Here is a 140,930-nt window from a genome sequence, read left to right as displayed (position 1 = left end):
TGCTAACAGGATGACCTTGCCCCTCCCACAGCTACACATAGACATTGAGAGTAGATGGCTGCAACCCATTGCTAGGCAAAGAACAGCCCCAATTTAGACTGACACAAGGAGTACAGATCTGTCCTGCTGTCAGTTTTTGTATCTGGTTTAACTGGCAGTCAAGGCAGAAGTCATACAAAGAAGGCCAAGTCGTAAATAGTTTTCCAGTGATTTTACTGGAATATCCACAAGCCAAATCCATCCACGTGGAGAAAGAAAAAACAGGCACCTACTGACTCAACTCCATATAGGCAGAGTGGTGCAAAGCACTGAGATTTCTCCCTACCATTCTGAGAAAGGGCCATTATGAAATACTGTGCAGTGGCACAAATACTGTGCACAGGCCTGAAGGATAGAACAGCTGCAAACTTGAAATAAAAACATGTTTCTAAGATCTACTTTTTCCGGTCTTCAAAAATCATCAGAAAGGCTTCCTTTCTGGTTTTATTAATGGAGTAGAGACAGGATGAGCACAGAAGTAAAACTGAAGTCTTGCTGAATCCCAGAGGATAGACTTGACCCCGGGTTCAACTGTCAGAAGCATCTAGAAGGCCAGATTTCTGACTGCCTGATACCCAGCGGAGAAAGAGACATAAACACATGCCCCAGTGCCAAGTGGATGTGAAGTACTGCCAAATCAGATGCAAAGGAACATTTTGAGCATGCCTGGCACTGGTGTGAATGATAAACCAATGTGCAAAACAGTGTAAAAAAAAAAATAAATCAGGCTCTGGGAGATATCTTCAGATGCACCAAGAATTTGCTGGAAGGGAAAAGGTTTAAAACTTTAAGCACATAGCTCTTGGGAATGCGGTTGTTTTGTCTATAGAAGAACAGAGCTGTCAGCAGCTAATATGTTTTCAATTTGTGAAATCCATGCTATTGGAGCAATCCTCACTGGGTGCCTTTTATTTACTTCCTTCTTGGCAAAGTCCAATTACTGAGATGCTCCATGAGTGATGCTCCTGGCCATCCCAGGTGACAGGCATCTCTACTGGTGAAAGCAGCAGCTTTTGGGGCTTTTGTGGATGGATCCATTTCATCCTTCTATGTTTGTCCAAAGAAAAGAAAAGCACGAACTGTCCTGGGAAAAATCATGGTTAAGTAATCTTTCTACATAGAGAAAAATGCATCAGAGCTATTACCTAGAAACATTTCCTTAACAATACACCCACAAACAACACTGAGGTTGTTCATATGCCCCAGGACGGTCCATGGTCCTCTGGTGTCTCCAGGAGATTCCTGCTCCTTCTCTTTTCTACCACATGGAAATTAACAACACAGAAAAGGAGACCCAACTCACTTGAAATTGGGCAGAGCAGCAATAGGACACAAGAAGCACAGCGGCTCCTTGTCCCCTGTGCCCATCAGGCTATACTGGCATTAACAGTTCCATTTTGCAATTTGAGTTGATTAGTCATCTGAGAGCCACTGTCCTGCAGCAAAGATAGAGAAGGAAGAGGCTGTGGGGCTGACAACCTTCACTGTAATGCAGTGAGTCTGCAGCCTGTGAGAAGAAGACCCCAGGGGTGCACAGGATGCTGCAAGTGTTTAAAAAAACCTGTACTTTTAGGAATCAATTATCTTCTTGCCATAGCTGCTCTAGCCCAAGAACCAATCAGCCAAAGCATCCCTCCCCTTCCTGGACAAGGAGAATTACAAAGGGGACCATTTGGTCTTCAGCTCACCATCCTTTCCTACATGCCCCAGATCCCCTTTTCTATAATTAGTCATCTTCATCACTTTCCTCTTATGTGTGTATGTATTTTTAATATAGCTTTCACAACATCTGGTCTCTTTTCCTAAGCACTCACACTTCAGAAGGTTGCTTTCTGAGAAACCACAATGCTGGTTTTGTTTCCAGCTATCTGTCTTTTATCCCTTTTCTACTTTCAATAGCCCTGTCATATATACAGTTTTTTGATCTCTAGATACAGGAACAGCTGCATGCTAACAAAGACCAGCAAGAAATAAGGGTGAAAGAAAACAATGCTCCTGGAAGGAAAGAGTCAAGATGAATTCCAGTATCCTTTAGGATACTCTCGTTGAACCCAAATATTTGGTTTTTCCAGACACAGAGTGGCATATCAAAGACTAATCCTCAAAGCCACATTCCAGCATATGCAACAATTTCTGTGACAGCTGCTCTCCTGAAAAGGTCTTTCCCACAAAGCTCTCAGAAACCTTCAATCTGGAGACAAACTACCTGGTGGGTGCTTCTACTGAACCCATAATTAGCTCATTCTTCTAATAGCGTTTAGTGGAAGGCAGTGATTTACTTTGACACAACTTAGTGCTGTAATATCTGAAAGTTTTATATTTTTGTTGCATACATTGATGGGAAAAGCCATTAACAATTCTGCATACACCTTATTAGAAAGGCTGCCCACATCCCAGCTCAGACGGAGCATAGCTTGATAAAAAGGCTTAATACATAAATGCTTGTTTGTGTTTGGAAAGCTCCTGGAGCTTTGCCAAACATTCAGCGTGCCGAGGAAATACAGAGAGACAAGGGCCTGCTTTTAAAGCGATGCTTGTCTGCAGCTCTGTATTATCCTGAGTGACATTCTGTCCAAGTACAGTAATAACACACGTCCTTGCCTGCCACTGAAAACAGATTTTAATACCTGATGGAAACGATCTTGCTTCTGGGAACATCTAGACCTGAGGAAAAAAAAAAAAAAAAAAAAAGGAGCATTCTGCTTGTAAAAATTCTGATTTTTTTCCCGTGTATAATGAGCCATTTTCCAATAACAAAAGCCTCTCAGATACTAGGTTGTAATCTCCTAGCTGCTGCCTTAACAGCCTTTTAGCAATGCCTATAACTTATCCAGAGATGTTTCACCATAGATTTCAAGGAGGCTGAACATCTATCATTGCAACTCACAAAGAGGGAACCTGGAAGCAGAGAAGGTTTGTGCTCATACCAGTGCTCATGGAGCAGGGAAGAACCAGGAAGATCCCCACCTGCCAGTGCACGGGGTTACTGCCAAGCCACCCACAAAGCTCTCATCCTGAAGCAGGCAGAAATCATGAGCACACATTCTTTATCAACTTGGCTTTAACTAAAGTCAATGAGACTGGAAGAACAATCAAAGTCATAGAATCACAGAATTATCAAGGTTGGAAAAGACCTAGAAGATCATCCAGTCCAACCATCACCGATACTTCCCAGCTAAATCATGCTCAGCTGACCCACTGTGCTAAGCTGACATGTACATCTAATCAACATTCCATGTAATATCATTGAAATACGACATCTGTTTCTTATCCTGCTTCCTTTGCTTCTCTAGCTAAAAGGTGTCAAGGTTTAGGGAACAGTTAAGGAGTGAGCCAACAAGGGAGAAGTCTTTGGAGAAACTCAAAGGTGGAATTATACCAAACAGAGCCCTGCTATCAAACATCTCCCAAGAGCAATGGACAAGACCTTCTGACAAGTGACAGCAAACTCGCTGATCCCACTGCAAGAAAGTTACCCTAAAATGCATGCTTATGCCTGCACAAGTATTTGCATGTGTGTGAAAGATGAGACTGTGCTAAGCACCTTTTACTGCAAAGAGCATCGTTCAATACGACAGGTAAAACTTCTGCCTCTATTAGTAGAGATCTCCCTTTGAGGTCGACAAAACTGCTCCATAGGGGCCCTTGTTTCCCTAGGGGCTCTCTAGAGTAGGGTGAAAGAGGGGCTGAGTTCAAGCAGAAGGTCTGGGAATCCAGTAGCAAGTGGGCAACTTCTCAGTGCTGAATAAACGGGGGTGAGGGGTGGAATTTGATGAAACGATCAGGCAGGCAACATGTCTAACACAAATTAAATAAAGTGTTCTTTTACACAGCTGATTTATAGAACTCCTTGACAAGTTACTGCAGAAGACAAAGGATTTTAGAAGGATTTAACCGGGGACTAGACAAAGTCATAAAGACTTAGTACCTTAGGGTGCTGATGCCAGTACTGGCTTGAAAGCCTTTAAACCAGCAGTTGCAAAAAACTGGAAAGGTTTATTTGAGGCAGGTTCAGCATGTGTTTATTTCTCACATCTTTCTCACAGATTTTGGCCTGAGGTGGTGATGCTGCATCTACATTGTCTCTAGCAGCAAGTTGGGGAAGATGACAGAACAGAGCCAGAATTCTGCAAGGCAAGATGGCAGGACTCAGCCACACAACACTGGCCTCCAGACAACAAGACCATCGACTTGTTTTCTCCTAGATCACCACAGAGGAGCTTTCTGTGCTTCTCAAAGAGAAAGGCTCTGATATTGCCTGCCTGTGGAATCACCTTCCTGCACATCCATGGCCAAGGCCAGCCCGGCACGGCTGGCTCACAGTATAACCAGTCAGAGCCAGCCTCCAACGAGTTCCATACAACTTTTTAGATTATCCTTATTAAGTGTAAGAAGATATTTTAAGGTCTTTTTCTCTTCTCATTAAAGCTTCTGTCACAAGAATTACTTGTCACCACAAGTTTAATCATCGGCAGAGTCCAGCCTTCATGTGTTTGCATTCACAAGATGAGGGACGGAACATGAGGAGGAAATTGGACCAAATTAACCTGCTCCCATGACGATCCACAATAATAACAAAAGTGGAAAATGGCAGAGAATTAAACTGTTCTTGACAAAAACTGTAATGACCTCCAAGAATGCCTCTAAAGTAACTGTCCAAGTAATAGTTTCCAAGTGTAATTTCAAGGATATGCTATGCAAACTCACCTTGCAGAATTTCAAGCTACTGGCTAACAAGCCTGCAAAAATAATGAATGAGAGGAAGGGGCGATCGATACTATAATTAGCAACACAGTAATTTGAAACAGGGGGATTTGGTTAAATAAGGACAGGTAGATTGGATCAGGGAACACTCAAAAGTAAAGCAGAAGAGTTTAAATCTGATTTGCTTTTAGCACTGGTAAAGAAAACACTTCAAAGAAGCTGTGCAATAGGGCATCTTTGCTTCGTTTCAAACTCAAAATAGCCATTGGGGAAAAAAAGTAACAAGAAAAGCAAACTGATTTCAGATAGGGTAGCGTTAATTAGTCAATCCCCAAATAGAGAAATAGCATCCATCAGTGTCAGGGGAGAATGAGAATGAAAGGCCATCCGAGGCTGGGCCAATCCTCTGAACAAAAAGGATGCCCAAAATAAAAACAGTTCCACCAAGTACAGAGGCCATATGCTTCATTTTCCTTTTTAAAGCCAACTGAAGAAGCCAGGGCTGTGTTTTTCTGGGATTAATAAAGGAATGGGAAAGAAAACCCTTGTTATTGTCCTTGTAACAAAGGCTCTTCCACCATCTAAATGCTCCTGCTCAGAATCAATATTTCTGAAAATGGAGTCAGTGTCTGTCACACTGAAGAAGAAATTCAAGAGGTCGCCCCTGAAAAAAGAGATGGAAATGTCATCTTTAGGGTAACGCTGTGTTCTGAAATTCTGGCTAAACAACAGTGACACAAAGGCACCCTGGCCATATCAATGCACAACTGTTCCACAACTGATCACAGTTCAGGGACAGGAGAAACATAAGTCATTCCTTCAGATAAAACCAAGTCGCAATACAGCATTGTCAGAATTCACCTCCTTAATCTAGTCAAATTCTACAAGAAGAAAGACAGCAATCCTTAGAGGATTTGCACTAATTTAAACAGTAATATATTACCCAAGGGCTTAATACTGCTATACTAGCAAAGATCTCTAAAATGTAACGTGACAGACTCCCAGATTTCAGTTCAGTACAGTGAACACTTCATGTGGGATTCATTTGTTCAACGTCAGATACCTCCAACATGTATATTTACATATGGAAATTCTTTTGAAGTCCACATGTGAAGATCTGGATAGATACTTCTGAAGGGAAATCCCTTTTATTCCAGGACTGATGAATGGAGAAAAGTAGCACTGCACGTGACTAATGCTTAAGATCAATCCCATTTTTCCAGCCTAAAATACTGGAAGCTCCACGGACAAGATACAGACTTTTCTTCCATTTTTGTATAAACTACAAAGCTGAGAAAGCCTCAGTGTCACTTCACAAAGAGCACCGAGTTATTCACAAAGTCACTCCCATCACACAATCCTTCTTTTAGGAATCATCCTCCAACTTCACAAGAATCAAGGGCAGTGCATGCAACACTTTGGGCCAACTTTCTGTTTCTTTCTTTAGATACTTCTACATGAAGTATTACTTTGTTTTAGGAGACAGGCCACGACACACAGTTGCAGTCAAAGCTGCCTTTGCCAAATGAAAGGAGTAGGTAGATGACTGTGTTAGATGTCTTTCACTAGTCCTTTGATGCAGCTTGGCTTTGAGGCAAAGGAACAGCTTGCTCTGAAGATGCACAGGCAAGCAAAGGTTTGGAAAATACTCAAACCTTGACGTTAACATCCCAAGATAAACTCCTGAACCACAACCAGGTCAAACTAGGCTGTAAAATTAAGGAAAGAGGGAAGCAAAAAATAAACATGAAGTTAAGGCTTGGAAATGGTTCCACGTGTCAGTGGATGAGTTCACTGCTGGTTTCTGTGCTTTTCCAAATTTGAAGATGATTTTCGTAAGAGTTTAAGGCAGAAAAACCCTGCAATTTAAATAGACCTTTCTGACTGTCAGTTAGATTGATTACAGTTTTCTGCAAACAATACATTTTTAAATAGTTCTGTATAGGGTTTATTTCACTCCCAACATTTTCCCTAATATAAAAACCTCGTAACGAATGCAATCACATTTCTATTCAATGTCTCTCCAAAGTCTTCCTCCCTTCCTTTTCTCTGGCCACCTGTTAGCTCTTCCTTCTCTAAATTTAACTCTCGTAGCTTTGTTCAGTAACCTTTTCCTCATGCCCTCATTATCTGAATTCTATTCCTGCTGTGGTAAAGCTGTGGGGTGCTGGATTTAGGTTGTTATTTTGGAAATGGGTGGGGGAGGAGATAATGCATCAGTCCATCAGAAGATGTTTATTTATGGATTTATTTTTTTTTCAAGGTCTCTACCACCTTTTACAAGGAGCTCAGTGCAAAGGTAACTTTGGAATATATTAAAATACATCTGATTCCTGTCTGTCACTTTGGGTAGTAAAAAGGCGCTGATAGTCCTTTACAACTGCAAAAGGTATATGTAAGCATGCTGGAATTGCAGCTCATTTGTTTAATGCTCAGTTAATGTTCATACAAGAGACTGTGGGGAAACTGTACAGAACAGAGACAGGGTCCTGTGACTGCTGCATTTAGCAGGGAGCAGTCCTGTCCCTGGCTAGCTGTTGCTTGTCCCCACCTCTAAACACATGCCTGGCACATTCAGGACCACATCCCCTTCTATCTACCATGATACAATATTTAGGAAATTGCTGGAAAGAAAGGGCCTCTTCTTTCTCTTTCATCTCACTGACTACAGAGATTCCTCACTGACCATTAGCCAAGCTGGATCTGGATAATGATCTAGAGTCTCTCCACAAATTGGTGATGATATCCAGCTACCCTGGAAGTGTTTGCAGAATAAAGAGAGAGAACTGCCTTACTCACTCTTTGTAGACATAACAGTCCTTGCTGTAGGATCTCAATCCTTCTTTAAATAGTGCAGGTCCTTAAGGTTTCCCTGAGTTCAGAAGCCCCAGGTGGTGGGAAGAGACCACAGATGAAGCAGGGTAACAACCATTTGTGTGTTGTTCTCCTGGAAATATTTTATCACTAGGATAGACTCATGGAAATGAGAATGTGGTCTCAGGTAGCATGACCCCAATGGAAGGAATAGTTGCAGCCTCTCTGAGTATTATGTACAGTGTACACCCAACATGCTCTTTCAAGAACTCCTTGACTGCCCTGAGTAAATCTAACTTTGAGCAAGTGCTGCTTCAAGATTTCTATGGAAACAGGCCAATCCACATAAAAGCCATACAGCTAACACACAGCAAGGCTACCAACATAATTAACTTGGATGCAAGTAGGAAAATAAAAGCTGTATGCATATTTCAGTGACAGCAAGAGCATGGAAAACCCCGCTCCCAGAAAGCATAAACTGATATTGAAAATACCAGGAGTTTGCATCACAACACAGAGGGGAAATATTTTTTGAAGTGTTAAGTCACTCGCTTGACACCAGGCACTGGTTTAATTTCATTTTGATACTTGATCAGAACCAAAATGACTCACATTCCCCATGAAATACAAATCTGTACACAACACTAGTTGTTAATTACCTTCCCTGTCTCCGTTAAAGAGCAAAGTGACACTTTCAACCTCTCCCTGGGTGAGCATTGTATTCTCTCACTGTCTCCATCCCATGCCAACAAATCTGTTGTTACAACTCAAGTGGCACTTGAGATATTCAGCCTACCATTTCAACAAGAGTATAATAACCAGTAATCTGACAACAAGAAGCCATCTTTCGAAAACTCAATCCACTTGGAACTGCAGTAGGAATAGACAGAAGTATTACTTTACCAGGCCTGCCCATAAAGGAGATGATATTTAGCCACATGGTGCCTGTTCCAGGCATCTCCAGCTCAAAAACCCCTATCCAGCTCCAAGGAAGTCCCTTCAGTGACCATAATACACTTCACCTACAACTCTATTGAAAACAGTTCAGCAAAATTTCTCAGACTCCTTTCTACCTTTGCACAGTGCATTAACTGGAAATAAATGCAAACATCGTAGCAATTGCCATCAACAAACATTCATACAAACCACATTCTAAAAGTTACAGCAGCTTCAGACACAACCAACAGAAATTTAGGTCTCCTTGTTCTCTGAGCTTTGACCTTTTGGGAGACTGATCGTTCTCTCAGGACTTTTTGTATAGCTGTGAATGGCAGAAGCAATTTTGTCCAATATAAATGAATGTTTTGAAATGCCCTCCTGGGGGCCTTTATAGATAAAATGAAATATTGTAAGATTTAGAATATAATCATAAGGGGGAAAAAAAAAAAGGCAATGCTGAAGTCACTACTCATTTACAGTTGTGGTAGAATTGCATTCATGTCTCACCTAAGAAATTAAGGAGTACCAGAATAAATTAACACATTCTTGATAATTAGAGTAATCACCTTATGAAGGAACCTAAAGAACAACAAAGAGCACCGAATTTCAGCCTTGCAAGGTTAACTGTACAAAATTCATCCACAGGAAAAACACTGACCAGTTAACTTCTGCCATTTTTCCCCCCCATAAAATTGTTTAAAGCCAGTTATTCAATTCATTGCATTTTTCATAGGGTTGTTCATCACGTTTTACCATTGTGGTGAGTGACTAATGACCTTGAAAAAAAATAAAAAGTAGCCATACGAGCATTAGCAGAATAATATATACTCCAGATTAAGGAGGGAATGTTTAGCATCTGCTCAGTGAAGTATGTAGTTTACTCAACAAAGAATGATTTAGATGGAAAGCAATGGGAAAACACAGAATGTTTTTGAGAGACAGAGTAGGCATAAGCAAAGATGTGGCTCCCAGTAAAGCAGGATCTCAGCCACCACCATAGAAATAGTAATGTACTTCCATGTTCGAACTCCCTTAGCCTGTACCTGTCTTATTTAACTCTTTGAATCCCAGGTCATCACAACAGCCTGCATTGTATCTGTTCCCACACACGGGGAAGAGATGGGAACAGCTAACAAGGTAACACCAGAACCTATTCCTATCCTTCTAACGAGGAATTACTGCATAGTGAATTGATAAAGATACCAGAAGCACTCTCTACTGATTCTCTGTAGTGAGGCCTGTCCAGAGGCAGCATGCTCAAAACTGTTAGGTCTTATCCCCTTGAAGCAGCAGTGATTTTACTTCTCACAGGAGCAATCAGATAAAAGCTAATGCTACTGTTCTGACCCAGCAGCATTTTACATCTACTTAACAATCCCAGAGATCACCACAGTTGCCATCTATCCAATCACTGCTTTTTGGTTGTGGCCAAAAAAGCTGCTAAATAAAAAGGAGTTATTCCAGATAAAAATGTTTTCATGGATACATGTTTAACAGTTGCACCCTGAAATGCCTTTGAAATAATACGACAATGCTCAGAGATTGGCCACATATAGATTACTGAGCTGGAAAATTATTTTGGACCTAAAGTATCTGTACTTCAATTTTATGGGTAATTAAACCTAACGTATTGCCATTCAGAAAGCAATTAAATCCAATATCTATATGCGCTGTCCCCTTGCAGTGAGCGATGGGGAGGAAGTGACAGGATTCACCATGTTGATTGACCATTCCTGGGACTTCTTTGAGCTCTTAGGTCCCCTCATAAAGCATGAATCTGGCAACATGAACAGGTAGAGCAAGACTATGCCTCTTATACACCTTGCACACGTTATCAATTGCACAGTCATGGCAGGTTCATTAGCAGACTTAGGAGAGAAGCTGGACAGGAGATTTTCCTGACAATTAGACAGCTTTATCTGGATATCGTTGTACTGAGGAGACAGCAACGGCCAAAGAGAAGACAAACTAGGGATGCAGCAATTATTGCTGTTCTTTCTGATCTTCTTATCAAACACACTGGGCACCCTGGAAGTCTTTATGTGTTGCTTGGGTTTTTTTTCCTGTTCTCAGAAGACACCAAGTCAATCTGGCTAAAGGTAACAAGTCCATCAACAGAGACACTGCAAAATCACCCTGGCTGAGGGCCACATATAGAGTGAGGCTCTTCTTGAATTAATTCTTAAATATCAGGAAAAAAAAGAAGAAAAAAAAAAGAAAAAAAGAAAAAAAGAAAAGCTGAGTAACATACTGACATGACAGGGAACAATCCTAAGTGTGAGTGAAGGGGGCTGCAGTTCATGAGTGGTTGCCCCCAAAGCCCACCACCTGCCATGCACAACTCTAATAGCGATGAGGCACTTGCTTTAGGCAGAAGCTCTGTGCTGGGATCCCTGGGCCCCAAACACTGCACATGAGCCATGGCCACACAGAGGCTCATACATGGTTCAGAAAAACAGAGAAAGGCAACAGATGTGACCCAATGGTTCAAGACACAAAGCACAACAACATACAACCTGTCCCTAAGGTCAGCAAAGTTGAGGGTTGAGATCTTCTAGGAGGTGTGGGGGAGATCGGCTTACATCAAAGTCCCCATTAACATCACAGTATTTGTTTTAAATTACGTTATTAAATTTAATAACACCTAGTACTGGGACATAATTGTGATCAAAAGGTTTGCCCAAGGTTAGAAAGAAAGTTGGTTGCAAAGTCACAAAACCAATCTAATCTCTCGCTGTGCTGTCCTACACTTTGGGAAGAAGATAATTGTTACTAAAGCTCACCAGTGGATAGCTGCTATGAATAACAACTTAGGCATTATATGCACTCTCAATTACTATTTTTTCCAGTGTAACTATGGACCAGGGGAAGAGATTGGTAGAAAATATAAAAGTAGAATAAGATTACCAAACAATACCTCCATGAATATCACATCAAATCACATCTCAGAACTTCTATTACAATCATACTGATCTGGCCAAAGCATTGGTCATTTTGATAAGAGAAGTTAGCACCAAGCAGAGATTTCTTCAAACATTTTTCTCCTCTTCTGTTATTTTTCCTGCTATTATTTGAATGCATCAGCTTGCTACTTCTTTCGTGACTGGGCAGCTTAGTGATAAGCCGGAGCATTACAAATGTTTTCTCCATCTTTGAGAGCAATATGCAATATCATTAGATTTCCACAGTTTGCTTTGGCAGTGATACGTTCCACAGACAAGCTGGTCTTCCTATTGAAGAGATGGGACTGGCTCTGAGTAAGCAAGATAGAAGAGGAGCATTAGTGGAAACCTATTATCTCTGTTCAATTTTCCCAAAGAGTAACCAAGGCTTCTTCTGCGAGAGAGAATAAATGAAAACATTTATCGTCTGATAAAAATTAGTAAGCCGCTCTAACACCTGGCCATACTGGCATGTTTCCTTGCTGATTATGGTGCTATAGAGTGGCTTCAGATTATGAGCAGCACTGACAGCATCAGCAACCATTCAGCATCCCAAGCTGCATGTATTTCACCTCTTTTGATAAGAAAAACCACCCAAAAAACCAAACCAAAGGCATTTGTGCCAGTGAATGGGTATGTGTGCTCGCAGTAGAGCAATACGTAACACCTCAAGAGCTGTGCACCAGATTTGCTGACAAAAATGTACCCACAGCCTCTCCTCCTGCCTTGCTCCCACAGCACTGTGCTCACCCCAGGGTTAGGGTCAGCCCACAGAGGGGCACACAGCCCCGGCACCAACACTAGAAGGATTTATCTGCTGCAATTCTGTTCCACTCTCCTCTTGCAGAGCTGGCTCTTACCAAATCACTGCTGCCCGTGCTGTGTTTGAGACACAGATTGTTGCACTCCAGCAATTGCATGTTCAACCGTGGCAGCCCTTCATGGGGGCTACTGCAAGACAAACTTTCTGAAAGCACCAAGCTTGTGGTTTGTTGTATTGCCTGGCTGGGTTTTATGCCCTGTATCACCCACAAGAACATCGACACCTTATGAGCTCTGCTAATGGGCTATATTTCTGCATCACATCCCCCAGAGCTCCTGCACGCAGCAGTGTGTGACACATCAGGAATTTCCTAATTTGTTGACTGTCACAGGTTTGCTTTCACCTCCATGGAAAATCAGTCCCAGGAGTCTACAGCCAGATTTTTATACTTGACTGCAATGCCTCCACATTCAGCATGTGCTGGTTAATGACAGTGTGTAATAATAACAGCTCTTGGCTTTCAGATGATGATACATTAAAGACAGGAAAGGAAGGTGAGATTTTGCTAGCTAAAGGCTTGCTCTGTATGTCTACAACAAGCTTTATACTCACAAAACATAGGGCTCAGGTGGATCTGAATTAGTACCAAGCTGGAGCCTGCAGCAGAACCTGCCTTTATACAGAATGAGTCTGCAGTGCTTTTATGAACAGACATCATTGGTTGCTGTCTGCTTGTACCCTGCCAACTGTATTTGGTCTGCTAGGACAGAAAGTTAAGAGCTAAGGAGAAATATTCTTTGGCAAAATGTAGGAAATACTACAAGGCATCCTCCCAGCTGCACAATAAAGCAAAGGAAAAGGCCTAAGGTTTCATCAGACGCTTATAATCTCATTTCATACCTGTACATGATAACAAGGGACAACTTTCCAAACTGTCAGACTCATGTTCTTGTGCAGAGGGACAGAAGAGGACAACCCAAAGGATTCTGAGTTTGTAAATGCAAGCTGGATGGCAATTAGAACTTCTTGCACAAGATCAACTAAGTAATCATCTCCTAACTTCCAAGCAACACCCAGCTACCCCAGCAAGGCAGCAGGGACATGATGGACTTCAAATTATGAAGCCTGAAAGCCTTTCAAACTTTAAGTCCTTTGGGTGGATTATTACTCGGTATCTATATAATCTACTTGTTCAAGTTTAACTCTACATATGATTATTTTCCCCAGCAGTGCTCTGGGGGTGGCACAAGCACCCAATGGAGAACCCACCTGTGATGGATCTCACTAGCAAGGACAACTGGGCAGAGCCTGCATCTCCTTGGCATGCTTCAAATCCAATCTGTCCAGAGACGTGACACAGTCATGCTGTTATCCAAGGTGTAGATTTAAGCTCCAAAATAGGATCCAACAACCCCCTCTTGCAAAGTCAAATGGTAGAAGTCCCCTTCAGCTCACCAGCAGTGTTGACCTCCCTGCAGCATCCATCAGGGTGAGTGGCAGATGCTGGATTCAGTCAGCCCTGTGTGGAGCACCTCCTGCAGTGCTTGTGGGCTGATCATCAATCATTCAGAAGCTGCTTTGTGTCCAGAAGTTCTGAGGGCCCCTTCTGCCTATTGCCAGACCCACAAGCGCTGTGACTGTCACACTGGGTCCTGATGACAACAGCAGAGTGATATGCCCTATCGTAGCTGTCATTTTTGCTTTAAGGATCTGCCACTTGTGGCATTGTTTGATCTGAATCAGACTGAGTTACACACTTTTGGAAACTGCATCCTCAGTAGAGAAAGAACTGAAGGAAAAAGTAGATGGAATGGAGGACACCGGCTTTATTTCACACCCTCATCCACCAAGGGAGGGCCAGCCATGCTGCCATGACAGTGACCAGGTCAAGGAGCAGTCAGGTCTGTAAACCCAAAGCCTGGATGAAACAACAACATGAGGTCTGTGCTAACACTGAAGCCGTTTTTAGAAACTACAGATGTGTACAAGCTTTGGGGTAGGCCAAAATGGGAGGTGACGATACAACTGAAGATGATGGGACACAGAAGGTTCAATGTTGTTTGCTGTTATGCAATAAAGGAACAAACAATAACAGCACCTCAACTTCAATGAAATGAATTTTACATGTTAGTCAGGCAGAGTGAATGGCTGCTCCCACCTCCTTCCTACCAGGGTAGTGAATCTGGGACAAAGTTATACTGCTAAGTAATTATTTAACTCCTGCTGAAAATATTAGCAGAAATAGCCTGGGAATGCAATAGGATACAGTCCATACATTCTGCATTTATTTTCCTATCTTGGGAGAAAAAAAGAAGAAAAAAAAAACAACACATGGAACATCCCAACAATTCATCTTTCCTGTAGCTGCTTCAACAAACTGAACTCAGCTTTGGCAGTAAACCCATTTCAGAGCAGCTAAACACACACACATTAACCTAAAGGTGAGAGGAGCCATCTAGACCACTGCAATGGGCTGTTAGGTGCCCCACACTCAATGCTTCCACAGCAATTAAAGTGCTGTATTGCTGAACATTCCTCCTAAAATTCTGTTTTCATAGTTCTACGATGTCATATTTCCGTAAAATACAAGGGGAAGCCATACAAAAAAGAAGCCACAGAAAGGAACGCAGAGTGATCCCAGCAGAGAATCAAAGCAAGCAGTGAGCCACCTTCCTCATTCCTTACTGATTAGAGTTCTTGTTTTAAATCTGTTAAAAAAAGAAATAAAACACACAGCAAGAACCCAAATGACTCCATTCAAGGGGACAGTTGCAGAAACCAAACCCTGCCCTGTATCTGCCCATTGACAAGGGGATGAGTAGTGCATTTCTGTGACACGGTAACTCAGATGCTTTCAGACTGTGGAATAGCCCAAGTGTAAGTGAAGCTGCAAGAGCCTTACTTGTTGCCCCATGATTGAGCATCGCTCATAGTTAGAGCTCTGGATTCCAGATTCAGCCTGTGAGAACCACCACAGTGCCTACATGAAGATGGGCCACATCCTACAGTGCATTATGGCACTTCAGAACACGGCAACATATCACTGCAGAGAAGGAGCAAATAAAAGCACTGACTGGCTGACAGACCTAAAGTGACCAAAACAGAGCCCTGCAGGTGACACTCCATGGACCCTCCAAAGATGTCCCTATCTGCCAGCCTCCTTCCATCAGCAGGAATACCCACCAAGCAGAACATCTGAAATGAACGTGTTGTCTTCTCTCCCAAATGCTCATGCCTCCCCTGCCCTGAGTAACCACTTAAACACATTAGGTGACAAATGCTTTGTTGTCAAGCACCGCAGAAGCCCCACAGGACATGTCTTCTGACATGTCTGCTGGTAAACCAAAGAGTGACATAACAACATGACAAGGGATTTAAAAAATTAAGTCTTCCCAGACAATCCCTGGGGGTGCTTCTGCTATGATATGCAGGCTGGCAGCGCTGCTGCTTGAGCTGCCACATTCCCACATTTCCTTGTTTTACAAGAAATGGATTTCACCGGTTAGTGAATCTTTAATGTGACAAAAGGAGGGGACAAGGCAATGGTGCTGGAGTGCTTCTCTTCAACAGCACCCTGACATAGGAGGTATGTAGCAAGGGCTGCCTATGGAGGAGTGCTTACATAGCTCTTGGGCCTGCCTCTGCACAACCAGTCACTCAAATCAAATCAATCAATAAAGCTTTCACAAGGAACGGATTGCAATCTTTGGCATGTGGGCCTTTTATGCTGGGAAGTGTTAGGAAGAGAAACAGAATTGGAGGGGGTGGGGCAGACAGCCACCCAAACAGAATCACAGAATCAGTAAGGTTGGAAAGACCACTAAGTTCAACCATCAGCCCACACCTGTGACCACTCCTGACCATACCACTCCTCTACCCTTTTCTTGAGTGCCTCCAGGGATGGTGACTCCACCACCTCCCTGAACAGCCTGTTCCAAAACCTCACCAATGCTGGACAGGCAGGTCCCACTCTGTCCCTTTCTGACTATTTGAAACAAGGCAACACGTTCCTCAAGATCACACAGGATCTTTTGTGGCAGTCCACCAGCATCTTTCAGCCTCCACCAGCTGAAGCTCTTATCAATGCCCACCTTCTCACTTCTAGTACCTGCCACTGTAAATCATACCCCAGAGCAATGCTTAAAAGAGAAGGCATCTAAATCACAAAATAAAACAGGTCAGAGCTGCAATTATGATCAGTGAAGCAGGCATCAGTATGTTGTGCATAATTAAAATGACTGTAGGACTTCTCTATAAATATCAGCCAGAAAAGTGTCTCTTTGTGTGTGGGCATAAAAATGAGATGCAGGAAACAGCCTGCTCTGATGTGACAACATGACCTTGGAACAACTTTCTCGCCTCCACACCAGAGTAATTACACTGTTGAAATGTCTGATTGTGTCCCTCTTGCCATCAGCAGCAACCAAGTCTTTGCAGCAATAAAAGTGTAACCGCCAGTAGTTCAATAAGGACCCAGACAGAGAGAAACTAATTTTGTGATGGCTGCTGCTCCTTCAGGTTCTCTGAAACCGCTGCTCCAAGAGCAAAAGCTCTTGTTTTCTCCTTTAAAAGTCTGAACTCGGCTTGGAGATGAAATCCACTCAAGATGATAAATGGTTACCATGCAAAGCTTGTCTTACACACATCTTTAAATATTTTACTTACTGCTCATCAATCTTCCTCATCCACGCAGCATTCTCAACTACTTTGCAGAAATGGAGCCAGCTCCTTCAGGGAATTTGGGAAGCAAAATATATTCCCACTCTTCTCAACATTATGATGACAGTAACTACAGAATGTTAAATGAGAGAGGGTGCTATAAAGCAGAGTGCTGCTCCAGATCACTGCGTCATTACCAGACGGGGCTGTAGGACACGGGCTGGCTCCCATTGGTCCCACAGGTGATGGGCAAATCCCTGCAGCCCACACTGGATCTCATGAATCCCAGAATGTGGGCAGTTTCATTAGTAAGAACTAAGAAGAGACCAACAAACCAAGCCTGAAGCATTATGGCAGGTCCCGTTACAAAACTTGACAGGTGAATAACATCACTGTTAATTGGCAACATAATAGAACTGCTCCTTTCATCACAGAGAACTAAAAAGGTTGGCAAGTGGCAACACGCATGGTATGTTTTTATTCAAAGCTACTTCAAAAATCAAATTCTTTAATCCATAACAACTTATCTCCCATTCAATAACCCAGTAATCCCCCTTTGATCAGCGTAACGCCTGGACACATTTTTATTGACCCAGTAGTAAACTCACGGGACTTACCATTATTTTACTAGAAATGACTGGATATATTTTTCCCTGCAGTCAAGTATTTATCAGGCAGAAGGCAAATATGTGATTCATTGACTCATAATGCATTACAGATAAATAATAATGAAAGATCTATGCATCATTCTTGTCAACGTGCTGAAAAGATTTGCTGAATGCTCAGAGGTCAAGGGAAAAAAAAGTCAGAAGTGTTAAAACCTGCAGGAAAAGAGAATGGATAGTGATGCACAGACTTACGACCAAGGGGTATTGACACATAGCCACAAGAAGCACACTATTACTACTAGCCAACACACGGCCTGATGTCACATCTCAAAAACATAGTGTTGCCACTGTGTATTCCAAATGAAGTGCTCCAAATTACCCCACAACCTAGGTATAGCTGCAAAGCATTTAGGAAGTATTCTGGTTTAAAAAATAAGAATAGGGTTGAAGAAATTTCAGGCTATCTCTGCAGATCTTTCAGAAGCTGAACGAGGAAGAGAGCGCTGAATAAATTAATCTGTGTAAATGATTTTTTCTATATGAAATATTAATGTGCTGGCCAACTTTCAAACGTCACAAATCAAAATAAAGGCCCACGATGAACTGAATTGGAACACTGAAAGAAACTAAAGCAGGGAACAGTTGTTATTTTCAATCACTCAAATATAGATCTTCTTTATAAAGAATAATGGCGCATCCAAAACGGTCATCTCCTTAAAGTACATAAAGCACTAGAAAGAGAAGGACATAATACATGACTTATTGTTGCAGTGTTGTCAGGTCACAATTTTCTTTTTAAGGTGTTATATTGCTTGAGCTTCTGTAGGGAATTCTCCCTAATAAATCCCCCTTTTTATGTTCCTTTTTCAGGACTACCATTTAAAAGATGCTATTAAAAGATTCAGAGAGCTTCTGGAATAACTGCTTGGATCTGGTAACCCCCGGTAGAAAGGAGCACAGCAGCTCCCTGTCACATGCCCCACTTGAATGATAACTAGCGCTGGTGTTAGACATTTGTCAGGGAGTCTAATAAGCCATCTGGATGCTAAAAAGACTCCAGATTCATCTTCTGTAGTGCTCTGGAACACTCGAGGTGGGACAGGGAGAGTCCTTTCTAGCAGCAGGATTTGGGAAAACTGGGGAGACACAAGGACATCAACCTGCTGCAGTGTTGTTGGGGGCACAGTCATCAACAGAGCCTGTACCCAATGGTGGAAAGAATCTCCCTTAACTCACACAGGTTACTTTCCTTTTCTCCTGAAGGAAACTTATTCCAGAGCAAAGCAAACATGACACATTCCATTGGCTTACAGAATTAGCACTGCTGCATCTGAATTCCTTCTTCTCAGATAGACATACATGTGTACACCTCACATACCAGATTCCATCTAAATAGTCTGGATCCACACCTACCCTCGACCTTCAGCTGGGTCAGCATTGGATTATCCTCCCCATGCACACACAGGTGAAGCAGACAGTTCTGCATTTCAGCATTACTCATGGCAGGAGCAGATATAATGTCAGAGGGGAAAGAAGAAAAAAAGAATCAAGTTTGAAAATATTAAGCCAATGCAACCCAGTGCAGAACAAAGTAAAAGAAACATTTTTAAGCCTCAGCCTCCACAAGGAATGATTCCCATAGAGCCCTTGGATATGGTTCTCAGCAGGGTGGCTGTGCTGTGCTGGATCACCTGCCTCCTGCTGCCCAAACTCAGTGAACAAGCAAGAGCTGTTCCTCAAACACTGCTGTATCAAAGCCTGTTAACTCCCCATCTGCCCTCCTCTACATCCTTCACCTTTGCTGGAGACAAACTTCATTCAAGGCAACTAACAAAGAAAGCTCATTTCCTTTGAACTTATTTACAAGTTTTACCATTAAACTTGCCCACATTATGCAAGCAGCTTGCAATCTTCCCTAATTCTCTGACTTTAATTATATAATTGAACAACCCAAAAACTCATTTTTTCCAGGAAACATTAAACATTACCATCTTAATGAAATTCTTAATGAAACGGTCCTCCCTGCATGCAAATGACTGGCACTGGATTTGCTTATCACACTGGTAGACAAAAGGACAAATGCCCTTCGTTTTGTCAATCGTTGGGAGTTACAGCTCTCTCTGCCAACACTCCTTCTAGATAACACAGAGGGAACCACAGACAGGAGGAAGGCAACGTGGAAGGGTAAAGGAGTGGCCAGGAGGGACTGCAAGTTGCAGGAGGCCACAGGGAAGGAAAAACACAACTAAACCTCCCAGACACCTCCTGTTGCCTCTCGCCTCTCCATCCCACTAATGAGCAGCCCCTCTGTTCTGCCAGTTGTACAGGAGAGGAGGATCCAGCCCTTACCAATGGGGCATGGAAACACCTCTGGTCACAGAATCATTAAGGTTGGAAAACAAACACTATGTTCATCTATTCCAACCAGCAGCCCATCACCTCCACGCCCTCTAAACCCCACCACTCAGTGGCCCCATGTTCTCTTCTTCTGCCTTACCACTTCTCCAGCCATCACCCCAACCACTACACAAGACCTGACCTACATGCTGCAGTACAGTTCTCCCAATATAAGCCCATCCTGCTCACTGTTAGCACTTTCTTACAGGGTGATTTGCAGCAGCTGAAGGATGTTGTGGTACCAAGCTCAACTCAGCTGAAAAGTTTCATCACATCTTTCCATTGCAACCACTATTTTGTTGTACTTTGTGCCCAGCAGTTCAAAGACACCAAGAACATCCTTCATTACTATTCCTACCCAACCACACACAGTTCAAAGACACAACCTCAGTGTCCACGCTTCTGAAAACAAAGCAGAGCCCAGCACTACAACAGAACTCGCATCACCAAATCAGCTTGCTTGACTCTCCTCAAAATCTAATTCTTCCTCAATCTAATTCTCACTGATCAAGAGCAGAATGGTTTTATTCAATAAGCATCAGTTATTTTTCTCTCCACTCTCCTGCTTCATTGCACTTCCAGAGTCCTGCCCCCTTCAGTCCTATGATGTTCCTCATTCTGCTACAGCTCTCAGATTGTTCTGATTATTTATTGATAATAAATGTCAGGCCCTGGGTTCCTTTCCCTGATTTATACCCTGAACTGCAATTACGTGGTACACAGACACAGTAAACCTTAAAACAAAGAGAGAGAAGGTTATTAATTTAGAAGGAAAGAAGGAAGATATAAAGGAAAGGAAGAAGGAAAATATAAAGAGGTTAAGCAGAGATGTCAGTACTGCACTATGCAATATCATTCTCCAATTGCAGGTGACAATATCCCAGCACTGCCTCACCTCTGGGATGGGAGTGGAAATCTTGCAAGCTTTAAAGATTCAGCAGCACTTTGGAAATGGGGATCTAAGCCAGATCTCTGCATGTTCTCAGTTAAGGCTGTTCTGCTGCTTCAAATTCCTGCTACTATGAGATGGCTGCTTTCCCCCAGATGAGGGCAACACGGTCTTTTCGGTTTTGAGGCTAAAAAAGGTAAAAATCTGAGTCAGCTACAAACATCTGACAAACTAGATGATTAGCAGATACAAGAAGACACATCACCCATACAACTTTAACCGAAGTGAATTCCTTATACAGCTCTGAAACAAAACGTTGGGGAGTCTTGCTCTGACAAGCCAGTTCTGCCCCTAGATTTCTCAGTTGAAAACATATTCAGAGTTCTGCCCAGGTCTGCAAGTAGGTTCGACTCACTCAGCTCTCCATCTCTCCTCCAAGTAACATTTCCCCAGCCATAACCCTACCCAGCACTGCACGGGGAATTTATCTGTGCTGGTACCAGAAGTCCTTTTTAAAACAGTGATACAGAAAAAGGCTCTTGATCCTGAGACAGCTGACAATCCTGAGCAACAACAGGAGAATTCCAGCTCACAATTAGCGGTCTTAATGCTCAAACTTTCCAACTAAAATCAATTGATACATTTGCCCAGAAGGCTGAGAGAACATTCACAAAGCACAAGGGATCAAAACATGGCTCTCAAGATCCGAATCTACTCATTAAAGAAAAATAAATTGAAGCAATTCCACGAGCTTCAGAAGGAATTCAATCCAGTGTACAGTTTACAAGCCACTTTCACCAAGTGCTTTTCATTCCAAGCACTCTACAGGAGAGAAGCATCATTACTTGCCGTAACCCCAGAACTCCCCCCTGTTCTGGTTTGTTTTTCTCTATATGATTCTTCCCACTCTGTGTATTCCCTAGTTGTGCATTTTTGTCCATCACATTGGTTTCTGTCCTTTGTATCCCACACTGTATTCCTTAGCAATTATTTATAGAAGGACTCATCCACCCCAAAACCACATCCCCGGCCGTATGTCAGTATAGCTCAGGCTGTTTGTCTCCCAGGAATTCAACCACCTTTCTGCTTGCGGCCTGCAGCACTGCATTCACAACAGCTCATCCTCTCTGCAGCAGCAGAGCTTGATCCCCCTAAATATAAGATTCCCATCCAGTCTCCAAATAGAGCGAAGAACTCTAATTCGGTAAAGATGAACCTCTGAGCCCAGCACAACACCAAAATCCTACTTTCCTCTACAACACAGCCAGGCTTTTTATTTATCCCAACAGAAAGAATGATTATTTTCTTAGTGCAGTAGCATTTGTGACAGCAAAATACAAGAGCTCAAAAAATAAACCAAACCCTAAAACCATTACTGCAGCAACCCCTCAAACAAAAGCACAACCCCACCATGCTCTAGAGGCCAGGGTTTTTTTCCTTCTATCCCACTCAGTATTTCGTTACCTCAGTATTTTTGTTTTCCTTTGTCCTCCATTCCTCTCTACTTTTAAAGGAAAGGAACACATTTTTCTTTCTCTTCTACCTGCCCCAAGAAGGGGGTATTTCTGCCGTCTCCCTGGCACAGCTGCTGCCCACACACCCCACAGTGTCAGCCTCCAACTGTCCCTCCCTGGAAACAACTCCAAGATTAACTTTCCTTCCTATAGAAATTCATGCCCGTGCCCCAAGCCCAACTTTGCTCCTATGTTTGAGAGAAGAGCTGCTCCATCACCAGGCACAAGCACACAGTTACCTGCGGCAGCTGCTGCACCATTTCGTGCAGCTGAAGCACTCTTGTAATTCAACAAACCCCGGCTAACCCTTATTGAGCAGAGAATCCGCAGTGTTGGGGTGGGAAGGGAACCATTCAGCAATGGGAAGGGCAGGCAGATATTGTCATGAAGATGCTCCCAAAGTGCTGACTGTGCTGCTGACCACCAGGAGCAGCCTCCTGGCCATGCTCCACAGCTCTCCCCAAGAAGGATGCCCTTTCTGAAGGAGGCATATTGACGGCAAACAACCATCCCACCAACCTGCAGAGAAAGGTCACCAGCATCCATCTCATTTGCTCTGCAGAGATTCTGTGGATTGCAATAGAGCAACCGTATTATTCTGGCTAATGAGAACGTAAGGTTTCATTAATGACTTCCACAGTCGCTTAAATCCAACCTTAGCAGATTAATTTTGCAAAACAAAAAGTGACTAGCCAAATAAACTCCACCACAGCTTGACAACCAGTAAAATTATGAGTTAATGTTTGTTTAGAAAACAGACCACGAAAGCACAAGGGGAAGAAAGGAATGAAGGATTCATAAAGTATTCAGCCAACAAGCAGCTTTTAAATCAGCTCAAGAGACAGGGAGGGCAGCCCCAGCTGCTGCCACAGATTTGCAGTGGACAAGGAAGATGACTAACTGCATGGGCTTGGAAATCAAAGCGATACAGCAGGAACTTTGCCTGCCCCAAACCAAAGTTCCAGCCCCATCTCATGTATAGAAAACATCAGGACTGGGTCAGCAAAGGGGATGGATGTCACTAAGGGGTAGCTCTGAGCCTTGCCCTAAGGGTGTAAGGCAGGCAGTTGCACAGCTCCTGTTTCACCAAGTACCACTGCAGGCTTTAGGATAACAGATCAGTTTTACTACCCAGCAAGTCTGACTTGGATAAAATGAACTTCGTCTCCATAAGGAATGCAGAATAACATCCCAGAAGGGCTAAAACCAGAAGGCTCCACCACTGACCCACTGCAGCTCTGTGTGAGCACCAGCCCCGTCACATCATCATGCAAAGGCACAGGGGCTCAGGAGCAGCAAACTACATACACTGGCACTACACGGCAGCGCAGCACACCTCGGGTAACAAAATTAAGCATCAGCAACGACCCATTTCCTTGCACAGCGGGGAGCGGTGGAGCTAATCTGGCTCTGAGAGGGAACACGCTGCGGGCTTCCCCACGCCGAGAGCGCTCGCTGCTAACGCACGCACCGCCCACACTAATCCACCTCGACCCAAAACTGTTGACCGTTTCTGTTGAAAGAAATAAGTGGGGGATTAAAAGGAGAAATCCTGAAATCCAACAGACTTGAAATTAAGCTGGCAAGGAAAGCGAGCTGCTGAGAAGCAGCAGTTTGCACAGGGAGGGATGCACGGAGCTGCTGCAGGTCAGGTGAGTTACGTGAGGGTGCAGCAGCAGATCCCAGCCATCCCCTCACCAGCACCAGGGTTTGGGTGTTTGATCCAATCCTCCCACATTCACCTCCCAGCCGATGTGTTGCAGTGTGACAAACCACACAGCCAGCTGTTCACACTTCATCCAACTGCAGTGACAGCTGCTCCCCATGCTCACCGCCACCTTCACCCCCCGACCACGCTCTTTCCTTCTCCTAAATCCACAGCCATTTGTATCTCGTTTGTTACCAGATATATTTGCACACATCTTCCTTTACAAAACATTTTGGCAGCCGGGTCCCTCGCTGATACTAACCAGCAGAGATCTCTGACCTGAATCAGAGCAGTGCTCATTTACTCCAGCTGAGGATCTGACCCCACGACTTCCAGTGCTTGAGCTGTAATAGAAGTAGGATCAGACCAGGACATTGCACACCTGGGAGACTTGCAAGATGCTTTCAGGTGCTACAGAGAGCAAAGCCTGCAATTCTGTGGTTCCTAAATTTTATTCTCTCTCAATCAATACAATGGTGCAAAGGGATCTTATCCAACAAGCGCACTCTTCCAATTAACATACATGCCAAGAGCTGCCATGAAGTCTTGTGGTAGGGTAAAAATTCCAGGGACACATCTGGTCCACTTCCTAACTCAAACCTCATTTACATTCAGTTTTTCACTCCAAAAAGCACAAAACCCCACAAGTCTGGCAAAGCACCGTGCACAGACACTGAGCTCCCCCAGTCCAAGACTGGGTGTTATTTTTAAACACAGAATCACACTGGTAACACAACCAGAGCCCTTCCCCAGCAATCTCATTTCTTACTTTGCCTATCACTATTAACGTCTTGAGTTAACTAATTGAATGCAAGTTGCTTAATTGAAACATGTGATGTGCAGCGCTTGCTTCTAACGCAGCAGGAAGGGGAGAAGTGAATTTCAGAGCTGTCTGCATTCTTTTTTTCCCCTACCTTGACACAGAATGGGATGCTCAAAACAATATTATGGAGACTATTTGAGCTCCTACCTAAGAGCAAGAGAAGAGATCTTCCTTCTGCACAACAGCACTGCTGTAAGTTTTGTTTAGCTTGCGTGGGATACAGTTAATTACAGTAATTTATCAAAGTGGCACAAGGTAACATTCACACACAAAGTTTTTCCCGCAGTCAGAACCCTTACTTTTATACGAGTCTGGGTTGTGCTAATTGAATTTTCACTTGGGTAGATAAAATCTTTAACAACTCTGGAATAACGAAGCGCTCTTTGTTCAACGATGTGAATCAGAATGATTTACAGCACCTTTCACATAATCATGTTAATTTTGCTTTCATATGATTAATTAAAACAATATGTTCTTTCTTTGTAAAATAGAATTAGCGCACCCAAGGAGACAGGTTGCATTGCAAACTTCTTTTTCTGATAATAAAAGCAATTTTCACGCGCCATTTTTTTGGCAAAGAGAAGTAAACATGCTTAAGTGGGCAAGAAAACTGCAGCTGGGGTCAGATCCCTTCCTGGTGCATCACCAATGCACTGAGCAGATTGCACCAGAGAGGATTTACTCCCATTGTTGCGAGGCTGGTCCGAACAGCAGAAATCCCGTCATGCCATAGGCCATTATAGGCAGCTGTCACTTCTTGAGCTGCCCCAGCACATCTGGAGCCAAAGTGAATGACACATCAGCAACAAAAGCTCAGAGAATAAACTGGATTGTGCCTATGGTCCAGGCTCCAGATTCAGTCCAACCTGTGCTTTCCCAGCACAGTCAAAGCATAACTAGGAATACTCTCTTCTACCATCCATACTCAGTTCAGCATCCTCCCCTGCACAACAATCACCCACTCTTGGGCGAGAAGTTACTGGGTGCCACTGGTTGATGTTACATGGGCACAGCAAGTAATGGTATGAATGAGCTACGAATGATAACAGATACTTGGCAGAGGCATGAAGCCATCCAGACTCAGATGGTGAAACTCAACAGATTGAGAAAGGAGACAACGCTGAGCCCAGCATCATGCAGAAGCAGCACGCAACTCATTTTATGCAGCCCTTTCCAAGGCTTTTTGCCCAATTCTAAAACCTCCCAGAAGACAAACCACGAGCTGTTTGCACTCCCCTAACAGGCCTAAAAACCAGAACATAGCTCAGGGCCTGCAGGAAGTTCTTTGGAATGAAAGGACTATGATTACAGCAAGCAACAACTGCAACATAAGTCATCACGTATGTCATGGCTGTATGCACTTGGTCGCCCCTGCCCACGATGGCCCAGGAACTCTCCTGCTGATCACTTCATCCAAATGATACAATGGGTCCTGGAGGAAACAGAGGGCACCTCAACCAATGCAGTCAGCCACAAGATGGGAAAGTCTGGATGATGCTGGAGATGCCCCAGGCAGCCCTGGCTGTAACAGACCAATTGATAGACATCACTTGTGTTGCTAATTAAGCAGGTGCCAGATTAGCCTGGCAGTGCTCAACAGTTCCTGCTATTGAAGTGACCAAACCACACTTAGGTAACCAAATAATGAGCAGGAACTGCTTCTGCAGCTGCAGAAGTGGTCATCTAGGACACATGCAGATGTCATCAGCAAATTCAGCAAAGCCTCACCCTACATATTGGGTAGCAGAGAAATAAGAATCATCTCAAAAGCTGGGGCATTTTCTTGTTTGTTTTGAATTACACTGATTTTATATTACTGTGTCTTGGCAGAGTTATTTAGATCCTCTCTAAGGTAAATCCTAATGGAATACCCTGGATAATGAGACCTGCTACATGAGAGTGGCAGAGCAGATCCCATGGTGGGCTCTGGAGGAGAGGCAGCTGCTCTGGCTGATGGCAGGAAGGGAAGAGGGAGCCTTAAGAGACTCTCCAGTGGCACCAAGGGGCTGATTTTACAACCTGATGTATGAGGATGTACACTCACGACTGCCATTACTATTAGCAGCGACCATGGATGGCTGAACTCCCTGCATAAAGCACTGAATATTTACCTCCGCATGCTCCTGTTTTATTCCACTTCAAGCCTGCACTGAGGCACCAGCCCACAGAGGTTACTCACTTCGAAGTTTCTGTACCAAAAAGTCTCTAAGCAGAACAGTACAGGCTTTCACTATGAGAATCACCAGTAAACACAGGGGCACCAACCATAGAGGTGAACCTCTCAGCACAAGCACTTGACAATTACACCAAACAAGGCCTCTTATTCTTCTTGTATTTCACAGGTTAAAATACTTATATCTCTATCAAACAATTAGCTACATTTTTCACCTGCCAGACTGTTGCTGTACTGCAGAGACATGCATAACCAACTAGGATCAATGAAATATCCATGGTGTACAAAGCATCCACCTCTACATCTGTTTGCTTGCTCCAGCAGAGATGGGTGTGCAGCTGTTTTAAGAATTCCTGTCGCTGCAAGGAAGTCAGTGTGTGCACAGATCTCTGCAGGGCAGAGGATGAGCAAAACAGCAAACCACATGTGACAGGTCACTTAATGCATTTCATGGCAGTGCTTAGGGCTGTAGTCAAACTATCTACTATCAGACTCTAATTCAAGCATCACGACTGCTTCTCTTCCGTGGCTGATTAGCAAGCTGCAGTCTAGGAGCCCTGGCCAATGCCTGGCCCCAATCTCTCCATGCTACCTGAGCTCAGGCTACAGCTCAGCTGAAACAAAGGAAGATGTCGTGGCTCCAAGTGCTCTTGTGCTGAGGGCAGAATAAAACAGAACACACCTGGAAAAGCACAGGGAGAGCAAAGCAAGGGTGACTTTTAGCTTCAGGTGGTCCAGCCATGACCAGTATGGTCTGCATGTCTGTGCGCCAGTGGAGCCAGAGCCCACGTATACTGCAGACCATGGCCACCTCCCCACTGGTCGGCATTTCTGCTTCTCTAAAATTAAATTAATGACTGAATTAAACTAATAATTGACTCACTTCCAAATACAGTCTCCCGGTACACTCGACTTAGAACAATCTTCTCCTGGGAGGCACCGGGGAGCTCTACTTGTATTACTTATGGAATCAGGGCTAATTAAATTAATTTTTTGATGGAATGTACTTAATTTCACAGATGGTGGCTGCCTGTTTCTCATGTAACCAGGGCCACACAGTTGCCAATAACTTCTCGCTATCCCCACGATTAAGAGATGATAATGGCTGCAATTATTCAAGTCACCTTGAAGGGGAGGCCTTCTGTCAAGGGGAGAGCCAACGGTGGGCCACCATTTGAGAGAACACCATGGGCAGTACCTCACTGCCATCACCTCAACTCCCACTGAGGCACAGAGGGCTCAAAGAGAAGAGCTGCATGCTGCTGTGCTGACATTATAAGGCCTCCAGTACACGATTAAATTAGAGCCTTGCTACTCCCTCTAGGACCACATACTGTTACTTGCAATACAGTTGAGCTGCACTTGAAATGAGGACTTGTGAAAGGAATAGACTACCATAAAAAGAATTAATTTTCTGCACTCCAGATCAGAGCTGCAGCACTCAAGTCGGTCCTTTGGAGGTGAATAACCAAAAAGCAGTAAACCTATTAAAAAAATAAATAATTTTTCACTACACAAAAAGGGTGAAATAGTGACCTGCCACATGAATAGCTCAGTTCAATGAATACATTTTCTGTTCCACAAATCAAAGCACATTTCCCAGGGAAAAAGGACCTTTTTTTTTTCTTCTGAACAAATGCCTCTTTTAGGATTAGGTACGTTGGAACTGTAGCTCCACTTTACAACATGGCTGTGCATTAATTAGCGGGTTTGCATTAGAGCAAGAGTTATGGATGCAGTTAGCAAGAAAATCAAAGAGGATGATCAGGATAGCTGGGCAATGAAGAGTGACTGAGTCTGCTCTGCATGCAGTGTGCTCTAGAGCTGCCACCTTCTGTCAGTGACATATAAGGGTGGCTGCAAGGCTTCAGGTGGAGGCACTGCTGAGAGAAAAGTGCACCTTTTCCCAGGAACTCTATTGCTTTGATTTCCCACCTGCAGCCATAACACATCCAGCCTGTTCACACCACTACCACTTGTTTCTCATGGGTCACAGCAGGGACTGGCTGCTGTTATAAGTTCTGCCATCAGGTCCTCCATCTGCCTGCCCAGGGCCTATGCATCAGTTGTGCATCACTTGGGCAGTCTCAGTAATCTAAAGCTGCACTACTTAAATGTAAGCCCTGGGATAAGCCATGATAAAAGTTCTGGTTACCCCTCAGCCTGACACTGATATGCTCCCAAACCAGCCACACATATAAAGGTAGAAAGCCCAGGCCTTTACAAGCAAATGAATGTTTCTAGCAGCTACAGTCATCAGAAAGTTGAAGAGTCAAAGTCAAAATGGTAGAATAAGCCACAGTTATGTGAACCCACAACACCCCCATGGTGGTGAAAGCAAAGTCCACCTTACCCACATTGCACACACATTCATGCAGTCCCTCTATTCCTCCATAGAAACATTTACCTTAGAAAAAAATAGATGTATCCTGATTCTGATGAGCTCTTGCTACTTCTCACTCTCTCCCTTGAGAAGCCTCTTTCAGTGAGCATCCAACAGAGCACAGCACGGCCCTGCCCAGCAGAACCCAGCTGATTGCCAGGCTTTACACATCAGCAAAATCTCTCTTCTTTTGGGTCACTTAAAGAGCTCAAAAGTCCAACAGCACTGCTTGCAGTAATGCATTCCTCCCCCTCCTCACTCCTCTCTCAAACACCCTTTCAAATTTGCTGGACTGAAGGCAGGGGTAAGGTCAGGCAGCCGACAGGGCTCCTGGGATACTGCAGGGGCCATAAACCAACCAGAATTAAAGCTGGATATATATGCCAGGTTATCGAGCCCATTTCCTGCCCAGCGCAGTTTAGTGGCCCATGACACATTCCCTTGTGCTTTATCTACAGGTCCTGAATGGAGCTCAAAACCATTCATTCTGGTCACTGGGATTCTGCAGCTCTCCAGATGACCTGCAGGCTGGTTTGATCCTACACCTGCAAAGATCATCTTGTCTAAGAAAAAGCATTTGGTGTATAAAGGCATTGATAAGAACTCACTCCTGCAGAGAGAAGTCCCCAAGGTTTCAGGGGTTTATGCACTACCAGCAAGTTGATCTATCCACACCTCCAATGCTTTAAAATCCACACTAGAAAAGAGTCTGCTTCCCTCCATGGTCCATCCCCCTCTAACCCCCCTTTGGATTTTCAGAAGGCTGGAATGGAAGAAGAGGAAGAGGGGATGAAAAAATAAATAAATAAATCACAAAATAGGACCAGGTCCAAGAATATCAGCTACTTGTCAGCTCTGCAAAATACCCACTAATATATAGAGGAGAAGTGTATAGGTCCTTGCAGAGCAATACGTCAAAGCTTTCTCACTGTGATACCTAGCTTTATTTGGCCTCCATATTATGGACCAAATTGGATTTCTTTGGATCTGGATAAAACGCATAAGGGTGATGTACACCGTGATTTATTACCCTAAGTGCTCAAAATGCCTCCCACTAAATTTGTTGTGACCTTATCATACTATTAAAACCCAAAGTAAATAAGTGCTGCAAGTAAAGGTTAACAACACACCAAATAAAACAAACGGCAAGCGCAGGGGATGGGACCTGCTCACACTGCTGGCATGCTCCAGGGAATGGCATCGCTGCATGGTCTGACAGCATGAGCTGAGAGCCCATAGGGCACAGAGCTTTAGAGATGCCACTGCTGCCCAGAGGTGGGGGTGCCCAGGTCATGGATGGGGCCCTTTGCAGCCTGAGCTTGTGGGAACTGATCCTGCACATGGCAGGGGTTGGGACTGGATGGGCTCTTAGGTCCCTTGAACACAACCACGCTATAATTCTATGATGCCTTCTCATGTATCTCTCAAACAGGTTCAGGTTTACCCAAATAAAAACATTATTAGGAATTAAAGAACCTCTTGGAGAAATGCCAGCAACAACTTACAACCAAATCCATATCAACCCAAGCAAAACAAACAACAAACCACTCTGAAACAGTATTTTAAAGAGACTCCTTGCAGCTTCGTAGAGGGAGATAGTCTCAGCCCTGGGTGTTTATCATTACAAGAACAGATTAATAAAGTAGAGCTTCATGCAACTCAGAGCAACAGGAAACACAGTCCCATATTTCCCCCAAATCAGAACCTGATCAAGTGAAAGCAACATTTAAGAAAAAAACACACTTCATTATGAAGCCTCAAGGAAGTGTCTGAAGTCACCAAGGCAAAAGAAAACCAATAGCAACTCCTGAATAAGAGCTGAAGTTGTGTTAATTTGGCCTCTGCACTCAGCCTGGTTTGGTTCCATAACAGAAATACTCCTGACATCCCAGGTGAGTGTGAGCTTCTAATGACCTACGCCAAACGTTAAACTGTTTGAATATAAGACATAATACTCCAGGCCGTGTTTTCTTTTGATATATCAGCAAAGGCAAGGGAGACTCAGGTCATTAGAATCTCCTTTCTACTTATTCTCACAATAATTGTGATAATAAATTCATTATTTTCATAATTACTGCGTTATAATTTAGTTACAGGGTCACATTAATTTCAAAAGTCTTACTACAAGGCATCATCCAAACAAAATAAGAAACAATTAGAACTAAATTAATCTAAAATCCTACTTACAAGCCATTACACAAGCAAAATAAGTAACACAAACCATGAAATTTATCTAAAATCCTATTAAAAATGATAACTTTGAGGCCAAAAGAAATAAAAATTATTAGAAGTACAAGGAAAAAAGCAGAATTTTTCTGCTGTGTTTCTCCAACAGAAGCAGCCAATGAGCCACAGTGCCAGATCATAGGGGCCTGGGATATGGCAGGCAATGAATCCAGAACCACCCCACGGCCTCTGCAACCCCCCAAGGCTGGTCTTAGCCCACCCTTCTCATCCAGCCTGTCTCTGCCCCCTAAATACTCTCCATCACACCAGTCACTCACCATTATCACAGCAGCAAGGTCTCCCGATGTCTTCAAGCCCTGGGGTGAAGAAATTCCTTTCTTCTAACTGCACAGAAGCCCCATGTCTGCCGCCTTCTCCCCGCATCCTCCCCATGCGATCACAAGCACCACCTGTTGTTCACACCACCTGTGCTTTCCAGCCCCCACTCTGCTGAGCAAACCCAACCCTCAGCCTCTAATCACAAGCACCTGGGTGGGCTCAACGTGGGTGCCCGTTACATAACACCAGAGTGTTTCAATGAAAAAAAAAGCCTTTAAAACAATTAGCATGTGCCTGTTTTGGCAAGTATTTCTGCACTTGAAGAAAGCATAGCAGGTCTAATGTTGTTATTTGTCCCCTTGGGCTTCTGAGATCTTTGTGGTGTGATCTACTACCCTAAATCACACAGTGCTTTACTGTTTGCTGCTCGGGGAGTGCAGCTATTGGATAAATCAGTGGGAAAGGTGCTACAACAAAGGTGTGATGATAGAGGGACCAGCACAATAAAAAGATGCTACAAAAGAAGGGAAGAAGATCACTCACCTGTATGAGAAGATTCCAGGTTCACAGGGAAAAGCTTCACAAAAGAGAAACTTCCAGAAACAGACCCTTCCCCAGCAGCACTCAGCCCTTCAATGGGGGTCTAAGAAGTGCAGCCAGGCTCCGCCCCTTCTGGCCGCACAGCTGAATGGCCTCCACCTGCGCTCCCAGGGCTGACAGGGTCCGTTCCCAGCTGCTCAATCAGGCCATGACTCAGCTGTTGCCATTCATGGAGCATGTAGCCACCTTCTGCCTTGGGCTGCTCTTTGAATTTCCCTCCATGAAGCCATAGCAGTTTGTAAGTTAAAACCCTCAAGGTCTTTCATGTTAAGCACGTGTCAAATTGTTCTTGCTGGAGAGATGCATTTTCTCTGCAGCCATGAACTCGTGTTAAGGCAAAAAAAGAACCGTGCAACTAATACAGTGATAACCCTAATGCACTTGCACAGCGCATCTCATTAACTATGTCATATACAGTAGTAGGATGAACGTCACAGATCAGATTAGCACCTGTCATGCCCCACAAAGGGCACAAGGTCCTAACAGCACTCTGTTACACAAGGAACTTGATCTCTGTCCCGTTTTACATTTGAGAGCGTCTACATTCAGAAAGGCATTAAAGCAAACCCTTAACTCCACCCTTGTCAGTTAACTCCTGTCTCTGCGTTCCTGGAATGAGTCATTAACTTCATTTCATCAGTTCCAAAATCTTCAAATTCAGCTGCAAAAAAGAAAAAAAACGGAACCCCTTTGATCTCAGATTGCTGCTAATTCATAATTGATAACTCAGACTGGAAGGAAGGGGGAAGCTTCATCCCCATTAGTCGTTCCATTTAATATGTGCTGGTGCTTCAATTATGCAAAACTCAACTCTCAGGGTCTGACTGCCTTCCAAAATGTGAGTCAATGGGGGAAAGAGAAAAACCTAGATCGAATTCTTCCAGCTGTAAATCTTTGTAATAGCATAGATGTCACAAGAGTGATATCCAACGCTGAACAATTCTGTTTATTTTCTGAGCTGTTGCTCCATAGAATTCCCAAGGCATCCATTAATGACTTCAGAGAGTTCAACAGAGAAGGACTCATTCGCTCCCTCTTATATTTTTTGGTCAGGTCATTATGCTGCTTGCTGTAATGACCCTTTTTGGCTCAAGGCACTAAAAGCCTCGGAATAATATATGCCCTGGTAAGCGAGTAAGTGAGAAAGAATAATTAACACAAGTCATTTTGTCCTTTACTTTGGAGAAGGCAACTGTCAATTCTTTTTGAAGACGTTTAAATTATAAATGTTAAGAATATGAGTACAAGGAAGAAAACAGTAACGTGCAGACATCACTCGGGCAAAACACGGTTCTTTATGGGGAGAGCAGCAAAAGCAAGACAGCGCAGCAGGGAGCTCAGTTAAAATGGCATGGATGTGTACACCACCTTACACAAATATCCAGCAATGAAAAGTGCTACATACACACTTTTCCTATTAGTTTGTATGGAGTGACTGATGGAGATCACGCTGTAGCAGAAGACAAAATCCAGCTGAAAGTTTTCCTGCAACAGGTCCATGATAAAGTCTCTTTGTCTCTTTTCTGGACCTCACCACAACTCCTTCAGGGGCTGATAGAATCTCTGCTCTCCTTGTCACTGAATGCCTAGAGATTTCACTCTTCATTCTGTAGTAAACCACGCTGAACAAACAAACGGCTTACAACACAACTTCACATCCTCTCTTTCCTTTTCTCTTTCTTTACAGTGAATTTCCCACAGTGACAAAGTCAAAAGCTTAGAGCAAATATAGAGAACATCTTCACTTGCACTTTCTGCCAGAAAGCCATCACCTAAATATCCAACATTTTAAGGGACAAACCATTAACCATTAACAATACTGAATCTATCAAGTTCTTCAGACCTCCCTTGCTCAGCTCGTACTTCCCTGCCGAAATCCCTTCAGTACTTTCAAGTCATGGAGTAGACCACGTACTTTGCCATTGCTTTTCCCCTCCTGGCATTCTCCTTCCCCCCAAGCATCCCTTTCTCTCTCAAGGGAAAGTTATATCAAAACTTTCTACTTGTTGATTAAAAACTGGATCTGGACTGCCCAGAGAACCTTTCTCAGCCCCCAGGACAAGGCCCACCTCACACATTACACAGGACTGGGGCTTTGATCCAGTTCTTTCCTTACCCTTTGCTTCTCCTCCTTTGCTGCATGTTCTCCTGTTGTTTCTATTTCTTCACAGACACCTTCCAAAAGAAAAACAACTCTGCACCTCAAAGACATTTTAATAATTCATATTCAACTTCAGTTCCCAGAAGTTTAATAAACAGTACTTATTAGAATACAGACATTTCATTCCTAAAAACTGCTCATTCGAAGAGGAAATAACAATAATTGTCTCTAAGAATATGTATGAAGAACAAACATTCAGTCTTCCTGGTTTTGTTGTTTGGTTCACGTGCATCAAAGCCTTCCCTGCTGCTCCTCTCGCCTTTGTCTTAAGCAAAGATTCTGCTTTTAATTGGGTTCAAACCAAAATCTGTATGTAAAGAAAGCTATAAACAGCAACCAGCTCATCCCAGAATCCATGGTAAGTAACAGGAGGGACTGAAATCAGATTATTTCAAGAGCTCTCTTGAATTCATAGGAAAACAGTTTTATTGCACTTCTGGAGGAACCTCTTTAGCCCTCTGTTGGGATGCTTTCAGACCCACATGAAGTTCAGTTTATCACCAAGTAAAAACAAAGGAGAATACAGTAGCCTATTCAAAACTAAAATAAACCAGGCATTGTTAAGTAGCATCTACAATAAGCACATCTACTGACTATCACACACCCTTAAGCCTTCAAAGTTTGTTGATCCCAAAAGTTTTGGGCCACTAAGCAGAAGTCTCAGAGGCCAAGGTGTTCCATTCAAAGTTCCATTTCCCAAACTAAATGAGCTGAAGTCTGTCTCTCTGTAGATGAAGGCCTCACATTTACACTGTACCAAAAGAGCTCCTAGAGTCCAGAGTAATTCCTCTGTGCCATGCAGTTTTCTTCTAAGATTTAATCGCTTGTAAAGCATGGAAAGGTCTGTGGTGAAAGAAGCACAGTTCAGTTTCCTCTTACAGATTCCACTTTTCAAGCTCTTGATGTTGTTATTCTCTTCCCTAAAAGAGAACTGAAATTAACTGAGCATTAACAGGTCTCGGTTCTTTAGCAGATCCTTAGCCAACAGAAATTAACACAGCTCTGACTCATTCTCCCATTCTTGCCAAGCCAGGAGTGGATCTTTGGTGGTAAAACACCATCAAGATTACTGCAGTTAACCTTCTTGAAGGTGTTTGCTGCAAAGAATTCAGTTTCCTTTGGCTTTGGTAGACCTTGTTTTAGAAGAGGAAAGACTTTTATTCCAGTACCACAGAGCGTGTCCACTCTTCAGACTAATTTAAGGCACTTACAGCAACCTGTGACACGTTGCTTCTTCCTACTCACTTTTCCTGGTGTACTGGTGTAAAACTGTACCAGGAAAACACAAAAGGAGAAGAAGAAAAAGAAATCACCAACAAAAATAACAAGTCCGGTTGGATTTAAACTAGTTTGGGAATCCCAAAGATGCAGCGGAATCTGAACTGGCTACCCAGTTCCAGCTGGAAAATAAACCAACCCAAAAAGCACTGGCTTCTTTTTAAGCTTTTTAATGTACAGATCAAACAAACAGACTTTCAAGTGCTTTCATTTAACTTTGATGCCAAACTTTGATGTCTTCGCCATTTACAGTAATCATTTTTATGTGCACTTAATGTTATTTTTCTTTAGTCCAAAATGTTACACATAAAACACCGACTTCATTTGAAATGCGCAGCATTTTTGCTATTCAAAAATTCTGCATTTTTAATTTCTTTCTTATCAGCAGACCACTTCTGGGGCAAAGAGGGAACATCAAGTTTTGAATGCCTTTAGTTGGTTTCAATTAATATTTTATGTTTGTATTCAAACAAGCTGACTTATAGGAGGGCTTCGACACTTTTTTCCATACTTTTTTTTCTGGCACATCTTAAATCTGAAGCGATGGTTCTCTCTCAAATGTTTGATGCTTTATTCCACGATGGGGACCTAAAAGATGACATTTCTACGCGGCTTAATCCATTAGAACCATTGCTCATTAGCCTTGTGCCAAGCTGGGGAGGAGCAGCTCCCCGGTGTCTCAGGAAAAAGACAACACATCGATCCTTTGCTTCAAATGCAAATACCTGTTTCTTGTACTTGAATGCCCTCTCCCTCAGAAAACAATACAGGGTTGCAATTCTCTAGTTCTGTATTTCCACCCAGCTCTTTTCCAAGAACACAGAAAGCCAGAGATGAGTGAAGTTTTAATGAAAAGGGGTCTGAATGATTTCTATTGCATTTAATAACCACTACATCACTGTCAGTAGATGAAAGTGCTATATTGGATTCCACAGCTGACAACAGTGGTGAGTTAGAGGATAGCCTTCAATTAGTCTTCTCCCTTTTAAAACTGACGGAGAAGGACCATATTTGAAGATCACAGACAGGGTCTACAATTAAAGTTTATAGAAGGAGGGAACTTAGAGAAGGAATGTAGTTACATACAGCCCATACCGTGGCATTACTCCATTTCTACAGCAAGAATCCATTCATGCTGTTATCCAGCAGGATAGGATACAGGGGGAAAAGTTCCCCTTTCTAGGGCAGATGAAGGAGGAGAGCACTGAGAAGCAATCATTAGAAAAATAACGAGTCATCTGCTTTGCACAGTTGCCACAAGACATCAGTGCCATGAGGGCTGGCCTGCCAAAGCCACGGCTGTGCCAAGGAACTACGTACTGCTGGGGCTGCCACTGCATTTCACCTTGTAGGTGTATGATGCACCACTGGATCAGCATCCCTGCTCCCCTGCTATGCCAGGCAGCGCATTAGGAAAATGTATTATCAGCCATGTGAAACCTAGAATTTTGGTCCCAAACATAACATCTCAAACCTACTTTTAGGAAGTGTCACTTTATGAAAGCATTTATTATGCACACCCTATTTTCCAACCAAGTTAATGCAGCAGTCCTTGAAGAAGGAAAAATGCTTTTGTTTCACATGAAAGGAGACGAGCACAGAAATGAACTAGCAAGAAACCCAAAAGGGGTTAAACGAGCATAAGCAGTCATTGTGAAAATTTCATCAAGAAGTCTCACTTATCAGAGAGAAATCATATTAAAGGATATGGTCTAGCAAGGGAAGACGTGCACTGCACAGTAACTTATTCATATGCTCCACGTGTAAAGAAAGCAGCTAAAAGCACAGTCCTTAAGGATGCCCCCAGTTCCAGTGGTGTTCAGAGCACTCAGAACACTGCAGGATTTGCCTCCAATGGGTATCTGATCCAAAAGCCAAACTGTTAAATGAACAAAATCCCTGCATGCTGTTCAGGAGTAGAAATGACTGCCTGCATTACCGACAGGTTATCAAACTAATAAATCCACCATGTGATCGATAAAATAAATGCCCATTAAAAAATATAAATCTCTCAAAATACAAGGAAAAGAAATGCATTCCCAGCACAGACTCTGAAAACCTTTTAAACAACAGACATAGCCAGAACGAGAACAGGTGGAAGGGTGAATAGGAATTGCTTTCCAAGCACCTATCCCCACAGAAGCAGTGCACAACAAAAGAGACAGGTAATAACAGGAAACTAACAATTAAGAGCTTGATGAGAATGGATGGGATTCTCTGCTTTGAATGTGTGCTCTAGTGTGCTTTGAGCACACTAGAGACAAATGTGGATGTTTGTATCTATTTAGCCAACAGTTTACACAGCATTGCCATGATCTTCAATAGAAGTTTCTACGTAGTTTTTTTACGTAGTTTGTGTAAGGGACATAACTGCGCCACACTCCAAATCCAGCTGTTTCACATGCACATTTCACAAGAAGGTGCCATTTGTCTTCATCCACGGTTCTACATTGATATAACACCAATGGCCATAGGCAGGATAAAAGCTTAGCAAGTGTTATTTTAAAAAGGTTCCTGCAAACCAAGATGTTGGGATGCTTCCCCAATGGACAGTGCAGACAGAAAGTGGCTCTGGCATAGGTACAGGTGTTACATATTACAATAGAGTTCTGCTGCTGGCTGTTATCTAAGCACAACGTTGAGATCATCTCCAGTGACCGAACCTTTCCAGCTCAAATTTCAACGTTTACAGTTAGTCTTTTTCTTGCAATAACTGTGCTATAGTTTCACTGTACCTCTGTCATAGCACAGAGGGCCACAGGTTGTTGCTGCTTGTGCTCTGAGCTGACAGAATACGAACCCATCCAGAAGGCCTTCAGACACAACACTGACCTGAGCCAAGCCCTGAGCCCAGTCCTGCTGGAGGGCTGCCTAATTCATGGCTGCTTTCACCACTGTGCAGGCAGGTTCTTGTTCAAAGACAGACTAACACCCAGATTCACTGAACTAGAGACACTCCAGGCCTGAAAGAAAGAAAAAGAAACAGAAAAGGGATGCTTTTATAATGGAAACCATAAGGAAGAGCTGAAAACTAAAGCCATGTAAGTCATCACAAAGCACATAGCAAAAAACATATATTTGCTGGAAGGAGACCTACTGGGAGGCAGAGGTCCCATCACCCATGCTGCACCACAGTGGAGTTCAGCAGCTGCCTCCTTCCTTGGAAAGCTTCATTTCTGATTTGCAGCCTTGTAAGAGCTTTCCAGTACTCTTCAGTTCAGAAGAGAGAGGGTAGTAGGATGAGGCTCGTTATTAATAACATAATTAGCCGTTCAGAGGGTTTCTGGGTTTGTGCCAGCTCTACCTTTGGAATTTTAGGACACACACTGCACAAGGGGAAACAGGACTTCTGTGCTCACTCTCAAGCTGTTCCATTACACCTGATTTATAGCATGACACTACTTGTTCTAGCCCATAACCTTGAGCTTGTAAACCACACAGGGGAAAATTTACTAACTACTGAGTTCATCTTAATGCACCATTGGGAATTTTAAGCAGGGAAAACTAAGGCAAGGTGCTGAGGACATTTAGAAGAGCTAGTCCTGAGCAGCAATCTTTTAATGGCCCAGTGCAGCACACCTCATAGTCCACTCTGTTTTCTTTTAATTAAAGCTTTAATTTACATGGCTAGCGTACAGTAAGGACCTGTGTTTGTCTTCCTCTTAAGAAGATAATCGACAGGAGAAATGAAGACACATTTCATTGCCTCTGAGCTGCATACACTGATGGAGCTCAACCACAACAACACATATAAATGCGTTTATTCTACTCTTAGTTTGCCTAGGAGTTTGATTAATAACAGAAGCCAGAACACAGTACTACAGCTCTCATACTGGGGAAGAAAGAAAGATCATCACCTACACAGCAGAATAATTTCTTGGTGGTGAAGAAGTCTGCACTAGCGTATATAGAGAAGCAATGAGAGCTGGAACACAAGTGTCAAAGGTACCTGCTGCAATTTTGACGAGCAATCTAAAAAGGACCTAGGAGTTACATGAGCATCAGGCTGAATGCGAGCCAACAACACTCTCACAGATACAACCTACATACTTGGCTCTATTAGAAGCATGGCCAGCAGACAGAAGGGAGATATTCCCCTCCAGTCAGTGCTGGCAGAGGTGCATCTGGAACATCAAATTTGGTTTCAGGTTCCCCAGAGCAACAGAGAGGGGGGAAAGAAACTAGAAAGCGTTCAGCACAAGGCCTGGAGAACTGGATTTTTAAAGAGGGCTGAAGTTGGGCTTGTTCATCCTGCCAAAAAGAAGCTCCACAGGGTGATCCTGACAGCAACAGCTACATGATAATCAACCATTGCTCCATAGCACCATACCATAGAACGAAGGATTACACAACAGAGTATAATTTGAGGCTGAGCTTTGCTCACATTTCCTTAAGGCTGCAATTCATTATTTTTGGTGAAAGGGAAAAAACAAAAGTGAATTTAGTTTCATATATGACAAAATTAACTCTACCGTGCAAAACTTGATGGTTGTATAATTAAGCAATACACAGAAATATCACCTACACACTGTAGTAAAGCAGATGCTCTGACCCACCTTTTGTCTTTAGTTGCAAAAACACTCAGCTCTTCAGGCATATTACATACATCCAGATTCATTTCCTCAGTTAATAATCTGAGATGGATGCATAATTTGCCTGATGTGAAGTTACTCTCTCCTTGGCATGCTCTGTTCAATGGCAGGCTGCCCTCTGTACTAGCACAGAACTTCCTTGAAACGAGAGTTGATAGAGCAAATATAAAATTAGCTCTGCATTTGCTGTCTGCTCCCGAGAGATCCCTTGTTCCTTACTTCAGTCTAACTACTCAAAAGTCAGATCCTGACAACAACAGTTCCTTCAACTTTCCCCTCCTTCCAAGTTATTTTCCCCAGGTGAGGCTCCAGCAAACAGTAACTCATGTGATTATTAGCACCGTTACAGTCTCTTATTTTGTTTAATTAGTAATTATTTTAAATGACATGGCTGAGGTGCAGCTGGATAGCTGTCATTCAGCAATAATGACTTGTTCTTTAAAAGCTAAGAATAGGGGCATTTTCAAGAGAACTATAGATCATACAGTGAAGATTGTCACACTTTGTTTACATGGTTCACTGAAGATATTAGGAGTAACCTTAATCCTATTTAGAGGAGAACTCTGTTTGCAAATGACCTTCCAGCATCCCATCAGTGGGCTTTCACGGGGACTGACAGAAAGCAAAGAACAATACCTATTCGTTATTTGCTCCAGTTGAGTGAAGGACTTTCCAAGCATCTGGATGCAGAGGAGGCGGTACTCTTACACAGCTCCCGTATTTGTGCAGGCAGAGTTAATCTGAAGCTTTATGCTGTATGACCTTGGTCCTGTCAAGTTTATTCCAGGTACTGCAGCACAGCTGAAGCACCAGGCTGGTCTGTGCCACGTACCATCCCAGCCACTGCAGGTCATTGTTTAATCACGTTTAGATTCATCTTCCATGTTTTGCCGAATGCTCATGAACACTACATCCAAAAGGTGGATTTAAGGAAGATTCATTAATGATCTCCTCAGTAACTGCCATAGAGCTCTAAAAAAGGAAAAAACAAGAAAAATTCACAACACATCCAGCAAGACATCGAGTTGGCAGAAGTACCTTCACTTTCTCAGCGAGGACTTCAAAATGTTTATGAACAAGCCCAGCAGCAGGTTTTCAAGCTTTCATCAATTAAATCTCACATTGCTGAGCACAGCTCACAGTTCCGCTCTCTTCACATTTCCCTGAAGCCTTACTACACCTTCACGCATACTTGCTCCTTCTGCAGTTTCTGTAACATCAGCACACAGGTACACAAGTGGTGAGTTTACAGTGCCCCAGATGCTATTAATAAAATTAGCATCAAGTAGAGGCCTTGGTGCCTCTCCCCTCCTGTCTGGTGACAGCTCATTTAAGAATGTTCTTTTATTGGAGGTTGCAGGAATAAACAATCATCTTCCACAAAAGACTTCTTGCAATTAACAGTACTTTCCTTCTGAATCCATCTCACAAGTGTAGATGTACTAATTAGCATGAAAGCACAGCAGAATAAATAAAAAGAAATTTTATTTTATATTTAGAACTTGACGGTATAAAGCTTTATCACTAGCATTGTACTGAGATCAAGATCCAGGCAGGCTCCATAAATCACTTCAGACACTTCCACCCTCCTATAAGCAAATGGGAGGAATCAAGTCAGTTGAAGCTCCGTATCTCATCAGACCTCCCAATGTACTGTTACAGCCAAGGATGTGGATCTTCCTTGGCCAATACCATAAAGATCCACTACATGTTACACACCACAGAACACAAGCATCTTGCCTTTTGACTGAAGGCCATTTAAAGAAGTGTCAGGGCCACCAGCTGCATCATGAAGGTAGAAAAGACATCAGCCACATTCTCACTTCTAGTTTTCAGAGAAAATGAGAGCAATGATACAGTATTGTCTGGAGGTCCAAAGGGGATCTGAAGGGAATCACAGATCGCAGAATCACAGAATGACCCGGGTTGGAAGGGACCTCAAGGATCATGTAGTTCCAACCCCCCTGTCTGGCAGGGCCACCAAACATACACATTTACTAGATCAGGTTGCCCAGGGCCCCGTCCAACCTGGTCTTGAACACCTCCAAGGACGGGGCATCCACAACCTCCCTGGGCAGCCTGTTCCAGGGTCTACAGCTTTCTCCTGAATGACGTACTAGGATAAGTTATCTGGAAGTCAGGTTTTACACACTTAAATCATGAGTGCTGTTGTTAAGTATGGATTATCTTGCAATTCTTTAATCTTTTCCCAGATCACTGACAACCCTCCATCAGAACAAGTACTGAGTCTGCAAGCACACCATGGAAGAACAGAGGGCAAATAAGCACCATTTGTGGTAGGAGCCATGTATGTACTTGTGTAACTTCACAATGCCCTAACACTAGCATTTCTTCGGGAACCATAAGAAACAGCTGTATGCCACTTCCATTAGGACAGCAAAGATAATTTGTTTCCTTATGAACTGTCCCATTATCAACATTTAAGCACTGATGAAATCAAAGTCAAGAAAAGTTGCCACTTTTCATTCAGTGTGGTAAAAAGACCCAAATCAGGTGAGCAATCCAATCCATTCTAATGCTTTCAGAATGGAAGGGTCTCAATATCAGACATCTTCATAAACAAGCAGTAGATCTTTTCATGCCAGTGTCCATGATCTCTGGCCATCTGGATGAAAACATGACAGAGCGAGGACCTTTTCACCACTTTTTCCCTCTGCATTAAAGTAATAATAAAAATAGGATATATATGTTTTTGGTTTTTTTTTTCAGAGAACTGGAAGTCTGGTTCATGCATGCAACAAGCCATTCCATGTTAAATCCATACAGTATTTTACTCCCCTCAACATTACAGAAGTTATTTGCTCCCAGACAGTGTAATTAGTTCACTCTTCACTACTCACACTGAGTTTCCACAGAGAACAGCATGAACTCCACACACATATCAGTCTATTAATGCCATGGTCAGAATTAAGAACGGTTTCAATGCACTGCAAGTTTTCACTACCAGGTCCCTCCCTGACAAACTAAACAATGCCATCTACTGACACTGCCACAATCTCAGCTCGGATTTTTCCACTCCCCACCCCCAGACAAAGTGCCTATGGTGCACAACAGAGACAGTAAGGAGGAAGCATTACAGCCCAGATAAAGAAATCATTAATTGATGCCTGATAATCCAAGATTGATGCCAGTTATGTTGCACTGTTGTAGCTACTTTCAGGTGTCCAATTTTGGCAAATGCCAATTGTACACTTGTTCAATAAAGGACCTGAATGTACATAACAAAGAGTTGCATGAACTGCAAGACAAAATTCCCAACAAGTTTTAAGTGCATTCTTTCCTCTAGATTCGATGGCCCAGAGAAGTTGAAAGCTGTAGTCCAAGTAACTCAAAAAGTAGCATCTGTTGCTGCTCTTCCAACATTCCTGCACACCTTAGGCTTGACAAATAAATCTACAATCATTGATGCATCATCCAGCTCCAGCAGCAACAAAAATAAACCTAAAATATGTTTTTATTATTTTACATAACGACTTTGTCAAACAAGAAGTACCTATACAGTCACACAAGTCCATCACAGTGTATGAACAAGGGTTCTACTGCGCAGCTGTTGTACATATTCTTTTGCTTGGTCAAAACCAGTCTTTCGTGGCTCTGGAAGAGGAGGAGGACCTTCCACCAGCTTCACAAAGTAGTGGCACTTGACGATTTTCATGATGCCAAACATGCCTTTCCCATGGATACGGATTCGTTTTGTATAGTGGCCTTTGCCTGCCAGAGACTCAGCTGAAGAAAAACAGGTGGGGAGGAGAGAAGACCAGTCAGTCTCAGAACAAACTGCTATGTATCTGGAACACTGTCTTACCAGTGGATTTTTCCATGATTGCAACTGAGAAGCTAATTCAATTAATGATTCCTTTATCCTCCATCTAATGCATTCAGCAGATTATTTCTACAGAGGAAACCCCGGAGTTGAACTAACACTTCAGAAGCACCAAAAAGGTGAATTTAGAAAGTATATCTATAATATTTTGCTGAAGATATTTACTAAGAATTGCATTTCATCCATTTCTGCCAATTTGAGGTAACAAAATCTTATGAAGGATAAACTTTTCATGGAGCAGAATGACATTTTGCTGCACTAAAATAAAAAAAATGAATTACCTATATGTAAATTTGATTTGAACTCCACGTTGTGATTCCTTACTGCCATTTCCTGAGCCTCTAAGAGAACCTGTTACAAAAAGAGATGGAAGCACTGAGCAGGAATTGAAGCAATGTTATTTCCTATCTCTGGATGAGATGAAGAAATTAGCAAGTTTGAGTCAATTACAGAAAAGTATCTCAGAGACATCAAAATCATTAAAAACAGACTTATATAATTATGTTCTCTGCACACAAACCATGAAACTTCAGGTCAACCACATTACATTTTTGGGTTAGATGGCTCCCACCAGCAGCTGTAAGTGTATGAGCTTTTGATAACAGACTACAAACGGACATGGGTAGAAATCAACTTACACCACTCAGTGTTTTTGAGCTAAAACTTAATACTACTCAGTCACAAATATGCCAGAAACCAATGCTTTGGCCAAGCAAACAATTTGATACTCCCAAAAATTACTGCATATGAAAAATTTCTGTGCTTTAACAGAGCTCAGTCCCTTCCCTGATGATATTCCTCATCATTTATGATTTTGAAGGAATGAAGCACGTTGACAGAGCAGCTATTTATGACAGATTCTGCATTATTTGCCACAGTCTTAAATCCAAAGATTGCTACAGCAAAGGTACCCACAAGTTGTTTGTTATCATCAAAAATTTAGAACATTCAGCACAAGCTACTTCTGTGTATCCTTAAATCTCAACATTACATGACTGTGGTCTGAATGGGTTCTCACAGGCTTACCAGGAACATTTAAAATCAACATCATCAGACATTTGGAATGCTTTCTTGAAACTGGGTTTGTTAGAGAGTGCTTCTGCATACCTCTTTGATCACCTTTGCTCCCTTTTTATCATTAAATTCCAGCTGAGCAAGAGCTTGATCAATGGACATTCCTTTAATCTGCAATTAAAGCGTTAAAGTTAATTCATATAATTAGAAATACTTCTCTTCTTCAGAAGACAGTCTTTAAATTATTTTGTCATTACAAAGAACAAATAAGACTTCAGCTTCCATAACTGACATTTCTTCAGTGCAATATCACACGTACAGTTCTTCTCAGCTAAATGCTGAATGATAAATTATTCAACTTTTTTTCTTTTAAATTTTATTTCTGAAAGTGAAAAAATGGCACATTACTCTGCTCCAAAGATCCCTGGGTACGCATTTGAGAGCATACTAAGATTAAGTGGCTAAATCAAACTACAAATAAATGCATCCTCAGTCCTCTATCATAAAGATACTGACTACACTCTGGTTGAATATGAACTCTTAAAGCAAATACAACAATTAAACTTTGTTCTAAAATTCAGAACAAATAAGCACTTTTGCTTACCAGTTTTGCCAGATACCACATCTTATCTTTGCTGTATTTTATTTCCCTCCGACAGTGATATATTTCCTAGGTGCATAAAAGAGAGGATGAGTAATTTTGCTTTAAGAACAAAATAAAGCTTATGTCTGCTCTGCAATGCACTTGATTTCAAGGAATAAAAGAACAGCTCTCCCTACTACTCATACCTTGTACACACCAAGTCAAGCAGACTGTTGCCATTTTAAACTGTAAACTTTAATACTGTATAATAACAGTAAACCTTAATACAATCTCATAAGGATTGAATTAGTTTATAAGCAGAGATCCTGAAAATCAGTCTATCTTTTTCTCTAATCTTCTCTTTTCCATCCTCCCCACCTTTTGAAGCATTCTAAAGACTCACATGCCCATTCAGTCTTAAAGGTATTACTGCACTGACACACCATCTTGCTGGGATAGCAATTTGACACCAATGAATTTAATTAGCTCTTCAGAATTGAGGAGGGTTTTGAGTTTGACTGGCATGATGAGGTGTCTCCAAAGGGCCATTTAACATTATAACTAAACCAAGAGAGCAAAAGCAGCTAGTAAAATTGAACATCGATACAAACCTGAAGGACGCAGAATCTTTTACAAACAGGGAAAGAATTGATTTAAGTGAGCTGGTTGGTAACTCTATGTTCATGTATATATTGCACGTGTCAGCACACTACACAGCATGTATTTCTAATTCTAGGCCACAGTATTGATAGAGGTGATGGATGCTTATGGCTCACAAAAGCACATCAGGAAAAAAAAAATGATTCTTGTGAGATGCAAATAATTTACTTTCCTGAGCAGCACCTCTAAAGTACTATTAAAAGAATGAAAATCCAATCAGTTTTCAAGAATGAGGAAATATTGAAAAATCCACCTAAAATTTTCTCAGGTCAAGATGTAGAGAAAACAGTATTGATTACTTCCTTCAGTGACCAAAGACAACACTTCAATGTCCACAAATGAATCAAATTAACAAAAACTTGCTTCTATTCACACTTATCTGTACTTCCCAGTTATAAAGTGATCAAGAAGAGGGGACAGGGAGAAGCATCCATGAACTTGCTGTCATCAAAACCTAGTACCATCTGTTATGACTACCTTTTAAAAACAATCGTGTTACTTAAACTGACTCCTGCAAAGCTTGTCTGGAATGGCTATCAGGCCTTCATTGATTTTAGGCTCTTTGCTTCAATTTATGGTTTAGTAAACACAAGTTATTGTGCAACAGACTGAAGAACAATTCCACTGCACAGTGTTTACGAAATGATTTCTTAAGGAAATGAGACTTTTGCCATCACATTCTTTACCTGACTCCCTTGTCTGTCCCCACACAACTTTACAATCTCTCACCCATGTCAAACAAATGAGGCAACCATTATGAGAGTAGGCAACCTATGAACAGCCCATTAAGAGGGAGGCAACAGAGTAGGAGACCTGAGACTCCTATAAAGCAAAAAAATCAAGGAATTTAAATAGAGTGCATGCTTTTTAAACAGACACCATTATTTCCACCGCTAAATGAAAGTTACATGTATAGCTGTATGCAGAAGAAACAACCCAGCTGTCTTCTTTGCAAGTTACCTATTGCTGTATGAACAGCACGAGTGTATAAGGACACATTCTTGGTAACTTTCATCTCTTCATAGTTCAGAGAATTCTACAAGCAGAGGATGGCACCTTTGCAGTTTGCAGCACACTGAGCTGCAGAGCAGCTTCAGGTTCCAACTCAGTTAGAAATGGAGAACAGCCGAAGTGATGTTAACTCCTACAATTTCAATATGTGAAACAGGATAAAATCTTAAATAGTCAACAAGAAAACAACCAGACTCGTGTCCTGTGGAGTCATCCAGAGACAACATGCTTTGAAATCATTAAACACAAACATGTAAAGAAACATGCATGTGTGTGCTTACAGCTGGTCTTCGAGGCTCTCCAGGCAGCTGAGGAGGGTACACAATCCTGTTCTTTTTCTCCCACTTCCCAAGTTTTTGCAGGGATGTACTTGTGTGGATACATGAGAGCGGGAAAACACTTCCAGCTGCAAACCACCTGCAAGACAACGCCACAGTCACTGCTGTGAACAGAAAAGTTCTTTGCCCCTGTCCAGACTATCTGAAAAAACTGTGAACATGCTTGCCTTCATAAAGAGAGCTGACACATTTGACTACTTTTCAAGTAACACTGTTGAAGTCCTTCATAGTTTACATTGAAAGGCTTTTTAATTTAACAAAAAGCTTTAGGCTTCCTAAGGCATGCCAAGGAGCTCAAGTTACGTTCATAGAGCATCAGATTCCACAGTGTCCTCTGACCGTCACACAGACACCATCATTTCTCTCCTCTTGGGTGTGGTTCATTACTTGCATAAGGAATTCATGCCTTGTCATTTTGCCAAGACTGAGCAATACTCATTTAAATTCTAAAAGCAAATGTTCTAACAGCAATAATTTGTAGCTTTTTAAGGAACTGAGAGTGAAGAATAAAAGCATCAAAAGCACGTAAGCATTTATCGTGTCTGAAATTTGAAAGGGGAAATAATCTCAACTTTGAAAACACAAGGGAAACAATGCAAGACAGCCGACAGCAATCATAATACTTTATACGTATTATAAAGTAATATACTTTATAACCCAGTCAGTTTGCTCACCCAGATTCATAAAGACAGAGCTGCATTTTGCCCCCTGCTGGCCAGGCAGAGCAGTGAGAGGCAGCTGCCCACAATGGTAAGAAATCGACAAGTTCCACATGAAACACATGGAGCTTTAACGAGGTTCTAACAGCTCCGTGTGGGTTGCCACGTCGTGCAAAACGTTTTAAGAAGTCTGGCAAACAAAATACACTGAATAACTTCACAAAAGCACTGTACACCTTAGAAAGTGCTCACAATACTAATAGGGAGCGGGATGCTAAATAAATGTGTTAGGCACATTTTTTTTCCTGTTATTTACCAAAAACAACCATCTACCATCACCAGACATAACATCATCAATTAACACAGCCTAGCAGCTGTGAGTAATAATAATAAGCATTACCTTCCAGGCATCAGCAGAACATGCGAGTCCTGACAGACTGAGGAACCTTACATTCTATATCTTAAGGCAATCCAGAGAACTCTATTTACCATAGTTTCATGAGAGGAAAAAGGACACATACACATTGCAGCAAAAACAAGGGGACAAGCAAAAGAAGTTTTGATACTTTACAACCAGGGGGTTCTTTTACATAAGTTTTCTACTATGTAACTTTACAGGAAGAAGCATGCATAAACAACAGGTGGGAGACGCACAGAATAGAAGAACTGATCGGGGAAAGCAATTCAGTTGAGCTGAAGGACAGTAACACAGGAACATCACATGGCTTTATTTCACTTTCTTCAGTGACACTGCTCTGTGATTGACCTCCAATGGCTCCAGCAGAGACCAAAGCTCTGCACTTTGAGTACCACACACTCAGCTTCACTTCTGGAACTGGGGATGCAGCGGGCAACGACCAGCACCCCCCAACATGCTGCTCCTCCAGAGCAGAGGATTGGTCGCTGTAGGAGAGCAGGGACCGAGGAGAGTCGGGCACAAGAGATATGACCTTACTGCACTCTGAACCAAGCACAGAATGGGGCCCAATGAGAGACACAGAGCCCAAGCGCAGAGGAGGATGGGGAGCAGCCCAACGCACACAGCCCACACCCACAGAATCACAGAATGATCCGGGTTGGAAGGGACCTCAAGGATCATGTAGTTCCAACCCCCCTGCCTGGCAGGGCCACCAAACATACACCTTTACTAGATCAGGTTGCCCAGGGCCCCGTCCAACCTGGCCTTGAACACCTCCAAGGACGGGGCATCCACAACCTCCCTGGGCAGCCTGTTCCAGGACCTAACCACTCTCCTAGTAAAGAACTTCCCCCTGACATCCAACCTAAATCTTCCCTCTTTTAACTTAAAACCATTTCCCCTAGTCCTGCTATTATCAGCCCTTTCCAAGAGTTTACTCCCCTCCTGGGTGTAAGTTCCCTTCAGGTATTGAAAGGCTGCACTGAGGTCACCCCGCAACCTTCTCTTCTCCAGGCTGAATAAACCCAACTCCCTCAGCCTGTCCTCATAGGGGAGGTGCTCCAGCCCCCTGATCATCTTCATGTCCCTCCTCTGGACCCTTTCCAAAATCTCCATGTCTTTCTTGTACTGAGGGCTCCACACCTGGACACAGTACAACAGATGGGGCCTCACAAGAGCCGAGTAGAGAGGGACAATCACCTCCCTATCCCTGCTGACCACCCCTCTCCTGATGGAGTCCAGGATCCCATTTGCTTTCCGGGCCTGCTGCAGGACGGCAGAACCCCGGACTCACCTCTCCGGCCGAGCCCAGCCGAAAATCCCCCGCATCCAGGCTCCACCTGCAAGGAAGAAACAAGGTGAGCTCGGGTAGAAGCGAGTGAAACTCTCGGGACACCGCTCTCATCCCCTCACGCTCACCAGCACCTCCCGCACACCGCGCCGCCATCTTCCCCTCCTCGCTTTACGGCGGCCGCTCCCTACGCATGTGTAACCAGGCGGGAATACTGCCTGTTTTTGCGACACTTTGCGACGCTGTGCTCGGCGGGAGCGGCGTGCAGGCATGGCGGCAGCGGTGCGAGTAGTGCCCGCATCCCCCAACTGGTACTGCAGCCGGTGCAGCCACACCAGCGGCGACGGGCGGCTCTTCGGCTTCGCCGCCAGGCACCGGATCAGCGTGTTGGATGTCAGCACCGCTACGCCGACGTTTCACGGTACGGCCTCGACCCCCCTCCTCCCTCTGCGTTTATATAGGAGCGGCCGAGCTCCCGTTGGAAATGGCGTTCTCACGGGGCTTATCCCGGTGCAGGGGAGCTGATCGGGCACACGGAGCGCATCGCCGCCTTCTCCTTCTGCCCGCACCGCGAGCACAGCGCCCTGTGCGCCAGCGGAGCCGACGACGGCAGCGTGAGGCTGTGGGACGCGGTGGAGCTGGAGCAGAGGGGAGAGCACGGCCTGCACCAGGTGGGACCGGAGCGATGATGCTTGAGGTGCTGGGTGATGCTTGTTCCCATAGCCTGAGGTGTACGCTGCCGTTACAGCATCGTAATGGGATGCTGGATGCTGTTAGCACCTCCTTGCTGCCGCACCCAGCTGGCTTTGCAGCCTCCCGGTGTTTCCAGTTACTGCATCTCAGGATGCTGGTAGATAAATGGCAACTCAGTTTAGAACAGGGAGTGCTTGTAGATTAATTGCTTGTTATCCTGTGCTATACAGTCAGAATGGTTGAGTTGGAAGGGACTTCGATGAATGTGCACAAGAACTTCTTTACAGTGAAGGTGACGGAGCACTGGAACAGGCTGCACAGGGAGGTGGTGGAGTCTCCTTCTCTGGAGATATTTAAGACCCGCCTGGACGCCGACCTGTGTGACATGGTGTAGGGAGCCTGCTTTGGCAGGGGGGTTGGACTCGATGATCTCTAGAGGTCCCTTCCAACCCCTACAATTCTGTGATTCTGTGATCTCTAAGGTTCCTTCCAACCCGCACAAGACTGTGATACTGTGTGACTTCAAAGTCCAACCTGCTTCTGTGGGCAGGAACACCTCCCACCATATCAGCCATCATCCATGGCCTTGAGCACCATCAGCAATGGGGCATCTTATGGGCCTCACCTTCCTCTGAGGATGATCTCTAGGCAGGCTGTTAGAGCAAGAGTTTTCCATCCCAAAAGAGCCAACTGCTAAATGCACTTTGCTTTATTTTGTGCTTCAGTTCTTTAAAGAACCCACAAAATGAATTCAGTGGCTAAGCATACTCAATGGCTTTACATGTATTTAAATGTATTCAATTGCCTTTCTTCAGAATGCAATCACAGCGTTACACTGGTCACCCCTTGTGAAAGATCTGATTGTGTCCGGTGATGAAAAAGGGGTAATAGTTTGCTACTGGCACAGCAGAAACGACAGCCAGCAATTCTTCCCAGAGCCTCGGACAGTTTTTTGTCTCACTTGTTCTCCTCATCATGAAAACCTGGTGGCTATTGGGTAAGTGTTACGTTTTACTTTCCGTTCTTCCATTTGAAAGTGTCTCGTAAATTAGATTTCATTAACATTCCTCACGTTACAGGTTACATCATCTGAAGAGAGTTTCATAGTTTTACTGTCTCTTTATCAACAGCTGCCATTTCAGTCCTTTGGATACCTAAGACTACTGAACAAAGCAGGAACATGAAAGCCTTTCAAAAGAGATGGGAGAGAATTAAAGTTATTTGTGGAAAAGGGAACAGCTTTCCTTATATAAAAGTCTCCATTACTTTATAAGACTCTGAAAACTGTCTTGCTGATAAATTGGTGTTGTTCTTGGAGCCAAATATACTCCCTGGTTGCACTTCACAAACAGAAGGCAGCTGTGTTTGTGCTAGTGCTACACTTGAGCTCCAGTTGACTGGTCTCATTGCCACTTGTGATTGGGCTTCTCTGTAATGTGGAGACACTGATCCTGGGTAATAGCTTGGAAATCAGATTAGGTGTTATTCCACGAGGGTTTAACAATCTATCATTAACTGAAATCTCTGTTTTTAGCTACAAGGATGGCATGGTGGTTATAATTGATATCAGCAGGAAAAAAGAAGTTCTTCATCGGCTAAGAGGTCACGATGATGAAATTCATTGTCTGGCCTGGTGTCCTGTATCTGGAGAAGGAAGGTTACCTGCTTGGCAAGATGAGCTCCAAGGTACGTAGAAGTGATACGTAGTTTGTGAAGTGATACTTAGCTCAGGAGAATGTCCCTGTGGAGAACTAAATTCCTTATCCCTGTAAGGTCAGTAGGTAGCTAATCAGAGGTAACTAGTTCAAGTAAAATATTTTCTGATCCAGAGTAGTAGATTTTCAATTAACGTTTAGAGCTTTGAATTCCAAAGTATAATAACAGACTTCAATGGTGTTTCCTTCAGAAGAAGGTGATGTTCCAAACGGGGAGCTGAAACAAGATACAGCCATGAAGAAAAGTTGTTACTTGGCTTCAGGAAGCAAAGATCAGACAATACGGATATGGAGCTGTACTAGAGGCAGAAGTAAGTAAGATTAATCATTTGAGGGAGACAACAACATGGGTGAAGTGCTCCTTTCTAACTGTGGGTTTCATTTGCTAACTCAATAGTTTAAATAGCGGGGAGCCTACTTAAAGTTCAGATTCTCAGGTCTTTTTTTCTGAGAATTTGGATGTACAGAGTCGAGATGATCCCTTTCTTTTCCAAAGGTGTAATGACTCTGAAGTTGCCACCCACAAAGAGAAGAGGTGGAGCTGTTGATCCTGCTGTTAAAGAGCGCATTTGGCTCACTGTCCACTGGCCTTGTGGTCGTCCTACAGAAATTGTATCCAGCTCTTTTGGGTAAGTAGGAGACAAAGCAAGTAAAATTAATTGTACATTAATTCATTGATATTTAAAGAACAACTGGCAGGAAACACTGACACCCCCATCTTCCTCCCTTCCTAGTATAGCAAGATAGAGGACAGGCTAAGAGTGTAGGGGAAGTTCAGTCTTCTAGAAGGCTGTTATTTGCCCCACAATTCATTTAATAATCTAACTGAATACTGACTGCTAATGGTACTATTTGTGGTTTTTGCCCATTTAATGGAAGCAGTTGACATTTCCACTTCCAATGTGATTAGGAATGGATATCTGTAGGGTAGTTTTATCTCTGTAGAGGGACGTGTAGTGCATGTGTGTCTATCTGTATTACTCTCACACTTGCAGTATGTGCGTGAGCGCTGATATGATTTTTTTGAAGTGAAGAATGAAATATACACACTTTACATTTCACAGAGGAGAACTGCTACACTGGGATTTAACTCAACCTGGAAAACGCAAGTGGACACTAATGGGATCTTCAGAAGGGCAAAATCACTCCCGTATTGTGTTCAATCTGTGTTCCCTGAAGCATCAAGACAAAGAGCTGCTTCTTTCCATTTCAATGGACAGAGATGTAAGAACCCATTTTAAAATTAACATCAAAATAGCAGCGGCAGTTCAGTTTGACTGAGTGAAACTAGCACTTTGATGACCACACATTTTCTCCTAAAGCAGGCTTATCCCTGCCCTTTATAACATCATGGCTCAACATTTCTTCTGAGCACAAGTTGTGAATTTCTTTGTTAGCTTGTAAGCTCAAGCTTTTACAGTGGTGGATAGAATGGTTATGCCCTCTGGACTTGAAAATTAAATGTTTAATAGCTGCCTTTTTGCGGGGGGAAGGAAGAGGGGAGCTAAGGAAGGAAGAGTTTTTATGGTTTGGTTTTGCCTTTTGCAGGCAGCAGAGAGCCTCCTATTTTGAATTTAGAAGAGGATCACATAATTAAACCATAGCCTTTTTTTTCCTGTTCCATCACAGTCTTGCAGTTAATACAGCTCTGTCTTTGACACATACTGGCACACGCATACTCTTGAGTCTTCCTCTCACTTGTGCTTTGTTTTTTCCCCCCTATCATACCAATCACTTTATCATTCGTTGTTCCTTAAATATTCTTTAGATAAAGTGCTGGGACCTATCAACTCTAGATTGTAGCTGGACAATGCCTTCACTTGGGGGATTTGTCTACAGTCTCGCCTTCTCCCCTGTGGACCCAGGCTGTCTTGCTATTGGTGTTGGAGACAGCATGATCCGCGTTTGGAATACTTTGTCTATGAGCAACATCTATGATGTTAAAACCTACTGGCAAAGCATAAAATCCAAGGTTACAGCAGTAAGTGTGCTTTACATTCCCCTTTTTTCTTGTCTCTTTTCTCACTCCATTTTTCTCTTTGAGGAATGTTTTTCTCTCACACTGAAGAAGGTTTTTCCCCAACTAAATCCTATAATGCCGAGTTGTTACTTCTGCTCTCAATTTGCATGATATAAATTTTAGAATTGATCAGCATTTTAGACATTTTTAGAACAGTAGGTATTTACAGTACACATACTGAAAATCAGCTGAAGTTTAGGTGGTTATTGCCTCACTTTCTTGGTTTTATAAACCACTGTGATCATTCCTTGTGTCATCTGCAGTTTCCTTTTGTCTGCTGGGAAGTTTAACATGTAGAAAAACTGGCACCGATGCCTTCAGTTTGAATTTGAACAGCAATTGGCTAAATACTAACATCTAGTAAACGATGGCAGCATTACAACATGTTAGTTGATCACACCAAAAGTATGACTCTATGTTGTAATGTAGCAGTCAGGTTTCAATGATTTCAGTTCCTTTCCTCTTGTCCCAGTAACTGTTAAGGGAAGAGTCCTTGATTCACATCACAATGTGGTTAAATTGAGTTGCTGTAGTTAGCATGGTGAATATAAGGGACAGTGGTTTTTGGTTTCAGTGCTTAACCTATTTACTATTTAAAAATAAATTGTCAATTCCTTTTGTCATTATGGGGCTCTTTGTACTTTTCTTGCAGTTAGCGTGGCATCCAACTAAAGAAGGTTGTTTGGCTTTTGGAACAGAGGATGGAAAGGTTGGCATATTTGACGCCTTATCCAGCAGGTAAAAAAGTAGTTTTCAGATTCATTAGTGTCCGATCTTGCTGGTATGGCAGCACACATAGATGATGTGGTCTTTCCTGAGGTTTACATTTGATATTTGTTAAAAGTTAAATTTAAAGCACTCAGATGTATTTTAAGTGTATCTTTTCATCTGTTCCTTGTGACTGGCAGCTCTTAAGGAAACCTTACTCAAATTGTGTAACAGTCACCTGTTGGAAGTCATCAGTCAAGAATGAGTTAAGCCAGAAAAAGTTAGATAAAATGAGCAACATGCAGATGCAATTCATTAGGACAGTTTTGTTCTGATTTTAGTACAGGAAGCATCAAAGGCTTGGCTGAGCCATTGCTTTAGTATTTTGAAGCACCTGTCGTCTGTTTTCACTACTGGAAATACATTAGTTTGAATTTTGGGTTTTTTTTTTTTGCTTGTTTTGGATTTGGTTTAGTTTCAGTTTGGTTTTGTTAGGGGTTTTATTCTGTATTTCCCCTTGCTGCAATCAGACTACTCCTGTTTCCTTACTTTCCTGCACAGTGCTAAGAATAAGCCCCCACAGATCTCCAGTACTTACCACAAGAAGACTGTATACACATTAGCCTGGGGACCTCCAACTCCTCCACTATCTTCTGGTGAGTGTTATAATGTCTTGTTACAAAGTAGAAATCCATACAGAGCACACAGATACCACAAAGTTGGTGTGCTTCCCTTCCTTATGGATGTGAGCTCCATCTGCTTGGTAGCAGTCCTTTCTATCCACTAAGGATGCGTTCTGCCTGAGAAACTGGTAACAGTTTTGCCAAGGGAGCAAAATAATCTGTTCTGTATTTTGAAAGGTTCAGGAAGTGGATGGGAGTAGAGCACAACACCACATAGTTACATGTTTGCAATGCGCTGAAATAGCTATATAGGCTCTCCACAATAATTGGTTAGGATCAAGTACAGATTATTTAGCTCTAACTGTTTTTCTGTCATTAAAACTAAACAGCACAGCTCCATTTGTCTTTTATGCAACCTGGGGGGGGGTTTATTGGCCAGGATTTAAAGGGAGTTTTAATGTGTGCAGCAATTGTGCTATGGAGAATGAATGAGGGGTCCTTTTAGGGAATTGTATTTTGAGAATTTCTTGCTGCCAGATCTCAGAGAATCAAAGCATACATACAGCATTTTAAAATACTGTTTTGATTTATAGTAAGAATAATTGCTTTTCCTAAGACTGACAAAGAGCACGGTATACTTAGATTTTTTTTTTCCTCTGTTGAGTAGGAGAAGAAGGTGAACATCCCTCTGTAACTTTATATAGTTGTGCTGGAGAAGGTATTGTTTTTCAACACAACCCTTGGAAACTTAGTGGAGAGGCAAATGACATCAACAAAACCATCAGAGACACTAATTCAATTAAAGTGAGTGTGATTCTTGCCTTTTTCTATGGATTTGTGATTATAGTTCTGTAGCCCATAGTTGTAGGCTTTTGAATTTTCTTGGAACATGTAGAGCTTACTAAGGAGCATAAGGAGGTGGAACATCAAGGTCCTTTTGGAATCCAGACGTTTCATTTGACACGTTCCACTGCGCTGGATGTAGCCAGTGATTCTTCCATCATCTTGCAGTTCTTTCAGTCCTCTATTGCCCAAACTTATGTCACTACTACAAAATGCAGCAGACACTTGGGTGGCTTTTGTTTTGCAGACTAATTGTAATTCCTAGTTGCCAGTTGTGTTCTGTTGATGTATTCAAGAGAGTCCTGAGAGTTTGTGTGATGGCTGGTAATAGCTGCATCTTCTCTCCACAGCACAAACTACCTGCACGTACAGAGATCAGCTGGAAACCAGATGGTAAACTCTTGGCCCTTGGCAATGAAGATGGGTATGTTTCATTGTCAGGATTGGCGCATACACAACCTTAACCTACAGGAGTCAGTGTTTTGATGCAAAAGTACTTTTTGTTGTCCTGGTTTGGTTCTTAACTTTCATTGCCTATGTATCTGGATTGTGATAATACAATATTCTTTGCTGGTATTTCATTAAGTTGCTCTTGGCATGGAGGATCTATATCACATTACATCATTTTTTCAAGGATCTACACACAGCTGAAATACACATTCTCTAAGTACTAAATTGGAGTGTGACTTGAATCCAGAACAGAAAATCTCATTTCGTTTCATAGACCATCATTCAGGACAAGAAAAACAAAATCACATTTTCACTGACTGGAGTATTTCTAACACTGTTATTCTTGCATTTCAGGTCAATTGAAATATTTCAGGCTCCGAGCTTGAAGTTGCTCTGCACTATCCAGCAGCATCACAAATTGATTAATGCTATCCGATGGCATCATGAGCATGGGAGTGATCCAGAGTTGAGTTACTTGATTGCTTCAGGCTCAGTCAATGCCGTTATCTATGTGCATAATCTGAAGAGTGTTGTAGGTAATGGTTTGCAGATTCTATCCCATGTCTTGGCATCTTGTTTTGCTTTCCTCTTGGTTTGCATTGCTAGCCGTAGCTTATCCTTTTATTTCTTCTTTCAGAGAGCACTTCAGAAAGTCCTTTGACAATAACAGAACCTTTTCGAACTCTGGCGGGACACACAGCAAAAGTCACAAGCCTTTCTTGGAGCCCCCACCATGAGGGAAGATTGGTATCAGCTTGCTATGATGGCACTGCACAGGTACTTCTCTACTACCACTCAGAAGAGTATTTCTTTTAATTTCAAGTCATCCTTTCTGCAGTATTTTAAAAGCAAGCTAACTGAACAAGAAAGCTTTTCTGAGTTCAGCTGCTTAACTACTGCATATTTACCCTTGGCAACAATCTCATACTGGATACCTGATACAGAGGTATACTTTTTTCTTTTGGCTTATTCCTGCTTTTCCAACACACTGCACAAATGAGAATATTGCAAAGAACACTTTTAGTCCAGGTCTATGGGAATGAACAGAGGGAAGCTGAGCAGTAAGTATGGTTTTGTGCCTTGCAGTTTGATTTGTAAGTCCAGTAGCATTTTTGGATTCTTAAGAAAGACATTAAGCTGGCTTATTGGTACATACAAAGAAAGCTTTCTGAGTTTTCTCCGTCTGCTTGCTTGTTATTGAAATAGCTCTGCAAACAATAGAAGACAAGCTCCTACAAATGTAAATTGCTAAACAGGAAGCATAGAGTTTCACACCTGGAGGAGATTAAGTAATAAAGTTTCTTTCTTGATCATAAGGTATGGGATGTTATGAAGGAAGAGCCACTCTGCAACTACCGAGGGCACCAGGGCCGGCTGCTGTGTGTCCAGTGGTCACCAGTGGACTCAGATTCTATTTATACTGGAGCTGATGATTTCTCTGTTCACAAGTGGCTCATCTCAAAGCAGGAGCATACACGGCCCCCTCAGGGTAAGTATATTCAATGATCCTTTCCTGAAGGTTGATCTGGGAGCTAGGAAATAAGAGGGTTGTTATGTTGAAATGACAGTAAAGCTTTTATGCTGAATTCAATTCTGCCTGTTTCCCCTTTAGGGATAAATGTTGTCTGAGTTCAAATTCAATCGTATTCTTATTTGCAAACTCAGTGTCGATCTTGAGAGGCAAACAGTTTATACCCCAAAAATCTCTACACATAATACCAGAGTAACTTTTCTGTGACCTTTTATAGGCAAAAAAAGTATAGAGCTGGAGAAAAAAAGAAGTATCCAACCAAAAGTAAAAGCCAAGAAGAAGAAAAAGCCCGTAGGAAAGAATCCAGCCAAGCAGGATCTAAGTGATGCCGTGAATGGGGATGAGAGCATGAAGGATACATTGCTGGAGGAAAACGGAGTGTCTGACCACGAAGGAGAAAAAGCAGCTCAGGAGACAGAATTGTCCGATAAAGATTCCATGGCTGGTAATAATTTAATTGACTTAGTTTAGTGGCTCCCAGACTGCTTAATCTCCGGAGCATCACAAAGCCTAACATCTTTATGTGGGATTTTCTTCTAATACAGTTTTATTGAAATAGTCCACTTGAAGGAAGTATGATTCCAAAACACCTTTCATAACTTTATAAACTTATTTAAAGACAACTAGTTCCAAACAAGAGATTCTGGACTAACAAGCAACATTAACCGTTTGCCTTGAAACAGTGTCATTTTATATCACTGCTGATTTATGGTGATAAATCTTAATATACTGATAGACCATCATTAATGTCTTCTGCCATCTTTGGTAGTTTTTTGACAGTTCTGTAATGTTTTCTTATTATTTCCTTTTCCTGGAAACCTATTAAGTTATATGACAAAGCAAAGCTTGCTTTCTGTATAATTTGAAATTATTGTTGCAGAATATTAACATCAGTTATTTTGCTGTGGGCTTTTCCATGTATTGTTTATCCTTTCTTAATCACTTCGTAATTGCTTAACTGCAGTGTCCAAGGATACATCTTTATCTGCATATGATTACTCTTCATTCAGCTCATCAAAGCCTTTTGTAACCCTGAAAGCCACTCCTGTGAAAAAGGATCCACCTAAAGAGAAAGCAGGTTGGTACAGTTTCAGATACTTGCACCAGTCCTGTATCAAAAGAGAGTTCTTCATTCTTGATGTAGGCTTGGCTGCATCTTCCCTTATTAGTGAGTGGTGGAGAAAGAGAAGAATGCTCTTCAAATCTCTTAAATGTTTTTGTATTTGCCCTGCTTGCCAGGTCAATTGAACAATTGTTTAATGGGGGCAGAGATGGTGCCTTCTAGTTGCTAGTTTTAGTCCAGGCAGACTTGGCAGAAAAATAAGCAAAGCAATCAGTATTTGAAAGTTAGCACTGTCATAACAGGGATGTGGGTAGTTGAGTATGTTTTTTATTTTCCTCTGTGAAGAACAGGTAGGTTGGTTTTTATTTTTTTTGCATATATCAGAGCTCTGCTCTTTGTGCCACAGTGAATGATTTGTATTTGTATTGATTTTTCAGCTCTTGATGCCTCTCTAAAGAAGAGGAAACCTCGCTCACTTTTACCTTTCAGTACATCCATGGATCACAGATCTAAAGATGAATTGCATCAGGATTGTTTGAAGCTGGCTACGTGTCTGAAAACCAAAGGTATCAGTCTTAAACTGCAGCTTCCCCTTTCTGATCAGCTGGGTAAAATACTTAGAGGGAAGGTGCTCTGAAGTATTCAGAAGCATGTCACAAATCCAAGGCCTTGATCTGGACAACTTGGCATTAAGCTTTGGAAATGGTGATCTACTGTAACTTCTCCTGTAGTGCTGTGGCACTCTGTAGACACTCCAGACAGGTTTTGTTTAGGATTTTGAATTACAGAGATAGGGTAAAATTGTGTAGCTCAGGTTTTTATCACCTTCAGAAGGTGAAAGGGAAAATAAGTCATCAGGAAGATGTTTTTATCATCACAGTATTTTTCTTTAGATTCAGAGCATTCCAAGGGAATTTCCTGTGTTTGAGATTTGAAGTGAATGTCCTGCACACACAAAATTCTTCTGTTCAACCTCAGGTGTAAGTTCTGAGTGACAGTCTGCAAATGTGCAAGCTTCTTAAATGTAAAGAAAGCAAAAGACAGAAATATTTGCAATAACGAGTACAGTAGTGCAGCATACTGACTTGGCACATCCTCGTTTTCCATGTTGTACTAAATGTTAAACGTTCATTCTCTTTATCTGTGTTAGATCATAATGAAGATGTGTCCTCTGACCTCCAGGATCGCATCCACTTGGGGCTGTTCACAGACAGAGCTTCTCTGCACAACATGATTGATATGGAAGGCAAGTAGAATAAGGAGCTCAGTTTGGCAATACATCCATTGTCACTGTGATATTCAAGGAGAAAACTCCTACTGCATATTTAAGTGCAGGATTAAGAATGCAAGTCTGTTCAAAGAAAACAGAAGGCTTACTTTTCCCAAACAGTTTTTACAGCTTTCAGATACAGACGTTTCTGTCAAGGTATTTTACTGTGTCAAATAACGCTAGTGCACTCATGCTGCTAGATAACTAGGAGGCTTCTTTACTTCAAACAGGAAAATACCACTTGGAGAATGGACATCCGGAGCTGTTTCAGCAGCTTATGTTGTGGAAAGGAGACATGAAGGGTGTACTCCAGGCAGCTGCTGAGAGGGGAGAACTGACAGACCAGCTGGTTGCATTCTCACCCATGGGTATGTTTGCTCATGTAACACATAAGCAGATGGAATTAGCTGCCCAATTTCACCCCATTGCTCTAGGTTGAAAACTCATGACTTCTGGATTGGACACAAAACAAATCCTATTTATAACAAAGCCTGGATGTTCCCACAAGCATCCTTAGATTAGTCCAGCAGAAAATAAAGTGATTTCCTCTGGGACTTTTCAGAGAAGCAAACTGTACTTCCAAGGGCAAAGATGGTGCTTTGTAGTATGTAGCAGTCCTGGCTTGCTGTTGGTTTATATGTACTTTCAAATTATTTTACTGCTAGTGAAGTCCTACAGTTGTGTTCAGGTCCAAGCTTTGTCCTGTTCTATTGCCTCAAGTAGCTTGCATTAGAGAGATGAAAGAAGTACCTAAGAGGGGGCAGAGAAGAAGTGCATGCTGAAGAAACCAGGAATTCTTGCTGTTCTAAATTTTTTTGCCTTAAATTGTATTGCTTTCTCTTTTGCAGTTGGATATCAGGCTTGGGTTTGGACAGTAGAAGCCTTTGCAAAGCAGCTGTGTTTCCAGGAGCAATATGTGAAGGCTGCCTCCCATCTCCTGTCCATTCATAAAGTGTATGAAGCTGTCGAACTCCTGAAAGTGAATAATTTTTACAGGTTGTTGCATATTTGTTCAAATACCTTTTTTCCCCCTCATAAAATACTTGAGGTAGCTTCTTTTTAAATATAAGAGATGATTCCTTTATGAAAGAAGGTATTTGTGTATTTTTAACACAATCTTCTGTCTGGTTTCTCTCGTGCGCATTAGGGAAGCAATTGTAATTGCTAAGGCCAGGTTACGTCCAGAAGATCCCATTCTGAAGGATCTCTACACCAGCTGGGCAGCTGTGTTAGAGAAAGATGGTCATTATTCCATGGCTGCCAAATGGTAAGTGTTACCAGTAAGAAGACAGAATTGAGGGCTTCACATCTGTGATTACCAGAGTTACTAATGACATTTTGGATATTTTGATCTGGAATAATAGCATACTGGCTTTGCTTGATGATGGATTTGTCTCAGGCATTTTTGGAGTTTTCACACTTCTGAAAAGGATTCAGCTGAAATCCAGACAGAGGCACTGATTTTCGTGTCTTGAATCTATTTATTTGTACTACTCTCATAAGCCATGCATGGTGTACGTAGCACCTGAAGTTTCATTCCATACTTTTAGGCTTTGTGATCTAGTCAGTTTGCTTTTTTCTCTTTTCAGTTATCTGGGTGCTTCCTCACCCTATGATGCAGTTAAAGTGCTGGCAAAGAAGGGGGATGCGGCATCCCTTAAAACTGCTGCTGAGCTTGCTCTGATATCCGGAGAGGAGGAATTGTCAGCAAGTTTGTCTTTCCGATGTGCCCAAGAAATGCTGTTATCCAGGAACTGGGTTGGAGCTCAGGAAGTCCTTCAGCAACAGAAAACCTTATTTGTGAGTCCTGTTCTTTCCTTTCTGCTTTACTTTAGCACTGTCTCTCTCCAGGTTAAACTTGAACTTTACCTCTTTCTGTGTATTAACAATCCACTGGTAGCCCTGAGCTTGTTTTGCCTCAGAATATTTTTTCCTAGAAGTTTATTGCAATGACACTTCAAAAATCCAGGTGTCTTTACGGAGAAAAGGGGCCTGTGATAAGGAGGCATATATGCTCTATGCATGTTACATCCATAAGAGAGGCAGTTCAGAAGGATTTTCTGCTTGTTTTTGCTTTGGTTTAGTTTGTTAGGTTTCTTTTTGTTAATTACATAATGCAGATGTCTTTTTTAGTACATAATACTGATCATAATAAGAAAGGCAGAAAAGTGTTTGTTGCTTACAGTAAACGAATGAACGTGTATATCCATTCAAGGCTTAGTCCAGGAATTTCCTATAGCACAGACTAAGAAGCAGAACATTGCCTTAGCCTGTTTTGATGTTTCCTTCTGACCTTAGAGAGTCTCTGCCAGTATTTTACCTTTAGAGCTATAGTAGTGAAGTATGCTGTCACCTGCAATCTGCTACAAGCCATGTTTTTAATTTGGCCACTTGGCGTAGTCAGCAAGAGATTATTTTTCAGCTCAATGCTCTTTTTTTCTTCTCTTGTTAAAGGGGCAAAGACTTGTTTTCTGCCTCAACGAACTGCTTTGTAAGTGCCTCAGTGAAAGAAATCCCTGTAACCGAAGGAGCCCTGTGCCTCCCTGTTACCACAACTGGGAGCTGAACAGAAATGTCTCCTTTTTTGACATGGTGATAGAAGTGTGGCAGAAGGTACTGGGCATGGACACCACTGAAAAAACCACGTGTGCACGAGAGCAACTGCGCAGCATTGAGCATCCTCCTTCTACCAGCAACACTCACCCAAAGCAGGTAATTAAGTCTGTACACACACCAAGCCTCCTTATGGCATGTGCAGCCACACAGCCACTTTGTGTGTCCTGTGAGCTGTTTCCAGGAGACTGCTTTCTGCTACAGGATGAGGTTTCAGTCTGGGAGAGTTAATGATAAGACAACTGGGACAGCTTCCCCCAACACCTTTTTGTTTAAGACTGTCAAGAGAGGCCTGGATGCTTGTTAAAAATATCAGAGTCCAGGTCTGGTCATAGACTGATGCTTTTGCAGCTCTTCTCTCAGACCTCATTAAGTCACTGACCATTGGTACTTCTCAGCCACTTAAGAGGACAGAGGCAAGCACAGCTGCTGATAATTACAGTGACAAGTCATGTAAAGATACTCTGATCTCTTATATAAAGGAGTACTTCTGGACTTTTCTGTAATACTTTTAACTAGCAAGTCATTCATACTTAGCAGTAAAACTATTAACTGTGCTCTCTGCTGCTTCCCCTAGGTGCTTTTCTATATCTGCCATGACCTGACACTGGCAGCACTGAGCTATCAGGCTGCTGCCTGGGATGAGGCAGTGAAAAGTATTCTTGGTGCTGTGGCTCGTAGTTACAATGCTGGCAATTTTACTCTGATGCAAGAAATTTGCAATATCTTCCTTCCTGAAGGTAAGTCTCTTCTTGTACATCTCCTGGCAATGACAAATAGAAGAATGTTCCTCATAAGCAGAGTTATGTCCATTACATCCATTGTTCTTCTGTTTGTTCTTCAGACTATGCAGTGCATTCACCTGTAGCTCTTGATCATGTGAATATCCTAATTTGTGATTTAGGACACAAGGGAGTTTGCTATAGATGATAAGAACATGCAGTCTCATGCTAGCTAGAAGGGAGTTCTGTATTTAAGAAGATGCCTGCTTTTGCTTTTCTGCTTCCAGCATCAATCTGAAAAAATCTCTGCTATGGGTCTCCTGGACAGATATTCAGTTATTAGATCTTGTCTTTATTTTATTTGGAAATACTTATAATGCATTTATAATTTTTTATTATTAGGCTGTGAGAACCTGAGAGACAAACTGGACAGCACAAATTCTCAAAGCATAGCTGCTTGCAGAAGTCTAGAGGGCTTTGTGGCTTACGGGCTGCTGTATGATCTGTGGTGGAACCCACCCAAAGACTCTCCTGCCATCCAAAAGGCTGGTTTGGATCCTGCGTTTTGCCCCACTGAGCAGACAGCTCTTGAGCAGAGTTGCGTTCCTGATCACTCCTCTCCTGAAGAAACTCCTGATCAAACTGCAGTTGAGCTGGATGAAAACCTCAGCAGTACAACTGAATGTAATAGATGCAAGACAGAAAGTGACTCAGAAACTAACTCAGTCGGTTTGGCAGACAGACAGTCAAAACTGAATGGCTGCAAAGTGCTTCTTTCGGAAGCGATTGCTGCTTTACAGAACACACAGAGAGATATAGCTGAGGTCCAGAAGATTTTAGCCGACATGATCCACCGGCATCAGCAGCAGAGGAATACTCTCCAGGAAAGCACAAATGGAAGTATTCATGAGAACAATGTGCAGCAGAATTCAGAGAATGAACCGGACAAACCATGCTCTGACAGCAGCCAGATCAAGTGGTAAGCGTTAGAACATGAGATGGATTGAAAAGTGTTGCCCTTTGGTTTATGTTTGCACAGTGGATTTCTGACTTAGTTCACATTACTTCTAATCTCATGCTGATCACTCCAGGACACCAAATGTAGGCCTAAGAAGTCTTGCATTTCCGTAAGGCGTTACTGTGTGTGTGAACTTATTGCAACTGAATGACTTTTTGATAGGTGGGTTTGATTATAGCAGGGAGGCTACACAGTCATTCAAACAAAACAATTACAACACATGCTCTTTTCTTAACAGTAAAGATGAAGTAAAAGAAGCAATTACCCTCCCTGAACTAACAAAGCAACTCTTGGAGGCAAAGCAGAAACTAGCAGAATTTCCAGACAACTTAAAGGTAAGTTTTCAAAACAGGTAGTATAGTCTGAAAGAAGACAGTCTTTTTGTAAGTCATTGTAATGCTATAGCTTAATAGAAAGTACAGTAGTAATAATGGGGCGGCAAAGTCCTAGTCTGCAGCAAATGGGAAGCCCAAACACAGCAGCTGTAGATACAGAAACAAAGGGAAAAAAAGATCACTTACCTTTGGAAGGCTTCAGGTATGCAGGGATCTCCAGCAGAATCCCCTCGCTTCCACTGCCAACCCTTAAATGAGGTTTGGGAAGGGCTGGATCCTGGTTCCACCCCTTCCAATCACTCAATGCATTGCATGCACCTGAGCTCTCCTGGGCTGGCCCTGTCTTCCACCAGGTGCTTCATCACTGCTTCAGGCTGGAACTCAGCATTTTTACTAGTCATATACTATGTTTTTTTTATACAGAAGGATCAGTGACTTTCTTTGTGCCCCAGCTGCACTCTAGATTTGTAAGATAAAGGTACTAGTAACGTAAATATAAGCTGGCTGATACAGGTGGGCAGAATCACCCTCTATTTCCCTGAACTAATCCCACAGCAATTTTAATTGATAGAGAAACTTAATACCTGGCATCAGGGTTGGATTCTTGCTTCAAGCATTACTTTCTCCATGCAGTTGGAGCACGCAGGTGAAGTCTCTGCATGAGACAACTCAATGGGATATCTTGTATGAATCTTTCCCATGTATTCGGGGAGCAGTCCCTTGTTATGTACAGTAACTTCATATGCAGAAACAGTTTTGATAATGAAGTCACGAATGTCAGTTATAAAATGGCCTATATTAATTAGAAACTGTTCAAACACCACACTGTGAGATTGTAAACCACATCTCTAGGCTGTATCATCCCTTCTCTTATCTAGTCTATAAGTACTTATGGTGATAGTGCACAGAGGAGCCAACTCAGTTAAATGTGTGCTAATGTCCTGGAAGAAGAGGAAAAATCCGGTCTCCCCAAGTAGATGTTGTAAAATGGTGTTTCTAGATGCAGCTGCTTGAACATGTTGTAGTAAAACAATTCTAACTGAAAGAGTGGACTCACTCTTTGTTCTTTTTTTTGCATGCAGGTCTTTCCGTTCCCTGATGTGCTGGAGTGCTGCCTTGTACTCCTTCACCTTGGAGCCCAGTGTCCTCCTGAATTACACCAACAGGCATTGGATCTCCTTAGGAAACACGGTAGTGCTGAAGTTTATGAAAAGGCTGTCAGGAAGTTCTTGACGTGACCTTTTGAGACCAGACACACCTCTGAGCTGCTTGCAATCACTTAGCACCAGTTAACAACAAGACTGTTCTTTCTTCAAAGTGAAGGCTTGTTTCTACAGATACAGTTACTGATGACTACTGTTTTGGATAATATTACAAACAAATCAGGTTTATATACATACATTCACGGTCATCAACTGCTACTTAATGAGATTACATTAGGAAATTGAAAAGTAGTAGATTGCAGCCTTGAAACTCTATACAGGAGTTTTATACGTCTTTTATTTGCTGGAAGTTATGCTAAGGAAATCTCTTGGAATTTACATGCAAAATAGTTTTGAGCAGCTGTCTTCCAGCAGAAGAGCACCAGCTGCCCTCTGAAGAAAATAATGGTTCCTTCAAGTAGTCTGACCTTTAAACCAGTGTTGTACTTAAGAAAAGTGTGAATTTATTTCCCCTTCTTTAAATAAAGTCTTCACCAAGCAGGAATGGGCATTTAGTAAGATGTCATTAAAAGTAATTATTTTTGTCACTGCTAATACAATAGAAATCGAACTTGCTGGATAAAGCAGGTGTTTGTTGCATACCATGACTCAGCTTTGTGTTTTTGTTTGTTAGCTTTTAAATACAGCGAGGGTAAATTTGAGGTAGTAACAAGTTCTCTCTTCTTCAAGTGTCAAAAGTGATCCTAGATCCCGCAGTCCTGAACTGTTCTGGCCATTCTTACAGCTTACTGGAGCTTTTTTCCATCGTAACATAATTTCTTTGTGAAAGAACAAGGCTGAAAAGAGCCTCAGCAACTTCTAGAAGCAAAATGATTCAACAGCAGCAGGTAAAAGGAGGGAGTTAGTTGTATCAAGAGATGCATTGAGCCGTTGAGTTGTTCTCACTAACTTGGAATTGCTTGAACCAGGAGGGGGAGCTACTGCTTAACCAAACAGCTCTCCTATCGTTTAAGTGGGAATCGGTGAAGCTGAAGCAGGAAAATGTCACGCAGGACGCATCAGCAAAATAGATTTGTCATTTTAAGTGGCTAAGCTGCTTGCTGAGCTAACAGAAGGTTCTTCCACCACAGGGATTTTAAGCACAAGGTTATCGAAGAACAGTTGATAAAAGCAAATTTTAAGAACTATCTCAGTCGTACATCATTAGTAAAAGAAACTTCAGCATCTTCCCTTTCTTGCATGCAGGTATCTCTTGAGTTCAGATTCCAAAGGCTGAGTTCCATCAAGTACTAAAATTCCCAAACGAGGCCTTGTTTAAAAAAAAATTTATTTTACAAAAATTAAAAACAGGTTCTATTTACAAGTATTTCAAATCCCAGCTCTAAACCCTCCTTCCTAATAATGAATTCTTTAAGCTTGTGTCAAATGCATGACCAAGTCAAAATTCTATGTTTGCCACATCCAAAACTTTTGCAGGTCTTTTTCTTGCTCAATAACGTCATTACAGAGCTGCTGGGGAAGGAAAAGTATTATAGAATGACTTGATCTTTAGAAGTCAGAATCCCACATTGTTCATCCATTCTCTAGCTCTGATTCAGATGTTTGTAATGACGGAGAGCTGTTTTGGAAGTTATTAAGCATGGAGTAAAAAGCAGGGAGAAGAGGAACAAGTTTATCCATGTTCTGAATTAACTGTGTCATAATGAGACTAAGATTTGTAGGTGAAGTTGAAGAAGACTGAAGTCAGAATATTGGTCCTGTCAAGAGGTTCTCAAGCAAAAGGCCCTCTTAATTTCTATCTAGAATTGTTTAACACCTGTAAGAACTAAGCCAAGGCTCAGTATGGGTCAAGCCTGTACCACAGAGAAATAGAAGCCATGAAGCTGACCAAATCAACTTGAGACTCGAGTAATATCCATTCCCACTGTTAAAGCAAATCTCCAAATAGTTTTAGCTGCAAGGATCGTTTTTAATGTTATCCTTTCTCAAACCTCTGCAGTGATCAAAGGGAGCATATTTTCCACAGACTACACAAAGATAAAATAAGCAAAAGATGAGGTGAAGCTGTCACCCTCACAACATGCAGAAGTTTTAAAATAAGCTTTCTAAAGCACAGTTTGAAAGTTCATGTGCACGTCTGTGTCTGACTTCACTGGATTTCCAGGTCCTTGTCTTAAAGGAATATTATTACATTGTTAAGTCTTCCTTGCAGATTCTGTACAGTATAAAGAGGAAAAAAACAGAGGTATACACAGTAGTTTCTGTCTTTTGCCCTTCGTATTAAAAAGATGGCAAATCACAAATGCTGGCATTAGGAATTGAGTCAACTCTGTCCAAGGTTTCAAATGAAGATGCAGCTCTTCAGCAAAACTGCAGCCTTCCAGAGATTGTGTACTGTGCCTTTGAGACAGCATTAGGGAAAATGGGTGAGGTGACAGCAGCTGCCAATATAGTAACCATATTCTGCTGAGGACTACCACCTATCATGGCTGCATGTTGTTGATAATAGCCAAAATGCTCATTTTCTCCTGGGCTGAGTCCACATCTTCATTTTGTTTCTGAGCCACTCCTGTGCCAAGGCCATACAGCCGCCCACAATACTTTGCATCATCAATTGTATCCTCAAAAAACAGCTGCGGAGAAGAGGGAAAAAAAAAGGAAATTATTTAATTGTTCCTCTAAACTGGAAAGCACCTAACCTTAATGAAAGAGCTTGTCTGAAGTCAGCACCTCTAGGATTCAGCATAGGCAGTAAGACAAAGATTAGATTCTATACCAGTATACACAATTCTTATTACTGACCATTTTGAAGTGTGGTGATACTCACATAGCCAAAAAGAAAAGCAACACCAAAAACACATGGTTTGTATTGATGCTGATGGATAGAGACGAGAGAAAGGAGGACCAAAAAGAACACTGCATTACCTCTTTCATTCTGAAGAATGCCATTCCTGTGAGAAGAGAGTCTGATCCTGCCTGGTGTTGTCTTCCAATTCGCTGCAAATCCAGTTGATCTGCCACTTCTTGAAGGCCACCCTGCAATGGAAACAGTCAAGTTTATTTTCTATGTCCTACCATAAGTGCCACACTGCTCCAGAACACAACTGTTAAATATATTATATGCAGATTCCAGCAACATAGTGAGCTATGAGTGAAATACAATGATAAATATTGTTCAAGAACGCAGAAATACTCTACTCAAATTTAGGTACCTTGCTTTCCTGCTGCAGATGCATGAGATGACTGTGGGTACATTCACAGGTTACAAATGCTGCACCCTTTCCTGAACCAAGGCTGTGATTCAGTACATAAATAATTTTCAACCCTCTGAGTGCCTAGCAATTAATAGTTCACGTATGACAAAAGTGTTCCACTCTGTGCAGGTGAAAAAAGTAATAAGATAGACACAATTATGTCAAGATTCCCTACATAATAAACATATTGACAAGCTTCTAACTGGGGACGTAGTACCTATTAGATACAAACTTAGCCTTAAGTGTCTGTGACTACTGGATTTTATACTCCAATTCTGAGAGACAATAGTTCTGTCATTTGGCTTCCTGCATATCTGTAGGGATGTTGCCCATCCAGCCCTCGTTTGCATCAAAGATGAAAGTTACCTTGAGGTTTTTGCAGCTCTTCATTAAGTATTTGACATCATAGATTGATGGGAAGAAAAGGTTCAAGATATGGAAAAATTCATGTTCCTCTTCAGGTAACCTGGAATCTGTCAACAGCTTCACCATGTAGCCGAAGTCATAACCACTGAAAACAAACATAGAGAAACCTGATAAACAACACCTGTACTCAGCTGGTATCAGTGTTACATTCGTCTCATTAGGGTGTTTTTCTATACTTACAACCTTCTTTTCCATAGAGGAAGATAACAGCAAAACACGCACAAAATACAGATCACAGAAGGTGCTGAGATAAAATGAAGTACCAAGCGTGCTTAAAGTTCACCTTTACAATTTATATTAAGAACTGCACAGCTGCTGAAATCCATCTCCTTAAAATCTGTCAGTCTCTATGGTCCAAAGCAGCACTATTTAAGCCAAAAAGAGGCATCTTGTTCTGTAGTACCAGTAATCATCTCAGACCTACCTGTGAAACGACAGCCATTTCACGCTGTCACTAAGGACGACCCCTGAAGTCATGAGCAACTCAGCAAAATGCAGGGTATCAATCCCTTCTTCTTCATGCTTCTGGAACTGCAGCCCAGAGCTTGCAAGGAGGTCTATGGAATCCTGAGAGTACATATCCTCCCTGAAGGAGAAAAGCAGAGCTTTGCAGTCAGTGTGCTAACAAGGAAGGCTCATTGCCAAAAGATTTCTCACACGTTGCATTTTGGAAAATCAGAGTGACCTGCAGGCAATCCATCTCTGAGCTCCATAGTTGTGTCTCTAGGAAGCTCAAATCACTTTTAATACCATTACTCCTATGCATTTAACAAGCTATTCTGCAATCTTAACCAAATATTAATTCTGTCGCTATTGCCAAACCTGAAGAATGCCATAAAACCTCCACAGAACAGACAACTTGAAAAGTAACACTGAGGGAACAGAAGTGCCACAGATGATGGGAGAGAAGTCAACAAAACTCATATCAAACACGATAACTTTGAGTCACAGTGTCAATAAAACTCACACCAAACATGATAACTTTGAGTTAAATAGTGTTCAGTGTCAAAACCTCTTTGTTATGACTCCAATGCTTTTAGGAGGCTGACAGTTGTGGAAGTAAACACTGCCACTTCTGTTTGCAAGAACTGCATGATCAGCTTATAGTAAGTATATAGTAAGTATACATGCATTTAATTGATTACATAAAATATATGGAAATGTATAAAAAGCACGTAAAGTTTGGGATCATAACATCATTCCAGAAATACTGTAATGCCTGTCATGCCGGCATTGAGCCTCATGTAATCTCTTCTGGTGTTGCTCCCTAATGCAGAAGACTCACGTGAGGTTGAATTTGAAGTTAAACTGCCAGGTGTTGATCCCAGAAGGATACTCTCCTTTCTCGTTTGTGAAAGTCAGGCCCAGTTGGATGATTTTCAGAAGGTCCACATTACAGCGAAGAAGCTGATACTGATAGTCTATGGAACTGCGGAATTCCCCAATCGGCCTTACAACAACCCCAGGAAACTCCGTGTCCTAGAAAAGGAAGAGGAAACCTTATGGCTGCAAATCAAGATAGATCCTAACAACAAAGCAAGCAAACAATTTGTGCTCTCAAGTCAAATGACATCAATTGACTCAGAACACACAAAAACTTTCACAGAGGATCCAGCAAATGAGAGAATTTCTGCCTTCACACCTTCCTGTACCCACTGCCTTAGCACAGCAATTACAACAGGCCACAATGAGATGAAAGCACATTGAAGCAAGGCAGCTCGTTTCCAATCAACATACAATTTGAAATATGTAGATACAAATTTACTGTTTACTCACACAACTTTGTTCCACACTGAATTCTATGCGCTCTGAAGGCACGTGTATTTTTACATCATGCTTTTATTACAGATTTCTCTCCTATCTTTGAGTTTAGCATCCCCACTCAAAGCTGTCATAACCACCACAGAATCATCAACGCTGGAAAAGATCTCTGGGTCCAACTATCGTTAGCCCCTATTCACTGAATAAGACAAACAGGTCAAGCATTTACCATTGCGATGTAGCTGTAACTCAGCACAATCTCTCGGATTTTCCTCATCTCCTCCTCCAGGTTGTTGGCCCACACCTCACAGATCACCTGGCTGTTCTCCGCCAGGGCTGCTGGCATCCTGCCGGGCACAGGGCACAGCCAGCTCCCCCCAATCCTTCAGATGGCCGCGTTACAACCGAAAGCTGCGAGATCTAATCAGTGTGCTGCAAGAAACAGACAGAACGGAGCTATGAGTGAAAAAAGAGCTAGAAAAAAGGAACGAGCTGCACAATACAGCACAATACGGCACAGCACAGCACAATATAGCACAGTACGGCACAATATGGCACAGTACGGCACAATATGGCACAGTACGGCACAATATGGCACAGTACGGCACAATATGGCACAGTACGGCACAATATGGCACAGTACGGCACAATACGGCACAGTACGGCACAATACGGCACAGTACGGCACAATATGGCACAACACGGCACAATACGGCACAGCACGGCACAGTACGGCACAATACGGCACAGTACGGCACAGTACGGCACAGTACGGCACAATATAGCACAGTATGGCACAATACGGCACAATACGGCACATCATCACCACCATCGGCCTCCCCGAGGCAGCCGCCAACAAACAACGGCCCAGCGCCGCCCCAGGCCCGGCTGAGGCCTACACGATCCGCGCCGCCTCAGGGCAGGGGCCCACCCGGCCGCAGCCACCACCGCCGCCCTCGGCCGCACCGCGAGAGGCCCCGCACCTGCTGGGACCTGCCGGGACCTACCGGGACCTACCGGGACCCGCTGGGACCCTCCGTGCCTCCCTTTCCCGTCCCGTCCCGTCCCGTCCCGCCCCGCTCTCCCGCTGCTCCGCTCCCCATCTCCTTCCCCTCCCCCAGCGCTACCTGCCCTACCCGGAAGTTGTGGCCGTGCCTCTCTCTCTCTCTCTTCAGCGCATGCGCGATGACGCCTCAGGCTGAGGTGGGATTTCCGGGTTTGGAGCTTTGTTCTCGCGAGATTTCCGGCACAGCCTCAGCGGCGCGCCGGGTGGTGTGTGGTGGCGCGCGCCTGGTGCGCGCTCCCGCGGAGGGGGAACGGGGAAAGCTGCGCATGCGCAGTGCCGGTGTCCTTGTGTGTCCGGCCGTGACGTGGCGCTGCGCTGTGACCCGCTGTATAAAGCAAAGCAAGGCATCCTTTAATCTTAAAGGCTGTAAATCCCTCAGATAGAAGCTATATCTGAACCGAACGGGGGTTAAAATGAACGCTGACATTGCACAGTTCACTCTTATCGCCTGCTTTAGCATATTAGATGAATTATGCCACCAAAGCGAGTCAAAATAACATGCAAATAACCCAAATAACTGGGCAACCTGTATATGGGGTAAGTGGTGCCGATTGGGGCCATATCTGCATCAAGTTACACCTCGCAGTGCTGTAATTACAGGCGTTGTGGTCTATAAGTGCATTGAAACACCACTGAGCACAACATCGGAACCTGTTTGCATCTCATCCCATAGACAGGACCTATAGACGGAGCTTTGATGCAGCCACAGCTGGTGCAGGTTATAGATGTAGTGAGATGTGCTGCTGGCTTTACAGACTGCCCCGTAACTCACACGCATTGCACAAATGTGCCTTTGAGCCATTCGGTTGCATTGGCATCAGCTGCTTTGTGCTGAAAACACGAGTTAGTGCCTGGTAGAAATGACTTATCGTTAAGGTATAGCTGCCATTTTTATTCACATATACAGCCATTCAACCCTGATGACAAACTCCTACCTACAGAGATGTATTCTGAGCACTGGGCTGAGTGGCAACAGGGAGCAGTGCCAGCACTAACAGTGACACGGTGCTGGCTTCACATGACTTGTCTGGGAGGGGACAGCCAACTCCTGCTTGGAAACACCCCGCTGTTAAACCCTCATAAAGTCTCCCCAGCAGTAGTGAAAGGTGAGGAGTTGTACTGTGTACAAAGGACCTCTACTGGGCTACAGCCAGCAGGAGGTGAGCAAAGAGACGGAGCTCAAAGGTATCGTGGCTTGAAAATACCCGATTGAAACCTTAGAAATAACTAAAGGGCAATGTCCTATGTATGTTTAAAATACAACTGTAAGCTTTTCCAGGAGCTGTAATTGCCTTCTGAGCTATGCAGGGCTTGGCACAATAGGGGAGCCACCAGACACAGCATCTAGTCCTGTATCTGACTGCACAGCGTGGCTGATGCACAGCTTTTGTGGACAGCAGGTAGGTTATCCTTATATTTTCTTTCTGTAGGTTTTATACTTTCACCATGATTGGAAGATGAGGTGGTTTGTCACTGCCTGTGCACTATAAAGGCTGAGTCCAGTGAAGTTCTAACATAGAAGATTCAAGCAAGAGGGAAAAAGGAGTCCCAAGCAGCTGGGCTGGCAGCCAGTCCATCACTGCAGACACCTCCAGTTATTCACTGTACTGGGTGCAGTACAAGGGGAAGTGGGTACTTGTGCAGTCTCAGCATGGGGCTGTCTGGGCAACAAGAAATGTAAGAAATAGTTTGTATTGGGATTCTTTAGTACCTAAAGCCGGGAAAAACGTTGATTTACAGTTTCATTTGGATCAAATTTTGTCTTAACTACTCAGAGATAACCTCAAAGGAGCTATTTTAAACAGCATCGCTTCTGTAAAATGCTTGCAAATAGCTGCAGACAGCTGAGGTCTTCACTGGTTGCTTCAGGGCTGTATAATGTGCCAGAAGAGATCAGTGCCAAGCAGTTGGAAGGACTTTGTGTTTGCTGGAACAGCCATGGTTACATGAGTGCTTCTGTTAATGTACCTGGTGCTTCTGAATCACAGAAGATATTATTCAACAAAAAGAGATCAATGAGGAAAAGCTCAGTCCATCAAAATGTATCTTGTTTTAATGGAAACGGTGAAATTTTGTTCTGTATGTGTTACAATAAAGGTAGAATATTGAGATTTTGGGGAGAGGGAAAGTAAGCGGACATGGCAGTACTGTCTCAAAATAGGTTTTGCTCAAGAAGGGCTCCCGTGATCATCTGATTCTTTTAAAAAATAGGAGAAATAGAAACTGTTCTGCAGACTCATAGAGTGTGAGGCTCAGCCAAGCAATGGTTCTTCCTCTTCCTAGCAACTCCAAGCAGAGGTGCATTCTCCATTCACCCTTTGCATGCAAAGATACAGCGCTGCTGTATGGAGCTGGTAGTGGTAACTGAGACATCTGCCCCTCTCAGATCTAGTGCTGTCTATTACAAGATCGTCTTGGATTGGAATAATCTCTTAGCACAGTCACTGCAGCCAGCACTATTCACTGTACTGTCACAGCAAAATAATTTCATTGTGCTGTTTTCTGTCCCTGCTGGGTGGTTGTAGAGAAGATAGTGAGGCATACAGCAAAAGGGCAAGGGACGTGAGTTATAACAAGGGACATTCTGACTAGGTGCAGGAGAGGGAGTCCAACACTAGAACAGATTTCACAGAGAAGCTGTGGAGTCTCCCTCCATGTAGATGCTCAAAGTTCAACCCAAGGCTCTCAACAACCTGATCTAACTTTGAGTTGGTTCTGTACCGAGCAAGAGGTTGGACCAAGTCTCTTCCAAGTGAAATTAGGTTGTTGGTTTATGTAGTGAAGTATAACATCCTTAAGGAGTAAGGAAAGTGTTGGAACTGGGACTGGAACAGAGCAAAGCACCAAGACATGAATGGGTTATTCATTTGACATGTTTCAATCTTAGTGATGTTTTCATAGAGATAATCAGGTGCTCCTGCACTGAGAGGACCTGTGTGACAAGATGGGAGCATACTATTTATTGCATAACATAAACTCCTTCATCAAGATCAGGAGGTCTTTGCTATGAAGATAAGATCGGTTTGTCCCATGGCAAGTTATTTATGTTGTTCTCTTCAGACTAGCATGTTATTTGTTATTGTAACTCCTAAGAGACAGTGTTTTCCATCAGGTATATTGTAGTCCCATTATATTTTACCAATGAAGTTCTGGTTGGCAAATTTGATGCAGAGATGGAAAAAAAAAAGCAAGAAGTTCTCATAGAGTAGTTCTGTTAGCTCGGAAAATCTCCTAGTGAGGAGCTGTCTTATCATCTTCCCATTGGAATATTTACAACTCTAGTGTTGAAATACGGGGTTGGGAGTTAGGGCTTATGGTTCCACATCAGGTCTCTTTTTGTCTGATCTCTTTTTTCTTCCCAGAACAGTTTCACTTCAGCAGTTTGGTGCACTGGCCTCATCTATTTCTGTCCTCGATTAAGCAGGGATGCAGGTAGAAGGAGGGAGTCCAGTTTTTCTCTCTGCTGCCCGTTGATCTGCAGACTAATCTGTTGTAGGGAAACAGAGCTGGAAACACTTTGAATAGACAGAGTCGCATTTGTGAGGCAGTACACAGACAACTGTCATCCAGCCTCCTGGATAACGTGATGGTTTCTTTTTGGCAGCGCATTCCTCCTTTCTGAACCACAGCAAGAGGTGTAATCCCAAAGCACTTGCAATCAGCACAAAGGTAATAGAATATCATCTCTCTAATGAATCGTTTTCTAACTGCTTGTACCTTAGACAGGCGCCTTGGAATCTTCTTCGTGCCTCCTTTGTTACCTTAGGTAACATAGTCTGCCTGTGCTTGACTATTGTTCCAAGTATGAAAAGCAAAGCAGATGAAATTGTGCCATACTCAGTAAATCTGTCATTCATATTATTAGAATTCGTGTGCTTTTTTTCTTAATGTCTGTGTGAAACCAATAAAACCTTAAGGAATGTTCTCTTAGCTTTTGCTAATTACAGTTTATGATAAGAGTGCAGCAATATGAAAACAGCTACGCAATAATCCCTGTGGCAGGCACAGCACACCTCCTGAAACAGGGCTTTATATGGCCAAGGAGAGCAATGCAGACCCAGCAGCTGCTTCAACACTGTGCTCGATTCTTTCCTCACTGTGCGGGTGAGGGCTGCATGGTGCTCTGCTGCATTAATACTTCATGGCATGAGCTCACATTATAGTAGTCAGTTTTGTTTTGTTTTCATTGTTGTCAGTTTAGCAGCGTGCCTTTGTCATGGTAGAGCACGCGTCTCATGTCATCATTTGCTTTGCAATCCACGCAGGGCTGTTCCTACTGAGTGCAGTGTGTTTCTGGGACAGGTCAAGGGAGACAGCAGTACTGCAGCACACCAGATTTGGTTTGGGACTGTTGTTCCATTTTAGTTTGCTACCCTTAAATCCTCATCAGCATTATAGGAAAATACTAACGCACATCAGGAATAAGGGAACTTTTGAAAAGCTTTCTTTAGAGCTTTGTTTCTTGTACAATAATAAAGGATGGACAGGGCACAGACAGTAAATACCTTAGTTTTGCAACTGAACTTGCAGATGAAGTGATTGCTGTTGTTAGCGGTGTGTTCTTCCAGCTGCACAAAACTCACTCTGATCACTTCTTCTTTCAGATGAAGAGAGACTCTGGGTATTCCACTATGGCTGCACATCAGGAGCAGGTAAGGACTCAAAGTCCATCTTTTAAAGGAGGTGGGTGAGGGCCCAGTGCTCAAAGTGCTGCTAAACAATCTGTTTCGCAGCTGATGTGCCTCAGTCTCTTTACTTTGCAGGTAGGAACTCCAATTGGCACTGCGGCTATTTAGCAAATTATACAAGGCCTTTAAGGGCAAGATCTTGGGAGATCAGTGGATGTAAGTTTGGAAACCTCTCCGCAGGTGTTCATTGCGTGAAGAGAAACAGGGTGTCAGCACTTGGACTTGACAAACAGGATTTTTTTTGGTGTGAACTTCTCTGTCCCTGCCGTTCGTGTAATTATAGTGCATGGGATTCATTCATGTAATTACTTCCTCACGTGTGGTAAAAGCACAGCCTCCAAACAAGACAGTTTCTATCAGAAGGCTTTGAAAATAGCTGAAGTGCTGGACTTTGGCTACTCCCCATCCTGCTTCAAAGCAGGACTCTGAGGTGGATCAGGAGTCATTCATTTTGGTGAATCTTTGCAACCTTCAGCTGGAGGACACTAAAGAATCAAATACCACTTGGTCTAACTAAGAATTCCAGCTCTGTAAAGACTTGGGAGCTTTTCTTTGGCATATCTGTCATCTCAGGAGAAAGAAGGATTTATAGGACAGAGTTCTGTTAAAAGACTCAAAGTATTTTATAGCTTTTCATACTTCTATTTTCTGCCTAAAGAATACCCAGATGGTGCTCCAGGCTTTAAAGATTAAGAAATCCTTATCTGCTATCAGCATATATTAGTGTAACATGGACAACATGGTTACAACTGGAAACATTGTGACCTCTGAGAGCAAATATCCAGCCCCAAACCCAGCACGTACTGCTGTGCAGCTGGGACAGGTGACTTCTGCCAGCCTTGCATTAATAGTGGAGTCACCCACTGATAATGCTGGCAACTGATTGCATTGCTTATAGTGTAAGCCTATGGGGCTCACTGACATGAAGCTGTAGGGCAAGAGTCCAGGAAAGTACTTTCTCCTCAGTTGCCTACTCGACAAAAGCTGAAATGATAGGAAAAAATGTTTGTTTCAGCAAGGAAAGTTTCAGTGCTAATGAGCAAAGTTCTGTCCTGGGACAGATAAATATTGCTGACAAGTGCTGGGCAATGTTTAATATTCTGTAGCTGTTACAGAACCCAGAAATGCTCCTAATGCTGAAAGCTGTGTTGAGAGGGTTCCTCCATATTGCATTACCCAAAACACACCCGCATTCAACAGCTACTCCTTGAGCTGCCTCTTGTTTGTCCTCTCTGCCAGGACAGGACCAGGACAGCAGCTATGAATCATGCTGTTTTTACTCCAGTCTGTTTTTGCAGCACAACACACCAATAAGAAACAGGAAGGACAGACTAATGCACAAGACTCTACCTGGTTATTACACTATATTGTTTTAGAGCCATGTTTGTTTTTTAGTCATCCTGCAGATAAATACAACACGTACTCACCTGAGAAAGCTCCAAGTCAGTTCCAACTGGGTCCATGCTAGAAGACAAATGGTTAATTATGTATTTGTCATATATTTGATAAACATTTTTAAGTATTTATGTGTTCAAATACATTGAATGCTGCTTTTGGAATATTCCTAGAACCAAAAGGACTCTGATCATTCTCTGATTGTTTTGCAGTTGCTTTGTGAAGTTCAAGTCCTTGCTGTGCTAAAGGAATCGTGTTAACATCGCAGTGCTCTCACAGCACACAGGAAGATTCCTTCAGCAGATAATATTTCTGTGACTGAGAGAGAGGATTTAGAGAACGCTGTACTTTTAAGAAGCTGAGTGTTTTAACTCTAGTATAGGACAGCAGCTTGCACTCAACTCTTGTTGCTCGTTGCACAGGAAGAGAAGCTCTGGGTTGCCGTGAAGATGTCTGCCCTTGTCCTTGGCTCAGCCCTGCTCATATTCACTGCATTAATGAACTCTGTTCCTTGGTAAGATTGCTCAGACAAAAGGGGCTTGAGGAAAAGTATTTCTGTGGAGAGGGGATAAGCGGACCGTGAAAAGAGGAGTGACTAAGAGCACTTATTCCCACAGGTGCATGCAAAAGATCTGGGATTCTTCGGGCTACTTCTGGCAGACAACATGGCTGAAGCTTTACTACCTGTTTGATGGAAGGGAATGGTCACTTTTCCTCTTTGGTGAGTTCCTCGGGTTAACAACCCTTTGCTGTACAAGGAACCCTCCATGCAGCACATCTCAAATGGAACATGGATGTGCCATCCTCCACCCACCACTTCCTGCACTGAAAACACACTTAGCCTTCATGGCAGCTACAGCTGGCAGCACAACCATGCTGCCTTCAGAGTCGTTCCTCATTAGACCCATAACACAGGTTAACAATTTAGCTTTGTGCTGCTACTGAAAGCACAGAAATCTCTTCCCTGTGTAGGTGTGCTCTTTGCTTCTGTGAGAAATGAATGAATGACTCAGCAGAACTAATTTCTGAAAGTTAAAGTAAAATTAGTGATTTTTACGCTTGCTGTAGTACGTACACAACCCTTCTCCATCTGTAATTAACTGCTGGTGAACAGGCTCGGCAGGGATGTTGCAAGGTCCCAAGGTCCCACTCAGCCTTATCCGATGTGTATTTAAATATCAGTGGTGAGGTAGTTCCCCCACCTCCCAGAAAAGCCCAGTTTTGGCAGATTTTAGCCTATGGGGCACTTACGCAGTTTAACCTCCTCACCATTCCCTGGGTCTCAACTGGGCTTCCAAACCTACTCATATTCTATTCTAAACCATTGCAGCACACGTAGGGCCTAGTAAAGTCCTCTGGATACTACTCCATTGTATTATTTAAACTGCCCAAAGCTCCCAAGGTATTTAAGTGTCTGTCCCTTCCTCACATCACAGGGGCTGCTTTGGTTCCTAGCCTTGCTTTTTGGTGCTTCAATGGAATCCTTATGGTGGCTGATGTAACAGGAAAGCCAACTTTCATTACTCGGTATCGCATTCAGCTGGGCAAGAATGATCCTGTAAGTAATTCTGTGTGCTACTTCTGCTAGCTAAATACTTGTAGTTTGTTAGGAAAGGGGAGAAGAACCACTTACGCTTTTCTCTTCCAAGCACGTAGGATCCAAGAGGAATCAATCTAAGTATTGTATGTCTACTGCAGAGGAAGGCACAGTTCTTGTAATTAGGCTGCTGACCAGATCTTGATAGCCTGCTTGCTAACAGTTGATCCTACAGCTGACTATTGAAAGCAGCCAATAAATCCTAAAGCTCTTCATCCTTCCAGCTCAAAGCCACAGTGCTTCACTATAGCCTGGAATCCTGACTTCTTTTTTGCAGGTGGACACACAGAAATTGCGACAAGCCATCTACACAGTGCTGTTTAATCAGTTCTTTGTCTCCTTTCCCATGCTCGTGCCCATGTTCTATGTAATGAAATGGTGGGGCAACACCTTCAGCAAGGAATTACCCACTTTCCAGTGGTTTCTTGTGGAGCTGAGCATCTTTACCCTCATAGAGGAAATCCTCTTCTATTATTCACACAGGTGAGCTGAGCACAGAACATGACTCTGGTTTGCCCCGATGCCATTAAGCTTGTACCCATCTCTTGAAACAGCAAAGGCCCCGGTCCACCCTCTTCCATCAGTTTTGTCTTTGTGACTCCAGCAGTGCAGGATAAAATTGAAGCAAGGAAGGAAAAAAGCTTACAGGACCGTGCAGAAGCAGGCACGGCGTTCTCAGAAATACACAGATTTTCCTTCTGGCCAATGCCCAGAAAGCACAAGAGGCCATTTCTTACTAAGGGCCAGAAAACCTAAAATCCTGTCTATGACTGTTACCAGTCAGAAAAGTCAGAACAGTGAAAATATGAAGCGAGTCTTTTACTGAAATGTACTCCCAAGTCTGAGTAAATCAGTCGTTCATAGACTTGATTTTATGGGATGTATCAGAACTCAAGTTTAACACCAACCAACAGTGAATCCATTCAATGAGGGCTGAGTGCTACCAAGAGGAAACCATGGATCCTGCTCTGCCATTCCCTGCTCTAAGATCTGGCTTAGATGGGCACAAGCAAATCTCTGGGGGCTGTTCTGTTACTCCATGTTCCTTTCTTATGGGGTGCAAAACTACATTTGTTTGTTTTCTCTCCTTAGACTTGCTCATCTCCCACTCCTGTACAAGCACATCCACAAGAAGCACCACGAATGGACGGCCCCCATTGGCGTGGTCTCCATTTATGCTCACCCATTAGAACACATAGTAAGTGGATTCTCCTATGGTCACTTTCCACTTCCTGCATGGAGTGTGGTCTCCATGGGATGAGGAGCGGTGGTAAGAGAAGCAAAGCAAATGCTTCCTTGGAATCTTCTTTCTTTATTAAAGGAAGCTAAGCTGCATTTTCAGGAAGCATAGCTGTAGATGTGCTGCACTTCACTAGTAAGAGCACAAATCCAAGGGCCTCGTGGTAGATAAGGAAAAGTCTGAATGCTGTTTCTTTGAGCGCAGGGTTTCCATGTCTAAATACCATCTCCTGTAAATGAGAGGCCTCGACTCTGCGAGTCTCCCTTTGGCTGTAAGAATGACTTTTTGGAGCAGTAAGATTTGATCTGGGCACTGACAGCTGTTTGTGCCACTGGTAGGAAGCAATGAAGCGATGATCCCAGCTGCGTCACTTCATTGCACATGTCCACACCATCATGTGAACTTAGAACCTTTTTACAGCAGGAGCAGTTTCAGCAGTATTCCAAGGTAATGCTGAAATTCTCCCCTTTGACTCCAGGGTGAGTAGCTGGAATCCTGCTGCCCTCATAGGCCTGGTTTGATCTCACCTCTTTTAGGGATCTGGGGCTCTGGCTGTATTCCACAGTGAGTAAACCTGAGTTGGCTTAGAGTAGAATTATATCTTTGATGATTACGTAGTTTTGCTATTTTCAGAGGGATCTGCCCTTTACGCTGCTTTGCACAAAACTAATAGACCCAGGTGAAACAATTCAGCTCCTAGAGAACAGCCTGCTCATTGTGGTGCCATTAATGAGGTGGTTTACTTCTCTTTTCTAGTTCTCCAACACGCTGCCTGTCATGACTGGCCCAATGCTCATGGGGTCTCACATGGTTTCAATCACAGTGTGGTTCTCCCTTGCTCTTATAACAACAAGCATTTCACACTGCGGTTACCACCTGCCCTTCCTACCATCGCCAGAGTTCCACGACTTCCATCACCTCAAGTACGTCCCAGCTTCCCTTTCTCCTCCTTCCTGTGCCCTGTCATTGCTGGCAGACAAAGCTCCTTTCTGAGAGCCAAGTGATTTTGCATCATTCATGTCCAAGCAGAGAAACCTGTGTGGTTCACGTGACAGCAGAGCGGGATGCTGTCAGGTCTTGGAGCTGTTCAACAAAGCTTTGGTTTCCAAACCAAGCTGCCTTCCTGCACAACTGCCATCCACCTCACTGACATCTACCCTCCGTCAGCTGACTTGGAGAGCTTATCTAAAGCACAAACACAGCCAAGTCCAAGTGATCCAGGTGTCCTAAGGTGACACGGCAGGAAAGCACACAGTGCCTAAAGTAGCAGCTATCACCTGAATGTCAAACAAACACAAAGACAGTTCCCTACAAGGCTATTCCTGGAAGTTCAGACGATACTGTACGTGCTCTAGAATCAAAACACAGCAGGGGCAGATCACATGGCACAATAAATCTGCAGCCATCTCCCTGCCTCTTTCCTATGCACTGAGATTAGTGCTGGTGACAGGTAACGCCTAAACAACCTCAATTAACCCTTCTTGGCAAAGGTTCCCAGCTCTGTTTTACACTGGAGAGAGCAAACTTTCAGTACGGTGTTCAGGGATACTTACCAAAACAGTGGAAGAATAGTTTCCTTCTCCCTGCTGTGCATTAAATTCATACAAACGCTTCCTCAAGCAGTTTGTTTCTCCTGCAGAAACAGAAGATGTGGTAGTTCTAATGCAACCTAAGTACAAAGCAACACCCAGAACGTGGGCCCAGTTCTTGTTACCAACCATTTCATGCGCAGCTCAGCTCAGGTGCTGTCTGGGCAGAAGGGCTGTGCCAGTATCTGCAGTGCTGGGAGCACAGCAGCTCCACATCCCTGGGCAGCCTGGTCTCAAGAACATGGCACGGTGGGTGCCCAGCTGCTCCTACAGCTGCTGGGCAGTTGTTCAGTGCCACTGCTCCTGGATAATGATGTTCTGAGGGGTTCATCAGAGGTACAGCAGCAGCAATCAGGTGAATGGCTTATCAGAGCTCTGAAAGGAGATGGGAATAGGAAGGGTGAGGTAACTTCAATACCTTCCAGTGATGTTTATTCTCCGTTTGACTTCCAGGTTCAACCAGTGTTACGGAGTCCTGGGAGTGCTGGATTATCTGCACGGAACAGATGATGTGTTCAGACAAAGCAAAGCCTACGAGAGACACAGGGTCCTCCTCAGCCTCACACCACTCTCCAAAAGCATCCCTGATATACCCAAGAGGGCAGGGTGAACCCTCCAGCCTGCAGTTCCTGCATAGCCCAGGGACAAGGAGAGGAAGAGACAATGATGTACGCTAACAAGCATTCTACTTGGGAAACAAGTTATTATTCACAAGTAATGAATCTCAAAACTGAACTTAAACACGATACTTGAGATGACTGCACGTACTGCCTGTTATTTGCCACCTACAGCACGAAAAAACAACTCTAGAAAGTTCATTCTAAGCCATTGCACTGCTGCTTGGCTCCAGCTGCCTGCATGTAAGATGCATTCTAGGCTGTGGCTGTGGGAGTTGCTCAATTCTCATTGTTAAGGTCATAACAACTTTTCATAGACCATGGCCGCTTCCAGCAGCATTCTCTAATGATACCAGCTCTCCCAGCCAGCGCCCCACAAGAAGGGAAGTCCCTTTAGCCTGGAATCCAACTGACACAAGCCCTGCTCCATCAGCTCCTATTGGCGACCCTCACAGCTGTCAGCCCATAGCAGCCGCTCTCCCTGCACTGCCCTCCAGTTCCTCCAACCACCCCACACCAGCCCATCCCATCCCATAGAGCCTGCAGCCCTCAGGGGAAAACACAGCGGTCAGCAGAACAGAAACCCCAAACCGCGCTGTCTTTTGAAGTTTTTATTTTTATACATTTTTTTTTTGTATTAAAAAGGAAAAAGCATAATTACCACAAATTACAAAGGACTAAAGCATTACTAGAATAATGAATCACATCAGCCTAGAAAGCAGATACTCTGAATAATATTAATGTTATAATACAAGCTCTCATTCAAGTATTTTACATTTTTTTCTCTTTTCCTTTTATATGCGATGATGATCCTAGCACGTGGGTCAAAGATTATGTACTATCGACAGGAGATGGATCATGTACAGCGGGCCATATTAACAAGATTTTCCTCCCAACTGATTAATGGTCTGTGATGAGTCATTTTAAGTTTGTCTCTACGATAAATGCGGCTGAAGAAGGTTGCACACTTTCTAGTCTGGGAAACAGAAGGCTGAGGTTGGGACATAGCCAGTCTGAGAAGGGCCAGCACATCGAACCATCACCCTGTTGTTCCAGCCACCGAGGCTGAGGTCTCATCCGTGTGACCTGAGCGGGTTGGAGCAGTCAGGCTGAGCCTCCCCTGGGCACAACTCAGTGATAGTTTCTGAGATCCAAAGATTTCCAACCCCAGCGGGAGCGGAACAAGCTGGGAGAGGAAGGGGGGAGCAGGGCGGGCTGCCTTCCCCCTGGGCATACATCTGCACCAGGGAGGCACCAAGTGCTGCAAGCACCCCTCCCACGATAGCTGTCCATCCCCAGCCCACCCACGAAACTGCCATTGGGAGATGGGGACAGGAGGGCAGCAAAGGCCTTGGGTGACCCCGAGTGCTGCAAAGGGGTGGTGGTACCTGGGCCAGTCCATGCTCTTCTGGAGCTCCCCACCGAGGGGATGTGCTTGTCACAGATACGTCGGTCCTATGTTCAAGTGTCTGCAGAAAGTGAAGCTGTAAACTACTCATTGAAATGCTGCCCTCCAGGCACCCACTCTGTGCCACTGAGATGAAAACTTGTTTCATTCTTTTTTTTTTTTTTTTTTACAAAAGTCATTCTACCTGTATTGGAAACTTGACAAAAAAAAAACAACAAAAGAAGAGTCAGCGAGGCATTAAACATCAGTGTAGCAACCCTCTCTTCAAAGAGCCTAGCATCCATTTCTAAACAGTGACAGTGACATAACCAGTCTCAGAGGAAACAGGAGAAAGTAAGCATTGCAAACACAGCTTGCTACATTTACAGTTTGACTTTTTTTTTCACTTTTTCTTTTTTTTTTTTTTCTCTTTTTTTTTTTTTTCCTTTTGATAAAATAACTGGGAAGGCATTAACAACTAAATGGCCCCCTCTGCACCGCCGTGCTGAACGCGTGGCAGCGCGCTGGGGTTCACAAATCATCCTTCCAGTACATCACCGGTCTGAAGCAATGGGAGCAGTTGCCAAACCTTGAGGGAACCCATGGGCTACAGCAAACAGCTGCTGATGGGGGGTGCAGCAGGGAGAGGGACAGACAGGCAAATGGAGCAGCAGTACTATTATTATTATTATTATTAATCATCATCGTCACCATCTTTTTTTTGTTTTTGTTTTTTTTTCCTTTTTTCTCCCCAAATGAACACATTAAGCAACAAAGTCTCCTCTGAAACACACCGTCCACCTCCACTGCTGACCCCTACCCACAGGGTCGGAGCTGCTACAAGCGCCTGCAGCCACACAGGGGTCACAGGAATAAGAGGACCTGATTGCTCAGATCGTTATAACAACAATTCAAAACACCATTACACGTGATCGTGATGAAGCAACCAAACTAAAAGCAAGGCCAAACTCCTTCCTCGGCAGGAGGACAAGAGGGATCCAAGCAAAACCCCGCTCTGGACGGCTGTCCTCTTTCCCTGGGGTGGAGCAAGCCACGTGCAATGCTTGATGCAGTGCCTGATGCACATGGCTGCACAGCACCAGCGGGGTGTGCACACAAGAGGGGAGAAGCACTGCAGCCCCGTCCCCATGCCTGCTGTAGGACATCAGACAGCCTTGCAGAGCTCAGTCCCCCAGCAGTTCCACTGTGCCTGCAGATGTCATCACCTGCCTTGCAGCATGGAGCAGCTGCCTCCTGCCCAAGCAGTGAGCACCAGCTGAGCAGGCTGTTTGTTTCCATCTTCCCTTTACTCTCTGGAGACGCTGCTGTCTGATGGAGATGCTACAAGGCACACAGCAGCCCGCTGTGCCCTAACAAGGGGCCTCCATAGCTGGGATCTCTCCTCTGACCTCCTGCAAAAGCCACCCTCAGCCACACCAATGCGACAAAGCACTGACTCAGAGGGGAAAACTCTTCCATGCCAAGACCAGACACGGCCTTAGCTCAGCAATTAGGGGGATAATTTCACATCAGTTCAAGTTTTGGAAAATTCTATGGGACATTTCTCAGCCTCTTCTACCATCCGACCAATCCCACAGTCAGCTCCACAAGGAACATCTCCGCAGCAGGAGTTTATTTCTCCTAGTTTCCTATTTTGTCCGTTGCTCAAAAGCAAATCATTGGCATCCAAAGAACACGCACCAATGAGAGGAACAAAGGGAATGCAGCAAAGACCACCTGCAGCATGTTCAGACCCACTGCCACTTGCATACAGCCATCAAAACTTCTCTAACGGCCTCAAGTCCAGGCTCCAAGCCTTTTCCTTCTTAAAGCAGGGCCAAGCCTTGACACATCCATAGTATCAGAGATCCAACTCAGCTCACAGAAAAGAAACGTGGACATAACAGTCAAGGCTGCAGTTATACCAAAGTTACTCGCCAGCCCAGCCTGTGTATGCTGGGAGACCCAGAGCAAGGTGATGACCCAGATACAACATCCCCAAACCTGGCCTCTAAGTGGTGCTGAGCTGCAGAACGTTCTGATAGCAGCAGACAGACGAGAACAAGATCACACCATGAGGAAACAGTGAAGCAGCAGCTGCCCAGTCTCACTCAACCCCTGGCTATGTTCAATCCCAGGCTCACAAAGCTGCCCTGTAGACCAGTACTTCTCCCTCACCTATAAAGGACTTTGATGCTGTGTCAGTTTGGGAAGGCAACATCAGTCAGGGTGTAGCAAGCAGCTTCAGCCACTCAAACCTCCAGCACCTTGAGTTCTGCTCAGCACCTGGCTGCTCCCACCTGCAAGCCTCACAGCCATACAAACACAGCCTAAGGAGATGGTTCCTTCCTGCAGCTACAAGACACAACGCTGTAATGACTTTGTGATACTTCAGAGAAATGTTAGTACCAGCTTTTGATTTTACAGAGGACAATGCAGTCAGCTGCATCTTTCTACAGCCCACCAAGCGCCCGCTCCGTATCATGCACACAGCATGTTCATAGCACATGAGGACAGCGCGCCATGAGTCTCAACCAAGCCAGCTACAAAGCACAGGTCCTGACCCAGGGCACAGAGTAGAACAGCAGGGCGAGCAGCTCTCGCTGAGGAGGAGCTCCAGGTCTGGGGTACAGATCTCACTCCTGGACAATGCCCCCAAACACAGCCATGTGTTCACAAGGGATGCAACCAACGTGGACTGAGGAGGATTTGCTGCCCACAGCCCAGCCAGTGCTGCACAGCCCCCATTGCAGCTACCCAGGCAACAGCCCTCCTCCAACAAGCAAGTCCCTACTAGGACACAGAGCAATATTCACTGTCTGGCAGCAGCAGGAGTTGCACTGTGTGTCAGACAACAGCATCGGGTTGAACGAGGGCCTTGCCTGCCCTCCCAGCACCAAAGTCCCTCCAGCTGCCTTGACAGACGCTGCCCACCTCCCAGGCACAACCTAGGCTGCCCACAGAAGGCCAAGCGATGCCACAAGCACACAGTCACCACTGCAGGGAGGATGCTACAGTGGTACGTACGCAATGTAGGACTTCAACTACTTGGTGAGCACAAGTCTGGAATACGACTGCCCTCGGTGCCTTCCCTGCAGGAGCATCCCAGGGAGCTGTGGGTTGGAGGGGGCTGCGGGGCAGGTGGGCTTAGCAGCAGTGATGGGAGGAGTCTGTGAGCGTGGGCCAAGCACCTAGCACGGCCTGGGGCACAAGAGCCAGCGAGCCTCCCCATCTAATCCAGCTCCACCGTAAGGCAACGTTTTTTTTGTTGTTTTGTGGGTTTTTTTGTTGGCTTTTTTTTTTTTTTTTGTATTTTTTGTGTCGTTTTTTTTCTTTTTTCTTTTTTTTCCTTCTTCAATTAATATATCCAAGGAAGAAAGCAAAGGGAGATGTCCTTCTAGAGTTTTTGTTGTTTCAGGGGGTATCGTGTTTTTTGTAGTTTGTTTCGTTTTTCCAAGTGAAAAGGAAGGGAAAGGCTCCTTCAGCAAAGTCCTGTCTTTGCATGCAATGGGCCCTGGGCAGGCGGCTGCAGCATCCATGCAGATTCAAGTCCAGGTGCCTGCCGGCCTCCCAGCTGCTATCCTTGCAGGAAGGAGTCACAACAAACCTATCCTTGGCAAAGGTCCTTTGGTTGACTTCCAAATTGTCCGTGATGGAAGGGTAAAAAGTGAGTGGAGGGAGAGCCAGACCCAGAGGAAGGTTGGAGATGAAGACGCTGGGGAGGACGGACCGGGAAGACCAACAGGGCTGGGCGCCGTTAGCGACGGTTGGTGTTGAAGAAGCACTGCCAGACGTGGGATGGGAAATGTCAGCCAGGTCGTGGAGATCAGAGGCTCCGCAGCACTGCAATGCTGCGGCTTCGGCCCCTGCTATAGGGAACCTCACTCCTCCGAGCTTCCTGGCTGGGCTGCCCAGCGATCCAAGGGGTGGGGACACAAAAGGAGTCACCAGGGCTGCACAGAAAGGACTTGTTTTGGTAGATCTGGACAAACTTCTAGCAATAATTTAAAACTTGATATATATATATAATAATAATAAAAAAAATCTCCCCTTTCCAACCCAGCCAGAATATTTTTTTTTGAAGAAACACTAAGACATGAGGCGTGTGCACAGGAGGGAAGGGATGAGAAGGAAAAGCAAAAGGGTGGGTCTGGTGGGGGCGGGTCTGGCTCTGGTCAGGTTTGTAATAGCAAAACGGTGTTTTAGATGCAGATCGTCTTTGCTTTCCAGCCACAAGAGAAAAAAAGAAATCATGTGCGTTGAAGTTTCTCCCAGCAGGCTATTCCTGGGCATCCACATTCCAATTCCAATTCCCTTCCCATCCCACCCCTCGTCCACTTCTCTCTGCCAGTCCCCCACCAACCCATCCTGTCTCCTGGTGGGAAGCAGAAGCTGAATCCTCTTTACTTCCCCACTGTTTGCGACTCTGCAGCAGGGACTTGCTGGCTCAGGTTTTTGGCATCCTCTTGTGCAGGCTGACTGGACGAGGCGTGGGCTTGGCTGGATGAGCACTGGCTGACCGTTTTGCTGGAAGACTGGGATGGGTAGCGCTTCCTGCCATCTCCCCCTGACGTCGTTGGGTATCTCTTGTGTCCACCTTCCTCTCCCATGGGTGGCTGTAACGAAAGTACCCCAGTATCAGCACAGCCTCTCTCAAATACACATTCACTCCCCTGGATCAGAAAGCATCCCTGCTGTAGGCTTCTGACTGCAGCCCCTCTGACCCATAGGGAACACACATAACTGCCCAAATCACACAATATTACGACAGCTGCTCTCCTCTCCAAATCCACCACTGCCAGAATTGCTGACAGTCTTCCAAGAAAGACCAAGTTGTCACTATGTGCTTAAGGCATCTCCTTCCTCCTGGGAGGGACACTGTCCAGAAGTCTGGGAGACAAAGCTACACAAGGCCAGCTCCACTCAAGCCATTAAGACTCACTTCCCTCTTATTTTTCTCCTCTCCCTACAGATCACCGGGCCCTCATCCATTTAGCCAGAGAGCTGCCCCAAAGCTGATATACTATATTCAAACCTTGCATCACCTGCTCTGTTAGAGATACCAAGTCAGCAGTAACTAGAAGTATGACTGATAGCTCAGACAGTATATGAAAGACCCAGGAAGAAAGAAAAGACTTAGCATGTGTCTGCGTGGGCAGTGCGTGCAGCTCTGCAGCTCCATCCCAACCAACAGATATCCTCCTTTCCCCACTCAAAGGTTTATCTGCCTTCATCATATCCATCTGAACCACATCTTCTAAGTGTCACTCAGCTCTGCTCATGTTCTTGTGCTCCAAGGATGGCATGTAAGCTTTACCTCCTCAGCTCCTGATCTGATGAGCTGGCAGCAACATCAGCATAATCCTGCCATATCCAGCCCCACTCACTGCCCAGCTAAGGTATGGAGAATGGCCTACACTTCCCAGGGAAAGGGAACCATACAGGGCTTCCTAATAAATTTCAGCCCTGACTGGCCTCTGAGCTTTTGCTGTCTCAGCAATGCAGCTGCTGAAGGACAACAGAAAATGAAGTGCTGAGGCTGCTTGTTTCTTAGCCCAGCTGCAATGATGGACTGTGACACTAGGTGTCACTGACTCCCCCAGCCACAGTGCTCAGGAACACCGTCCTGAAACCCTGTGCCCTTGGAAAGGCCTTGGAGCAGTTGTGGGGGTCCTTCACCGTGGTGTGTGGGGCACTGTTTCTACTTACATCCACTCGGAAGTCCTCGAGGCGCTTGAACTTGCTGAGGTATTCTTGCAGTTTGCTGTTGATGTCCAGATTTTTGGCTTTGGAATATTTTAAGAAGGCCCAGAACTTTTCCAGCCCATAAAGCTGGCCTAGAGGGAGAAGAAAATTAAACCAGGAGTCAGAAAGTCTTTCCTCAAGGCTTCCTCACTGCCTGTCCCATGGGCTCACCTGTCCTACTGGTTGGCACTGACAAAATAAAAGAAACCTAGAGGAAAGCAACCTACATCAGTGTAGGACAACCCCATTGATGGGAAACAGCTCCAGGCTCTGTGATTGGGCTGGTGACCACAATGAGTGGTGGGAAAGCTGTGACCTTCTACAATCTCACTCCATATCCCCAACAGCCTTCAAGCCAGTGAGTATTCACACCACCCTCTCCTGCAAAGCAAGCAGCTCTGCTCTGTGCAGAAGCATTTCTTACCTGCAGGACAGAAGGGCTTATGGATGTCACAGCCTGTCACTGTCAGACACAGAATTACATGACTTCCCCCAGGTCACAAAAGGAGGCACAGGGGCACACGTTTGTCTGGATAACATCACTGCTAAGCTCAGGTGAAGGCAAAGGAGACACTTACCAGCTTCGTAATCCTTGATGGTCTCTTCTTGAAAGTCTTTAAATATGTCTGGCCGGAATTTCTTCTCCAGCCCATAGCTGTAGTATCGGAAAAGGCACTCCAGACCGTATCTGGGAACAGAAGAGTATGTGGTGCTCAGACACTGGTACATGCAACACTTAGGCAAGAACTCTGCTGCATCTCAGAAAAACAATGTGATCCAGGGTGGTCCTGGTCTTACTTTCAAGCCTTCAGAGACTAAATACCCTTCCCACAGTCCACTCTTGAAAAAGGCCACCCTGCTCCTCCTCTCTCACCTGTATCCCTCTTTCCCATCCTCCACAGCCAGTTGCTTGAACTCCTCATACATTTTCTTATTGAAGTGATCTCGTAGGAAGAAGGACCAGAACCGGAAGAGCGTATTCATCTCCTGGGATTGACCAATGCCCAGCCGCTTTCGCTCTGTTTGGGGAAGAATGGCTGGTTACAAGACATGCTTTCTCCCAGGGAACCAACCCTATGCAGGGGATCATACAGAGGAAGGTCTTATTTTTTATATAAAGATCTCTCTTTATATATCTCTTATTTTATACATATTACTGGACACCGTTAACCTTCTGTACGATGAGGAATTACCAGCTACCAGCACGCTTGTCCTACAGGACCCCCATTTACCTCTGTGCGTGTGCTCTGCTGCCATACACTATTATCCCTCCACAAAAATCACAAGCACCCTGCTCTACATCCAGTGGTAGGCAGCCCTCCCCACATGCCTACCGTTAAGGCAGCGCCGACGGTACTTGTGGTAGACGTGTTGCGTGAAGCCATTCTCCTTGAGCAGCTCATGTGAAGGATGCTGGAACTTGGGCAGGGACTGTGGGGTGCAGCCGTAGCTTCCGACGGCTGGAGTTCCCTCAGAGGGGCTAGAGCTGCACACAAGAGAGAGCCTCATCAACCCCCTTCCTTTGTAACCAGCCAACAAACAACACACTGGAGTCATGCTCTGCCCTGCAACACTCATTTGTTTGTCCCACCATCTCCCTGTGACTGCATCCACTCCAAGTTTGGGACCTGACCCACAGAACATCCTACTAGAAAGGAAACCAATTATATCTCATTATTTCAAAACTTCAGAATTTCACAGCTCCCTTTAGGATGAGACAGGTCCCAGCTCTTTCTGCAGCCACCTAAGAGGAGACCTGCCCAATGAGATCAAACGCTGCCCTTCCCTCTCTTGCTCCCTTCCCTGTATCTGGTCTCTTTATGACCCTATTCTCCCATCTCCAGTACCTGATGGAGGCAGTTCGGGGTCTGTGCTCCCGGGAGTCCATCACCCAGCCCACATGGCACTCCATTGGGGGGTTGGAACTGTGCCTTGTCTTCCTCTTCCGTGGAGTCTGTAAGACACAGTGCATCAGGTACATGTTTGCTTCCACAACACATCTCAGCTGGGAAGCTCCTGTCTCCCACCCAGCCCTGGTTCTACCTTGGCATCTATCGTCCTTCCCTCCTTCACCACTGGGTAGAACCGGGGTGTCTGTGTTGGGTCCTTCAGCTGAGGTGTGCGAGGGGTCCGGGGGGTCCTTGCATTGCGGTAGTTGGGTGATTCTGGTACAGTTGTAGGCAAAGATCGGGCGATGGTTGAAGGTTCAGGTACTCCAAACAACTTGTTAGCCAAAGCATCTGTAGGTACTGCAGAGATAACCCCCCCCAAAAGCTGGGTCAGACTGAGGTCTGAGTACAAGAGCATCACTACAGCCAAAGACTGGGCACATCCCAGTCCTCCTGAGACAAACAACTGCAAAGCCAGTCTGGGACCAGAGAAACCAAAGCCTAGCAGCTGGAAAGCAGACACTTTAAGGGACCCTGTGAAGTACCTGCTTTCTAGAAGAAGATCAGACCAGTGCTCTGCCTGGGAACCAGATCCCACCAACAGGTAAGCAAGGCCCAGCAAGTAACTGCCTTTACAGTACTCAGCAAGGGACGCTACAATGGAAGGGTCCAAGAGGAAAGTCATATTTATGGAAGTCTGCCCAAATTTCCTCACTCTGTGGAGATACTCCTGCCTTTGGGCCTCCTCTTTTGGAACTCCAAATTGTTTTGCTGGGAGAACAATACCCCACTGGGAGAGATAACCAGCTGTGGCTCCACTTGCTTCCCTCTAGCTATTTCTGAACCCTAGGACCACTCAGCAAGAGAATAAGGAACAAATTAAGTCCTACCCATTCCTGTCCCCATTGTCTCTTACCTTGCTGGAACCTGGGGGGGCCAGGAGGGACCTCCTGGTTTGGATCCACGGGGGGTTCCGGGGTCAGAGTATCAAACTGCTCCCTGCTGATCATATTCACCTTCTTGAAGTTCTCCACCTCTTGCTGCATTGGAAGAGGAAGATGATGAAGCAACCAAACACCCTCTTGTCCCCTCATCTCAAAAGCTCACTGTGACCACCACTCCACTTGTGCAACAGCCACAGAGCTGAGCACAGGATACAGCTTCAGTCACTGCAAGAGCCTGGGGCAAGTTCCTGACCACAAGAGTCACCAGCCTGGGACTCAAACTCAGAGAGGTAGGTGAGTTTTCTACTAAAAAAACAAACAAACAAAAAAAACACACCAGCCTATGCAAACGGGCAGAAAAATGGAGAACAGCACAGGCCAAGAGTGCCCCAGTCATCAATGAACTCATCCCCAGTAAGTGAGGTCTCAGTGGACTGTGCCATTAAGCACTAGGCACTACAAGACAGCACGGACAGCTGGTTCACTCAAGTCATCTGGCACTGCCTATACACTACTACAGTCTTGAACAGCCAAGACCCTGACAGACAGCAGATCAGTGGGGACCACATTTTCCAGGTCACCTGGCTACCAGAACCTCAGTCAACTGGCTGCAGCTTTACAGCACGTTACAGAGCTGTATTTATCCCACACAGCACAGCACGATACTGGAAACTAGGAATCCCAAGCTCTGCAGGAAGATCAATCCCAGTTGAGCTATACCCCAGTCATGGACCAGGAACTGCTGTACAGAACACAAACCACCACCACAGCCAACCCACCATACCACCCTGGAAGGAGCCATGTGCCCCTAGTGAATCCTCCTCCCCAGATGAGCCTCTCTCACCTTGATCTGCGAGTACTCTGGCTCAAACTGCTCTGTCCACAGGTCTTGCTCGTAGTAGTACAGCCCATCATTGATCACCTTGGCCAGCTCTGAACTCATTTTAGCCCTGGATGTGTGGTTGCCAGTCCGGTCTCCACCAGGATGCCGGCGTAGGTAAGGAGGTGTCTGAGTCACAATGAGGATCTTGTTCACATCCCGATCATCAATTTCGTAATCTGAATCCTCGTCTGACCAGTCGGTGAACGTGTTCTTGCGGCCATCCATCTGCTCCATCTCCTCATCAAAGAGGAAGTCCAACTCCTCAGGCTCATCTTGGTCCTTTTGCTTCTGCTGCTGTGGGGTCTTTGACTCCTCTGGTTTCTACAAGTAGGGGGAGCCACAGTGAAGCAACACAAAGAGCACATAGCAGCACAGACCTGCTGGGAGACCCAGCTCTTGCCCCTTGTTTCTTTATGACAGCCAGAAGTTGTGTGTCTGGGGATAACAACTTACTTATACCTCAGTCACTGAGGAACAGCCCCAAAGTGGATGGGAGCATCACTCATAACCAACAGACCTTATGTGGTCCTGAAACCTGCTGCTCACTTAGGGCTAAAGCCCCTCAAACAACCAGCAGACCTTCACCCCAATAATCCCCACATTGCTACATACCTTGGGCCTGGCTGGAGAGGGCCGAGGCCTCTTCTTCACTTCAATCCATGTCTCTGAATCCAGGTCAGGCAGACTTGTGGACAGGCCCTTGGGCATTGTCTTCAGGTTACTGACTTCCTCTGTTTTCGTGGGGACTGGGCTGGTGGGACGTGGGGAGCCAGGAGCAGACTCTGGAGCCAACAAGAGCCACAAATGCTTTAGTGGGAGGGTGGGAGGCTTGAGTGGTAGCATACATAAAGCACTCAATTTAGAGGAAGTTATTTTGGCAGCAGAACTTGCGGGACACATGAGCAGGCAATGACTAAGGCAGGAACATTCCTGCTTGCCAGCATATTGCCCCAGAGTGCTGAAAAAAAATCTCTGGTTAAAGTCTATGATGCTGGTGGTGACCACAGAGCTTTGCAGGTGTGGGTTTCCCAGATAAGTGGAGAGCCCTAAAGCAGATGGTGATTTTGTTGTTCTGGGAGAAACTTTCCCATGACAGCCTGGAGCTAGTGAGAACAGATGTTCTGCCTAAGCTCTTACAAAAGCACCAATCAGATCCCCTACATGGCTACTCAAGCTTGGGCATACAAACCAAAAAGCAGAGCCCTGTCCTGGGGAACACTCATGACTCCCAGGGGTACAGTACATCATGCTGTAGTACCAATGATGGGTCTCAGACACTGACCTGTTTCCTTTTGGAAGCTTTGCCGGGGCACAAACTCGGGACAGTTGATGAACTGTGAAAAGTCAGTCTGTGTGTAGTCTGCCATAGGAGGGCCAGGCAGAGCCCATTTTTCTGGCTGCTCTTTTCTTCTGATCTTCTGGTCCACGATTTCCACCACCTTGCTGTCCTTTAAAGCCTAGAACCAAGCAAAATCAGGTAAGCTCAAGGCCCTGCTTTGGCACACAGAGGGGCTCAGCATCAGCCCTTCCTCCCTATGTAATTCAAGAGAAGCAAGTCAAGGACAAGGGAAGGTGTCACTTGCATCTCATCCATGGCCTAGCTAGAAAATAGGCAAAGAAACCAAGAAGCCAGACAAGAGAGGAGGTTCAGCCTTCCTGTCCCCCACCTTGATGATGAGACTGATGTCAGTAGTCAGTGCCTGCACCCGGTGGAAACTGGCGATCAGGGTGATGGGAAGGAAGCCATCTGAGTCCATCTTGCGACGCAGGAAGAAGTCTCGCTCCAGGTTGTCCACACTGAAGTAATATTCTCTGCACGGATAACACATCAGTGAGAGACAGGTCCAGCCACCTTCCTTAGGATACCCCCGTGGAAACAATCCTCCCTGCTTCTGCCCTTATGAGGCTGAATAGCAGCAACACAGGGAAGCAGCAAACTGGTGCTGCAGAATGCACAGCACACAGTAAACATGCCTTGGCTCTAACCCTACCCCAGAGATTAGCTACGCAATCTACAGGGAGGGCACTGGTGAACATCCAACCAAGGAGAGATGGTGCTTACATCTGTCGCTTGATGTAATCCTTGAGCAGTTCCTGGTCCACGCTATAGAGCTCGGTGCTGCTAATGTTGTCAAAATAGTAAGTGATGTTGCTAGCATACTTCTGGGTGCGGGAGCCATCTGAGCCCTCAAATTTCCGGTATCCATACTGGTAATCAAAGTGCCCTGCAAGACATCAACAAAGAGAACATCCTGGTTAACACAGAGCCTCAAGATCTGCCAGAATGCCTGTGCTGCCATGTGGGACTAGGCATCAGCACTAACAGCTCTCTTAGCATTGCCCTTAGGGGGTCCCCATGACAGCACAGAACAGGGCATTGCTGATCCATTCCTCGGCCCTCTTCTCTCCGACTTTCCTGCAGGAGGGATCCCAGTGAAGTCTTGATACACCAAAGCAAAGAGAGATCACTAACTCTCATCCAGAGGCAATTAAATAGCCTAGATAACACACCAAAGTTCTGCACTGAAGTTATGCCAGGGTTCACACAGACACAGCTGTGCTGAATGCTAGTAGAAGCTCTTCCCAAAACGGTGAAGATTCCTACTTGGCTTTCAGAGTGACATAAAGCCTAGGCAGAATATCGGCATGCTGCAACTGCTGCACACAGGAGTGTTGCAAGGGGCATAAAACAGGTGGAAGAGCATGGCCTGAATAACAAAGACATTCACACTTATTAAAATACTAGCAAGAATAATCTGCTGTTAGTAAAATCAGCTCAGCTGGATGCCACCTCCAGAACAGTACATAGCTCCTCACAAAGGATCTCAAATCAAGAGTCCTCTTTGGCAACTCATGCTCCCCAGCTGGGATGACCTGCCACACTTCACTGTTTCCCTGAAGCACTCTTCCCTGCCCAGTCTGCTTCAGAACCTCAGGTCACACACACATAGTCCTGCACTCTGGCACATGCCCTGTTCTCTTTCTGCCACAAGACAATACAAACAGCAAGTACCTCCTCTGCCGCGGCCCCGGCCTCTGCCACGGCCCCTGCCTCGGCCCCGGAAGGCTCCTCGTACAGCTCCCCCCTCGCTCTTCACACTGGAGGTCTCATCATGGTCCTGCCAGGGGCGCTCGTGCTTATTGTCCGGGTGCCAGCCTGCAGCAGACAGAGAGGCAGAATGTGTGTTACAGGATGAAGGAACTTCCCCAGAGCAAACCCACTGCCCCGGAGCTCTTTGACTGCACAAAACATTCCCACCGCACTCCCCTGCTGCCCTGTGGTCAAGGAAGGAAAGCGGAGTCCCACTCTGAGCCCCCACCTTTCAGCTCGCCACGGTTGTTGGAGAGGTGCCTGTGCTGCTCATTTTGCCGGTTGTTCCGAGAGGCCGTTTTGTCCCGAGGTACCTCTGACTTCATGTCTATCTGCAAAGGGACCCACTTGTGTTTGTTGCCTGCAAAAGGACAGGATTTGAGTGTGACACAGGTTCAGAGAGCAGGTGCTTACATCCCGCAGTCTCTTCCCTCCAAGTATCCCACACAGTGTGAGGGAAGCAGTAGGGCTTTTTGGAGCAAACCTTTCCTGGAGCCTTGCTGTCACCAAAACTCTGTAAGGGACATAACAAGAATGCTGAAAAGCTCCAACTGAGACCTTTGGGCGTGGACAAGCATGATACAAAACTCCACTGTGGCTTCATGCACTTGTCCTTCCTTCTCCCCCTTTCCACCCACTATGGCTCAGGCTAAAGCAAGCCCATGCTGACGTAACCCACAGCCAGAGGCTCTTCTGTGTCACCATGGAACACACTTAAGAAGGCAGACTGCTGCCACATGCCATGGACAGAAACACAGGTGCCCATACCTAGGCCCTGCTTCATGTGCTCTCCTACGTATTGCAAGATGTTGCTGAACAAGGTAAGGCCATTCCATTTTGCTCTGTTGAAGCCTGTAAACACCTTTTCACTGCAGCTGCAAGTGCTGAGACTGCAGTTGGCCCCACAGGCAAAGTTTTGGGACACTTCCACCTTGCTTTGTGTCATTGAAAGGAAGACAGGCTGAACCTGGGAAACTGTCCCCGCCAGGAGTCTGCCATGCCCTGCCTCACCTTTCTTCTTCTGGGCTGACTTCTGGTTGTCATCATCACCGTTCTTCTCCTCCCCGGACTCATCTGATTTGGTTTTCAGGCTCTCTTTGCCATCACTCCCATCCCCTTTCTCCTGTTCTTTCATGTCTTTCTTGATAGGCAGTTTCCGGAGGGATGGTGCTTTGTGTGGCTGCTGGAGAAATATTAGTGCAGAAAAGTTGTGAGGTTCATGAGAAAATTTAGAGCTGGAGGCAGAGTCCAGCAATCCTGGTGGGAGCAGAAACAAGAGGACCCGGCCCTAGGCTGGAGACATCGCTGCTTCACACTGCTCAGAACTGTCCTGGAAGGACTTGTGTTTGACCAAGGCACGGAGCTCCACAGATGCTGGGAAGTGCTCAAGCTAAGGTACAAGTCCCAGGCACAGACATAATGAAGAGGGACTGCCAAGAGGCCTGATGCTCCTGGATAGATATGCGTATGGTGGGGTTCTGTAAGGGACCAGACTGTCATAAGAGCAGGAGGCGAGTGACTCTAGCGCCCTGACAGCCAGCTGGGAGTTGGCGAAGCAGTATCTCTGAACAGAAAGGTTTCAACAACACCCATGTCTGGAACATGGCCTTAAGCACTTTCTTGCACACGTTTTCAGCTTCTCTAGTGAAAGTCTTGGATGCTGCTCAGGTCCCTTTTATTGCACTGTACAGCCCTGAAGACAGCAGGTCTGGAAGCTGCCATACCTGCTCCACCAGGCCCAGGGCTTAAGACCAGGCTCCAGGCTCCCAGAATAGCATGCAGGGAGGGAGCCCAATGTGCATAGCAGCCCTAAAAGGCAAACCCCTGCACCCTGCATGCTATTCTTGGCTGCCCTCACGCTGGCACTCAGCACCCCAAATGGCCTGGCTCAGCCATAGCTTCCAGTGACACAGAAGAACAGGGAGGTCTGCAAGGGCCTGCTCATCCAAGCTAGCCCCTAAGGCTGTTACCTAGGAGCAACAGAGCACGCAATTGTCTGCCAACCACACAGCCTCTCTGGGCACACTACAGCGGAAGCAAATTACTGCAGCTCAACCAGATGCAGTGTCTGAGGATTTTGTCTTCTCACCTGGACACTCTTGTGGGCTATTTCTCCTGGTGTTGGCCAATTTGTAGCATCACCAAAGTCACCAACCTTGTATACAAAGAGAAAAGTCTCATTAGTGCACAAATTATGGTTGCTGTTTTCTGGATCAGCAGACAGAAGCCCTCCCAGCTACACTGTCACTGCCATTATCCTATGTGGTGGTGATACAAGCTCTGTTCCAGAAATCCCGCTGCCACATGGGAAGACCACCAACCTCTTCCACTCAAGAAGTGACCTGACCACTATAATCATTTCCACCTCCTCCAGCTTTCAGAGCAGGCATGCAAGGAAAGAACCCAAAAACCAGCTGCTTGGGCATAAAATGAATCATGTTTGGTGATTGAATTTACAATGTTACAGAAGCTCCTCCTTACCCTTGAGGGGACTATTATTCCTACGTTAATTTGTAGCCACCAAGTTGCCCATAAGATCAGGTCTCTACACTCAGGTGCCACGCTTCTCTCCCTAGCAGGCAAATTTCCAGGGAAAGCCACTTGCAGTGTACAGCCATGCCTGTTTCACAGACAGAAGCACCTTCCATACCCAAAACCCTCCCCTCCTTGGAATGGAACAGACAAGGAAGTCATATCATGTTTCAAATGTGTTTTCAGAGGCTGCTGGGAGCCAACACCAATAACCACACTCCTAGCTGTGCTCCAGCTGCACCCAACATTTTCAGAAACAACTGTCTCTCCACCACAGTTAGATTCCCTGGAACAGATTGCCCTGGTTCTTCCCGAGAAGTTGCTTTGTATGAAGTCAATTACCCTTGCTCTCTGTGTACTAGTAAAGAACAGTGAGGAGAGGGAAGAAAGAAACATGCAGATACAAGCATTCAACATCCAGCACTATCTTGTGAATGACCCCTTCAGGCAGGGAGATGAACCAGGTCTCCCCCAGCCCAACTGGGCAGGAACCAGCCCCCAGAGCATGAAAACGTCAAAATGCTTGAGAGAAAAATGAGGACGTTCCTGCATGCTCTTTGCTGACAGCCAGTTCAGTACATCAATCCCTCCACCATCAGACTTGCAAAGGAAGCTGTCTCCTCAGCAGACCCTCAAGGCACTAATACTGCACTGATATCTGAATCAGAAGCTAAAGGCCAGTGAGGGACACAGCAGGCATGGACTTACCTTGCTTCCCTTCCGCTGTCTTGGGTTGGCAGCCCTCACCACTTTAGCAGGAGTTGTGTTTTCTGCAAAAGGAGGAGAATAAAACTGTTATATCCAGTTGATAGCTGGGGAAGCAGAAAGCAAGCCACCTCCCCATTCATGACAGCAAGCCTACAAGGGAAAGGTGAGCAGAAAAGAGAGCCAGCTTTGGACCTGGGTTTCACAGAGGCCCATCAAGATTAAGTGGAGGCACACTGAACAGAGAGCCCTAATGCAGCACTGTGTGCAGATATGGGGTGAAGCCACATACTTAAACCTGCCACTCTGGATTAATACAGGTGACTGATGCCCCAAGAAGACGGGTCCTGAACTCTGTCCTTCCGCATGAAGGCACCTAGCTCAGCCCTCCGCTCTTGGCCTTGCCAGTCAAGGAGGAAGGGTGGAGAAGAGTTCAGCTTGCTCCATGAGGCACCGCACAGAACTCAATCTGCTGTTACTCACAGCAAAACAAACATGCCCTTGAAGAGGTGAGGCAGCTCCCCATGCTGACACAGCCAGCTCCATACTGAAGAGGGCTGTGGACATGTACCCACGTGGCCCAGCCGGCAGCACATGGACACTGCTCATCTCGTGCCTTGCTTTGATCTCTGGTGCATCCCAACAAGGGGCAGCAAGTTCACAAGAAGGAACACACAGAGATGGAGCCAGATCTAGGAAGGGCTTAAACCCCACTGCAGCCAAGAGCATTTAAACAACTGAGTGCTTCTGAGGGTAATTTAAGGTTCAATACCTTGAGCCCTGCCTGGAAAAAACTGTCAAAACTGACCCTGCCAGAAAAGCAACACTTGGTCAGGCTGCTGCACCGGTCCTGAGGTTGGAACAAGATTCAGCCTCTGCAGCCTTGCAAGATTTTGGTGCAGGGCTTCAATACCTGCCTTGCAGGGCACGCTGGCTGCTGTAGGCTCTACAGTTCAGTAGAACTGCTGTGCATTGCCAAGCAGCCATGCTGGGCTCACCACTGAGGCAGCCCCTCCAGCACTAACCCCACTTCCAACTTTACTGGAAACAAAACCTTCCACACTGGGGTAGGAAGGAAGGTGAAGAGAAGAGCCCCAAGGAATTGCATGGGCTGCGTGGGGACACCCTGGGAACCACCATGAATAGCCTACCTAACTCCATTCAAAGTTGGCTTTGATCTGCTGCAGAAGACAGGTTGACTTTGCCTAGATGATCAAAACCGGTACCCCTCCTTGCCTCAAAACTTATGATTCATCCTGCTGGCCCAGCCTTGCTCTGAGCTGGAGACTTTGAAGTGTCAATAAAGCAGAGCCAGACATGGCAGAATGGAGCCATCTGCACTCCCCCACCCCAGCTCCCTTTCATAAGGCTCCCACGTGGGGATTTCACCCCAGGGAGAGCCCAAACTCTCAGCCATGCCCCCAAATCCTTCCCCTTTTCCCCCGGGAGTTTCTCAGCCTGCCTGTACTGCTCCAACCACCAAACAGTGGCAATCCCACATGTCTTATTCATTCCACGTGCATCTCATTGAGAATCCTGGCTCCACAGCACAAAGCTTGCCACAAGGCTTTTAAACTTCCCTTCCTTAAAGCAGCGTAGGAAGAAAGAGCGCTTTCAAAACAGTCCCTAAAAATCTTCCACTCAACACCCACAGGTGTCACCAACTAAATATAGCTTCCAAATGCTACAGCACAAGCCTGCAGCCAGCCCGGTTTTCACAGGTAGGGAGCACCAGCCTGCTCTGACAGCACCAACATACCTGGCACTGCTGAAAAAAAAACCATAGCAGAGCTCACTTGGCAGCCTGGCTGTGCACAGATCACTTGGCTGGAGCAGAGCAGGGCTCCTGGTCCCAGTGCACAGGCCCCAGCTGGTTGCCTGCTCCCAGCCTGCTGCAGCTCAAAGGTGACAGAGATGGCATCCTGCTCTTTTCTACAGCTGCTCTGCAGAGCATCAGAAGAAGAGAAGCTTTTGTGCACTTTTGGGAGAGGGTAAATAAAGGGAGGCCCTCTGCACCTCCCCAGGAAACAGGAGGGCAGTGCAGGGGTGCCAGAGGATGAGTGGGTGCTGCAGCCTCTATCATCTTTATGGGTGAAGGAGTAGATGATTTAAAACAAGTTCTGCTAGTTTCCTTATCAGCAAGATAGGAACAGGGATCCCTTATCTAGCCAAGGTGCTGAGAAGACTAATTAGCATTTGCAGAATGCAGTGGAAGACAAAACACACCCGGCAGAGCACTGCAGCAGCACAGGCACTGCAGCCTGGCGGGAGATTGATCCTGGGCACGCAGCCAGCCCAGCATACAGCAGAGGCTGCGGCTGCTCCTGACAGTGTGAAGGGAGCTGAGACCCATTGAGAGCTCTGATGGAGATGAGGGCTGCCCAAATGAAGGCAGGAGAACAGGAGGGTGGGAGTGTGCAAGCACACAGACACACCAACTGCAGAGCCACAGCCATACTAAGCAGAGGCTGTGTGTGCTCGGCCTCCTCCAGGGTGAGTCAGCCTAACCCAGGGCCTCATCTCCAACCCAACACATACGCTACAGTGACGCTCCTTTACATCAAATTAAAAACTGCTCTTCATGTTCCCTTGCAGAGACTCTAGCAAACAAAAAATCCAACCCACCCAGAACACCTTTAGGCTAACCTTTGTGTTCAGGCTTCAAATGGAAACCTTCCCACAAGGACAACACCACAGCTTGCAGCACTCAGCAGAAATGACCCTGTCAAACTGCACTGAAAGAAAACTCTGCTGCTCTCCACTACCATATTATCAGTTTGATGACTGGGGAGCACTGGGGTGCCACTCACCCACATGCAGGCACCCAGGTCAAGCAGAGCTAGTGAGGGATACTACCCATCGCCCTGATGGATAGATGAGCAATGTAGAGTTGCTGACAGCTATCTATCACAGAAGTCACAACACTCACCAGGGATTTTCAAAGGGAGAATGAAAGAAAATGAAACAAAACCAAAATGGGAAAGCTACAGTAACTTTTTATTATTATTATTTCCAAAAGGCATTTCATTTTGGTTCTTGGGGCCATGTAAAAAACGAGTGGAGCAACCCTGCAGGGCCTCTGCCCTCATGCAGCACAGCAACGGTGCTGAGGAGCACAGGTGGGCAGGGTAGCAAAGATACAGAGGGAGAAAGAGGGGTGACCTAGCAGCCCTGCCATGTCCTGCAGGCACCAATAGACCGCCCTGGAGGGCAGGTTGTGGTGGGGGCACCTCAGTCCTATGGAGGTGGCAGCACAGTGGCTTCTTCCCGAGCTGGGCAGAGCAGCAGGACTGAGTATAATCAGTGGCTCTGCTGAAAACTAACTGAGCATCCAAGGGAACTTTGGAACAAAGCAAGCCATCCTCCCCTACCACTTCAAAGGGCACGCAGAGCCTGCAGGCTTTGGCTTTTTGATGTAAATATTAGGAAGAGATTGATCCACTTCACAAATCTCATTTTGCACTTATTTGATTGCAGTAAAAAAACACTCAGTTGCATTAGCACTGCCTGAAAACCCAAACCAGGCTCCCTTATGCTATGGAATGGCCAGAACAGCAGCACGGACAGCCAGCGTGTGAGCAGCGCAAGCCTGGCAAGGGGACAGAGGCCAGAGAAGGAAACAGTGGTTTGCCTTTAGTCAGAGAGCAGATGCTAACACAGCCAGGAATAGCAAACTTTGATCCCAAACACTGTCTGCAGCCTTCTACCTTCTCTCCTCTCATTCTCATCCCTGCAGTATGACTTCAGCAGGAGCACTAGGGTCTTGATGGTATTGCTGTCAAAGTCCTCCTAAGGCCAAAGAGTTCTCTAACACTTACTGTCTGAAGCACCTGATGAACACCACCAATGGGTAGAGCAGTGAGAACACTTGTGTTTTCCTTCCAGACCACAGCTGCTAAAGCAAAGCAGCCCTCTCCACGGGCGTCATGGCAAGAAGAGGGCAACCAGTTGAGCAAAGACTTTGTATCTGGAAGCTCAAAAGTCACTGCACAATGAACAGGCAGCAGCACCAACAGCAGCTCTGCAGCCACTCATGCTCCACAGGAAAGGATTGCTGTGCATAACCAGAGACATACTTAATGCTTTACCTGGGGAAATCAAACCCTACACCAGCCAACCCAGATGAGCCCTGCTAGTTCATAGCCTGGCATCTAGGAAAAACTGCTGATCAAGTTGGTTTTTAAGCCAAGAGCTTGGACTTTGTGCTGGAGAGGCAGAGGCTCAGTGCTGCAGATCCTGTTGGGGCAAGAGACAAGCTGGAAGCCACAGATCCCCAAGTGCAGGATGATCAGTCCACATGCCTCATGGTCCAAAAGGATCCATGCAACTAATTTGCAGGGATGAGTCTCCAGACTGCCCTCCCTCCTTTCCATGTTATGCAGGATGCTGCTGTGCATACCAGCCAGGTACTGCAGCCCATCCCTTTTCTTACAGGGACAGCAGCTCTTGCAGTACAGCTCTGAGGTCTTCAGATGAGCAAGAACAGCTTGAGCAAGGGGAGCTGAGCACTAAATGTGTCTGAGCAACTTGCAAGGGAGAGAAGAAACTGCCTAGGCTAATCTAAGGAGAAGGCATTGCTCTGTCCTGAGAAACCACGAGATATCAGTTATGGCAAAATCCAAAAAGAGCAGAGACAGAAACCATCAAACAACTTACAGCTGAAGACTACCACTACTTGATCAAACTATTTTTGTATAAAGACTCATTTTCAAGATACAGAAAGTCAGCCTGGGTACCAGCAGCTTCCTCCAGAGGTAGTTTCCTCCCTCAGTTTTCATATCATGGTGAGAATCCTTCTGGGGTGCAATACCAGGACAGACCTACGACCACAAGCACTGATCTGCAGAGCAGTTCCAACAGGGCAACAAACCAGGGCCAACTTGCAGAGACTCCATCACAGCTGTGATCACAAGAACTGGCTTAAGACTCCAGAGGAGAGCTGGGAAGCAAAGCAGAAACAGCTGTACATGGGCTTACTACAGTGTGTTCCCAGCATGACAGCATGGAAACATAAGGCATGAACTCAAGTCTCCAACCAGGTCCAAAGCAAGCCTTTTTTCCAAGGCAGGCTGATCCACCAGTGGGGACAAGGTAGTGATTTGTGCGAGCTGGAGATACGTGCCTACCTGGGGATTCTTCAGTGTTTTGGAAGAGGTGACACCAGAATACAATGTACTGTGTAATGTAATGAATGTGGCACTAACCAGCTGACATCTCCTGCTCCTGGGACTGCAGGAACCACCTGTGGCCAGCTGCCCGGGCACACAGTCTCCAGAGATCCAGCTGGCAGCACAGCACCCAGCCCTGCCCACAGAGGTAAGAGGGATACTTTCAGCACCTCTGCAATACTAGGATTTTCTGGTGGGCGTGAGGAAAAACCATTGTGGAATGGGCAAGAAGAGGAGCAAAGGACCTCCAGCTGCAAAGTAGAGCAGGATCCGGCACAGCATGTGGGCAGTCCATTCAGCAAGAGCAAGCTACAAGTTCCACAGCTCAAAGTCTTCCAGGGAATTTTCTGCAACTCCTCAGCAGACAGCTCCACCTTCCTAGCCCTACTCTAACAGCAAAGGAAGCAAGGAGCTGCCTACACTTCTATGCAATGTAAGCTCTGCAATGCCTGCAAAGATCACTTGCTAAAAATAACTTCAAAAAGGGCATCTGACAGTACTGCAAAGAGCATGGGAACACTCCTCCCACCTAAAGAAAGATCTGGGAGGGTAGAACAGGGGTTTGCCCTGGGAACAGGCAAGACACTGAGGGTACAGGTAGCTGAAGGCAACGTGATGGAGCCAGAGAGAGTCCTGAGCTTGCAGTGCCAACACATGGGTTGTGTCCCCAGCTCAGCAGCCTTCCAGATCGAGACAAAATCCTTCAACTTGCAGCCAAGCTACCACCAGGAAAAAGCAAGAAAAGAAACACCGACAGACATTTCTAGCATTAATACCATCAGTGAATGCAACCAATGAGTCTTCCTAGCATAGATGACTACAATTAGTTCATTTGCTACCCCTATCTTAAGGGCAAGTGACATCTTTCCACCTACTTTCCAAGCAACATACTCTCCTGAAGAGAATTTCTAAGAAACTTTCAACACAGATGATACACACACACTGCACTGTGTGTGGGACACCAGGCTCACACATAAGGGAATGACAAGAACTCCTCCAATTCTGGAAGGAAAACTGACTTCTCCCATCAAGTCCAAAGCAAAAGTTTTTGCTGGGAGAGCTGGTGGCTCCTAGACCATGGGAGGCACCTCAGTGGGCATGTGGCTACGTGTGCACAGTTGAGAAGACCCAAGAACTGTCATAACCAGGAAACTGGGCTGGTTCTGTCCCCAGAAGTCCCAGGCCACTGCACAGTCACCAAGGAAGAACAGCTGTGCCCACACTGCAGCATCACTTCAGCCTTAGCTCAGCTTTCACGGTGCACACAAATCTCTGGCCAGCGTAACACCGAGCCAGCAATTCCCCTGTCATCACTCAGGAGAGCAATGTCAACCATTCTAATGCCTCCAAAAACATCTGCAAGCACTCCCTTGCAGATTAAAGAGTTAACAGAGAGGGCTGGAAAAGCCAGCCATGCTCACAGCTCCCAGGCATCAAGAAAGCATGGCGGTCCCAAACCTGTGGATGTCCATCAGGAATGAGCTGTGGTTGCACATACTGAGCCCTGAGAAAAGGTGCAAGTTGCTTCAGCTGCTGCTCAGGGCAATGAGGCAAAGCAAGGACATCTCCATGCCAGAGAGAGGAGGACGCCAAGAGAAAATACTTCTGCTCGGAGCCTGGGCAGCCTATGCTGCCTATGCTCAGCACTAAAGCAAAACTGCAAAGGCCTGGAGACAATTCCAGCAAGCGGATGAGCCAAGCAATCGAGTCTGAGGGTCAGGCTCTCCTCCAAGCTGGCTCCAAGATCAGCTGATAGGTCATGACCTGAAAATCAGCAGCAAGGCAAAGGGAGGAGCAACATGATCAGGAAGTACAGGACGGCAAGGACAGACACACAGGACAAAACAGGACTCACAGCTCCTTGCAGAAATGCAGAAGAAAAAGCAACTCACCTTTGGGGGCTACTGCTTTGCAAATTAAAAGTGTTCTACGCGTCCTATCAGGACTGGCATCCACCCTCCAGGACAGACCTGGAGCAGTTTCCTCCACTCCTGCTTACCTCTGCAGCACCGCTCTGCCAGTTCTGCCTGGCTCTAATGAAAAGCCAGTTAACAGTTAATTATTACCCATTCAGACACACAATCCCCTACACTGACTGACTGTCGTCCAGGAGGGATAAGACAGTCACGTGATACAAAAATCCCAGCCTTATGAAAGCACAGGCAACTATATTTAGTTTGAAAAACGATGACCTAGCAGGACCGCCCCTTCCTGTGCCCGGCCCCTCTGAGGAGCGGATCTCTGATCTGCACGGGAAGTTCAGCATCAAGCCAAGCTACGGGGTTGAGACCAGGACACCATACAAGTGATGTATGGTGTGCGTGCACATGCACTGGTCATCCCATGGGATGTCCCAGAACACAGCACAGGCTGGGGAGACCTTCCTTCCCTCTTGCTCCTTGGTGTTGCAGGTCACCTTGTCTGTGACAAAAACTGATAAGCACCAAGAGCAACAAACAGGGCCCAGCCCAAGGCCCTGGACCTTATCTTGGAAGCAGGAGGTATGCTGGGAACTTCACTGGTGTGACTAGCACAGGGGTGGCGCTTAGCAGAAAGGCACCAGTTGCAGGTCTCTCACCAGGGTTAGGAGTGAAGAGTGGGGCTCCAATACCAAATTCAGCCCTGGATAACAGGAGGGAGGTGATGCTCAGACACGGTGATGGCAGAACCAGGGTTGGGATCAGCCCTGCTCCTCTTCCTGTAGCGCAGCTCAGCCAAGGAAGCAGACATGACTGTACTGAGAACAAAAAGGGAGCAGAAGCAGCTGTACAGAGGTCATGCATGTGTTGTCACCATGCAGAGAGGGCCCCAAAAAAAGGTGTGTGCTGACAAAAGCCCAATCCTGCATGAGCATCATTCGCTCCCTCCTCCCACCTCAGTGGAAGAGCTTCAAAAGGAACAGCCTGAGGACCAGACATCATTAATCTCTTGTCACTGGCAGTGGGGTATTCTCCGCCTGCATCCCGCTGCAGCCGATGAGACAGCACAACCAGCAGAGCCCGCAGCGCAGCAGGGAGAGGTCACTGTGTCGCAGCCAAGCCCAAGGCTCCGCACAGATGCAATCCCTTTAATGGCCGTCAGCCTCTTTTGCAGTTGCAACTGGGGACTTGGAAGCTGACAAAAACCCTTCTACAGAAGCATCTGGTACATCTCACTGTAAATATTTAACAACAGACAGGAACCGAGAGCCAAGTGCTGCCTCAAGCCCCTTCAGCTCCGTGCCTCCCACTTGCCAAGAGGGGAACACACACTTCCCACAACAGGCACCAGCACAGGGAGTGAGGGGTCATGCAAGGAAAAGATGTGAACTGAACACAAGCACGCACACCTCTGAAGAAGCTGTCATCTCAAAGAGGAGATCCAGAGACTCGATTTCTAGAAAGGAATTATAAGGGAATCCAAATAGCACCAGCCAGTTCTTCCCTGCTGATTCCTGATGTCAGGGTACGCTCTTATAGCATAGGAAAAAAGTCCTCACAAGCCCCATACCTCAAGTCAATGGCAGTAAAATTCAAGATTTTTCTTAACTTCGAAATAAAACACACTGACAGCTTCCTTCCAGAGCACACAAAGACACAGATCCTGCTGCACCAAGCATGCTTACCGTCCACACAGGTGGTTGCTTCCCCTTTCTCAACACACACCACGAAAGCATTAAAAAGACCCTAATCAAAACAAGCCTTCTCAAAGGAAGCTGAGAGCAGCCAGATACAGAAGGAAGTGCAACACACCACCATCTCTCCTAACATAAAGACACAGCCCCTCTCCTTTTCTTTATAAAAGACTAAAAACTGGAAATTGCTTCTGTACAGTGTGAGCATCCCCCACATCTCCTTATGAAAGAGCTTCAAGTGTTTGATTCAAATAGGCATTTGTAACTCAAAAAAGGTATCTCTGTCACTGCTGACAGTTTTCCAATGATCAGCAAGCCCTGTGGAAGTAAATCCTCAGAGGTGGATTGCATGGGCAGTTTTGCAAGGGATTCACAGCTGACATATCCACAGAGGTCCCAGTGGTGACATCCTCACTGTCCTCATCCAACAGCAGGAGTGGAGAGAGGGAAAAAGCCTTTCCTTCTGTACTGCCAACATACAGATGAGCCTAGCACACGTTTTCCAGGGATGTTGAGATCTCTCAGGTTTTCTCCTGAACTCCAGACCACACGGTTTGAAGTGGCTTCTTCTGAAAAGCAGCCTATATGTTATCTCTAGTCACCTGAAGTGAGCAAGGAGAGGACTAAGACCCACTGCACAAGACATGGGTAAATCAGCAGTCTCCTGGACAGAGAAGCTTTATTCCCAAAGGCTGTTAGGTAAGCAAGATGCAAGCACTGCTTTCCTTCCACCTTCATGGAACCAGTGCATGACACTCTGTTGAGGGCAGAACACCTCCAGCTTGCCATATGAGCAAGCAGGTGCACGCTCTGGGGCATGTTACAGTGGCCATGCCCACAAAATGGCTGGTGCTTCAGCTCAGGCTCCTCACCTGTGCAAGTCCCAGCTTCTGTTGTCACAACTCAGCATTCTCAGTCACTGTGCCAAATGCTTCCTTGTGCAAAAGGACGAGAGGCTTTCCATCAAGAAGGAAAAACAGCCATAAAGACACATCTGGCCTTGTAAGATTAACCTTACAGAATAGGCACTGACATAGCTTATTGGAGACTGGTTGATTTGCAAGAATAGAGCGTAGCAAATTAATTTGTTAGCAAGGGAAGGGAGGTGAGGAAGTCAAAAACAACAGAATCACAGAATCACAGAATGACCCGGGTTGGAAGGGACCTCAAGGATCATGTAGTTCCAACCCCCCTGCCTGGCAGGGCCACAAACATACACAACAGCCTCAGAAGTGCAGAGCTGCTGCCATGCTAGGAGCACCCTGCTGACAGCGCTTCTCTGCCCTCACCAGCCACATCCACACTGTGTTATGTGCAGGGGGTATCGGGCCTTCTGAGTGAGCTTTGGTGTATAAGGAAGAAAAAGCACAGTTTGAAGGCTTTTCTGGAGAAGGCATAGGAATGATCAGAGTCAGGAGGCCGCTATCATTAAGAAGAACCCTGTTTAAGCTTTCATTTATGTACTTAAAATACAGAACTTCAAAAATCCCCCAGCCCTGCAGGCAAAATTTTCTGCAACATCACTGACACATAACATGCCCTTACTGAAGCACACACTATCATCTGCTGCAGATGCACACTTATGCCCCACCCCAGAGCCAGCTGTGAAGGTCCATAACCAGCTGGAGCACAGAGGATGGATTGGTGCCAACCAGAGGACATCTCTGCGTCTGCAGCTCAGGCAGACAAAGCACAACACCCGATGAAGGCAGAACTTCAGAGGGGCAGAGAAGCTTCTTACAAGAAGAAGGAAGAAGAAAATCCCTTTAAGTCACTGATTTTTTTCTGTGCGGTCATTAATCCATCCTGGCTTCAGGCAGACTGTACTCAATGCACAGGAATACACCTCTGCTCCTTCAAAACCAACCTTAATACTTGACTTTCATGCATGTTATGAAAGTAATAAAAAATGTTAAAGGCTTACAAACAGTCGGGTTACTTTTGTAAAACTTAGAGAAGCAACTTCTGCAGTGCTAGGGGGGATATCTGGCTGTATACCATGTTAGCTGGCTAGAGCTCTGGAAACAAACATACACACACAACTTCCAACTGCCTGCTCAATTCATGAAGCCAAATTGCTGTCTCCAACTTCACATCATACCTCTTAAAAAATAACTATTCACTTTTTACTGAAACCAGCTTTAAGATAATGGAGCTGATTTTTATGCTTCCAAATCTCGATCATGCAATGCTTCACTGTCAGCAGCAATTTACCCTCACACCATTGCTGTGAACTGGGGAAAATGTAATCCTATTGCAAAGCCAAAAAATGCAGACAGGAGGTGGACACAGCCGCGTGACCAAGGCTGCCCAAGGCCACATAAAGCACTGCCCCATATTGCCAGTGCCTTTGCTACAGGTCATCCAAAAGGCACTCTAGCTCCTGGGATAATAGGATGTTCCAAAGTGCTCTTGGTATCACTGTGTGAAACAAAAGCCTTTCCTTTAACATGAGCTCTCCAACAGTGTCAACCTGGATGAAGATCCCATGGCAGTCTGGATTCAGACCCCCAGCTCAGAACAGCCTTCCCCTCCCAGCTGATGAGCCCAATCCTTTTATGCAGGGTCCATTCTTACTAGGCTCTATGAAGTCCATGGTCTAAGAAGCCAATGCTGGTCCTACACTGACAGCAAACAGGTGTAAACCACATCATAGCCCTTAACAGAGATACACAGTAACAACAGATATACTGAACCACTTAGAGGGGAAATATGGATCGACTTAAAGTACTACAAATTCAGGCACACACCTACAGGTTTACAGACACATCAAGATGTTGATAACTAACACCCATACTAACAGCAAAATTCTAAGCATTTGCATCTTGAAATGTCAGTTACACAGAATTAAACCCTGTAAGTTCCCAGATTCTTCCACTGTGGACAACCAAATCCTGCTGCAATGTTCTGGGAGGAAAGCAACCTTCCACGAGTTGTGATTATCACTACATGAAAGCATGAACGTGCCTGTTATACAGGACTGACTGTCATAGAGGAACAACAACAAAATATTAGAGGGCCTATTTTAAAACTTCTGTTGCATATTTCTGCACCCGTCTTCTAAATTCAGTTAGCGCTGACTTTGTAAAAGACAAGTGCAGGAAAGACATGGGGGAGTGAGATGTGAAGAACTCCATTTTTAATTAATACATACCAGACTGGCCATCAGCTGGAAATATATCTGCAAAAGAAAAAAGAAACAAATCAGTATTAGTTGCAGCTGGAGTGCAAATCATATTTAAAAGGTTCCGTCCCTTTTGATTTGTTTGCTTTAGCTAAACAGAGCAAGTATTTTCCTAGTATCCCAAGTTAAATATCAATCTAGCTGGGAATCCACCCCAATTCAACCACTTGTTGCAAGAAAGATTTTGAAAGAGTTAGTGCTTGAATACTTGAATGTACTGCTCTCATTAACAACCCTCTATACTGGCTTCTAACAGACAAAGAATGAATCAAGTCACAGAATCACAGAATTATCAAGGTTGGAATGAACCAGCTGTTGACACCTCCACGCTCCCCCTGAGCAGGGTCACCAAACGAAGAGCTGTGCAGAGCACCTAACACAGTGTCCAGCCAGGGGAGAGCAGGGGAAGCCAAGCGAAAAAAATCAGGTGAGCTTTTCCTGATGGTTCCGTTCTTTGGAGAAGAATCCAGGAGACTATGAGCGGAGAAACCCTGCTGATAAATGCTTCCGTAAGATGCTACTGGAACAGTGTATTTTAGAGAGCAATATAACACATTTTCTTTGAGGAACTTGGAAGAATAGGGGGAAGGGAGGCTGCCAGCAAGCCAAGGTCCTCCTAGGACAGGGGCAGGCCCCTGGCTCCAGCTTATCTGCTGCCCGAAACACACATTCAGATGGAAAGTCACAAAGTTGCAGCAAGGACTACCCCTTGGCCAGGGCAATGATTTTCAGACAGCGCTCAACCAATGCAGAAACAGCAGAAACACGCCTCTACTAAAAAGCTGCTATTTCCCTGCCTTTGACAGCACACTGTGTACAAAGCATCCTCAGGCAGATGCTTTTCTGCAGCCAATGCAGTGAGAAAACACTCAGAACTCCCTCTGCCATTACACATGCTCATGGTTTTCAGCCACAATGAAGGCATGATCTCAGGGAAAAGCCAGTGTGTCCAGAAAAGTCTCCAAGCACCATTCTTGATCCTTTGTAGACTGCATGTTGTAATACGGCCCTCCAATAGCACATCACCAGACACATCTGAACACCTTGCATTTCTGATGGTTACTGATGAGGTCAGGCTCCCAGCAACAATGAACAGGAACACCCTGTACTTGATCTAACAGTCCCAAACAAGAGGCAGTTTCTTTATTTCCCTGCTTGTGCAGCTCCCAGCCAGCATCTTTGCAGAGAAACAAGGTGGAAGCACTAGTTAATGCAGACCCCACTTGTTTGGATCAGCTATCAGCTGTACTGACTACAACCAAAAACAAACTTAACCGATGAAAAAAAATAATAGTAAAAACAATGGCTGAGAAGGGGAATTTCTCTGTGCCAGCAAAGGCCTGCAACCATTCTCCTTGCTGCAGCCCTACCAGGTGCAGCTCTCCATTCTGCCCCACCAACTCTCCACTTAATGCCCCAGCCTGGACAGCCACATGCAGAGCCAGACGCCCACAGAGGCCAAGGGCAGCCCCTTCCAGCAGCCACAACCACCACCACGTCAGGAAGAAGCTGCAGGTGACCCCTCAGGGATGCTTCCTACCTGTCACACCAGCATTGCAACACAAAGCTGGCATTCCCTCAAGGCCTCTGTGCCCAGCTCACAGCCAAATCCCCCCAAAGCACTGCTGGGCCTCAGAGATGCACTGCAAGGCTCACTTGGCTTCTCTTGAGCTGAGCCATTATAATTTTAGAGCAGATGTGCTGCTAAATGTGCTGTAGAAAAGCAGTGGAAGCAACCTGCAGGACATGTCCTTCTGAAACAAAGAGCATGGATACAAAACAGGGCTGGTAGGGACTGAGGCACGATGTCCCTTTGGGATGCCTCCTACTCTACAAGCAAAAGTGACCAGATTAGAGATTAGCTTACCAGTTAAGGACAGCACCTGGTGTGCCCAAAAGAAGCCTACATTGAGCAGCTCTTCTCTCAAAACAGCCACAGCGGAAAGGAGGCTGAAACATGTATGGCCAGTGAAGAAGCATTAGGGCTGTGCTCCAAGGGGCCCATTTAAAGAGTTTCAGTCCTCCTCAGCACTGCTAAGGTTAAAAATCAAACACAGAAGACCCAATCATAGAGACAGTACTAAAATTCTGCTTACACAAAGCCCCAGCACTGAAAGCAAACCAGCCCCAAGAATTTCTTCGACCACACATACACAGTTTCCTACCTGCCTCAATTCCAGGCACCCAAAGCCAGGTACCCCAGCATGGGCGAGATGCTGCATGGGATGATGCTCCAGAGCAGCTCCACACCCATGCTCCCCATGCAGAGCAACAGCTTCATCCCTGTCTGCTCCACCCAACCCCGTGGTGATGGCTCGACACATCATCAACCCCAGGCAACCAAAAGGAAAGGGCATGACAATACCAATGCTGCAGTGTGATTGTGGGAGCCCCAAGAAATTTAGGCCCCATGGTTTCACATTTCCTTCCCTTTCCCATGTGCAGGGCCTTCTGTTTCTTACCCTGGGCCCAAAAGCCAGGAAGATTTAGAGCCAATAACTCAACAGAAGGATTATTATGACGAGGTGCAGTGGCAATCTCTGCAGAGCCAGGTATTTCTCAAGCACATTAACAATCTATTCAGCTCTGTGCGTTATCCATGCAGCCCACAGCTCAGTGGGAACCAAGTTCCATGCATCTCCCTGTTATCAGCACACGGAGCGGAGGAAAGGAGAGAACAGGAAGAGGTCAAGGATGCAAGCCACAGCAGCAGGATGTCTGGGAGGCACCAAGCATCCCTTTCAAGACCGTCACATGAGAGTGTGGATGTGTTACAGGGGTGCTGGCTGTGAACACCAATACCCAGAGCCGTAGTGCTAAGAGCCCAGGAAACAGCTAAATTGAGGACAGTCCTTCCTATTTTAGATGTGGGTGAGAGGGAGATGGGTGACTGGGATACGGAATCACAATTTTTGCTTGATGGTATTTTTAAACAGAGGAGACCGTATGTTTAACTGGGGCAGTTACAGAGGAAAAACTGCTGTGTCCACACACAAAATCCCCTCTCCAGGAGCTATTTGCACACTGCTGCTATATATCAGATATCTGGGACAGCACCAAGCAGGCTCCTCAGTTTAAGAGCCCACATCTCCCCAGTGCCAAATCCAAGCACCTTCACAGGAAGTCTGAACCCACCCACACTCCTGCTGCCTCTACACAAGCAGCTGAGCACACCACACTCACTGCTTCCCAGCTATGGGAACAATCCTCACAATGCAGACAGCACAGGTAGGGAAAAGGTCCCAATCGACAAAGTTCAGATTCTGCTGCAAAGAGAACAGAGTTACTCGAATCTCTTCTCCATCCCCAGGCAACTTCTCAGCTCAAATCTGTATCACCTGCCTTCTCCTGAGAGGCCCAGGTAGTGCCTGCACAGGTTCCTCAGACAGGGGCCTCTTCAAAGCAGCGCTCAGCAGAGAAGGGGGCGAGGTCTGCTAGGAAGAAGTAGCAAAGCAAGAAACCCAAACCTCAGAGATTAGCATGGCCAATTAGGTCCCTCCCGACGATCTTGCTTGCTTCCTGCTCCCCTCCTTCCTTTCCTGCCAAGCAGGCTCAGGGAGGGTCCAGCCCTCCTCAGCCATCAGCTCCAGACAGACACCTCCAGTGCCCTGGCTGTTGTACTAAGAAGTCTCCTCACCCCCGCAAAGGGAAGCTGAGGCTTGAGATGGGTGAAAGATTCAATCCAGATAAACAGACCTTGCTCACCAATGTTGGTTTAGGCATTAAGACACCACAAAATCTGTTCAAGAAAAAAGGTTAAAGAAAAACAACTGCAGAAGCACTGATCACCTTTCAGATCCATTTCTCCAGAAGCGGTGGAGCAGACCGTTAGATCTTTGTAAGCAGTTTTCTGATCTCCATCCAGAGCAGAGGATCAGCTCCTTCTCACACAGGCAGGCCATTATCTGGGGACATCCCATTCACCTGTGCTAAGAGGATGAAGAGCTGCAGCCAGCATGAGCTCCGGCATAGATTTCCCACAAACCACATGGAAACGATTCTTGCAATGAGTTTCTGCTGTAAAAAAAAAATCTGTGCCCCAGCTAAGTTCATGCACTTGAAAAGGGATGAAGATCTCTGGCCTCAACAAGCTGCAAGGGGAAAACATCCTGAAAAAAAATTACCAACTGCATAAGAAGAAAATTATTATCTGGGAGAGATCCCCAGCTTTAAACTCTAGCTATGCACTACAGTGAATTAGTACCTTAATGCTGATACCAAGTCTCTGCCTTCACGCAAGGGAGAGGAGCTGCCTAAGCAAGGCTGTGATTGGCACCTAACTGAGCACACAGTCACCAGTGGGATCAGCACGGTGCTCTGCAGAAGCATCTTCCAGGGATCTGCTTGGAAGAAGTCTCTTTTCCAGGCATCAGAGATGTCAGAGATGTTCTGAGGAATGCAGCAGGTCAGCTTGACCAGAGAAAACGTGAGCGCTCCGAACAAACAATCCCATGAATCCTGAACTCACATATGCACAGACACACGAAGCATAACTGTAAGGTCATGGCTGTTTTTTCTCCCATCCACTTATCAGTGCTTGTATTGGAGAGAACAAACACTGGATGTTCTCTCACATTAACCCCTTCTCTGCTCACCCCAAAATGCTGTTGTTCAAACTACAAGCTGTAACACCAAAAAGAAAAGGCCAGAGACAGCACACCGCACCTTAAAGGAAGGAGCAAGAGAAAAGTCTGATATCCGATGTCACAAAGCAGCAGCTGACCCAGCTCTGTCTCATGCTCCTTAATCACAAATAAGCCTCCAGCAGGTCAGCACAGACAGACCCTACAACAGCCTGAGCCCAGCACAACCTCAGCCACCATCCCCAAACTGTTCTTGAAACTACTGGGTATTGAACAGGCAATAAAATGTCAGGCATCATCAGGCAAAACTCAAGTGCCATAAGATAATCCTGTTGAAAGGCAGCAACATTCTGGAGCAACCTGGAAACTAACTGGATCCCATCCTACAGAAACTGATACAGGATGAGGTTTTCCTATGACCGGCTTATTGCACACTGCCCTGCTACATGTACATAGGCACGTATGTGCCTGCAACACCAGGCAGGGATGTCACAAAACCCCATGAAAGCCTCTGATCTGAAATTCAAGGCTCTCTCCATCTTACTGTTGAGGACAGAGGGCCAAGCAGGGAGTCTATAGGATACAGGGGGTAGCACAGCAAATACAAGATAATTCAATCTTTTAACTGAATTACAAATCCTTAGACTCGCAGCCTGTGTGAGACCATTTCCCACTCTGGACACCATGACTTTAATCAAACACACAGCTTTTCCAATCACCCTCCAAGTTTAGTCCTTGCTTGGTTCCACTTCTCTGCTGTTAATGAGATCAACTCAGATGTCAACCCCAAGTCAAGTAAGAGAGTTGCCTGCCTGTAATCTCACATATCTCCTCCAAATCTTCTTCAAGGCCATACTTACAGGTTTCATTTTATGTTTTAAAGATGAGGGTCGCTTGTATCAAATTCCTCCCTGTACAGAGTGCAAATGTCACACACAGCATTTTCTGTTTTAAGGGAAAAACAAACAAACAAACAAAAAGAGGATATGCAGTAGTTCGCCTGAGAAGCCAAAAGAAACCAGTCCCCTGTTTGCTCAGCTCAGTGCACACCCTCTCTGCAGTGGATTTCTGCATGCTCAGAGGATGCATTAGATGGTGTTAGGTATTCCCCCGAGCTTTCAAGGTTCAGCTGGGAGTTGGAAACAGAAATTTGATTACAGTCAGAAACATCTCATGCTTTGTCATCTGAGCACATGGCAGAGACAGCTCTGTGATTTGCTTCCTTCCTCGATGGGTGGAATCTCAAATACAAATATCCTATTGCTTCTTTTCCAGTCAGATTTAAACCTCCTAACGACGTTTTTTAGATGCATTTCTCCACATTTCAGTACCTGCTGCTACAGTGACAACATTTCTCTTCATTAACATGTACTGGTATCACTCTTTACATTTCATTCTCTGTTCACCCTTTACCTCCACCCCTGCACAGCTTTGTAGCAGATTCTACCAATGTGGCCTGACCACAGACAGGGTAAAGAGCTTCCGTCACTCCATTACAGTCCTTAGTGCTGGGCAAAGAACATCACTATCTACAGACATGTGGAAACTCGATAGGATGGTCCTTATTTTCAGTAGGCTCCTTTTGTGGGTTCAGGGAGGTTGGCATAAACAGACATTGCTCCTGAGCTACGTAACTATCTGGAAGGGCAATAGTAAACATATAACATCTTTGTAATGAGAATCTTAAGTGTCTTGCAGGAATACATTCAGTGTTCCTTCTGCAACATTACACACACACACAACAGAAAAAAAAAGGCAATTTGACCTTGAAGAATCTAAAGAAACTAATTTCCTGTAGTTTGAAGTGAACAGTGGCCTATCAAACATTTAAATCTTACTTAATTATAATTTCTATTTCATCTGTTCACTAGCTTCTTTCATCCGCAAGTGTGCAAATCGGATAGCCTGGTAACTAATGTTTGGTAAATTAATCATTACTCATTCGCAGAGCTGACCAGATGCTTCCAAAAGCACTGTTACAATGGGGGAGAGGAAGCAGGGTGAATTCAGTGTGAAGGCTGAAAAGGTGTTGCAAATTATCTGGTTAGAGGCAGTGCCGGGTATTTAACAACGCACCCACCATCCAACATCTTTGAGTTACCGAGCAGGTATGACACCCCCACCCAAACTCCTCCCCACACACCTTTCTCACCAATAAAATTCTATCCTTTCCTCTTTCTGTGGCTTTTACAATCAGATTCTTGTTTCCCCGCATATTTAGTCAGGAAAAACTCACCTCTTTTCTCAGCATTTCAGACTCAGTATCTAACGAATCTAGCCCTGAAACCACCTTGTTCTCTCCACGTATCATCCAACATGTGACTAGGAAAACTCAGAGGACTGTTGGGAAGGGAGGAGAAGGGGAGAGCCGCCCCCTGTGCCCTCCCACTCAGCAGATGGGCTGACCCCCCCCCACCGCACGGCCATGCCTTGCAGACTGCAGAGTCACTGCAGGCACACTGCATGCTGCCGCTCAGCTGGAGACGTGCTCTGTGCTGTGTCGGGGACAAATGCTGCTTCCTTCCTTCCCTTTGACCCCCGGGGCTGCAGCCCCATATTGCAGCAGAGGATGAATTGGGGCAGGGGATGCAGGGCCAGCATGGAACATGAGCTCACTGCCCTGCCAGGCTATGGGGAGGAAGCCAAAAAGCCAACAATGAAGAGCACCAGAGATGCTTTTCCTGCATGCCCATCCTCCTGGGGCAGTGATACCACTCCTGTGCCTTCTCAGAAGCTGGGGCCACTCTAGGGAGTGAGTGAGGATCACAGAAAGGCAGCTGTGGGTCTGCTGGTCCCAGGCCAGCCCTACTAAAAGCAGCAGGTTACAGCCTGCATCCAGCCACCTCCGAGGGTGTCAGGCAGGAAGCGAGCACACTTCCTCAGGAACACACACCAGGGCACGCTCAGAGGGAACCAGATTGCCATTTTCTCCATTATGTGAACAAAGGGCACCTGAATCACCTCCAAGTACCACCAATACCAGACTGAGCCATAAAGATAAAGCTCAGCCTCGGACAGCTCCGTTAGGTCTTATTCACTTATGAAACAAACACCAGCTTCTGTCTGACACAAAGCACTCACTCCCAGCCAGGGCTGCCCTGGTCATCTCCCACACACTCCAGTTCGAGGCAATCAGCAGCACAGATCTCCACCCGCCCTTATGACTTGCAACCATGGAAAGAAATAAGATGACTCAAAGCCCCCCCAGAATCACAACCACCACCAAGTCCTGCCTGCCACGTGTTCCCAAACAGCACTGCAACAAAAGAAAACGTTGAGGCAAGCTGCTGCTCCTAAGTCAGCTTTGCTCCAGAAGGACACTGAAGGTAAACCACTGGTAATGCAGGTATTAGCCCAGTCAATTCACAGCTGTTCCCCTTTCTCCTTGCACGTCACAGCACAATATCCTCAAACACATGTGGCATTAATGGTTGACTCTAGCAAAATCCATGGTGAGCATCACACCTAAGTGGGGCCGGCTGACTTGCTAAGGATGGCTTCTGCAGTTTGATCCCCATAGCAGCCTGTTGTTGGCCTGTAACTGGCAGAGCTGCCACGTGCCACACATCGATTTGCTCAGAAAAGGTAATATTCCCTGCTCCAGAGCCCCCAGGCCATTGTACAAATATATGCTCTGATAGAGAAATGTTGAGTTAGGAGGATTTTCTGGGAACCAGCAATTACAGGATGAGTCTATGTTTGGAAACATGTTGACACTGTATTTGACCACAGTTTCTACAGTCCTTCCCCCTCAAAAAAAACCCGAACATCTTGTGCAGTATTAAAACTGCCATCACACCTAATTTTTCCAGTGCCTTGTGCCAGTTTTCACTCCGCTGCAGCAGCACCCTCATGTGCACCCACTCCTCCTCCCAGCCAATCCAGCCTGACTCCGAACTGGGACTCCTCCCACAAAGAACTCTAAGAATCGATTTAATCGAGGCCAAATTCAGTTCCTATTTGTTCTGATCACCAATTACTGTTGCCCAAATATACAAACAGTTGCCTTAAGTTCTTCTAACTCTGTATAAATTTCTTAGAAGTTCTTCTTTACCCCTCCTCTCACCTGCTTCAGTCACACACCTGTACCATTTGCTTACAGATTTTCAGATTAGCCAGTTACTTCAGAGCAAGGAATGAAGTCTCCTAACTCCACTCACAGCTCACTAAATAGGCCCTACACCTACAATAATGAATTTGGAATTGGAGCGTGGTCTCAAGACAGCTGCAAAAGCAGAGCTGGTCACATCAGAAACCATGCAGCACACAGCCTTCAGCCCCTGCTAGTACATCAGCAAAGGGTCCAGTGCCAAAACGATCAGCAGAGGATGTTTCAAGGCCAAAATGTAGCTGCACATCACAGCTGGGAAGGAATAAAGCTCAGCACTCTCATCAGACTCCTGATAAAAGGAGAGCAAAAACCCTTCCCAACTCTGCTACTTACACCATCTGTAGCAAGGCACTGTACCTTGGTCTGCCCAGTTATGGTGATAGGAACAGAGCTCCTCCAAGAGCTGCATGGTCACAAAAGACTCTGCAATCCTCCGGCACTATGCAAATGTATTTAAGTTTTCATTAAGGTGATTATATTTTTTAACCCTTGCTGTTTGTAGCTGGTAACTGTAAGGATTAAAATACCCTGGTGGTCCAGCAGTACAACTTTCAGTAGAAATAATTCAGTAGAAAATACATGCTCCCTATTTAGCCAAACAAGTAGCTGCAAGTGTGCAAGGAGAAACCTCATGCTATCCAGGCTGGCATTTGGCATTCCCCTGAGAATAGTTTCACACTATTTGAGCACAGTGGAAGGATCAGGTGTCATAATTTAGAAGCAAGCACCCAGCACTGCACCCAGCACCCCAATTCCTAGCTGGTTTTGCACTCTATTTTGCCCTCCCAGCAGAACAAAGCCCCCCCTCTGTCCAACGATCCCAGCACAGTCCTCCCCATGGTACTACAGGCAATAAAACGCTTAGAAGAAGAGTTATAAAGGTGAAGGAGTCTGTTGGTGAGGATCATCCAGCGATACCTCGTGGCTGGCAGCCTGGAACTGGAGGTTGAGATGGAAGAAGGCACAGAATCCCAGCAGCTGAGGCCCATGAGTCAGCTCCATGGAGCTGAGCTCCCCCGCCTTCCCGAAACAAACAGCACACGGCAGGGCAAAGGTCCAGCACAAAGCTGAAGGGCAAAGGTATGTGGGGGAGGAATAACACCACCCTGCACATTTGGGGAGCAGCGGTTCCAGTCACCCTCACGCTCTCCAGTAAAATGGGAAGCGTTACTCAAATGTGAGTTGTGGGATTGGAACAAAACCGTATTTCAGAGAGGAAACTTGGGGTGGTGGGGGGAGGACTGTGCTGCGATAGCAGCTCTGTTGCAACCAACAGCCAAAAGAGCTCCACAATTACATGCCACGACAAAGCAAGAATTGCCCAACGCTTTGGAAATAGGCGTGTGTGCAGTTTTACCACGCTAGATACCCCAGCAGGCAGATGTGCGCATCTCTTCTAAATACAAAGAAATGCCAAAGGTAAAATGAGCTTCCCATACAGCTTATCTCCTGTACTGGAGGCTGGCTTCAAGGAAAGCCCTTTGGGGACTTAGTCACGGAGGGGTGAGAAGCTCATGAATCTATCTTTCCATGCCTTCTCCTCAGCACCAGTAGGCAGCCCAGCCTGTGTGCTGCCATCTCTGAACAATAGGCAGCCAACTTCCAGTGTTTGCTGCTAGGAACTAAGGTGTGCCTTCTGGAAAGTGCTGCTTATCCTCCCAGTGCATCTGCCAAATGGCAGGCGAGAAACTCTGCCTGAGAAACTAAAGCACCTCTTGCATCTCCACTAGGAAATACTGAATTTGCAACCGGGAGGAGAGACAGCATAGAAGTTAGTGCTTGGCAATGGCACTGCCAGTCATTAAAATGTGCAGGTTCTTATTTCCAAGATGTAAATGGCTTTAAAAATTAACAAGTGCCAAGTGCCTTGATGCAACGTTTCTTGAAATAAATCCAGCAGGTTTTCAAAATGGGGTGCTGTTAACACCTGTCCGCACCAACGCTTGCATCACTGCTAGCACTGGTGCAGGGCACAATGGAAGAATACAAAATGTTCTAGAAGGTTGAGTTCTCTTAACTGAAACCACACTTCTTTAGTGAAGAATTAGGAGAAAATGTTTCAAATTTGATTTATAGCTGGTTGTGTCAGAAAATGTTTCCTTCTCTCCTGCACATATATTCCCTACCATTGTGCACTCGCGAGTCAGGCTGCTGGCTGCATTTATTTACATGATAAGAAGAGAACATACAGCAACTTGCATGGAACGAGGGGACTGTCACACAGACTGTGCTATTTGATGAGGGAGCAAAAATGAGGTGTCATTACCAGCCTTGTCAGCGTCCCTCATGAGCAGTAAGTACTAATACAACCCTTGCTACATTTGACATGCGTGTGTGTCATTTCACAGCTTAAAGGACCACCCCCTCCTTTCTACCTGCACCCCAACTCTGAAATGTACACAAACAGAAATATAGCACGTTGTAACAAGCACCACGACAGATTGCTGGGTGCACCTCTCCACTACTGCCCGATCCTCTGCTTACAGCACCAGCCAGCATCACTGCTGTCTGACTCGACCTAATGGTTCCTACCCTTAATGCCACGCAGTTATGCTTTTGGGAGGAGGGGTTAAGCAGCAAGGAGAGGCTTTGCTTCAGGCTGCCTTCCTGAATAAGCAGCAACATTTACTCAAGCTTCCTAATACTGACTTTGCTCCCAAAGTCCAGTGTACCCCGAAAACATCTGCTCCTGGAAATAAACCCTAATTGTCCCCAAAACAGACCCTGTTATATGGCATCTGCATCAGGCCTCCACGTGTTCACCCTTCCCAGGTGACGTTCAGCTGCACAAGTCAAGGAGTTCAAAACAAGCAGAGGGGGATTTGCCAGGCTCTTCCACATCTACAGACACAGATAGTGAAAACTCACAAACACCTTGAGCATGGTTCTGTTTTTCTCTGAGCTTGAGCTCAATTCCTTTCCTTTTGTACGCACAGATCGTTAAAGAATGGGTGAACACCTTAAGGAGCATGTCTTGTACATTAAATCTGCTCTTCAGGTCTATAATTAATACAATCATAATAAAAAATTAGGGCTTTGAAAGTCTGTAAAACAAGTCATAGAGGGATCCCCGTATCTTTAGAGAGATGTTCTGTTGTCCAATGGCTCCTAGTCCTCCTTACTACCTCCTTTATAGCAGGATCAAGGCTGCAAGCATTCAGTATATCAGCACACAAATACCATGCATTGCCAACCACAGTTCCTATGCTAAAAACCTAAAAACATCCAGTAATGCCTTTCCAGAGTTTATGTGTGCTTAGTGTGTTTCATGCGTACAGAGAAACCACTTTTCTTTGATGAGCTCCTGGAGGTCACTGCAACACCACTGCTCATCTACACCACAGCACAACTTTTACACGTTCTCACACTTCAAATCTCTTTTCAGAAACATCTGCTGGAAGAAATCCTCCACCCAAAGCAGCAAAGATACGGCAGGAACCTGCCAAGCCCATGAGAAGGCACTCAGGCAAAGGGCCGCTATGCAAGGCCAGCCACCAGGCTGCCACTCGTGGGAGTTTGCCAGCCGTGTTTGTTTTACACGTTTTCTCTTCTGCTAACGAACCAGGCAGCAAAAGAAACAATGCCCCAAGTGCAAGGGAGCCAAGTGGCAGCGTCTGTGGCACCGCAAAAATCAATTCCATTATTTCACCTCCTCCAGGAATACAGGGACAATTGGGCCAGGCCCAACACCACGCAGGACGTTGCATGCTTATTGCCCACTGTTACACTGTACCCTCAAAAATCATATCAGGCTTTGCAGAGCCCCCTCCTCCACCACACAGTGCCTATTCAAGCTCCTGCCCCCCCCCCCCCCACTTTAGCATGTGTTGCAAGGCCTCCAACAGGAACACTGGGGGAACAACTCGTATTTTTGCACCTTTTGGTCAATTCTGAGGGAGCGTTGCCTAAGAAGACAGTGTGACAGAGCCCAGCTCTCACACAAAGGAGCAGTGTGAGCAGCTGGATGTCACTCTGCATGTGAGAGGAAATGTGGATTTCGATGTGCATTGCACGCACAATGACAAACCACCAAACCATCTGGGCGCAGACTTTTACCTGGCACACTGACCTTCTCCTCTACGCTACCATTAAAGACGACAGCTTTCCAGGTGGAAATCACAGAGGTGTCCATCTTTCACAGATCAATAGCACCTCTGGTGAATCATCCCACCGAGCCTGCAACGCTTCTTGCAAAACACAGAACAGTAACAAGGAACCTGATGTCATACCTGGCAGCGTGACTGCGGAGCTCACAGAGACAAGCCAAAAATATTAGGAATTAAAACTCCAGCCGAGCAGCAATCAGCTCCCAAACACAGAATCATTGAATTATTAGGGTTGGAAAAGGTCATCTAGTCCATGTATATGTACAGTTAATATATATATACAGTTAGTATATATACCACCAATACTGCCCACTAAGCCACGTCTCTCAGCACCACATACACATGGCCGGGCACTCCACCACCCATTCCCGCACCCCACCGCTCTTCCTGAGAAGTTTATCCTGATATCACCGTATCTCCTGCCAAATAAATAAACAAAACAAAAGAAAGAAGCCCCAAGAGGTGAATTAACGGCGCTCAGCCATTTCGGCTCAGCCTTACGACAGGCGCCTGGGCCTCCACGCAGAGCACACGCGGCCCCCGAGCCCCGCAGGGCCTCCATAGATCGCACGAGGCCTCCGCACGGTTCCCCCGGGCCTCCCGCCGCCCTCAGGCCGCTCCGGGCCGAACTCGGAGCCGCGCACGTGGGCCCGAGGAGGAGGCCGAGCTGTGGGGGAAATCACATGCTGGGCCGGGGAAGGCACCACGTTGCCTGCTCGGCGGAATGCTGGGAAGGGGAGGCCTCCTCCTGCCCGCCCGGCCCCGGCCCAACGAGCTGGGCCCGCACCGCGCCCTCCGCCCGCTTCGGGCCTCCCCCGGCCGCATGGCCCCGGCCCGGCCGCTCCCCTCCCCCCGCCGCGCTCCATCAGGCCGCACGCCGTGCCGCATGGCGCTGCCGGACCGGGGCGCGGTCGTCGCCGGCCTCGACCGCACCCCCGTATCCCTCCTCAGCCCCGTGTCCCTCCTCCGCCCCCCGCACCCACCTGGAGGTGACTGCCCGTTGACCGCCAGCGCGGCCGCGTTCTTGGTCCAGGGGTTCACCTTGGGCGGCGGAGCCTCGATGAACTCCCTTCTCCCCGCTCCGCCGCCCGCCTCTCCGCCGTCCTCCGTGTCTCCGCCCGCCCTCAGCAGACTCTCCTTCTCCTGGTTGTTGCTCTCGTCTTTCTGTTGCTTGGCGCTGGGCTGCCGCTGAGCCGCGGTGCCGCCGTCGGGCCCCATGGGCGGTTCGCCCTTCTCCCGGCCGCCGTCCTGCGGCGGTTTCAGCACCAGGGCGCGCTCCTCGGCGGGCAGCAGCGGGGCGCCGGGCAGCAGCGCCTCCACCTGCGTCGCCATCTGCGCGCCCCCGCCCCGCAACGGGGGGAAGCGCCCCCTGAGCGCACACACACACTCACTCACTCACACGCGGCGTTTCCCCCCCGCCCCCCCTATAGCGGCCGCAGCAGCAGCAGCAGCAATATGGAGACGCGCGGGGACCACGCGACTAGCCGCGGGGGCGCGCACCGCGCAGCGCCGCCCCGGGCTCGGGAGCGCGCACACCCGGCCTAAGGGGAGGGGAAGGGGGGAAAGGAGGGGCGGGGCGCGCTCCCGACAGGCCGGCAGGCGGCGGCGCGCACGTGCCTGATGCAACGCCCGGCTGAGCTTAAAGGGGCCGCGTGGAGATGGGGAGGGGGGCAAGAAGAGAGAGATGAGATCTACTCTGATCTGCTCCCATCCTCCTCGCAGCACCCGGCGGGGTGACTTGCCCTGGTGTGAGGCCTCATCTGGAATATTGTGTCCAGTTCTGGGCTCCCCAGTATAAAAAAGACAGGGATCTCTTTTGGAATGAGTCCAGCGGAGGGTCACTAAGATGGTGAAGGGTCTGGAGCATCTCCACTATGAGGAGAGACTTTGGGAGCTGGGTCTGTTTAGACTTGAGAAAAGAAGGCTGAGAGGGGACTTGATCCAGGTTTATAAATACCTGAGGTGGGGGAGCCACTGGTCTCTTTTCAGTAGTGCATGGGGACAGGACTAGGGGTAATGGGATGAAAGTACAGCATAGGAAGTTCCTCATGAATGTGCGGAAGAACTTCTTTACAGTGAGGGTGACGGAGCACTGGAACAGGCTGCACAGGGAGGTGGTGGAGTCTCCTCTGGAGATATTTTAGACCCGCCTGGATGCCTACCTGTGTGACAAGGTGTAGGGAGCCTGGGAGGGGACTTCGACTGACCAGGGGGTGGTCGGGTGTTAGAATGGTGTCCCAAGGGCAGTGGCCATGGCACCGAGTTTGCCAGAGTTCAGGAAGCATCTGGACAATGCTCTCAGTCATACAGTCTGATCTTTGGGTGGTTCTGTGCAGATCCAGGAGTTGGACTCAGTGATCCTTACGAGTCCCCTTCCAGCTCAGGGTGTTCCATGATTCTAAATGAACAGAGAAAAGGACATGTGTGGTTCCACGACAGATTCTCTTCTCCATCTGGGGGACACAAAATCAGGTGTCCGATGAGCAGAGGTTGTGTCTGTGGCACAGCACAGAGCTACACTGGGGAGGGTTAGGTGGGGGTAAGGGAAAGGCTCTACACCAGAGGGCTGTGGGCATGGAATGGGCTGCCCAGGGCAGCAGACACAGCTCCGAGCTGCCAGAGCTCAAGGAGTGTTGGCTCTCAGATGTAGGGATCTGATTTGGATAGTGTCGTGTGGAGCCCAGAGTGGGACTCGGTAATCCCTGTGGGTCCCTTCCAACTCAGGATGTTCAGTGCCTTTGGTGAAGGTTAAAGGCAGGAGGGTTGAGAGGATGGCTCACAGCCCAGGAGGGCAAATAAGGAGCCATCAGAAGGCTGATTGGTGACCACAACCAGGAGAGGTGGCTTGGTCACTGTCATAGGGTGAGTACACCACGACGTCAAAAAAAAAAAACATGAAAAAGGCAAGTGTGAACCTCAAATGCATCAGAAGCTCTTTATCCCATTACTGAATGCACTGATGAGCCTTCCTCCAGTGCAGTGTGTGTAATTGTGGTTATCCGCATTTGAGGATGATGAAATGGAGTAAGGACTACAAAGGTGATTGGAGAATGCAGTGCGTTTCATGGAAAGAGATTAAAGGAATAGCTTTTGTAGCCCAGCAAAACCTGCACACTTTCATTTGAGGAGGTTAAAATACTTGATTAACCCCTAGCTAATGGAATGTCGCTCGGTCATGACTGTCTCCAATGCCCTCAGTCCTTGTCCCTTAATGCAGCAGGCCAGCCAGAGTCCAAATCCTGTGTGTAGTTATGCACAAATTAGACATATATGAAAAGCAATGCGTAATGCTGAACCTGCACTATTGTTATCACTTAACAAGACTTTTCTAATTCAGATTGACTTTTTGTAAATAAAACCAGCACTGATAACATGCTTCACACTGGCCTGAACTCTTCAATGAGCACACTGCCCTGTTTGTACCCAGAAATGTTCACCTAAAAAACCCAGTGTTTAATATGGACCCTGTAGGAACACTAACAAAGTGACAAGGCACTGAAAACATAGCTCTGAGCTAGTGCTTGGAGACGAATGGAAAGCTGATTGCACAGCTAAACAGGTAGAAGGGGAGGCAGACGTGGTTTAGCATCTCATTCAGAAGGGTTACAGTCAGAAGCCTGACTGGTCCCTGGACAGAGACTTAGGTTAAAAGGGAATCTCCACTGAGGCTATTTTGGCCCAATATGTCCCCTGATATCCAGCCCAAGATATGTGTGATTATTGCCTAGTTCTTACTACAGCCAGTGGAGGTTGTGTTTCCAGCTTAGAAAGAAGAATGAAGCCTGAAGGAACTTCCATTCCCATCTAGGCTTTAAAAAATGTTTTTCTCCCTCAGGATCCTCTTGGCTACCCCCAAAGCAGACAGCACGTTCATGTGGTGCAGTGTCTCTATGTGCCACAGCCCGGGGATCACCAGAGTGTGCCCCATGTCCCAGAAACATTTAAGAATCTGCCCAATTACAAAAAGAAATCTATGATTTGGTTCTGACTCTAGAAGAGATAGCACTGCCCTTGCTGCCTGGCTGAATATCCAGAGCAGATGTTCTCATATTTGAGCTGCAATAACAAAATAATGCCCTGTACTCCTGTCAGCCCAGTCCCATATATCCAAGAGGGTCTCTATGCACTCATAAGAATGCTTTGGGGACTACGCAACTTATGTTGATTCCCCTCCAGCAGGGCTCATGTATTTACCCTCTGTGAGGCTCTGGGACACGCAGTGCCAGCCTCAGCTGGGTGGCAGATGCCAGCCTGGGCTGCCCAGCTCTGCCATGTGAGCAGGAAGAGCCCGCAATGGGTGAGAGCCAAAGTGGCTGCAGGGCGGAGCGAGCTGGGTGAGGCTCTTGCTCCACGCTCACTCTGCAGGCAGCTGGACTGAACCATGTCATAGTTTTTAAATGTTAAAATGAAATAAATTAATGGCCAAGGAGGAAGAAAGAGAATTGTTCGCGCAAGCAGTCGAGCTTATGCACAGCCTTTATGCATCAGCCAAGAGGACAAATTGCCTCGCTGCCCTTGGCTGGCTACCACGCAAACATGGATGCTCTCTGTGAAGGGAAGCTCTGGAAGTGAACTGTGCTTGGTGCACGCAGGCTCGAGTCAGTGTAAGCACATGGGCAGTGCCTAGCAGCCTCCATGCACCACAGTGTTCCTGGTATCCTCACCTCTGCCAGCCTATCTCCCTGCTCTGCCCGACAGGCAGCACACACTGTGTTGGTAGCTGGAATATTCTGTTCCCAGGCTCTGGTGACATGCTGAGAAGCAGCCAAGAAGTCACAGTGTTTCTGCGGCACAATTTACCGGGCACAAATCCAGCTCTGCTTTCCCCAAATGCAATAAAAGCACCTCATCATCTCCCCAAGCCTGCCCTGGGGCTGGCCCTTCACCCCAGCTGTGTCCCCATGCCTTCCAGCTTTCTCCCATCCCTTTGCTTTTCGCCAGCCACGGTGCAGCCTTCGAGCATGCAGCCTCTGGGGAAATTCCTCTGCTGGCATCAGCAGCTGCAGAGCCGGCTTTGGGCAGGAGCTCCCAACCTCCCTCACCCTGCATACAACAGCTCACTTCTTTCTCCCTGAACGAAGCATGGCTTGCATATTTATCGCAGCCTCCTGGCTGCTTTGACTCTGGCCTGTGGGTTTAAAGATGCTTTCCAGGCCGATGGCCTGGGGGAGTGACCTTCACTTTGGGAACAGCTTCAATTCAGTGCTCCAGCCCTGTTCATTTTTCCCCCAGCCATCATAAAACCCCGAGCAGGATACTAACAAGCCAACAATACCTGGTGTTTCAAACCAAGCTACTGATGCACTGAACCTTTTAGTTAATGCACTTTAAACAAATACCTTTATGAGAACAGTTTCTGGACTGACTGAGATTTGAGATGATATCAATATCCCTGAGCTACTTGTGGCCAAATTAGGAGTGTGGTTTTGTAAAGAACTAACATCACAAAAAAGAAAACCAGCCCTTAGCTCAGCTAGACAATGCAGGATGTGAAACAACTGCTGCTATAAGTAACAGAGCTTGACAGGTGCTGGAGAAGGAAGATCAACTTTGTGGAGGTTTCCTTTAGCTGTAACATGAACTCCATTGTGCACAAGCAGCTGCAGTGTGCTGGGCATGCTCTGGATCACAATGTTTTGCCTCACATCCCAAAGGTGTGCCAGCCTTGCTGGCTGTTTGAACCACTTTGGGTCCAAATGGTCATTCCTAGGCACCTTCACAGTGAGTAGCAATTGCTCTGTCTGCTGAGGAGGTCAGATGCAAACCTGTGTTTTAAGCACAAACAGCAGCACGTTAGGGATCAGGCTCCTGCAGTGCTTTCAAAAAGAGAAAGGGGATTTTGCCAAGAAAAACCCAAACTTCCCATCCTGAGTCATACACTTTGAATTCATCACCTTGTTGTTACTGGTCTGTGAATTCTGCTGGGCAGGGACGCTGTGCAGAACGGCACCCTCAAGGTTATGCAAATTCAGCAGCACTCCTTCTCACTGCTGCTTTTGGGCTAATTCAGTCATCCCAGATATTTGCCATATCTGCTCTGCTCTCCAGCGACTTGCAAATTCAGCGCAATTGATTGAATTGCAGGACTGCCTCAGACATCCACAGAGGAAAATCTTTCAAAGGACACCCAGGTCTTATCTGTGAAAAAGAAACCTGACATTGTAGCACATCAGTGCAGAGACCATACTCAAATCTTTGTGCCACCAGTGGCGGTGCTGAGATCCAGCTGGGAATGTTCTATTTTAGCAAACTTGGCAGTTCCCCATTGGAAACCAACAAATCTGCCCTAAAGATTCTCAGAAACTGTAGGGACAGAGCAGCTCTGGTGGCACAAGGAGGGCAGGAGCCAGCGTGTGGCAAAGGGATGGGGCTGCAGCCTCCTGCTGTGCTCCGCAGTCCCGCTGGGCGGGTTAGCAGGAGTTCAGCTCTCTCATGCAGACACAGCACGCAAGGAAGCGAGACAGCAATTTCTCCATCCTGCTGCCACGGCAAGGGAGTCGGAGCACACTAAGTCCTCGCCTTCAGAGAGGTAGAAAGCTCTCGCTGGCTCTGAGATGTGTGCTCATATGCTTCCAGCAAAACATATGAACGATCAGCATGAAGACTGAGCACATCCGCACTAAGAAGTAATTTTCAACCCACATAATAAAATGGCAGACACTAACGAGTTCCATTACATTCCCATTAAAAAGTGCTTTCACTTAGCAGGACCACACAGCCCAGAGCCCCAGCAGCGCAGCCTCACTGCATGGTGCTGCCTGGCCATGCATCCCAATGCTGGTCTGTATGGGCTCCACTGAGCCCCTCTTCTATCACTGCTCATGCTCATCTCTGCACTGGAAAGCATGCAGCACAGTGTGTTTGAGTCAAGAATGCTTTGTGTGTATCTTCTTGGTGTTAAAGAGTGAGGTGTAAATAAGTCAATAGCCCAAAATTTAAAGTTTGAAGCTTGATCTGAAGTTTTAAGAACTGGTGGGATAAGATGAATCTAATGGCTTGCAGCTACTTTTATCACCACAACTGTTTCTTCCAAAAGTTGGAGCTCCTGCAGGGTTCTCCCAGGATGATCAGTAACCTCTTTTACTTGAGACAGATTGCTAAAACCCTCCCACTTCCCATTTATGGATGACATTGGCTGTAGAAAGCAACACCTCCGGACAGAAGTTTCCCACCTTGTGTATTTTGCTGTACATATATCAGCCTGAAGCTGCCTAACTCATCCCCTAGTTTTTATTTCCATCTACTTTTGGAAACATGTTGCAAGCCAGTCACTGAGGCTATTCCATGTGATGGATATTCGCCTCCTCCCCTTTGCCAACTGTGCATTCAGAAATGTTAGCCAAAATATTTCAGACACCAACCGGAGATGAGGAATAAATGTATCATTTTTCAGGATGCTTTCAGATCTGTGCTTCAGATGAGATGTTCTGCTCCCTCCCAGGATGTGCCATTCCCATTGAGAAGGTGGAAATGGGCTGTGAGCCCCAGAGCTCCACATTTCTCTGCCACCAGCTCTGTGTGCTGGAGCTGGTGGGGACACACACCTCGCTGTCCTCTGTGCAGGGAGATTCCAGCCAGCAGCTGGTCCATGGAGCTCAATTCATTCAAGTGCTGGCAGCTCATGTAGATGCCCTAAAAGCACCTGGAGCCTCAAAGTAAGGATCAATAAGATTAACGAATGGGATTTCTGGGTTGTTTTTCCCTAAGCACCTAAGGATAATTAACAGCTCAGAGTCAACCAACGGTGTTAGGAAACACGAAATTGGAGGCAGCTCCCAGCAACTTTGTTCTCTCCTTTTGCTGGTTGCATGTTCATGACAAAACCATCAGCAGCTCATGGCCGCAAAGTCTCTCTTTTCCCATGGGAGCACAGCTGCTGGCAGAGCCTGGCAGTTGTTTAAATATTGTTTTACCCCTCTGCAGTCAAAGCAAAGCCTTGGGCCTTGCCATTCAGATCTCACCCCGAATCACTATGTAATGACAGTGCTGCTGGGCTGAAATGCAAAGTTTAAATTCCCCCATTATTTTGTGCGTTGTGTTCAGAGCTCAGGCTCCAGGTGTTCAATGACAGCTGAAAAGTCCTTCCCTGTCCGCTCCTCCTGGTGCCACTGAGTTGAGCTGGGGACAATCCCCTTTGCCAGGATGCTGAGCCCCGTGGTAGCACCCTGTCAGCAGCTGATCAACCAGTCAGGGGGAAAAGGGCTTCAGCAAAGTGCAGTGCCAGCACCCAGCCTCAGCTCCCATTGTACCAGTACAGTCTGTGGGACAGAGAGAGGGATTAAAGGATCTGTGTCCATAGCAGACCAGTGTATACAAACAGCACGGCTACCAGGGCCCTCTGTCCTCAGAGAGGTCAGCAGGGTTGGGAACAAGCACCATGTCAGCCCTGGGGATGGCTGGGCTGGGGAGGCAGTGAAGGGGTGGATGGTGTGGGTGTAGGATTGGGCTACAGCCTGGGAGCTGATAGGGAACCCCTGGTTGCATGGAGGGCCTGGGAGGACTGAAGAGCAGGTCCTGAAGATGGGAAAAATGAGTCATTCAGTGGTTTAGGAATGTCACTGCTGTCAGCCCCATGCTGTTGGCTTGTCAAGATCAATGGCTGCAAAGGTGTGAACTGAAATAGTTCTGATTAACCTCAGAAGAGAGAATGGCTCCTTTACAGCTCCAGGGGGCAGAAAGACTATGGCATGCTCATGGGTCATTAGGTCCAGAAGAGCAGAATTTGCAGGTGGGTTTTGTTATCCATTGGCTGCCAGGTTTTGTGGTGATCCAAAGCTTTTCACCGTCTGGCATGAGTAGAGGTGCTGACTCGTAAGAGTCCTACCTCCTGCCAGGGTGTTTGTTAGGCTTTGATGTTAAATCATGAGCAAAATGAATGCAACGTGAAGCTGTGTGCAGCCTGAGCCATGAGTTCTTGTTGTGTGTCAGTTGGTCTGATTTGCATGCTTTTCAGCTAACCCCTTTGGTTCCTGCACATTTAATCAGCCAGCACATAACCAGTACTGCAGAGTGGAGACACAGCGAGCAGTGCTACTACATGACCCCTTCATGTGGGGACACTGTTCTGTCTGAAATAAACCAACAACCAACAATCAAATGAAACACTTCAGCACAACCAGCCCATGCTCAGCAGTCCCGCTGTGGGGCAATGCTGAGTGCTCTCCAGAACATCAGAAACCCTCTGTAGGAATTTCTGGCCCCAAACCAGGATCACCACAGCCATCTGCAGAGCAGTGCAGGCTTCTTTACGCTCGAGACAGCTTTTCTGGAGCTTGTTCCCAATTGCCAGGCTTATCTCCTTGTTTTGTAATTCCTCCCCTAAAGATGCAAACCCAGTGCCTGTGCCAAACCAAAACAACCCCGTAGTTTATCAGAGTCCGGCGTGGGATGGCAGCCAGAGCTCATGGAGCAGCAGGGGCTGCTTGCAGCTGGTGCAGCACAAAACAAAGCCAACATACACACTGAGAACTACACCAGGGCTGCAGCCTGAGAGCAGCTGGGGTTGGTGGGGATGAGCAGATTGTAGGGTCCTCTGAGCCCTTCCCTGGCTGTGCTGAGCTCTGAGCTCCATGCAGTGCTGCAGCTCCTGTGCCATTCCTGCAGCTGCACTGCCTTATCAGTTCATTTAATAATTTACTTTAGAGAGGATCATTAAGGTGCCTCCTGTCCTTCAGTGCGTGGTGACAATGTGCTGTGAGAGCTGATAATGTTAGCGGGGGCCGGACATTGAGCTGCTGCTGCTCCTACTGATCCCAGGGCATCTGGGCACAGCTTCTGATTGACCTACAGACACATCCACATAAAAACCCCCTCTCAGAGCTTCCAACAGCAATCTCCCCCCCAAGCTCCTTGAGGAACCAGAGTACCAAACAGTTCTGCACCCTCCCTTTTCCATGCAGGGCTTTGCTGAATGATGCAGGGGTCCCAGGGTCTGCTCGGGGCCTCACCAGTTCAGTGTGAGATGTTTCTGTGGGTCTTGCCTCTGTTACAGCTTTGGATGCTTAGTTCAGTGAAGCTGCTCTCCAGAAATACTCCCAAAGAAATTGCAGTAAGGTCAGATGTTCACATTTGATATAATCATAATGGTTGGGTTGGAAGAGACCTTGCAGACCATTCAGTAACAACCTATGGCTCTGGGCAGCAGTGACAGGGCCTCATCACTCTCTGAATAAAGATTTTCCTTCTAACATCTAATCTAAATCCCTGAGGTTGGACAGGGCACTGGGTTCCCACCCCAGGAGCACGGGAGCAATCAGAATCCATCCTTGCCTGGAAGAACCATTTCCCCAGACAGTGGCAAATGTCACCTTCCCTTGGGCAGAGGCCAGGGCCCCCGTCCTGCTCAGTGTTGCTTTGCAGATAGGCAGGCTGCAAATAGAGCAGCTCACGTGAAGAGGAATGATAGCACAGTGAGGTCTGAGCACAGGGCTCCAGGCAGCAGAGGAACAACCAAAGGGAATGAATGGGCCAGCAGCACTTCGCCTATGATAAAAGTAGCCTCATGAGGCTGTAATCAGGAGAGGGCAGCCCCAGCTCTCAGCAGCATCTGGGGCCAGCCAGGCTGGGTGGGGTGATGCCGGCACCTGGGACCCAAGCACCAGAGATAACTTGTGCCCCAGGAGGCAGAGCTGGATAGAAAGGGGGAGTGCATCTAATCAGGGGAAATTTCCCACAGAGACAGACACTGGTGAAGGCAAAGAATGCCTCAGATATGGACTTTGTGTGTTCCCATGGACAGGGCCTGTTCCCTGCTCTGCAGCCACCCTGTGTCTCTGGGCACAGCCTGATCCCATCCCATGCCCACCCTCCTGGCAGCTCACACAGCAGGCTTTGCCCCCTCTCCATTTTGTTTCAACCTGGCAGGGGGTTGAGGCAGGCAAAGCTTCCAGCTTGCTGCCAGAGCTGCAGTTTGTTCTCCTGCTGTTTCCTCCAGGGTAGCACGGCCCCAAGCTTCCTCCCAGCTGGTTGTGAAGTGCTGGAGGCTTGCCAGCCTCAAACCGTGACTCAACAAAATCCCCTTCCCATCAACAAGGCAGCTCCAAGGGCAATTCCTCAATCCCCCCATCCCTCCAGCCATCACCCAGCCCTGGGTGCCATTACCCCATCTCTGGGTACCGTGTGAAGGACTTATGGCTGGGGGAAGATGCCCCAGAAAAAAAAAAATGCTTTAAGCCCATTTACATCACCATTTACAGGGGTGCTTTACTATTCTTTATACCCCAGAGAGTGGTTTGGGGTACAGGTCCCCAGAGCTCCCTATGGAGAGGGACCAAATCCCACCACCAAAGGCACCAGGAGCGTGGTGGGAATAGATTAATCCTTCCAGAAGAGTGAAGTGACCCCAGGATAGGGAAGGGAGGTGGGCTCTGGGGCTGTGCCTCACTGCATCCCACAGAACCTCCTCAAATCTGACATATGGCCACTTTGGGAACCACTCAGCATGTGGGTCGGGGAGCGACCCCAAGTGGGTTTAACAGCCCGGCGTTGAGTTGATGCAGACAAAGCAGCCGGGGCGGGTAGAAGCCGGTGAAGGTCTCTCTCCCTGCAAGGACGCTCCGGCATGACAGCAATGCCGCTGCTGGCTCCTGGCCGAGCGAGGAGGGAATTTGGGAGCCTGGAGCAAGGCAGTCACAGCCTCAGCCCGGCTCTGCTGCCATCTGCCGCCCGTCCCGAACACCAGGAGCGCAGATCTGCTCAGCTGAGATCGTTCCTTTGAACTACAGAGCCTAACAGAAGGCGCTTCCCTGGCTCTAAAATGCCGACGTTTTACCTGCGGGAACTGGGGGTTCGCCTGGGAAGCAGCCACTTCCCTGGAGCGGCCTGGAGTCGGCCCAGAAGTATGTCTAAATCCCATTTTCAGTGGGTTCCCATGAAATAGGATTTTTTGTATGTTTTGTATGTTTTCTTTCCATGTCCTCTGCTCTCAAGGCAGGTGAGCACTGATTCCTTCCCCTCATTCCCCCAAATCTCAGCTCCGCACTCCCCAGCTGTGCAGGGCAATGAGCCCCAGGGATGCTTTTCACCCCTGCAGCCATCCCCCCTCTCCTCACAGCCCTCATCTCTGCCTTCACTTCTGCTGCTGGCTTTGATACCAGAAGACGATGTCCTGTCCACGTCCAGGGAGGTCTCATGTCCAGCAAGTTGAGTCTTGGGGCTCTGACCTCAGTTCAGAGTACCCATACCAGGCAGCTTCCCATAGGATGGCTCAGGACAGGGCAGAGATGGAAAGCTCACATTAGGACACATAAAGGTCAGGACTTTTCCCCATGATAACTCCTTTAGCCAGGGAAGGGCTGTTACCAGCAATATGCCATCAGTCTACATCTCATCCACTGTATCTCTGAGCAGGATGCTACCAGGCTGTGCCCAGCAGTGACCTGTCCACCCCAACACAGTGATGAGTGGTGGGGGAGTCAGCACAAACACTGCTGGCAGATCCTCTGCCCTACTCACTGCCCTGGGACAGGAGGATGCATAAAGGGCATAAATCACAGCTTGAGAGAAATGAGCAAATCTGGTGGCTGGAAAAAACTTCAAAAGGGTCAGCAGTGATAAGTGCTAGCCCACAGGATGGAAACCATATGGAGGGAAGCCATGTACTGAGGCACAAAGTGAGGCAGAGGAGACTGGAGGACAGGTCCTAAGGCAGCCTCACAAAGCACCCCAATCACAGGGGAAGGGATTATAGCATCGTCCCTCGCCCTCCACCTGGAAGCCAAGAGTGTGTGACAGATCTTTCCCAGATCCCACCTACCCTGAGCCTTGCAATCCCCTGACACCTCCTGTGACGAGCCCCGCCACCTCATCTTGCTCCTCACCAGCATGTCTTCTGCTCCAGTTGGCTCCTAAAAGCTGTCAAGTCCTGGGAAGCCCTCTGAATCCTGAAGAGACTGTATTGCATTGAATTTGCACTGAACTGCCTTTCATTGCAGCGTATCGCAGTGAAACGCATCGCACGCCACGCAGTGAATTGCAGTGATTTGCACGGCATTAAATTGCGTTGCACTGAATGACATTGGATTGCACTGCGTTGCATTTCGCTGCACTGCACAGCCGAGCTCTCCCAGCCCTCCGTTAGTGCCGGCTGCTTCCTCTGCTGCCAACAGATGGTGCTACAGCCCTGCCGCATCCCCGAGCTCCCCCCACCTGACTGTGGGAGCGCTGGGTCGGGGCAGTGGGCGGGGGGAGCACACCCGGCCCGTGCTGCCCCCAATGGGGCTCCCAGGGTGCAAACCTCAACTGGTTCTCTTGGGCCACCACAGCATCTCGGAGCGACCGGTTTATTCGCGGGAGCTCCAAAAAAGGGAGAAAAAGCGCTTTTTTCCCTCGGTTGTCTTCATTCATTCCGCTGTTTAACTGGAGGTCCAAATTCACTTGGAAAGAGACATGGAAACGTCAAACGAAAACCCCTCCCACCTTCTTCGTTTGAGTGAGAACTTTCCAAAGTCAGAGCTTCAGCAAATCAGTAACACACCCGTGAACACACAGTCTGGGATATGCAATAGCCTCACTGCTCTAATGCTGCCCAAGAAGATACACACAACAACCATAAAACCCTGCATGGAACAAGCAGGCTTGTTTTTGAAGGAGTGGTCGGGTTTGGGGTTTAAATGAACCTCAGCCTCCTTGTAATTTTTCTCCTTCAAATGCCAAAAGGCTCCAGCCCAAAACAAGGCTTTGACAACTCTAATAAAACAGCTTTTATCTGAAACCTCCCAACTTCCCTCTCCCAGGCTCAGAAATGCTACATTCAGAGTAGTGCACTGGGGTGAGAAATGTCCTGTAGGTCCCTGTCCCACCATGGGGCAAAAGCTGCACTGAAGGATCCAGGCTTTACTGTGACAGAAGTGCTCCAGAGAGGTAGATAGCTTGTGTCAATCTGAAGGGCCAGTGCAGAGAGAGACTGAGCTGTGGGAATAGGAATACAAGACAAGGATAGAATTACAGAATCATAAAATTGTTGAAGTTGGAAAAGGCCACCAGGATCATCCAGTCCAACCATCACCAGCATGTCCACTAAACCATATTGCTCAGTGTCTCAACTGCCTCCAAACCCCACAAACATCTGACTGCTCCCCACCCTACACTGCCCAGCTTGCTTGGAGTAACCTTCACACAACCAGGGCCAGGCTTCACCATCCTCCTGCAGCATGTGGAAAATCTATCTTAATATCTAACCTCTGAGCTTTCTCTTTGCAAATTAAGTTGATTACAACTTGGCTCTGCTCCAGCAGACCCAGGGAGCAATTGATCACTGTCATCTCCAAGGTTTGGGGAGGC

General features: G+C 45.8%; 6 protein-coding genes and 2 long non-coding RNA genes across 31 annotated transcripts; 3 read left to right on the top strand and 5 right to left on the bottom strand.

Moving 5' to 3' along the window:
• Nucleotides 1-34,656: 34,656 nt before the first annotated feature.
• On the bottom strand, nt 34,657-50,482 carry MRPL22 (mitochondrial ribosomal protein L22). 3 transcript variants are annotated; one of them, XR_014935425.1, is made up of 9 exons: nt 50,438-50,482; nt 50,313-50,358; nt 47,885-48,020; nt 45,954-46,019; nt 45,443-45,520; nt 44,617-44,686; nt 44,006-44,238; nt 41,128-41,463; nt 34,657-38,862 (listed from the first exon to the last, which is right to left on the bottom strand). XR_014935425.1 is itself a non-coding variant. In XM_015875657.3 (7 exons), the coding sequence occupies exons 1-7, from the start codon at nt 50,463-50,465 to the stop codon at nt 44,027-44,029; spliced, it is 636 nt and encodes a 211-aa protein (XP_015731143.2). In that variant the 5' UTR covers nt 50,466-50,482; the 3' UTR covers nt 41,960-44,026. The 3 variants fall into 3 exon arrangements, 2 of the variants coding, with proteins under 2 accessions (XP_015731143.2, XP_085374896.1); XM_015875657.3 differs by lacking the exons at nt 34,657-38,862; nt 41,128-41,463 and having other exon boundaries at nt 41,960-44,238; XM_085518770.1 differs by lacking the exons at nt 34,657-38,862; nt 41,128-41,463; nt 45,954-46,019 and having other exon boundaries at nt 41,960-44,238.
• A 75-nt stretch (nt 50,483-50,557) lies between these two features.
• GEMIN5 (gem nuclear organelle associated protein 5) lies at nt 50,558-67,620 on the top strand. Of its 3 annotated transcripts, none has more exons than XM_015875638.3 (28): nt 50,558-50,730; nt 50,826-50,980; nt 51,818-51,999; nt 52,537-52,688; nt 52,912-53,028; nt 53,214-53,346; nt 53,782-53,941; nt 54,486-54,698; nt 55,390-55,475; nt 56,007-56,101; nt 56,736-56,872; nt 57,262-57,335; nt 57,716-57,897; nt 57,999-58,138; nt 58,679-58,850; nt 59,110-59,337; nt 59,857-59,970; nt 60,393-60,521; nt 61,106-61,201; nt 61,456-61,593; nt 62,074-62,221; nt 62,373-62,492; nt 62,815-63,025; nt 63,680-63,937; nt 64,416-64,578; nt 64,963-65,539; nt 65,817-65,913; nt 66,996-67,620. In XM_015875638.3, exons 1-28 carry the CDS (start codon nt 50,580-50,582, stop codon nt 67,149-67,151), a joined length of 4,584 nt encoding a protein of 1,527 aa, XP_015731124.2. In that variant the 5' UTR covers nt 50,558-50,579; the 3' UTR covers nt 67,152-67,620. The 3 variants fall into 3 exon arrangements, with proteins under 3 accessions (XP_015731124.2, XP_015731123.2, XP_085374883.1); XM_015875637.3 differs by having other exon boundaries at nt 52,909-53,028; XM_085518757.1 differs by lacking the exons at nt 64,416-64,578; nt 64,963-65,539; nt 65,817-65,913; nt 66,996-67,620 and having other exon boundaries at nt 52,909-53,028; nt 63,680-63,716; nt 63,825-63,937.
• LOC116654052 (uncharacterized) lies at nt 58,759-66,636 on the bottom strand. The gene is made up of 3 exons (XR_014935430.1): nt 66,498-66,636; nt 66,100-66,161; nt 58,759-58,893 (listed from the first exon to the last, which is right to left on the bottom strand). It is a non-coding gene; the product is annotated as an uncharacterized LOC116654052 (long non-coding RNA).
• Nucleotides 67,621-68,385: 765 nt separating the features above from the next.
• Nucleotides 68,386-73,679, bottom strand: CNOT8 (CCR4-NOT transcription complex subunit 8). 6 transcript variants are annotated; one of them, XM_015875653.2, is made up of 7 exons: nt 73,525-73,679; nt 72,747-72,949; nt 72,042-72,235; nt 71,181-71,342; nt 70,697-70,841; nt 70,002-70,112; nt 68,386-69,709 (listed from the first exon to the last, which is right to left on the bottom strand). In XM_015875653.2, the coding sequence occupies exons 2-7, from the start codon at nt 72,861-72,863 to the stop codon at nt 69,560-69,562; spliced, it is 879 nt and encodes a 292-aa protein (XP_015731139.1). In that variant the 5' UTR covers nt 72,864-72,949; nt 73,525-73,679; the 3' UTR covers nt 68,386-69,559. The 6 variants fall into 6 exon arrangements, with proteins under 6 accessions (XP_015731139.1, XP_015731141.1, XP_015731142.1 ...); XM_015875655.3 differs by having other exon boundaries at nt 73,535-73,679; XM_015875656.3 differs by having other exon boundaries at nt 73,645-73,679.
• Nucleotides 73,290-74,611, top strand: LOC146757918 (uncharacterized). The gene is made up of 2 exons (XM_085518771.1): nt 73,290-73,720; nt 74,525-74,611. Exon 1 carries the CDS (start codon nt 73,309-73,311, stop codon nt 73,717-73,719), a length of 411 nt encoding a protein of 136 aa, XP_085374897.1. The 5' UTR covers nt 73,290-73,308; the 3' UTR covers nt 73,720; nt 74,525-74,611.
• Nucleotides 73,711-84,353, bottom strand: LOC146757917 (uncharacterized). 4 transcript variants are annotated; one of them, XR_014935426.1, is made up of 4 exons: nt 84,222-84,353; nt 84,057-84,136; nt 79,699-79,735; nt 73,711-73,908 (listed from the first exon to the last, which is right to left on the bottom strand). It is a non-coding gene; the product is annotated as an uncharacterized LOC146757917 (long non-coding RNA). The 4 variants fall into 4 exon arrangements; XR_014935428.1 differs by lacking the exon at nt 73,711-73,908 and adding an exon at nt 76,941-77,070; XR_014935427.1 differs by lacking the exon at nt 73,711-73,908 and adding an exon at nt 79,137-79,255.
• On the top strand, nt 74,648-85,609 carry FAXDC2 (fatty acid hydroxylase domain containing 2). 3 transcript variants are annotated; one of them, XM_085518766.1, is made up of 11 exons: nt 74,648-74,768; nt 74,863-74,983; nt 77,188-77,252; nt 78,188-78,235; nt 80,089-80,180; nt 80,284-80,387; nt 81,103-81,224; nt 81,541-81,746; nt 82,356-82,461; nt 83,260-83,426; nt 84,546-85,609. In XM_085518766.1, exons 4-11 carry the CDS (start codon nt 78,188-78,190, stop codon nt 84,700-84,702), a joined length of 1,002 nt encoding a protein of 333 aa, XP_085374892.1. In that variant the 5' UTR covers nt 74,648-74,768; nt 74,863-74,983; nt 77,188-77,252; the 3' UTR covers nt 84,703-85,609. The 3 variants fall into 3 exon arrangements, with proteins under 3 accessions (XP_085374892.1, XP_085374893.1, XP_015731132.2); XM_085518767.1 differs by lacking the exon at nt 83,260-83,426 and having other exon boundaries at nt 84,546-84,855; XM_015875646.3 differs by lacking the exon at nt 74,648-74,768 and having other exon boundaries at nt 74,842-74,983.
• Nucleotides 85,610-86,751: 1,142 nt separating this feature from the next.
• LARP1 (La ribonucleoprotein 1, translational regulator) lies at nt 86,752-128,164 on the bottom strand. 10 transcript variants are annotated; one of them, XM_015875639.3, is made up of 20 exons: nt 127,634-128,164; nt 113,821-113,847; nt 101,889-101,950; nt 100,738-100,803; nt 99,660-99,831; nt 98,878-99,009; nt 98,571-98,714; nt 97,620-97,782; nt 97,225-97,369; nt 96,840-97,014; nt 96,170-96,339; nt 95,519-95,878; nt 94,647-94,770; nt 93,885-94,090; nt 93,689-93,795; nt 93,176-93,327; nt 92,716-92,860; nt 92,420-92,529; nt 91,806-91,933; nt 86,752-90,712 (listed from the first exon to the last, which is right to left on the bottom strand). In XM_015875639.3, the coding sequence occupies exons 1-20, from the start codon at nt 127,980-127,982 to the stop codon at nt 90,500-90,502; spliced, it is 3,150 nt and encodes a 1,049-aa protein (XP_015731125.1). In that variant the 5' UTR covers nt 127,983-128,164; the 3' UTR covers nt 86,752-90,499. The 10 variants fall into 10 exon arrangements, with proteins under 10 accessions (XP_015731125.1, XP_085374884.1, XP_085374886.1 ...); XM_085518758.1 differs by having other exon boundaries at nt 99,660-99,828; XM_085518760.1 differs by lacking the exon at nt 127,634-128,164 and adding an exon at nt 127,152-127,227.
• Nucleotides 128,165-140,930: the final 12,766 nt, after the last annotated feature.

This window comes from Coturnix japonica, chromosome 18, assembly GCF_054131305.1.
Source record: "Coturnix japonica strain WE chromosome 18, WE-NBRP24, whole genome shotgun sequence".
Classification (NCBI taxonomy): domain Eukaryota; kingdom Metazoa; phylum Chordata; class Aves; order Galliformes; family Phasianidae; genus Coturnix; species Coturnix japonica.
This window is presented reverse-complemented; position numbering and strand designations above follow the sequence as displayed.

Coding starts and splice junctions, on each gene's coding strand:
- GEMIN5 (XM_015875637.3), top strand. CDS start 50,580: ATGGCGGCAGCGGTGCGAGTAGTGCCCGCATCCCCCAACTGGTACTGC. Junction 53,029..53,213: donor GAGCTGTACTAGAGGCAGAA/GTAAGTAAGATT, acceptor TCTTTTCCAAAG/GTGTAATGACTCTGAAGTTG. Junction 56,102..56,735: donor AACTCCTCCACTATCTTCTG/GTGAGTGTTATA, acceptor TCTGTTGAGTAG/GAGAAGAAGGTGAACATCCC.
- LARP1 (XM_015875639.3), bottom strand. CDS start 127,982: ATGGCGACGCAGGTGGAGGCGCTGCTGCCCGGCGCCCCGCTGCTGCCC. Junction 100,804..101,888: donor GACAGCGGAAGGGAAGCAAG/GTAAGTCCATGC, acceptor TTTGTATACAAG/GTTGGTGACTTTGGTGATGC. Junction 93,796..93,884: donor GAAGGACGATAGATGCCAAG/GTAGAACCAGGG, acceptor TGTGTCTTACAG/ACTCCACGGAAGAGGAAGAC.
- LOC146757918 (XM_085518771.1), top strand. CDS start 73,309: ATGGCACAATACGGCACAATACGGCACATCATCACCACCATCGGCCTC.
- CNOT8 (XM_015875653.2), bottom strand. CDS start 72,863: ATGCCAGCAGCCCTGGCGGAGAACAGCCAGGTGATCTGTGAGGTGTGG. Junction 70,842..71,180: donor AAATGGCTGTCGTTTCACAG/GTAGGTCTGAGA, acceptor GTTTGTTTTCAG/TGGTTATGACTTCGGCTACA. Junction 69,710..70,001: donor CATTCTTCAGAATGAAAGAG/GTAATGCAGTGT, acceptor TCTTCTCCGCAG/CTGTTTTTTGAGGATACAAT.
- FAXDC2 (XM_085518766.1), top strand. CDS start 78,188: ATGAAGAGAGACTCTGGGTATTCCACTATGGCTGCACATCAGGAGCAG. Junction 81,225..81,540: donor AGCTGGGCAAGAATGATCCT/GTAAGTAATTCT, acceptor TCTTTTTTGCAG/GTGGACACACAGAAATTGCG. Junction 83,427..84,545: donor CACGACTTCCATCACCTCAA/GTACGTCCCAGC, acceptor TTTGACTTCCAG/GTTCAACCAGTGTTACGGAG.
- MRPL22 (XM_015875657.3), bottom strand. CDS start 50,465: ATGGCGGCGCGGTGTGCGGGAGGTGCTG. Junction 50,359..50,437: donor GCGGTGTGCGGGAGGTGCTG/GTGAGCGTGAGG, acceptor TCTTCCTTGCAG/GTGGAGCCTGGATGCGGGGG. Junction 46,020..47,884: donor GAGAGCCTCGAAGACCAGCT/GTAAGCACACAC, acceptor TTATGCACCTAG/GAAATATATCACTGTCGGAG.